Genomic DNA, 144179 nt, shown 5'->3' on the forward strand with positions numbered 1-144179 from the left:
TTCTTATTATATTCCACAGATTAGCAATCACATGCACATAAAGTAAAGTGCAGATAGAACATTAAACGATCGACAGAAAACAAGCCAAGACAAGAGACACAAGATGTGGCGGCTAGCCAGGGACAAACCCCACAATGTGTGGGGAAACCCTTTGATCAAATCTTCTTTTATCTTCAATAATTCAGCAGAGAGAAATAGTACAATAAATCTGATTCATATCAGCAGTAGCAAACCCTAGATCAGTAGCATCAGCATTAGCGGCTTCATTATCAAACTAGGGCAGACCATATCTCACAAACCGTTCATCGGATTGACCTCATTCCACCACCAAAAGTTGCGGCTTTCAAAGGAGGTTCAAATGAACCTACAGCGCAGTTCCAAAGAGGAGATATTCTAGGCCACACAGGTCAATCTTTACTTCTGCAGTTGCAGCTTCAGTTTCAGCAGTTTCCGGCTTCAAACTAGGGCAGTCGATATCTTGCAAACCGTTCGTCGGATTGACTTCATTCCACCACCAAAAGTTGCGGCTTTCAAAGGAGGTTCAGATGAACCTACAGCGCAGTTCCAAAGAGTAGATCTTCTAGGCCACGCAAGTCAATCTTTACTTCTGCAGTTGCAGCTTCAGTTTCAGCAGTTTCCGGCTTCACATGTGTGAGAGAGAGAGACCCATTTCAGCGTAGTAGAGAAGAGACTCATATCTGCACAGTAGAGAGAGAGAGATATGATGAGATGAGTCCAAATGAGGAAAAGTCCTCTTATATTTATACACAACATTGGTGGGTGAATAGATGTGACTGTTGGGCTTCTGAGCCTACATGAGTTGTAGGTCGGCTTGATAATAATTCCATAATCAAAATAAATTCATATCTCCATGAATACTTATCGGAATTGGATGATCTTTATATCAATCCTACACCTCTCGACGAGAGGAATCTAATAAAAATATTATTAGCCATGAATAAGATGACCTACATGAATTTTTTCCCTGGTTGCCAATTTTAACATCTCTCGCTCCATATCTATCAATCTCTCTATCCCTCCCTCCCTATCTCCATCTCTCTCTTCTTCCCTCTCATCACCTTCCATCGATATCTCTATCTCCCTTTGTCTCTCTATATCACCCCCAAAACATAAACTTTGTTTCTCCAAATTTATCTATCTATCACTCTTCCTCCTCTCCCTCTCTCTCTCTCTTCCCCTTCTCTCTTATTCCCCCACTTCTATCTATCTTCTCTCATGTTGTGATTTGTCCCTCTCTCTCCATATTCCTTATCACTTCCTCTCTCTCTATGTATTTCTTCTTACCTCCCTCTCTCTCCCACACAGTCTCCATCTCTCTTTCCCTACCTCTCTCCACTCTCTCACATCCTCTGTCTCTTCCTTCCTCTCTCTCCCTTTCTCTCATGCCTCTCTCACTCTCTCTCTCTTCACCCTCCAACTTTGTTACTATATGCCTCTCTCTCTCCTTCTCCCCCCTTCTCTCCATATTTCCTTCTTTGTCTCATTATCTCACCCCCAAATATACATACTCTCTCTCCATCTCTCCCTTGTCACTCCCTCTCTCTCTCCACATCTCACTCTCTATGTCTTTCTTCTTCCCTCCCTCTTTCCCCCTCCAACTCCGTCTCTCTATCACTCCCTCTCTCCTCCTCTCCCTCAAGTCGTCCCTCGTTATTCCTCTCTCTCCCTTTCTCTCCTACCCCCCTCTCTCTTCTCCCATCTCTCTCTCTCTCTCTCTCTCTCTCTCTCTCTCTCTCTGCCCCATCACTCTCTTCCTCTCTCTCGTCCTTCCTTTCGGTCCATTTCTCTCCGTTTCTCTCCTAACTCCCTCTATCTCCCTCCCCCCTCGCTCTCTCTCTCCAACTATGTTATTATATCTTTCCCTTTCTCCTTCTCTCTCCTCCTCTCCCCCTTGTCTCCATCTCTCCTTCTTTGTCTCTTTATCTCACCCCTAAATATACACACTCTCTCTCCATCTCTCCCTTGTCACTTCCTCTCTCTCTCCAATTCTCACTCTCTATGTATTTCTTCTTCCCTCCCTATCTGCCCCTCCAACTCCATCTTTATATCCCTCCCTCTCTCCTCATCTCTCTCAAGTCCTCTCTCTCTCTCTTTCTCTCTCTCTCTTCATTTGTCCTTCCCCCTTTCCTTCAGTTTATCTCCATCTCTCCCTTGTCACTCCCCCTATTTCTCCACCTCTATCACTCTATGTCTTTGTTCTTACCTCTTATATATATCTAGAGTTAATATATATAATGGTATATTAATATATATATTATAATATAACAAATTTAATATTGTATTAATCCAAAGTTATTAAATTTAGTAATATTAATATTATAATATATTAATATGAATATTAGATTTAATAATAGTATTAATATTGATCTTGTAATATTAATATTAGGATTAATATTTTTTTTTTTGCATGGTATTAGTAATAATTTGGTCCATAGTATTTGGCCCATAGGCCTGGTATATAATTAGATGTTGATTTCTAATCCTATTTGATATATTTTTATTTAATTACCATAACTCTTTATACCTCTTTTATATTTATTTAATTACCATAGCTCTTTTATAAATATGGTATTTGGCTCATGGTATTAATAATAATTTGTCCCATGGTATTTGGCCCATATGCACCTAAATAAAACTTTTTTTTTTAGTTTTTGTAAATATAAAGAGGTTTATGGAGTAAGTATAAAAAGAGGCTTTATTTGTTTACCATACCTATGGTTTATCTATATTTTTATTTATTTATGATACCTCTTTTTTTAGTGTTCATAAACCTATTCATATTTTAAATTTAAATTGTGTTTATACATAATAATAATTAGATTGATTTTTAAATAGGACCAACATTAGATTAAAAATGTTAAATGCTAAACATTACATGTTAAATGTTAAATGTTGATGTGTTTACATTTATGTTTACGTTTGTACATGAGATATACCCCCATAATGGGTTGTAGAGCACCTCTTGGCGTAGTTACATTATTAGTATTTAAAAAAAAATTACATATAAAAATATAAGCCAAACATATTAAAGCCTTAGCAACATATCTTTCCCTTGGCCTAAATATTCATAAAGGGGTATCTTAAAAATAATAATATATTTTCTTTATTGATACCTGACTTAGAAAAGGTTGTCGAAGAAATGTATCAATATCATAAGCTTAAAAAGAGTTCAAATATCTTGGATGAGATTCTCAGCAATCAGAGATCTCCTCTCATCAAGACTAGGCTTGGATATGGAGAAGAATCCAACTATAAGAAGGTAGAAGGTAAAGACTCTAGATTTCCTTTTCAGAGGAAATAAGTGATGTTTTTCCATGATCTTGGATCTAAGATAGAATCTTAGAATCTTTGATACTACCAAACCAAGAATCACAATGATACTACTTTGCATAGCGGAATATAAACAACAGGAAATATACTAGTGCATAAAATATGGAAAACCTTTTACAATTTTCAACCCAACTTCATTATATTAATAAACATATAATACAATAATCTAGGGCTCCTGTACCATGGATAATTTCCCTCATACATCCACTGATAGAAGATACAAAACTAGGGCTTGGTGTTAATCCATCGACAACCAATCTACCCTCAACAAGATACTATGATTGTCCAGTTGATGTAGAGCTCCTTACAGTTGCCTTGAACATACCCTATACCTGCCTGGTCCTTTCGCTCCCGATCTGCAACTCATACCTCTATCAAAGCTCCAAGTCCATCTGGCCACTAAACCTCGGCTGTCAATCTGCTCACTATTTGTGCCTTAGTCTATCAAGGGCACAACACATCGAGAATCTTGTTGAGTTGTTCACAAATCCATTTGTGAACAAATCACAATTTCCCATTGCTACTCCTCAGCTACTCAGGGACTTCAACCCACTATAGTCTTCCTATGTTGCTATAATGAAGACCAACATAGGTCACAAAGGGTTGCCAGCTATCACTACAAGATATCCATCTCCCACAATGAACATAGGCTAAGAGGATTTCCCATCATTTGTTGTAGAAGTCCTTCTATACAAGTCTAGGGCTTCTCAACTACTACTTTGGTTGATCAAACCTTGAGCTCAACTTCTTCCACTCTAGAAGCAATCTAAGTCCATGAAGATGGTGCACACTGGGATCCAACCTTAGCCACTATCACATTGTCCTCCAACAGACCATAAATTCCCATTCCATTTCCACACTTGGTCCACTCTCATGTTGCCCTCTAATAGTCCACGAGTGACCAATACTTGTTTTAGCATCTTCTCCTAGTTAGGGAATCCAATCATCTAGGAAACTCCTCCTCTTGGATGCCAACAGACATCTCCTAGGAAACCCACCCACCTGCAAATTGCATCAACTCAAGAGGACAACCATACCTAATCTAAATCCTTCTTTTTCTCCTCTTGACATGACACATAACCTGCTGATGTAATCTACTCCTTAATATGTCCACCAACTATCCTAATTTAGGACACATCCAACTAGCACCAGCTCACCATGAAACCATCAATAAACCACATACCTTGTCATATCGTGGGATGTTATATATGGTTGTAGGTTTGCACTATTGGTTAGGGCTACAACTACATTGCTAATACAATCCTTCCTCACGTTCAGGCCTCCTTCTTAGTTGTGGCTTCACCCTTAACACCCTATTAGTTGTTGATATGGGCTTATACCAGCCCTCAAATAGGCCTCATGCCACACTTATGTAAGGGAATAAGTCATTGGATGCTTATGATGGCAATGGAAATAATGGAAATTATATCTAAGAGGTATATGGTGCTTGTGAGGTGTCAAACTAAAAATTTGTTAATATTTCACATTCATCTAAATCATTCTCCTTTTGCTGGAGAACAACATTTGACATCCTTTGGGCATCATACTTATTGATACATTATCTATTTGCAAGTTATGCCACACATGTTGGAGGTATGTATTCTACCCTTCTATCTATGCAATAAGTAGTTAGGATTCCCATGGTGATTGGGATATCATTGTTGACTATCTTGAAGTTCACTTTTCGTTACATATCCCTTCTAATGCAAAGGTAGTGCCATGGTGGGACTATCAAATCACAACAATGGGAATCACAAATGTGAAACTTGAGAACTAGGAGGAAGCCTTTCCACATCCATATTTCTATGAGGAAGACCAAAAAGTGAACTATATAATCACAGTTAGGGGTTAACCACACAAAAACCTTGTCACTGAAGTCCATTTTCTAGGTTGCATATCGTCAACATCACAATTGGACCACAAGCATTACAGGGTATCTCTATCCTCAAATATTCATCCATCATTGCTATGGGTCATCTACAAACCTGCGGTTATGGATCAACCACATGATACCCTTTCCATTGAAGTCTGTTTCCCAGGCCACACGTTTTCAGTATCATAATTGGCTCATAATCATTACAATGTATCTATATCCTCGGATCTTCATTCATCATGATTATGGGTCATCCAAAAACTTGTGGTTATGTGTCAACCGCATAAAGCCCTTCTCTTCATTGGTTCATGTTCAACAAAATCTTCTTAGGAGGGAAATTTATGCAATGGGGACCATTTCTTCCTAAGGATGGAGGAATAATCTAAATGGAAAGTCACATCCACCCATTGTAGTTACACATGGTATCTGCTAATGGTAATTACCCATGGTATTGTGACTAAAAATGCTATAAATTTAGACCTGATTTTGTAAAAGGGTGGATTAGTCCATGCAATGTAGCTAGAACAATTTTCTTTATTTTAATAAAATGCTTCTTTATGTGTTTTTATCTTCTCTTTGGGCATTTTTATTGGTCAACTCCCCACATCCGGATAATTCAAATCTTTTAGCCCATTTGTGTTTAGTTTCCTATACAAGCCTCATTAGGAGAATTGAATACAATTACGTATCAATGGAGATTGAGGGCTCACATGTTACAATGTGGTTACATAGAGACAAATATTTCCAAATCTATCTTGATGCTTTTCTTGAGATGAGGCATAGATTGACCCATCATAAAAATTCCCTCCCCTCAATGTTAACCACTACAAAAGTGTGGATACTAAGACCAACCCAATATAATGGATAACTCCCTTCCTTCAATTATAACTAATACAAGGAAGCTCCGCTCCATGTATCTATCTAGATAGCTCTACTCCATGTATCTATCTACAGGTTTGTATTAATTTATTTTTGGATTAATAAGGGATTTATTCTGGTTTTTTGGTCATTTAACTCATCTATTGTGTAAATTAATATTCTGTATTGCTTAACCCATCTGCCTCTTTTTAGGAATTAAGCTAAGCATATTATTTTTGTATTTAATTAATATTTCTTTAATTTGTGGAGGTTTAATGTGCCTCTTGCTGATTTCAATGAATCCATCTGGCCTTACGAAATTTATAGATCTCTTTTAAATATAAACCCACCTGTATTATCGAGTTACTGATATGCATATGCTTGTAATTTAACTGGCTTTCTTCATACAATTTGGAATGAATCACTATCATGATTTGCTGAGCTTGGCTTGCGCTGGAAACGACATCCTCAACTTCTTGACGGCAATGCACCTATTTTCTGAGTTTATTTGATACTCTGTCTAATGACAGGCATAACATGCAGTGGCGTAGGTTTATCGTCCTTTGTTTTGGAGACGGAGCCCGTGGGTCCCTCCAGAAGAGATCCAGTAGGCCACTTCTATTCCTTCAGGATAGGGTTGCTCTTTCTCTACTCCCTCCGCCTTGTATTGCCTAATTCCTGGGTTTAATGAAGAAAGCGCATGTGTAAACTTATACCAAGTTCCCGGCTCACCCCCACTCCAAGAAGATGAGCATCGCCCTCCTTTCGAACTTGTCAACCATAACTCCCGTCAGAGAATATGCAGGCAACTCTGCAATTCCTTTGAGGAAAACGCTCAGATTTCCCACGTTGAGGTCCAGTCCATCGTAGACCATCGCCATTGCAACCATATCATGTGCGTCACGGGCATCTGTGGCTTCTTTTAGGTCTCCGTCCGATATTGACTTCCATTTCTTGGCCGATATGCCCACAGGGACCCACAGGCTCCATGTCCAAAACAAAGAATGATGGACGGAGTATCAAATAAACCCAGAAAGTAGGCGACATTTCCATCAAGAAGCCGTGGATGGAGTTTAGTGGTATTCGTATTTATCACCGACATCTCCGTAGGCGCTTCGAATTCAATTATTGTCACGAAAACTATTTCAGCACACCTAATATTCTTTTAAATATAAATATCTTTTTAAATTTTTAAAGTTGAAGCCTCATGTTTATGTGAGTATAGAATATCCTTTTTGGGTTGCTGCTATAGGTGTTTTTTGCTTCAATTGGACATGGATTGTTTTTTTTAAATAAAATTGATAAGTTTTTTTTCACTTCTAATTCTATTGCTTTCAGAGTTATATATATACACAGTGTTTCAATTTATTTCACTTTATATCTTTTTCAGTAATTTAGGTGAGCCAAAATTTGTTACATGTGAATGATTGTATTTTCATGATGAAAATATTTTGAATAGCCTATAAAATTTATATTTCAATAATTCGTATTTATTATATTTTGATAATAAGTATTTATTTATTTATTTATATAGTTTTATTTACTAAATAAGAAAGAGGGAATTCTATTTTTTTCTTAATTGATATAGGAAGTTACTTTTTTATGTTAATTTGTTTTAATAAAAAAACATATTTAGGCTCAACTAGTTTAGGCTAGATTAGGCATGTGTTAGGCTAGTTTGGGTAATCTAGTTTAGGAGAAACTACTTAAGGTTAGGCTAGGCTAGGCTAGGTTAAGATAGGCTAGGGTAGGCTCGGATTGGCTAGGCTTAGGATAGGGTAGGGTAGGCTAGGTACAGTAGGATAGGGTAGGCTAGGGTAGGCTAGGTAATCTAGGTAGGGTAGGCTAGGGTAGGCTATGTAGGCTAGACTAGGCTAGGTAGCCTAGGGTAGCCTAGGGTAGGGTAGATCAGGTAGGCCAGGTAAGCTAGCCTAGGGTAGGCTAGGGCAGGCTAGGTAGGCTTAGCTAGGCGAGGTAAACTTGGCTAGGCTAGGCTAGGGTATGGTAGGTTAGGTTAGGTTAGGTTACGTTAGGTTTGGTTAGGCTGGGGTAGGATAGGGTATGCTAGGCTAGGCTAGGCTAGGCTAGGTTAGGCTAGGCTATGCTAGGTTAGGCTATGCTCGATTAGGTATGCTAGGCTGGGCTAAGGTATGCTAAGTTAAGATAGGCTATGGTAGGTTAGGGAAGGGTAGGGTAGGCTATGCTAGGGTAGTGTAGCGAAGGGTAGGGTAGTTTAAGCTAGGTTAAGCTATGGTACGTGAGGGTAGGGTAGGGTAGGCTAGGTTGGGCTAGATAAGCTAGGGTAGGCTAGGGTAGGCTAGGCTAGTATAGGGTAGGGTAGGGTAAGGTAGGGTAGGCCAAGGTAGGGTAGGCTAGGGTAGGCTAGGCTATGGAAGGGTAGGGTAGGGTACTGTAGGCTAGATAGGTTAAGCTTGGGTACGATATTATAGGTGAGGGTAGGCTAGGCTTAGGTATGTTATGATACGCTAAGCTAGGCTAGGCTAGGCTAAGCTATGTTAGGGTAGGGTAGGATAAGGTAGGGTAGGGTAGGGTAGGATAGGCTAGGTTAAGTTAGGTTAGGATAAAAAAGATTATGCTAGCCTAGATTAGTTTAGATTAAGCTAGATTAGGCTAGACTAGGCTATGCTATGCTAGGATAGATTAGGCTAGGGTAGATTTGGCTAGATTAAGATAGGCTAGGCTACATTAGGCTATGTTAGATTAGGCTAGGCTAGATTAGGGTAGGTTAGATTAGGCTAGGATAGGCTAGGCTAGGGTAGGTTAGATTAGGCTAGGATAGGCTAGGCTAAGCTAGGCTAGACTAGATTAGGCAAGATTAGGCAAGATTAGGCTAGATTAGGTTAGGCTAAGCTAGGTTAGGCCATGCTAGGCTAGATTAGGTTAGGCTAGACTAGGCTAAATTAGGTTAGGCTAGATTAGGCTAGGCTAGGCTAAATTAGGCTAGGCTAGGATAGATTAGATTAGGCTAGATTAGGCTAGCTAGATTGGATAAGAATAGATTACGCTATGCTAGGCTAGATTAGGCTAGGATATTCTAGGCTAGGCTAGATTAGTCTTGGTTAGATTAGGCTACACTAGATTAGACTAGATTAGTCTAGATTAGGCTAGATTAGATTAAGCTAGATTAGATTAGGCTAGACTAGGTTAGTCTAGATTAGGCTAGACTAGACTATACTATCCTACACTAGACTATAATATACTATACTAGCCTAGCCTAGACTAGACTAGACTAGACTAGACTAAACTAGCCTAGCTTTCTACTCTAAACTTGGTCTAGTCTAATCTACTTTAGTGTAGCCTATTCTAGAATAGGGTAGGGTAGAATAGGTTAAGCTAAGCTAGGGTAAGCTAGGGTGGGTTACAATGGCGTAAGCAACGCTAGGTTATGGTAGGCTAGGGTATGCAATACTAGGGTAGGCTAAGGTAGACTAAGCTAAGCTATACTAGGCTAGGCTAGACTAGGCTAGGCTACAATAGGGTAGGTTATACTAGGATAGGCTAGGGTAGGCTAGGGTAGGGTAAGGTATGCTAGTCTAGGCTAGAAGAGACTACGGTAGGGCAGGGTAGGCTAGACAAGACTAGGCTAGGGTAGGTTAGGGTAGTCTAGAATACGGTAAGCTAGACTAGGCTAGGGTAGGCTAGGGCAGTCTAGGGTATACTCATACATTACTATATTAGGAGCCCACCATATATTATAAACTAAATCTTCATATAATTTTGAGAAAAATATAAACATGAAAATCGAGATTATATATATATATATATATATTTCACAATTTTAAAACATTATAAAGTTAAAAAAAATAAAACAAAAGGTTACACTGGAACACTACTATATTAGGAGCTCACTTTATATCTTAAACTAAATTTTCTATGTTACATATAGATGTACTTAATTCTATATGATTTTGAGAAAAATATAAACATATATATAATTGTATATATATATATTCATTTTTAATAAATAAATGAATAATAATATCTAATAAGATTTTTAAGATATAATATTGTACTAAATATTGAAAAAAATAAACACTAAATAAAATAAGATATTGTAATTAAATGTAAAAATAATAATTTTAAAATTAATAAATATTTTATCATATTTATTCCCAAAAACGAGTCAATAAAAATAATTCAATGCATAAAAATAAAATTACTTATTTGTAACTTAATTGCTAATTACTTGAAAAAAAACAAAATAATAAATTAGTGATAAACCATACTTATTTTTTTAAAAACAAGGATTAAAAGATCGTTAAATTCAAAACAAATTTAGAAAGCATTAAAATAAAATTCATTCGCGTCAAAAACAAATTTCCAAAAACGTGAGAATCTATAACTGACCAATCGACACATTAAAAAGCCTGGATTAAAGTGAACCGTTGCATTGATACTATCCGTTGCCAGAAAAGCATGCAGGTTAACATTATTTACATTAACTCTTCCTCCATCTATGTTTTGTTTACATTATTTATAACATTAACTCTTCCTTCATCTATGCTTTGTTTGGCAGGCTTGTCTCGTTGTCTGTTACTGTAGGTAGCCTGCTTCTACGTCGACTAGACACAGAACCCTCGACTTCCGGTGGAGCAGATCGGAGGCAACCATATCAATCCCTTCCGTTGAAGAACTTCAATGGTTAATGATCACTTCCCTTTTTTCCTTTTAAATTTCTGAGAAGCCCTTGATTTCTTCAGAAATAGTTCAGCAATTTTAATCTCTTCATGATTGGAGGCAACCGGCAACCAGATCGTCCGGTGGAGAATTTCAATGGTTGATGATCACTTTTCGTTTTGCCCTTTTCATTTTCTGAGAAACCCTTGATTTCTTTGCAAATAGTTCAGCAATTTTAATCTCTTCATGCTTATGTCAAATTTAGTGTATAACTTTTATTTGATTGTATAACCTCTTCCTCCATCTATGTTTTGTTGGGCATGTTACTGTAGGTAGCACGGGCTTAAGGTGGAGCAGTTCGGAGGCAACCAGATCTTCCGGTGGAGAAGTTAAATGGTTAATGATCACTTCTCTTTTTTCTCTTTGATTTTCTGAGAAGCACTTGATTTCTTTGGAACTAGTTCAGCCATTTTAATCTCTTCATGCTTATCTAAATTTAATGTATAACCTTTTGATTGCAAATATTTTAGATGCAGACATCGTATGTTGGGAGAACTGAATGGAAGAAGTAATGAAATGCTGGTGGCTATAGGATTCAGAAAATGAAATCGAGTTACAGGTATGTATGGATCTAGCTTCTCTTTCAACCGTTTAAGCTGGATGCGACTAGTTTTTCCACGGCTCCGCTCCATGTATCTCTTTGCTGGTTTGAATTAATTCATTTTAGTCATTTAATTAATTTATTGTGTCAATTAATATTATGTATTAGTTTTATTGTTAGCTTAACCCATCTGCCCCTTTTTAGGAATTAACGTAGGTATATTATTTCTTTATTTAATTAATATTTTTTTAATTTGTACAGGTTTAATATGCCTCTTCTTATTTCAATGAATCCATCTGAGTTTATGAAATTTATGGATCTCCTTTAAATCTAAACCCACCTGTATTATCGAGTTACTCATCTGCGTATGCTTGTAATTTAACTCGCTTTCTTCACACAATTTCGAATGAATCACTATCATGATTTGCTGAGATTGGCATCGGCTTCTTGACGGCAACGTCGCCTAATCTCTGTGTTTATTTCATGCTCTGTCTCATGAGGGGCATAACATGCAGTGGCGTAGGTTTATCGTTCTTTGTTTTGGCAACAGAGCCCGTGGGTCCCTCCAGAAGAGGTCCAGTAGGCATGTCGACCTTCTACTTCTATTCCTTCGGCATAGGGTTTCTCTGTTCTCCAGTCCCTCTGCTTTGTATTGCCTCTTCGTTCAGACGGCAATGTCGCCTAATTCCTGGGTTTATTGAAGAAATCGCATGTGTAAACTTATACCAAGTTATACATCCCCGCTTCACGCCACTCACAACTTTCCGGCTCACCCCCGCTCCTCGGTTTTCAAAGAAGGTCAGCATCGCCCTCCTTTCTAAGTTGTCAGCAATAATATGCAGGCAAATCTGCAACTCTGCATTTGCGTTAAGGAAAACGCTCAAATATAAATTGGTACCAAGATTTCCCACGTCGAGGATCAGTCCATCGTACACCATAGCGCAAGCCAGCCATATCAACGCCTTTGCAACCATCCTCCTGCACATCACGGGTGCCTTGAAAACATCCATATCAACGCCTTTGCAACCATCCTCCTGCACATCACGGGCGCCTTGAAAACATCCACGAGGCTTCCTGATGAATCGCCAGCGTCTATGGCCAACGAATCTCCCGCTTGTATTGACTTCCAGTTCTTGGAGGATATGCCCACTGGACCTCTTCTGGATGGACCCACGGAGTATCAAATAAACCCAGAGATTAGGCAACATTTCCGTTAAGAAGACGAGGATGGAGTTGCCGGCGCAAGGTAAGCTCAGCACTCCCTTTGAATTTCGAATGAATCACTATCATGATTTGAGTTTGAGTTGAATTTCGAATGAATCACTATCATGATTTGAGTTTGAGTTTAATAAACAGCGAGTTTACTCGTATTCGTATTTATCACTAACATCTCCATAGGCGCTTCGAATTCAATTATTGTCACCAAAACCATTTCAGCACGCCTAATATTCCTCGAAATAATTTTAAAATTTTTAAAGTTGAAACTCATGACTATGTGGCTATAGAATTTCCTTTTGTTGTTACTGCAACAGGTTAAACTCATGCCTATGTGGCTATAGAATTTCCTTTTGTTGTTACTGCAACAGGTTTTTTGTTGGCTTCAATTAGACATGGATTGCTTTTTTTTTTTTTAAATAAAATCGTTTTTTTCATACATAGTGTTTCAATTCATTTCACTGTATTCTTTTTCCAGTAATTTAGATGAGCCAAAATCTGTTACATGTGAATGATTATATTTCTATACTAAAATTATTTTGAATATCCTATAAGTTTATATTTCAATAATTCATATTTATTATATTTTGATTATAAGTACTTTTTTATATTAAATTCTCTTTAATAAATTATCTCTTTTGGAGAAAAAAAATGTATGCTTTCAATAAAGTAAATTGTCTTTTTATAATTTCTTAAGCATTAATATATTTTATATGATTCTTCTTAGTTTTTTTATTTTTTAATAATATAATATAAGAATTTTATATCAGTGATTTTATCTTTCTAAAGTATTTTTTTTAATAAATTTATTATTTAATTACTTAATTGAACAATTCTTTTTTATATATGTTTTTAATTGTATATTGAAAAATTATTTTATTATAGAATTTATATTAAGTAAAATATGTTTTCAATAAACATGAATTTGTCTTTTGTAACTTTCATAATAAATCCATTACTTATGTTCACTACTTTTTATGTGAAGTTCTTTTACTTTCATGTAGGATGTACATTTATAATATACATTGAGATTTAGGGTCTAGGTTTGGCTAGTTTAGTGTATGTCAAACTAGGCTAAGCTAGTTTAGGCCATGCTAGGCTAGGTTAGTTTAAGCTAGGCTAGGCTTTGCTAGTTTGGGCTAAGATAGGACAGGTTAGGCTAAGCTAGGCTATGTTAGGTTAGGCTCAACTAGTTTAGACTAGATTAGGCATGTGTTAGGCTAGGTTAGATGATCTAGTTTAGGATAAAGTTAGGTTAAGCTAGTTTATGATAAGCTACTTAAGGTTAGGCTAATGTAGGCAAAGGTAGGCTAGGATAGGATCGGATAGGCTAGGCTTAGGATAGGGTAGGCTAGGCTATGCTAGGCTAGGTTATGCTAGGGTAGACTAGGTTATGTTAGGTTAGGTAGGTTAGGCTAGGCTAGATAGGGTAGGCTAGGGTAGAGTAAGGTAGGCTAGCTAAGCTAGGTAGGGTAGGCTAGGTAGGCTACGCTAAGCTAGGTAGCCTAGGGTAGGGTAGGGTAGGATAGGTGAGGTAGGCTAGGTAGGCTAGGGTAGGCTAGGTAGGCTTGGCTAGGGTATGGTATGTTAGGTTAGGATAGGTTAGGTTTGGTTAGGCTAGCCTAGGCTAGGCTAGGTTAGGCTAGGCTCAGCTAGGTACGCTAGGCTGGGATATAGTAGGTTAAGGTAGGCTAGGGTAGGCTAGGCTAGTGTAGCTTAGGGAGCCTTGGTAAGGGTAAGCTATGCTAGGGTAGGGTAGGGTAGGTTATGTTAGGGTAGGGTAGTGTAGGCTATGGTAGAATAGGGTAGGGTAGGGTAGGGTAGCATAGGCTAGAGTAGGTTAGATAGGCTAGGGTAGGCTAGGCTCATGTAGGGAAGGCTAGGGTAGGCTAGGCCAGGGTAGGCTAGGCTAGGCTAGGCTAGGCTAGGCTAGGCTACGATAGGCTATGGTAGTGTAGGGTAGGGTAGTGCAAGCTAGTTAGGCTAAGCTTGGGTAGGGTAGGATAGGAAAGGCTATGCTAGCCTTAGGTAGGTTAAGATATGCTAAGTTAGGCTAGCCTTAGGTAGGTTAGGATACGCTAGGCTAGGCTAGCATAGATTAGCCTAGGCTATGCTATGCTAGGGTAGGGTATGGTAGGGTAGGGCTGGCTAGGCTAGGGTAGGCTAGGGAAGGCTAGGCTAGCATAGGCTAGGCTAAGCTAGGCTAGGATAGGCTAGGTTAGGCTAAGGTAGGCAAGGCTAGGCTAGGCTAGGTTGGGATAAAGGTTTGACCTAGGTAGGCTAGGCTAGGCTTAGGATAGGGCAGGATAGGATAGGCTAGGTTATGCTAGGGTAGGCTAGGTAGGCTAGGATAGGCTGGATTATGTTATGTTAGGCAGGGTAGGCTAGGCCAGGTAGGCTAGGGTAGGCCACGTAGTCTAGGGTAGGTTAGGGTAGGCTAAGCTCGGGTAGGTTGGGCTCAAGTATGTTGGGATAGGGTAGGCTAGGTAGGTTAGGTAGGCTAGGTAGGTTAGTGTTGTAGGGAAAAGTATCCGACTCGGATGACCCTATCCCACTCTAAGGGTGACAGTTCCTTAGCAACAACTGTAAAACAAACTACTTAAGGTTTACTTCTTTATGAAAGCAAAAGAGAATGGAGAAAGCACTAACCGTTGCCTTGCGCTTGATGTCGAATCCAAACTCTTCTCTTTGGCCGCTTGCTCCTAGCTCTTTGTTCTTCTGCTCGCCCAGCTACGATGAGATCCTGCAAAATAACAAAGAAGGAAACTACAAGAGGCATGCAATCATAACTGGTTCATGGATTAGTGTAAACCAAACATGCAATCATCACAATATACAATTGAAACAAGAGCACATAGAAGAACCTCAATAGCTTTTATTAATGAAGAAATAAAGGTTCTGAGAGTATTACAACCATTGAAGGCTCCAACCCAGCAACACCTCCCAGCAGAAAGAATTGCTCTTCTTCACCTCTCTCAAACAATCACCCAATAACTCAGTAGTGAAACCAACAGCATATCATTACTTTGCACAAAATTCCCTCCTGAGCTCATAGGAGAGAGCTCAATATATAGATGAATTGAGAAAGGATGAGTCAGCTTGCAACTGATGTGTAGCTGCCTTGTGTCCTCTCTCTCTTCAGTTAATCTTTAGTTGATCTTCAGTTCTTGAGTCCACTTGGAGGACTTTGCTTCCACTTGGAGAAACAGAGCCTCTGACTCATCACAAGGCGAAATACCTGATCCAAGTGTCATTTTTGGAAGATTCCAAAGCAATGACTCACTGTGCCACTTGTCCCTTCTCGCTCAGCGCAGGTGGCCTTTGTCCCACTTGCTTTGCAACGCAGGTACACCATGGAGCAACTGAGTTTCAGCGCAGAAACCTAGTGGAGCACCTGCTTTGATTTCAGGATTGCTTGTTTTTGAGTGTTTTCAGGTGGAGAACTGATCTGAGAGCTGTTGGTTTGCTGACCTTGTTCCTCTAGGGGTAGGAACATCATGTTTAGGGAACTTTGGATCCCTTGGATTATTGACAATTCATGCTTGTTGCTGTAAGGCACAAAATTGTCTATAACAGATGCCCCCTAAAGTATGAGGTCGTTTATCGGGTGAAATGCTTTATTGAGAGGATCCGAAGTTCATTCAATCCGCTGAGAAGTGTCCTGTAATAAGATACAATACAATACATTATTTTTCATACATTTTTCATGATCTAGCTGAGGCGGGCATTCCCATGCTCAGCTTTATAAATACATTTTGGTACATAGAACAGACGATCGTCTGATTGTAGACTGATAATTCTCTGCTGAAATTATCATCCTTTGAGAAGGATGATCATCTGCTGTAAAGGTGTACATATCAAATGTCTTTATGTCCTGAATATATATCGCAGCCCGGATGGATGAAACTAGATCCGGGGTCTTCAATCTCTTCCGATCTTCACTCGATGTACAAGTCGATCCATGTGAGAATTTCTTGAAGTCGAACATGGAAAGACATCGCTTGATTACCGGTCAATGATGTAAACCGTTAACAAGCGCGAGAGGAGTCACCGATAAGGATGATGACCCTCAAGGTACGGCAGTACAATCCACATGGTGGGAATAAAGGACTTGGCGTCGACCACCATGCAAAATCTTCTGGTCGAAGGTCATTGATGTATACCTGTCGCCGGAAGTGAGAAACTTGCCATTGAGGCATGCAAGCTTCAAAGTACTGAGGGGGGGGTTCCTAGATCAACTCCTTGGATAATGAGCTGATGTCGACAAGGAGCGATCCGTCAAAGGAGGGCCTTAATGAATCCCACATCAGTGACACGGAACGGAGCTAGTGATTGTGATGAGGTGAAAACAAACTGTGATGTATGATTCAGGGTGGCGGTCATGAAGTGGATGAAGGATAATGTGTGGCAGTGGGTGGAACACGGTTGACTCTTTACAGAACCACATCTCTTGAACATATAACGACACTGATGTGATGGATTGGTAGCATTACCCCAATTGTGGATGGTGTGGCGAAGACCATGGTTATGAGACCGGTGAATGAAACAACCCAACCCGATGTGATACGGAGGACAAAGTGTCATGTTCAAGAGCGACTTGCTACCATTAATGCTGTGAGGTTCTCCCAATTTTTCCCCAGTCATTGCTGACCAGTACCTCTTTATTTTTGTCAAGCTTGAGGAGGATAACATATGCTTGTTCTATAACCTGCCCTTCGGGCAAGCCCATCGCTATGTTTTAACGAGCCTAGCGATAGGGAAACTCGTTCTCGTCTAAAGACAAGTTTGTCGCTATTTAATCATTTTAACGAGTCTAACGACAAAGAAAACTCGGTCCTTTTTATTTTTAGAGAGTCTGAAAAGGTACATAAAGTCAACTCCAAAATTCCTTTTTCGTCTTCTAATCCCTTAAGTCCGAAAAAGTATAAAACAATACAGAAGGGATGAGTTTTCGGTTTCTTTAACGAGCCGAACAAAACAAGCGCTCGATCTTTTTGTGTAATAATCCCTCAGGTCCAAAAAGATTAAAATCTAGAGGAGGGATAGCTCTTCTTGTCCTTTAACGAGCTGGAAGGCCAAAACTCGGCAAACTTTTCATATTTTACGAGTCAGTGAAAAGAGCTCAAAGGAGACTCGTCTTTTGAGGAACGAGTGATGAACAGGGATAGCAGCAGATTCCAGGTACAGGTTGGAATTCTCCAATCACGGCAGTGTCACAAGGATGGCTAAGTGAAATCACTCTTCGCAGTTGTTCCTCAAAATAGGTAAACAAACATATGGAGGTGAACGATTGGCCAAATGAACGGATGGAGGTGATGGCATATAAACACGACCAAGGGCTTTTAATATGGCTTTCAAAGGTTACATTTCTCGAGGTTGTTTACCGGTTCATTTTTTCTGGATGAGCTTGAACTGTAGGGAAAGATTTCTCACAACTTGTGTTTATTTTTTAACGAGCATGAACTCTGTACAAAACTGCTCGATTCTTGCGTTTATTTTTTAACGAGCATGAACATTGCTAAAACTGCTCGATTATACCAGTCTTAATACAAGGAATGCTTTAGGTGAGGTAATCTTATTTAAGGAGCGATACCTCACTAATTACTCCAATTTGGCAGGTTTTAACTTTTGCCCTTCATCCTTTCTTTATGCAAGCTGGAAACGGCTAATCCTACGAGTTTAACGGGTTAGACCTACAGGTTTAAAGGGAGGACCTAAAAATTTACAAAAAATAAATAGTCGTCCCGTGCTTGCACTCCAAAAGGTTTGCATGCCCCCAGGTATAAAGTATAATTTCAAGGCTCTTCTTCTCCTCTGTCCCACCTTTGTTTTTCTACTTGTCGTCTTGCTATATTTTTAACGATACTTGTCTTCTCGTTATTTTTCGGTGCCGATGGTACTTGTCTTCCCATCAGTTCACTTTTTGATTTTTGCAAGATCGCAACAGATAAAACATTGGTGTTACGGGGGAGAGGTCCTCTTACTTATTATCCGAAAAATGGTTTTGTTTGCTGCCGCAAACTAAACTCTCTTTTCGGCGATGTCTATCATTAGGTTGCTAAGGATGGTGACTACTTGTTGCAGCAATTTCCTCTCTTTCTTTGAAGACTGCCCCTACTTCTCTTTTAAAACATATTTTTTTAATGGGTGAGGCTTGACATTCAAAGATGGTGCCTTCTTGTTGCCACAAATAGATCTCCTCCTTAGGAGAGCCCACTTCTTTAGACAAAGGGAGCGATTCTTCCGCTTCAACATAACTTTGACAAAAGAATTTTATCCTAGAACAACCCTCTCTTCCTTTTTTGGACGGGGTACGGACTAGCCCATTCTTCTGCGGAAATTAACTTTATACCTAAGGTTTTCTCTGCCCAAGGCAGGCCAGGGTGCATGCCCCCTGGGTCCCCATTCTTTTCTTCTCGAATTACTCGCATTCATCGGGAAGTAGAACCGGGGGCGGTGGCATTCCTTGAGTGAATAAACCGTTAAGGGATGGTATTTGACTATTTGCAATGCGTGATCCTGGAAATGAAAGTTGGTCTACGAGCTTGACCATTCTTCTTTCGTGCGGAAAACACACTATTGCCTCCATGCAATATATATAGTCTCGTCCAAGGAGTAAATTATATGCCAAGGGTCCCTGGACGACCATGATGTTCATATGAACTGTCTTCCCTTTCAATGTAACTGGAACATTGGGGAGAATCCCTAACGGGTGACTGGTTCCTTTATCAAAACCTGATAGATTTCTCATCTCAGGTAAAAGCGCCGGGCAACCCAGTGCTTTCCAAGCAACAGAGGAAAGGATACTCACAGATGCCCCTTCATCAATGATAGTTCCAGCCATCACCATTCTGTAGATTTGGACTATGATTCTGAATGGGTTACTGGCTGGTAACCGGGGTCTGCCTAGTTGATTCCAATCAAAGGATACAACTAGGTTGCTTGGTGGTGGGACCGAATATACGGCCGGATACGACCCTGACGATGTTCCTTCCTGCGATAAAGGAATGGGCGCATTGCCCTGATGCTCATCAGAGTCTGTGTTGATGAAAAGAATATGGACGGTGTCATCCTTATCCTCTTCAGTGAGGGTGTCATTTGAAGATGGGTCTTCAATGACGGGGTCATTGGAGGATGAAACCTCCGAAGGAAGAACGGGGTCGACTGCCGTTTCGACCTTTAGACTTTCGTCTGTTCTGGATTCAGTAGGTTCATTTTCAATGACCGACACTTCTGCTGACCACTTGAGCGGGTCAGCTGGATTTTCAACTACCGAGGGATTAGGCGCGAGTTTTTGGTATCCAGGAGGAAGTCGTAACGGTGAAACCGGACGATCTTCCAAAACTCTCTTTGCTCATCTAAGAATGGACATTTGTGGATGGCGTGATCGCCTTCACACAATATACAGGGTGATCTTGGTCTCCCTCTTCATCCTTCACTCTCGCTAGTTGACGGACTGCAATCAACATGACTACCAGAGGTTGAAGCTACTGGATTGTGCAATCTTGGGGACCAGTCCCTTAGTATCCGGGGAATACAGGGACAATCACGATGGAAGTGGGCCCCTTTGCAAATGACACATGGCGATTTAGGCCCGGTTGGTGCAGTGTGTGGGTTTTTGTCAGCTGTCTTTTGCTTGCCCCCAGTCGCCTTCGCCATAGGCCACTTCTTCTTCTTTTCTTTCTTCTTCTTTTCCTTCTTCTCCATGGGAGGCTGACTTTTGCCGGCTCTTCCTTGTGAAGATGAAGGATCAGAGGAAGAATTGTAAGAAGTGGAAGGCTGGTGGGTAGCTCTAGACTGTTCTGACTGTTGATTCGACTGCTCAGGATTAGTGGCGATCTGGACTACATTAGTTGAAAAGAGCCATACAGGTAGGCCAATTGTCAATCCTGGAAGTGACAATGTTGCCATATGAGGCGCACCAACATCTCCCCAAGAGGAGAAGGGATTTGGACTTCCACCAAGGTTGTTTCCTTGGTTGGTGGGCTCCATACTTTTCAACTGAAAGATCAACGTGGGAATAATAGGTGATTATGTTCCGCTTAAAATAAATTTTATTAACGACGCTTTTAGACACAAACTTGCTTTTTCATGTTTTAAGAGTCGAGAAAAAGCTAAAGATGACTCTAGTCGCCTTCGATGTTTTAACGAGCCCGAAGTGACAAATGCTCGGATGGACTTTTTCAGTTATAGAGTTTGAAAAAGGCCAAAAGAAACTTCTCTGGAGTTCTAGGCAGAGGGTGTGCCAAACTTTTCGCGAAACCACAGAATACGTTTTACGGTACGGTTTGTCGATCTTCGTGAATGCTGTGTTCACTGCATCGCGATCAGTAGGGCGGTCGACACGGCTTCCTATGGATAAAGGATAATTGCCTATAGGGGTCTCCCAATATATACGCGACGGTACGTGGGAGCACAAGTCCGTATTAGTGCCACCGACTCTCAGGAGGAATCACCCACCTTCGTAGAGATCGACAGTCACTATGTTTAACGACGCCGGAACACGTCTCTACCTAGACCTCTATGTGTTTGCGTTATGTTACAAAGCGTTGTTATGTAAATTGGATTTATTTTAATGTTGATCTTGCTTATCAGTTTGCCTTTAAGGATCACCACGAGATGTATATAACAAATTCCTGAATGCAGTCTAAGATGAGAAGCAAACTTTTCAATCTTTCAACTTTGAAAACCTTAACTACTGAGGGAAAAGAAAGGCAAATCTTTTCACACAGATCATAGAGCACACACTAAAATGCAAATCTTTCCTAAATCGTCAAGCACACAGTCAAATGCAAAATGCACAATGCATGTATTTTCTTTTCCCTTTCTTAATGTGGATGGATTACAAAAAGAAAGTGGTTATATAACTTTGATTTCGATTTAAAGCGACAGTAAACAAGTTTGTCCAAAATCAAAAGACACCTTAAGATTCACTTGCTTAATCACTGGAAATACATGAAATCAAACCATACTAACGAAAGTAAAATGACTAATCAGCTATGGACAGCAAACAAGCTAACTCTTTAGACCAGCAAAATGCCTAACACAGGTTCAGATCTAAGAGGCCAAAAGCATGACTAATTTACTTTTCGTTATGGGAAATTGTAAATGAGTAAGAAATACAAAGAACAAGTACAATTTCGTTATATAACATAGGCAGAATGATGGCAAGTAATATTGGTTTCAAAACAGGCACAAGACTGACACCTAGCAGCAAAACTAAGTGAAAACAGGCAAGAGAAAGGAGGAAACCCCAAATGCACTAGGCAAATTTGGGCCAACGCAGGCTCTGCACAGCCAAACTGGCTCTCAGTGCAGGTAGCCCCTTCGGGACCTGCGTTGCAAAGCAGGTAGCCTGTGTACTACCTGCTTTGGAAAACGAGAATTGTGTTTTCACAGTTTCCGGGTCATAATTTTCTCAAAAATGCACGGTTTTTGCTCAAATCAGAAGCAATCAGTCAAGCACACTCAAAGGGATGATTAAGAAGGTGCAAAGCTATCACTAAGAGCTTACAAGGATCCTTGTAGATCAGCTCTTCAAATCATGAATTTACTCAGAAAATGAGCAAGAGTAGCTGCCCTCTACTTCGCTTTTGATATAGTCAAAAGCTTTTCGATTTGGTACTCTTTTGTTCAGGAAATGAATAGCAAAATACTACAAACACAATCAAACGGATACGATCCCCAGCGGAGTCGCCAGTTTGTTGTAGGGAAAAGTATCCGACTCGGATGACCCTATCCCACTCTAAGGGTGACAGTTCCTTAGCAACAACTGTAAAACAAACTACTTAAGGTTTACTTCTTTATGAAAGCAAAAGAGAATGGAGAAAGCACTAACCGTTGCCTTGCGCTTGATGTCGAATCCAAACTCTTCTCTTTGGCCGCTTGTTCCTAGCTCTTTGTTCTTCTGCTCGCCCAGCTATGATGAGATCCTGCAAAATAACAAAGAAGGAAACTACAAGAGGCATGCAATCATAACTGGTTCATGGATTAGTGTAAACCAAACATGCAATCATCACAATATACAATTGAAACAAGAGCACATAGAAGAACCTCAATAGCTTTTATTAATGAAGAAATAAAGGTTCTGAGAGTATTACAACCATTGAAGGCTCCAACCCAGCAACACCTCCCAGCAGAAAGAATTGCTCTTCTTCACCTCTCTCAAACAATCACCCAATAACTCAGTAGTGAAACCAACAGCATATCATTACTTTGCACAAAATTCCCTCCTGAGCTCATAGGAGAGAGCTCAATATATAGATGAATTGAGAAAGGATTAGTCAGCTTGCAACTGATGTGTAGCTGCCTTGTGTCCTCTCTCTCTTCAGTTAATCTTTAGTTGATCTTCAGTTCTTGAGTCCACTTGGAGGACTTTGCTTCCACTTGGAGAAACAGAGCCTCTGACTCATCACAAGGCGAAATATCTGATCCAAGTGTCATTTTTGGAAGATTCCAAAGCAATGACTCACTGTGCCACTTGTCCCTTCTCGCTCAACGCAGGTGGCCTTTGTCCCACTTGCTTTGCAATGCAGGTACACCATGGAGCAACTGAGTTTCAGCGCAGAAACCTAGTGGAGCACCTGCTTTGATTTCAGGATTACTTGTTTTTGAGTGTTTTCAGGTGGAGAACTGATCTGAGAGCTGTTGGTTTGCTGACCTTGTTCCTCTAGGGGTAGGAACATCATGTTTAGGGAACTTTGGATCCCTTGGATTATTGACAATTCATGCTTGTTGCTGTAAGGCACAAAATTGTCTATAACAGTTAGGCAGGCTAGGTATGCTAGTGTAGGGTAGGGTAGGCCATGGTAGGTTAAGTTAGGTTAGGTTAGGCTAGGCCAGGCTAGGCTATGGTAGGGTAGGGTAGGATAGGTTAGTCTAGCTAGGCTAAGCTTGGGTAGGCTAGGATATGCGAGGCTAGGCTAGGCTTAGGTAGGTTAGGATACCCTAGGCTAGGACAGGTTAGACTAGGCTTGGTTAAGCTAGGGTAGGATAGGCTAGGGTAGGATAGGCTAGGCTAGGGTCAGTAGGCTAGGGTAGGATAAGCTATGTAGGCTAGCGTATGCTAGGCTAGGCTAAGGTAGGCTAGGCTAGGGTAGGTTGGGATATGCTTGGGTTAGGTATGCTAGGATAGGCTCAGGATATGGTAGGCGAGGCTAGGTTATGTTAGGGTAGCCTAGGTAGGTTAGGATAAGCTAGGTTATGCTAGGCTAGGTAGGTTAGGCTAGGCTAGCGTAGGTAGGGTATGGTACGGTACGGTAGGATAGGGTAGGCTAGGATAGGTAGCCTATGGTAGGGTATGCTAAGGTAAGCTATGGTAGTGTACGACACGCTAGGGTAGGGTAGGCTAGGCTAGGCTAGAATAGAGTAGGCAAGGCTAGCTCATGGTAGATTAGGCTAGGCTAGATTAGCCTAGATTAAGTTAGATTAGTTTATGCTAGACTAAGTTGGGTTAGGGTAAGGTAGATTAAGCTAGCCTAGATTAGGGTAGATTAAGCTAGATTGGGCTATACTAGGCTATGCTAGGCTAGGATAGAGTAGGCTAGGTTACATTTGGCTAGATAAACATAGGATAGGCTAGATTAAGCTAGGCTAGATTAGGCTAGGCTATATTAGGTTAGGCTAGATTAGGCTAGATTGGGGTAGGTTAGATTAGGCTAGTTTAGGATAGGTTAGGCTAGGCTAGACTAGACTAGATTAGGCAAGATTAGGCTAGATTAGGCAAGATTAGGCTATATTAGACTAGGCTAAGCTAGATTAGGCCATGCCAGGCTAGATCAGGCTAAATTAGGTTAGGCTAGATTAGGTTATTCTAGGATATAGTAGGCTAGGTTACATTTGGCTAGATAAACATAGGATAGGCTAGATTATGATAGGCTAGGCTAGATTAGGCTAGGTTAGTCTAGGTTAGGCTAGGCTAGGCTAGAATAGTCTTGGCTAGATTAGGCTAGACTAGATTAGACTAGATTAGGCTAGATTAGATTAGACTAGGCTACACTAGATTAGACAAGATTAGTCTAGATTAGACTAGATTAGTCTAGATTAGACTAGATTAGTCTAGATTAGGCTAGACTAGACTAGACTATCCTACACTAGACTAGCCTAGCCTAGACTAGACTAGCCTAAACTAGCTTAGTTAAAACTAGACTAGACTAGCCTAGTCTAGATTAGACTATCCTAGTCTACACTAGTCTAGACTAGGATTGTTTAGGATAGTTTAGACTAACCTAGGTTAGGCTAGCTTAGCTTAGGTTAGGCTTACTTAGGCCAGGCTAGCATATATAGTTTAGGATAGGTTAGGCTAAGCTAGTTTATGCAAATCTAGTTAGGACCGGGTTAGGATAAAGCTAGGAAAACTAGTTGGGTGACGTTATTTTATCCTAGATTAGGTTAGGCTAGGCTACACCTCACTAGATTAGGCTAGGCTGGGCTACACCTCACTAGATTAGGCTAGGCTAGGCTACACCTCACTAGATTAGGTTAGGTAAGTCTACGTTAGGCTAGTTTAGGCCATGCTATGATAGGATATAGGCTATGCTATGGTAGGCTCGGCTAACATAATTTTGGCTATGTTAGGCTAGGCTAGGCTAGAGTAGGCTAGGATAGGACAGAGTATGTTAGGGTAAGGTAGGCTAGGCTAGGCTATTTTAGGCTAAGCTAGGGTTGTTTAGGCTAGTTTAGGCTAGCCTATGCAAGACTAGGCTAGTCCATGCTAGTTTATGCTAGGATTGATCCTAGTGGATATTGGTGGCCACCTACCAAGTCCACCTGGACCCCCACCATTGTTTCTCTCAGCATTTTCAGTTTCCTTAATTGTAGCATAACTTACTATTTTTAGTAGTTTTCGGGTCCTGAACTTTCGGAGCCGTTTTGAGGCCCTAAACGATGTTTTTGGGGAAATTTGGGGCTACATGGGTCCATGGACCGATGTTGCCTCCCAAAGTGGTAGTGCTTGGATATATCTTTCTAACGAGCTATTGTACACATCAAACAGAGATCGTATGCCAAAGTTACGACCCCAAGAAGCATAGAAAATTTTAGAAAATTTTAGGGGCGAATGTTCGCCCTTTGGCGAATTTAAGGGGTTTTAAATTTTTAGTGGGCGAATATTTTGTATCGTAGTACATTTTTACAAATCACCTCAAATAGCCTACCTTATTTTAAGGGAGAGGGTAAAAAAGGTAAATTTAGCCCCTGAAATTAGGAGTTACAACCTTCCATTCGCCGATTTTCAAGAATAGATTTTATTTAAGTGAATCCATTCGCCCATTTTCAAGAATAGGTTTTATTTAAGTGAATCCTATGGGCCGAATACCATATTTATAAAAGAGATATGGTAAATTAATAAAAATATAAATAAATGAGAGGTATGGTAAATAAATAAAACATTTTTATATTTACTCCATAAGTCACCTTATATACATGCAAGGGTGTAAACAAATAAAAATATAAGTAAAGTGGAGGTATGGTAAATAAATAAAACGTCTTTTTATACTTACTCAAAAGGTATGGTAAATAAATAAAAATATAAATAAACTAGACGTATGGTAAATAAATAAAACCTCTGTTTATATTTAGTCCATAACCCTCATTCTATTTCTGAAGGCTCAAGAAAGAGGTTTTATTTAAGTGAATTCTATGGGCCAAATACCATATTTGTAAAAGAGGTATGGTAAATTAATAAAAATATAAATAAACTAGAGGTATGGTAAATAAATAATTTTTTTATATATATTTACTCCATAAGTCACCTTATGTTTAGGAACACTAAAAAATGCGTTATATTTAGGTGAAACCTATGGGCAAAACACTATGGGACAAATACCATGGACTAGATTGTTATTAATACCATGCAAAAAATAAAAATGGCACATGGTATTGACCCATGGTATTCACCTGGAATGTAGCCTATTTAAATGGGGGAATTAAACCAGCAGAGATACATCTTTACTATGGATCCCATCTTTACTCTCGATCTACTAACCCCCGAGAGGTATCAAATATCGTGATATGCAAACTAGCATAGAGTGAAAAAATATTTGATCCCTCTCGGGGGTGGATCAAGAGTAAAAATGGATGTTGTAATTTAATGTATGTTAAACATTTTAGCTTGGTTAAAATAAAAAATAAAATAAAAATAAACTATTAATTTTATTAATTTTTATAAATTAATAATAGTAATTTTTAAGCTCCAGGTTTATGATAACCCATGGTATTGACCCATGGTAATACCAAGATCTTACAAGATTTTATAATTGAGTAAAATATTCGCCATGCCTGGTGAGAGATTCGCCAAAAAATTATATATACATATTATATTATTTGATAAAATCGCCTTCTATTTTTCCTATATACCATGGAGATTCGCCCATTTATTATACATATAAATTTAGGGGGGGTTCTTAAAATTTTCCCTGCCAGGAAGTTGGTGTACCAATTTACCCAAACAGGGCCCGCAGTTTGGTGTTTCATCTTCTAGGGTTAGGTTTTGGAATGTTAAGGGTTTTCCATTGTTTCTCAACAATAAATAGGCCTTCGAGCCTCATTGTAACACAGTTCAGAGGCATGTAGCCACCACATCTCTTCTCGGAGATAAGCTACCATTGCCCTAGCTAGTTTATTTCCATTACTGTTTGTAAGCATATTTCAGTATTTTACATTAATGAAATGAAGTATTATCACACAATCAAAGACCCATGGTACTGATCGATGCTGAGCATAAGGTGGCCTACCAATAATGAAAATAGGGCCAGGGTGCGTCTCTAGACGTACCCTCATAGTAATATGTCGTAGTCGATAAGGACAAGACCCACCAGCAAGAAGTCTATGGAGACCTTCTCAAACCGACATGAGCAAAGGACCAATATATCTGATGTGATGACAAACATCACACTAGCAACCAGGGATGGTCGACTGAAAAATAGGTTAAGAGACACAGCAGAGATGCCGACTCAGCTTTACTTCCTTTGAACAAAAGCATGACTTAATGACGACTATATGGCAGCATATGATAACTCTGTATAAGTTTGTCATGCAAGAGGCATAAGAAAACTCTCCATATGATTGGAAGAGGTAACCAATCAGAGGAGTACTGACTCAATAACAATGTTAAGTCTCACCTAAGTCAAACTAAATCCCACCCAAATGGAGGAGAGACTTCTTTTTGAGTGCTTTGTTCAAGGGTGACATGACTGACTCTATCTACCAACAAAATATGGAAATGTTGTCACGTTCCTACTCTTTTTGGAATATATAATTTTTTTGTCTTTTTCTTTAAGCTGAAAAAAGAAATAAAAGAATGCTATAGTACAGTGGAAAGAACAAGGGTCAGAGAAATAGATGATTTAGTTCTTGGGAGGGGAACATTCCTATGCCTAATGTAGGGAGGCGAAACTGGTCAAGGACACTCAAAGGGATGTTCTTTCCATGGGTAAAAGGATGCGTCAAGTTGCAGAGGCTAAGTGATTGCATGGTTGATTTTTGCAGAAGACATGGCCAAATAAGTGGCTTAAACACGAGTCCAAGTGAAGCCGACTCAAGGCAAAAAGGTGCAAATAGTCAAAATGCAATGTAACAATACAACTCAACGCGAAGGAGCCTCTAGGGTATAAGGCTAGAAATTAGCACGGAAGAAAGGAAAATGTGTCTTCAATGCATCAGTCATGGTGGGATTAAAGAGGACTCCTGAGCCTACTCAATATAGCAGCATGGGCAACCAATGTCAGTGAAGTTCTAATTAAGATGCCCATGTAAAGGATGGCTCTACCATTGTATCATGATTTAAAACATCGGCAAGTGAAAATGGTTTGCTAACCAAGATACGATGGGGTCGACCCTATGGCTAATGTATCGCAGAATGGAGGCTAGTATGCAAGATGCAACAGAAAATGGTTTTCCCTAACCTAAATGCCAGTGAGTGAATGATACCTGCCATGACGGTCAGTGGTCATGGGACTGAAATAACATCTCGAAGTAGTCTCCAAAATTTCCTAAAAAATGACCCACTCTCAATAATCCAAGCCCACAGGTCAAAAAATCCATGAGACAAAAATCAATTTTTGAAAAAATATTTTGCAATTTCAAAGTTATATAATGATTTTTGGACTCACAGTTTTTTCATTTCTATTTGGAGCAAAGAGCTATGGAGAAAAATGAAGCAAGCATTCCTCTGAACAATTGGACCATTCAAATCACCTCAATGTTTCCAGGTAACCCTCAAATCCTACTTGCAATGTTTTATGATAATTTTTAGAAGATTTCTCAAAGTTTTGACCGTGGGAAACTATGGCAAAAAATTCAACTCTGTGTACACGCGGGTTGGATGTGAACAATATGTGTATATGATGGTCCTACTGTAAAGAGAACCTGTGTATACGCGAGTTAAAGTTTGAACATAAAACCTAGTGGTTGAAGCTTCAATTTTTTGCATGCTGACTATCACTTGGAGGGAAAGAGAGCATACCACTTAATTGATAATGAGGTAATTAATGACCAAAATGCATTGGATGCTCTGAGAGGCTATGGTTTACTTGAGTTCTTCAAAATTCCAAATATGAAAACCAATACGTACGCTTATTCAAACTTTTGATCTGCTACTAGAGCGTAGAGGATGACGCTTTCATGATAGAAAAAATGCCTCTACGGATTGAGGTCGAAGACATCTATTTTGTTACCGGTCTCTCCCGAAGAGGGGTGGTCATGCATTTGACTGGTAGGACGAGAAGTAGTCATTCAGTAGAAGACTATGTCCATATATATTGTCCTGGACATCCAAAGAAGATTGGAAGTCAAATTCCAATCAAACATGTGGAAAGTTTTTTGCTGAGGATTTTACTATTTGCCATTGCAAGGGTAAATGGGTCATCTTCCCTACATCAGGTATCATGAGTATCTATGAGCCTGGTAGTGGATTGTTTTACTACAGTATTTGACTAGTGCACACCTCTTTTGACTAACATGAAGAGTCAACTGACCTCTATACAGAAGGGTAAAATGAAAAACTTTGGATACGGAACAATCTTGTGTTCGTTATTCTTCTAGAAGGTACCTGGGTTATGTCCCAAAGTATCAGCACCCATCAATAGCCCTAGAGATCCACGAATGGGTAGATGGGAAGATTTGATGAAGCACTTTGGGGGCAGCGATGTGGCTAGTACAACTTTTGATGATGAGTTTTTCACCTGGTGGAATCATCAGATCATCACAGTCGATGACTATCCATATGCTGATATGGATTTCTGAGGAGATCCAGACTTAATGTTACCACCAAATGTGGCATGTGGAGACATAGGTAACAATTTTTTAAGTTTTGTGAAATTTTTAAGATTTTTTGGGTTTTTTAATATGAAATGAACTTAGAAAATATTTTTGATGAGATAAGATACTAACAAAACAACTATGTTCCGGATGTGGGTCCAGTGATACCAAATGGATTTCCGAGGCATAGGCGTCGTGGAAGAGGGGCTAAAGAGGTGGCAACTGAGACAGAGGTAGTCCTATATGCTATTCGGAGAAACTTGGTGAGACTAGCTCACCAGGTACCTATGATAGCATAGAGGATCTGCCTGAGCTGATGTCGCACCACGTGGTAGGGGTACCACGAGACGGGGTCCGGATACTTCAGCGTGCAGCCAACTCTGTGGTTAACTTTCTAGCTACTCATGCTGAGCTGGGTTAATAGATAGATCTATGCATGACTAGACATGATTATGGCCATAAGACTAAGATTTTTTAGGGCATCCTGTCCCAATTTTGTATATTATTTTTTGAACACTCCATCTATATATACAGGCGATTTTATGATATATATACAGATTTGATTTTTGATGTTATCTAATTTGCTGAATGATTAATGTGCCAATCTAATGCTTGATTAGTAATAGAAAATAAATTTTCAAATCGTTGAATGTGAACATATGTAATATAAATAAATGATCATTGCAACACTCTCACTCTCAAAAATTGGTGATATAAATAAGGATCACGAAGCCGATAAGTGTTATTTAATTATGACACTACCAGTTGTGAGTCTAGATAAACTACCAACGAATCAATCCCATAAGATATTGCTTCGGATAGTAAATTAAGAATGACAGTATATTCGGCAATGTTATTCGAAGCAGGGCCAATACATACTCCCTTCGACACCATCAACTGGCCAGATGGATAATAAATCAACCAAGCCACGGAAGCAAGATTTCAAGTGTGCTGACTTGCACCATCGGTGAATCTGAAATATATCGAATCATTCATCAATACCTGAAAAATCAGATCAAAAAATTTGATATCACAAAAATGCCATAATAATATGTACAAAGATACAATATATACAAACAAGAAATTTCTCGGCCGAAGCCTAAGAAAATTAATTATTAAGGTAGAGCCCATTTTTAGGTTCCACCAACTTGTTCCCTTCAAAATCGATTAATTCATAAGTCCCTCTTCTGAAAACTCGCTTCACTATAAAGCTACCATACCACATAGATTTGAATTTTCCCACCCCTAGGGCATCTTTGTCTTGGCCATAGACTAAGACAAGGTCGCCATCAGAAAAAACCCAAGAACGGACAGTTTTATCATATTGAGTTTTAATCCTCTTCTTATGGGCTTCCTTGTTGGGTCCCTATGATACTATTGATTACCCCATTACTATTGTAATTGTACCCCTTATTAATATTGTTGTGCCCCTATTATCCCCATATTGTTATTACTGTGCCCCATAGAATCCCTCTATTGTTATTTTTGTAGCTTTATATTATTATTGTTAGGTCGGCTGGGTTATATTGTGACTCCTTAGACTCCTATTTATAGAAAGGAGGTTTTGTCATCTGTATCATCCAAGAATTGTTCATTTATGTAATGTAAAGGAGGTTTCCCCCTTGAAGAGGCTAAATTCTAAGGCGTTGATCTATCTTTTCTATCTTTTCTTGAGCTAGGTTCATAACATTTGGAATCAGAGCTTTGGATTCTAGGGTTTCACTGCTCCAAACATGTCATCGTGGCATTTTCGCTATAACTTTTTTTCTGCGACATTTCAAAAGTTGCAAAAAAAAAACCCATTTGATAAGAAATCGCTCTGAACCTTGGGTCCAAATTTCAAAGCTTTTACGCTATATTTGCAGAGATATGATCTGAGGAAGTTGGTATTTTTTCAGAATCCTGAATTACATTCCAAACAGGTGACCTGGGGAAAATCATCATAACTTTTTCTCTGGGGATCAGATTGAAATTTCATAAGAAGGTGCAAAAAGAGGACGGACTGTAGTTTCTTGTATGTGTTTTTCAGATCCAAAGGTCAAAACAGTGATTCGTGGCACGTTGTAGAAGTTTGCTCTACTGAAATAGTCTATAATCAAGTCACTATGGGATATTTCACATAACGCTTCCTTGGAGAATCCAATTTGGGTTAGACTTGTGGCATTGGAAAGAGGACACAGAGGGCTACTGCAGGTCACAAATTCAGAACTATATGATCAGAAAGTACAGAGATACATCAGAGGCAATATCAAGCTCCTACAAAGTGAAAAAAGGTGTGTAGATTTTCTTAAATTTTTTCTTAAGCTTGGTTTGAAAATTTATTTTGAAGGAATTCAAAGGGCATAGTAGAGCATTATTATCAGTACGTGATGCCCCAAGGAAAGAAAATGCAAACACCTACTAACGAACTTGAAAGCTCTAGCATGACTCATGAAGAAGAGGAAGAAATGCAACATGATATATCAAAATTACAAGACCAAGTGAAACAACTATCCCTTGCACAAAAAGGAACAAAATCTAAGATGGATAGTTTAAAGAAAGATGTAGCAGCTAAGATGGATGGTTTAAAGAAAGGTGTAGAAACTAAGATGGACTGTTTAAAGAAATGCGTAGAAGCTAAGATGATTGACGTGGAAGCTAAGATGGATGATTTGAAGACAAACATGGAAGATTTGAAGACAGGCATGGAAGATTTGAAGACAGATTTAACAAAGTTTCTACAAGAAATGCTTACTAATGCTGAAAGGGTAGTAAAGGAAACTCATAATAAGAACAAAAGAGATGTTAATCATGATTTCATAGACTCTAATGTTGGATCGAAGACCCACCATATTCCAAAAATCGATATGAGGAAGTTTGATGGCAAGGATCCCGCAACATGGATATTATAGATGGAGCAATTTTTAGATCTCAATAATGTTCAAAACACACAAAAGGTATGTATTGCAACTTTATATTTGGAACCAAATCAGTTTGTATGGTATCAATGGCGTTGCTCTCGTAAACAATTTATCACTTGGGCAATTTTTACGAAAGAATTGATAGCACATTATGAGGATACAAAAAGCAAATCTTTCTTTAGCCAATTGATAAGTCTCAAACAAAAGGGTTCAATAATGGAGCACATTGAGGAGTTCCAAAATTGAACATAAGGGTAAAAAATATTCCAGAGCAGCATAGGATTGATGTGTTCATAGGGTCTTTAAAGGATAATATCCAACATGATGTTCGCGTTTGGGAACCTGATTCATTAGAGAAGGCATTCAGGTTAGCAAGAAAAATGGAAAGTAAAATTATGGCAACCAGGAAGCATACCACTCACAACTATAAAGATGGAAGTGTTGTTACCCATATTCTTCCACAACCTATAAGGTTGACACCACAACAATTGGAAGAAAAAGAAGCAAAAGGGCTTTGTTACAGTTGTGATAGCAAATACACTAAAGGTCATAAGTGTGCTGAGAAGAAATTATTCTACATAGATTGTGAAGAGGAAGAAGAAAAGGAGCAAGAAGGGTCAAAAGAAGAGGATATACTCCAAGAACAAAGCCTAGATAAAGAAGAAATGAATCTGACCATATCTTGTAATGCATTGGCGGGAATTACCACTCCTCAAACCATCAAGATAGAAGGACAAATCAAGAAGAAAAAGGTAATAGTGTTGATTGATTCAGGAAGTACCCACAATTTTATTCATTGTAAGGTAGCAAAAGAATTGAATTGCTTCTTAAATCTAGCACCAAAGTGCCATAATATCAATCTATCCATGGGAGAATATGTATTGACTAGCCCAATGCTTTCCATTCCAATGGGAGGTGTTGATGTTGTACTATGAGTCCAATGGCTACATTCCTTGGGTACAATAACTTTTAAATTTCAGGAACTTTTCATCAAATTTTCTACGGAAGGAAAGGAAGTTGAATTAAGGGGTATTGCAGGGAAACCAGGAAAGATAATTAGCTCTAATGGTATGACAAAGCTTCTAAAAAGGGAACAAAGAGGTGTAATTGCACAATTATGTTCGCTAGATGTTTCCACATCGGAATCATCTATTTCACCAGATCTCAAAAAAGTCTTGGACAATCATTCCAAGGTATTTGAGACTCCCAAAGGTCTCCCACCTATGCGTGATCATGATCATGCTATTCATCTGATTCCAGGAAGTGTTCCTCCAAACATCAGGCCATACAAATATCCCTATGCCCAAAAGAGTGAAATTGAATGTACTATTGCAGAAATGCTAGAGGCTGGTATAATTCAACCGAGTCAAATTTCTTTCTCTGCTCCAGTAGTATTGGTGCACAAGAAGGATGGATCATGGCACATGTGTTTGGATTATAGGGAGCTCAACAAGCTCACTATTAAAGATAAGTTTCCCATTCCTGTCATTGATGAATTACTAGATGAATTGCATGGATCAATTTACTTCACCAAGTTGGATTTTCGTTCAGGATATCATCAAATCAGAATGAAGATTGAAGACATTCCGAAAACATCATTTAGAACTCATGAGGGTCATTATGAATTTTTGGTCATGCCTTTTGGCCTTACCAATGCACCTTCAACATTTCAAGGTTTGATGAATTCAATTTTCAAACCATTCCTTAGAAAATTTGTGTTAGTATTTTTTGATGATATACTAATCTACAACAATTCTTGGAAGGATCATGTTGAACATGTTGATAGGGTGTTACAAATATTGGAGGAAAAATAATTATATGCAAAAAGATCCAAATGTTTCTTTGGAGTCCAAGAGGTCGAATATCTAGGTCATATTGTATCTCATGAAGGGGTTAAGGTAGACCCTAGCAAAATTAAAGCCATTAAGGAATGGAAAATCCCCACATCCATAAAGCATCTACAAGGATTTCTCGGGTTGACAGGGTATTATCGCAAGTTTGTTAAGAATTATGGGAGAATAGTAGCACCTCTAACAACATTATTGAAGAAAGATGCATTTTCTTGGACTCCGGAAGCAACAAAGGCCTTCGAATATCTTAAAGAGGCAATGTGCCAAGCACCAATCTTAGCTACACCAGACTTCACAAAAACCTTTATTGTGGAATGTGATGCTTCAGGAAATGGAATTGGTGCTGTTCTAATGCAAGATGAAAGACCCATTGCTTTTGAAAGTCGTCCAATCAAGGGAAAGTTTTTACACAAAGCTATTTATGAGAAGGAAATGTTGGCAATACTCCATGCACTTAAGAAATGGCGACCCTACCTAATGGGAAGACACTTCAAGGTAAAAACGAATCATGATAGCGTTAAATACTTTTTAGAAAAAAGATTATCCTCTAAAGAGCAACAAAAGTGGGTCACAAAGATGTTGGGTTATGACTTTGAAATCATCTACAAAAAGGGGAAGCAAAATGTGGTGGCGGATGCACTCTCAAGAAAGGATGAGGATGTGGAAGCATTGTTGTGTGCCATTTCTATTATCCAACCAAATTGGATAAACGAAGCAATGGAGGAATGGAAGAATGACGAAGAAGTGTGGGCACTTATTCAAAAGTTACAACAAGATTCCAGTACGTCTGATACATTTAGCTGGCAAAATGATTCATTATGGTACAAAGATTGCTTATACCTCTGTAAGAATTCCCAACTAAAACAAAAGATTCTTATCGAATTGCACACTTCTCCCTTAGGAGGGCACTTAGGATTTTTAAAAACTAACCACAGGGTTAAGAAGGAATTTTTTTGCGATGGCCTTAAATCAGATATTCAAAAGTTTGTGGCGGAATGTTTGTTTTTCCAACAAAATAAAGTTGAAACAATTAAGACACTGGGTCTATTACAACCTTTATCCGTTCCAAGCCAACATCGGGAGGAGGTTTCAATGGATTTTATCACAGGTTTACCCAAGTCTGAGGGAAAGAGTGTCATCATGGTGGTAGTTGACAGAATTACTAAGTATGCACACTTTTGTGCATTATCACATCCATTTAAAGCCAGTACAGTTTCTACTGCATTTATGGAAACAATTCAAAAGCTACATGGAAACCAAAATATTATTGTAAGTGACAGAGATCCCATTTTCACTGGAAATTTTTGAACATAATTATTTTCTTGTCTTGGTACTCAGTTAGCTCATAGCTCATCTTATCATCCTCAATCTGATGGGCAAAATGAGATAGTAAACAAATGTTTGGAAGGATATCTTCGTTGCTTTGTATCTGATAAACAGACACAATGGGTCAAATGGTTGCCTCTGGCTGAATGGTGGTATAACACTTCCTTCCATACAACAACAAAAATGACCCCATTTATGGCACTTTATGGGTATCAGCCACCATCCATCACATCATATTTAAGAGAAAATTCTAAGGTTCAGGCAGTGGAACATGACATCGAACATCAACAACAAGTCCTCCAACTCTTAAAGGATAACCTCTTGTTGGCACAGAATAGAATCAAACAACAGGCAGATCAACATCGCAACGAAAGAAGTTTTGATGTAGGTGATTGGGTATTCCTACGACTACAACCATATAAGCAAATGTCCCTCAAGTAAGCTAAGAAGGATAATAAATTATCACCAAAGTATTATGGTCCATACAAGGTGTTGCAAAAGATTGGTACTATGGCATACAAATTGGAGCTTCCTGCAACTTCTCGATTGCACCCAGTTTTCCATGTTTCATGTTTAAAGAAGGTTATAGGCGACAAGCTCCCAGTTCAAACAATATTGCCAGAACTTGACGAGGAAGGAAAATTTATATTGGAACCAGAAGCAGTCACAGAAACAAGAACTCGACAGCTACGAAATCGATCAATTTCGGAGTATCTTATCAAGTGGAAGAACTTATCCGCTGAATATTCCACATGGGAGGATGAGAATTTTATACAGAAGTATCCAAAACTACTCAAGCATTGAGGACAACACTTTTTTGAAGGAGACGGGCATGTTGGGTCCCTATAATACTAGTGATTACCCCATTACTATTGTAATTGTACCCCTTACTAATATTGTTGTGCCCCTATTATCCCCATATTGTTATTACTGTGCCCCATAGAATCCCTCTATTGTTATTTTTGTGGCTTTATATTATTATTGTTAGGTCGGCTGGGTTATATTGTGACTCCTTAGACTCCTATATATAGAAAGGAGGTTTTGTCATTTGTATCATCCAAGAATTGTTCATTTATATAATGTAAAGGAGGTTGCCCCCTCGAAGAGGCTAAATTCTAAGGCGTTGATCTATCTTTTCTATCTTTTCTTGAGCTGGGTTCATAACATTCCTTTATTATGGCTGCATCTCGATGCTGCTCATCAAGATGTTCCAAATGAAAAAGGCGTTCTTCGAGACTAGATGTCTCTGGAAGAAGTTCTACAGCTAGCTTAAGGGACAAAATTTCACATTCAACAGGGAAAATAGATTCCAACCCATAAACTATTTGAAAAGGAGTAAAACTGGTGGTAGTCCTATCGGAGGTTCGATATGCCCAGAGTGTCAAATACAACGTGATGTGCCAATTGGATTGATTTTATCAATTGTCCTTTGTAGGATAGTCTTAAGGGACTTATTCACGGCTTCCACTTTCCCATTGGCCTGAGGATAATATGGAGATGAATGCTCTATTTGGAAGCCTAATTTGAGAGCCAATTCGGTCATCAGTTGATTCTGGAAGTGACTTCCATGGTCAGTGACAATCACTCTTGGGATACAAAATCGTGAAATAACTTGGTTGAAGAGAAACAAGGCTACTGTTTCACTATCGTTTTTTTAATTAGGCATGGCCTCATCCCACTTCATAAAGTAGTCTATGGCCACAATGATGTACTTGTGATTTGCTTCAGAAGGTATATTAGAAGTAGTTACGCCGTAAGGCGTTTCCATTTGAAATGGACTGTCCTGTGATCCGCGCTGTCTTGGTTATTCACCATGAGATTTAGTGTTAGACGATTAAAAACTTTACTACCGTTGATCTCATAACTGACTCTTGCCGCTCAATAACTGACTCCTGTGATCCGCGCTGTCTTGGTGGGGTATACGAAGGGGATGAGTTTCATAGCAGGCGTGCTTCTGCTGTACATGTCCGAGGAGAATGCATTTTGGGTGACGGTACATGTCCGAGGAGAATGCATTTTGGGTGATGGTTGTGTTGCTTAAAGGCGGAGCGAATACTCCATTGTTGTACATGTCTAAGGGTGGGGTATACGAAGGGGATGAGTTTCATAGCAGGCGTGCTTCTGCTATACATGTCCGAGGAGAATGCATTGCGCAGAGGTCTCTCCACAATGTGTTGAAGGCATATGCGGTGTATGACAGCGAGGTGGGGTATACGCAGGGGATGAGTTTCATAGCAGGCGTGCTTCTGCTATACATGTCTGAGGAAAATGTGTTTTGGGTGATGGAGGAGAATCTGTTTTGGGTGATCATGAGCTTTGCGTTGGTGGGTAATGGTCAATTACAAGTACAGGAAAATTTGAAATAATCGGCTGGTTACATGCATACAACTATGTTTCAGAAGGCCATAGGAATCCTTACGTCAAAACATTGAATAGGTATATTTGGATGCATTCTTGATAAGCATAATTAAAAGGCTTCTTGAAAACGGTTAAAAGTGCTAATAGCATGATCTCAAGATTTTGCTGATCTGTAAAGTTTTGGAGAAAATACTTGTACTGGCTGAACAAATTTTCACTCACGAAACCTGCCATTTCTATTATTTTTCAATCAAGAAACCTGTCATTTCAATTATTTTGCAAAAGGGTTAAAACTGCTGGTGACATAATTTAAATTTTTTCAGAAATTACTTGTACACAATTTATTCAGGAAAGATCCTGTCACTTCATTAAGCATGGACGCCATTAGTAGGATTTCTGGAAGCTTATGAGAGTCCTATATGGAGATCCGTTTCTGTCTTGTCAACATCAAATTAATGATTGTAGAGTATTCGGAAAAAAATTGATTATACTATGAACCTTGTAAGTTGTTATTTCCTACAGTTTCGCTAGAGATTGTTGGTATCACGCTCCTTGTTATGTACCTCGTTTTAGATATTCCTCGATGTCATCTCAATATAAGCCAAAAATAAGCTCGTACGGTGAAATTGCAAAATACGTTGCATTTCAGTGTTGATACTGATTATGATCTCTTTTATAGCATGTAAATTTTTTAGCTATCAACTTCTCCATGTGGGATATTTACATTGTGATATTTGGCAGTAATAATGATTATCTGTCCATAAGGTTGATAATACCATTTTAAAAGAAATTGGAAATCAAAATGGAATTTTTCTATCCTCCATGATATGCAGTATTTAATACTACGGTGGGTTGTATACAATTTTTTAAATCTAAAAGCTATTGACCATTGAAATTAACACACCAATATATTGTGCAACGGGATTTTATCTGTTAGATATAGAATTCTACTTTAATTTCAATTTGCAAATCCAATCGTTTGTATATCACCCAATAAAAGAACTGATGAAACACATATTTACCAACTCCAATTAGATGTCCGATTTTACACAGTGGTTTGTGGTGGTTCGTGGTGAATGTGATAAAAAAAGAGTTGTCTTTAGTGTGATTTTTTGGAAATTTTTATAGTGGGTTTTTCCGATTTAACTTTTTTAAATCTGGCAAGAATTTATTGAAATGACAAACTTGATGGGTAATCATGTGCAATCTAAGCACCCTAGGAGTTTTACATGGTGCTGAATCCATATATAGTAAAAAAACTAGTTTAAATAAGACAAATCAAGATTTCACCTCAATTTTTCCTGAACAATTCTTTTTATCCACAATCAACAATCAACAGAATACTAAATTTTTAACATTCCATTCAATATATAACATAGATTCAAGTCGGAGCTAAGAACACATAATCATTTAATTTAATTATTAAATAATTTTTTTCCCTTTCCATTTTTATTAAAATCAAATCATAATTTCTTCCAAACATAAGTTTAACTCTATTAACTTAATTTTTTAAAACCCTAAAATATATTTATACATTCAAAAAAACATCTTAAAATTCTCCACAAAATTACATATAATAATATTATTAACAATGTCATATTGTATGGTTACAGAGCAAGGTCAATTAACCAAGTATTATGCAAAACGAATGTCCCAGGTTCAAATCCATTGAACCATGTGCAGGGCAGCCGGGTATAACTACATAAAAATGGAAAAAACCACAGCTTGAAGGACTGAATATAAAAACATTAGTTTATAAATATTGGTTTAGTGGATTGACATTAAATAAAAAAAACATTAGTTTATAAATATTATTTTAGTAGATTGACGTTGTAAAATTTACACGTAGTGCTAATGATTTGACTTCCTTCGCATTTAAAACTATGGAACAGACCAAAGCAGAGACTAACACGTAAGTTTGTTACGCCTTTTTAGTAGCAGCCTAACGTTTCTAGCCCTGTTCAAGCACGTGCGGCTTCCTTTCTTGCACTTGATCCTATGGCATGGTAAATAAGCTCTGCTTTTCTCCATGGCAAATAATATTTACTCTGCTATAGGATTTTGTATGTGGTTTAGGATATTAAATGTATGTGGTTTAGGATATTAAATGTGGTTGGGCTATAAGCATATACAATTAAAGTTATACCAATATAAATTTAACAGTGCGTATATATAGCCCAACCGGGCATGGTAAATAAGCTTGACCTTTCTCAATGTGTCTGATGGAGGGAATTGTCATGGTCAGCCTGGTAAGCTGGGTTTAAATATGTTATTATCATCAAAATCAAACTGGGTTTAAATCTGTTATTATCATCAAAATCAAAATAATTGCAGATATTTTTATTTTTACTTTCCACGTTGAAGCAAAACATTTTGTATTTGATATCGACATATATGTTTTTAGCATAATGTACCTATAGTTTCAAAATTGAATATAGTATAATTTTAATTATTATATATTTTTAATATAAAATATAATAATTTTATTAATACTTGTAAAATTATTAAAAGTATATTAATAATAAATATAAATATTATAATAATAATAATAGAATTAATCGAGACAACCCATTTGAATGGCTTGGTCATTTTTATTGTTAGCGTGAACGAAGAGGTATGCTATGAGAAAGGGAATTTCACTCAATTATGGATGTAGTAACTTAAAAAGTTGAGGAAAGCTAATATCACTCAATTTATAGATGTAAAAAGTTAAAAGGATGATGAAAACTAATACCCCATCATACTGATTCAATGATATTTGGTATAATGTAACTCTTACTTTCCACGTTGAAGCAAAACATTTTGTATTTGATATCGACATATATGTTTTTAGCATAACGTACCTATAGTTTCAAAATTGAATATAGAATAATTTTAATTATTATATATTTTTAATATAAAAATATAATAATTTTATTAATACTTATAGAATTATTAAAAGTATATTAATAATAAATATAAATATTATAATAATAATAATAGAATTAAATTAAATGTCAAATTTATATATAAGAGATATTTTTTTGTGTGTTAAAACAAAGAGGGTCGGCTTTGCAAGGTATGCTATGACAAGATTGTAACTCAAGCTCCTGGTGGAGGACGTGTGCCCCACACATGGTGTTCCCTCTCAATTTTCACATACAAATGGGCAGCATTCTTGAAAGAAATTTCATAAAATAGTTCATCGATCTTGTTCTGGGGTCTGACATTGGCTTATTTCGATCAACGCCCTTCATCTGCACTCCTGAGCTAGGGACGCTGTAGAGACTTATGAGGGTTGTGTGGTGTCATTTGTGTGGTGCCCCACACATGGCGTTCCCTCTGCACTGCTCAGCTAGGGACGCTGTAGAGACTTATGAGAACAATTGCTGGTTGTGTGGTGTCATTTGTGTGGTGTCATTATCAGACTGGTTCCCTCGAAGGAGTACATTTGAGTAAATCATTGAATTATCTTTAAACATTTTATGTTTAGGAATTATTTTGAATTTAATCAAATAGAACATCGAATGCTAACGGGTGATGATTTAATCCAATATAATGTTTGAGAAATAGCTATTATTCTCCCGGTCTTCTATAAAGTGAAGCCCTCGGGGGTCAGGGGGACGGGCAAAGATAAAGATGAACCGTACGCTAAAGCAGTGCCACATGATTGCCTAGGTTCAATATCAAACGGGCATGTCATTTTGAGGTTTAGATCGTTCTAAAATTGCACATGTCCTCAGCCATAGAAATAAACTTGTCCCAGCATGCTAACCTTCTTATTACATGCAATATAAGAATTGCTCATCATGAGTTGTTAGGGATAGAAGCATGAGCATGATAATGAACCCAGGACCGTCGGTTGTAGGTGCACATTTCATAGTATGGATTTAACGCTTCAATCCCTTTATCACTTCTATCTGAAATTCAATTCATCGTATCTACTTAAAGTATTCACTTCTATCTGAAGTATGAGCATAATCAAAACATGTCTCAATAGCTATATTATGTGAAGCAAATTGGAAAGATGATTCTCTATAACTACATAAAAATGGAAAAAACCACAGCTTGAAGGACTGAATATAAAAACATTAGTTTATAAATATTGGTATAGTGGATTGACATTAAATAAAAAAAATATTAGTTTATAAACATTAGTTTAGTGGATTGACGTTGTAAAATTTACACGTAGTGCTAATGATTTGACTTCCTTCGCATTTAAAACTACGGAACAGACCAAAGCGGAGACTAACACGTAAGTTTGTTACGCCTTTTTAGTAGCAGCCTAACGTTTCTAGCCCTGTTCAAGCACGTGCGGCTTCCTTTCTTGCACTTGATCCTATGGCATGGTAAATAAGCTCTGCTTTTCTCCATGGAAAATAATATTTACTCTGCTATAGGATTTTGTATGTGGTTTAGGATATTAAATGTATGTGGTTTAGGATATTAAATGTGGTTGGGCTGTAAGCATATACAATTAAAGTTATACCAATATAAATTTAACAGTGCGTATATATAGCCCAACCGGGCATGGTAAATAAGCTTGAACTTTCTCAATGTGTCTGATGGAGGGAATTGTCATGGTCAGCCTGGTAAGCTGGGTTTAAATATGTTATTATCATCAAAATCAAAATAATTGCAGATATTTTTATTTTTGAACATGTATATTGGTGTGTTATACTTTGAATAATATATGAAAATATTGTTTGATGTATTGGTAAACCTGAGGATGGGTATGTCACCTTTATCATTGACGATTAATTAATTACACCGTAAGGAATTTCCCTCTGAAATCAAACCTGAGGATGGGTATGTCACCTTTACCATTGACGATTAATTAATTACGCCGTAAGGCATTTCCTTCTGAAATCAACTCCTTTCTCTGCCTACATGTCATCTTTATATGCCATAGGATTATATGTAAGACGATTGCAAAGATTTCAGCCATTAGATTAGAATGGTTACAAAAAACTAGTTCTCTCTGCCTACTAGTCATCTTTATATGCCATAGGATTATGTAAGACGATTGCAAAGATTTCAGCCATTAGATTAGAATGGTTACAAAAAATTAGTTGTTGAAACAGTTTGCGCACTGGTCTAATGGTTACAAATACCGTCGCCTCTTGCAAGTCTTTCTCGACAAGCCTGAACTGTAGGCTGGACACAATATTACATCTCAAATAGAAGCTGCATAGACGCTGTTGTTTGAGTAGCCTCTGTCCATATAGCCATTTTATCTGCGACCTATGCCGAATCCAGGTGGTGCCTGGATGCGCTGGTCGTCATGGTGGAGTCCAAAGCTATTATTCTTCCGGTCTTCTATAAAGTGAAGCCCTCGGAGGTCAGGTGGATGGGAAAAGATAAAGATGGATCATATGCTAAAGCCCTACGTATCCACGAAGAGAAGCAGCAGTACGACTTGCAGACTATCCAGACTTGGTCAAACGCCCTTCATCATGTCACGAATATAAGTGACTTTGAATTGCAGGAGGGTAATGGGTAAGGATATCCACTGTCTTGATCCATAATAGGTCTAAATCTGTTGCATTGAAGCATACATCACATCTCAAGTATGCTTTTGTCATTACTTACTTTACTGTCTTAATTAATATTCAGGGACGAGGGCGAAGAGAGACTCTTGGAGGAGCATGAAGAGGAGCTATTGGAGAAGGTTGTGCAAGCCGTGTTGAAAAATTTTGCAATGCCATTGGATGTGGCAAAATATCCAACTGGTTTGGCGGAAAAGTTACAAGATTTTTAAGGGACACTGCGACTGCATCATGGTGAGCATGTGGAGGTCAAGGTTGTGGGGATTGTGGGCATCGGTGGAATTGGAAAGACAATGATGGCCAAAGAACTTTTTAATCGTAAGAGGTCAGATTATGATAGATCCTATTTTCTATTTGATGTGAGGGAAAATGCAAATAAAATGTCTCTAAACAATGTATAAAGAAAACTCATTAAGGACTTGAAGGTTAGAGATATCAAAATTGAGAGGTGGGAAGAAGGCGTGGAGATACTTAAAAAGAATCTTTCAGCTTGTGAGGCACTCATAATATTAAATGATGTAGGTCATGTGGACCAACTAGATCCTTTCTTGCCAATTAAGCATGTCCTTCATCCCAAGAGCTTGATTTTGGTTACGTTTAGGGTCAAGCATATCCTTAGAAGTGCAGGAATTGCAAAGTCGTCAATTTATCAGTTACCAGGCCTCAATATAGCACACTCCCAAGAGCTGTTTTGCTTGCATGCCTTTTTCCAGCCATATCCACTACCAAGATTTGAAAATCTTGTAGATGGGTTTTTAAAGGCATGCCATGGTTTGCCTCTATCATTGAAAGTTTTTGGGTCGCTTGTTTGTGGACATGACAAACTTTACTGGGAAGAGAAACTCAATGGACTTCACCAAATATTACCTGCAGAGATAGAAAGGAGCCTTAAAATTAGTTACGACTCTCTCAATCATGAGTAGCAGCAAATATTTTTAGATATCGCCTGTTTTTCGATAGGAAAAGACAAGGATACATGGGTAAGAATATGGAGGGGTTCGGGATAGAATGGTTTGGTAGGGTTTCAAAATCTGCTCAACAAGTGTCTTGTCGAGTTGGACGATGAAAATAGAATAAGAATGCATGATCACCTCATAGATTTGGGAAGAGCTATTGTGGATTGTCCAGAATTATTACCGCATTGGCTTTGGCGACCGATAGAGAATCTTCATCTTCATGAGTTGTTGCAACAATCATCCTCTATAAGTGTTTGAGCCATCCTAATTGTTGAATGTCTAAAGAACTTTCGGTATTTTGTATTCAAAACAGTCTGCCACACATTATGTTAATAATAGTTTATTGTTTTCAAACCACAAACAGGTGATAACAGAAGTGCGCGGATTTGGGATGGCTCCTTGGTACACCTTTATTGGGTAGGATGAAGATTAGGAAGTGTTCCATTCAGAATTAGAATTTCCCTTGAATACAAGTTCTAGTCAAGAGGTCTGCGGAATCAGGAAATTGCAACTTCTTGAAGTTGAAGGCAACTTTGAAAGCATCTTGACTTCGGTGTGGTCACCAAAACTCATATGGCTTCATTGGAATGTGTCGAACTACTCATCACTACCTTCTTGAATTCCATTGTGCGATTTAAGAGTTTTAGAAGTGTTCGGTTGGGAATTGAAAAGATTGTGGCAATCTCGATCTGAGGTACGTACATATAGATGTAGCAATTTGCAGAGCAAGAATTCTCCTATATTTTCAATTTCTTATATAATCGAAACGTACTTAACATTGCAGGCACCTCTCCACTTGTGGCAATTAAATATTGAAGCTCCATTTTCCGAGTTTCCAAAGTCATTAAGGTCGCTGAAGCACCTAGAAAAGATTGTACTGAATTGTCCGCGATTGTTGACATACGCAGATGTAGCAATGCTATCAGAAGAATTTTGTTATTTGAGCTCCTTGAGATGTCTAACCCTCATAGGGTGCCCGAAATTGCAGCTTCTTCCAATTTTATTTCGGAATCTAAGAAAGCTCGAATACTTCCATCTGTCCAAGTGCAGTAGTTTGGAAATGCTTCCAGATTCTTTTAGTAATCTAACAAATCTTCAAAACATCAATCTGACAGACTGTGGAAGTTTGAAAATGCTCCCAAATTCCTTTGGGAATCTGGTAAATCTCCAACACGCCAATATTTCTAAGTGCATCAATTTGGAGATGATTCCAAATTCCTTTGGGAATCTAACAACTCTCCAACATATCAATCTCACACTGTGCGGAAGTTTGAAGATGCTTCCAGATTTGTTTCAAAATCTGAGAAATCTCCAAACCATGAATTTGACATTGTGCAAAAGTTTGAAGATGCTTCCAAGTTCCTTCGAAAATTTAAAAAATATTCAATACATCAATCTTTCTAGGTGTAAATGTCTGGAAATGCTTCCAGGCTTTCAGGGAAATCTATTGCAACTTAGACATCTACATTTGGGTGATTGTTTGAATTTGACTCTTTCCACACTTGGAGATATCACCACTCTTGAATGTTTAGATCTATCAGGTTGCCTCCAAATGGAGTTATTGCCTTCCCAGGTTGGAAGTCAACCGTCTTTGAAAAATTTAAATTTGTTCCGTACAAACATCAAAGATTTACCTAGTACTATTGTGTGCCTGAGCAATTTGGAACTTCTGATGTTAGGTAGCCCTTTTTGTTGGGAACGTTGCCATCTTTGTTCGAACTGACTAAGTGTTTATTGCAAACATTGCAATTTTTCAACAAAATGTCAAGAATGTTACTGTAGTAAAGGTGTTTTCACATCCACTACTTCAGAAGCAGGAGGTGGGTGCTGATTTTCTTCTCCTTCTGCTGTGATGGCTATATCTGCTTCTTCGTCAGAAGATATTTTGATCTGGGTAGCATCGTCTTGGCTTTTGCCCCACAGAAAAGGGTAGAGACCAATGAATATAAGAATCACACCCATCAAACTGTTCTAGTGTAGGAAAATCAAGCATTTCAATTAATTAATTTTGTAAATTTGTAGGCAAAATGAGAGAAGAAATAATAAATTTAATGTAAATTGTTAGGGTAGTTCTGGTAAACTTGATTTAGTCGAGTTATAAGTAGTTTTATGGCTCCAACCTGTGGTTTGGCCCATGATATTCCTGTGGAATATAACCTATTTAAAAGCCAAAAGCCTCCATGTTAATTTCTTTCACTTATGGAGTCTTTCTGTTTTTAAACAGGCTATATTCCACATGAATACCATAGACAAAATTATGGGTTCTCATGAACCCCAAAATAGTTGATGACTTTACCTAATCAAATTTACTTGAACCACTCTAATAGAAATTGAAGACTTAAGAATATACTATATTCCATATGAATACCATGGACAAAACCATAGATTCTCATTAGCCCAAAAACAACTAATAACTTTATCTAATCAAGTTTAATTTTACCTGAACCACTCTAACACAAATTGAATATTGGAGTATATAAAAAACCACCGAATTGAATATTTGAGAATATAACAAACCACCCACCTTCCCAAACGCAACGTGTCTCCCATAACTATAGATGATAAAATTGCTGAGCACACGGTAGACACTGGGTTGAATACTGTAATGAATACTGGCCCTTGTTTCCACAAACACCATAACTGTAATGGAAATTCCATTGCATTGAATATGATTCCCTGCCAAATTGAATTAATCTTCCACAAATCAGCTTAACCACCTAACAAAAATTTAAGTTATTCATGGCTGGGAAAATTGAGGAAGAACATCATTCATGTATGTAGACTTACTGTAGTGAACACAGTCAAAATATTAGCCCTATCCAGTATCCATGATGTTGGAATGATGCCCCTGTCAAGAATGGCTATTAGGAGAGCAGTTTGGATGGAGCCTAGAATGACAGTAATTGATGTAAGGGATAGTGTGGCTGGAAACTTCTTCATTGTCTCAACATGCACATGAAATTATAATCATATATTTGATTGGGTGGGGAGCTTTGAAACTTCTAAATACAGAAAAGGGTTATAATTGGGTATCAATTTAATATGCAAGGTGGTAGGGAGACCTGCAATATCATGGTAGTGGATAACATTATCACTGCTGAGATAAGGTAAATACACCCTCTAATCTGGTTGCCTGAATCTCCCTCGTGTAGAATGGTTTCCACTAGGTGTACTGTATTAGTGTTGGAAACTGATGTTGATTGTCCCCACAGAGGCCAGAGTTGGGCTAGAGTAGGACCTTGAAGGAAACTCATAGCCATTGCACAAATTTACTTGAACCACTCTAATAGAAATTGAAGACTTAAGAATATACTATATTCCATATGAATACCATGGACAAAACCATAGATTCTCATTAGCCCAAAAACAACTAATAACTTTATCTAATCAAGTTTAATTTTACCTGAACCACTCTAACACAAATTGAATATTGGAGTATATAAAAAACCACCGAATTGAATATTTGAGAACATAACAAACCACCCACCTTCCCAAACGCAACGTGTCTCCCAGAACTATAGATGATAAAATTGCGGAGCACACGGTAGACACTGGGTTGAATACTGTAATGAATACTGGCCCTTGTTTCCACAAACACCATAACTGTAATGGAAATGCCATTGCATTGAATATGATTCCCTGCCAAATTGAATTAATCTTCCACAAATCAGCTTAACCACCTAACAAAAATTTAAGTTATTCATGGCTGGGAAAATTGAGGAAGAACATCATTCATGTATGTAGACTTACTGTAGTGAACACAATCAAAATATTAGCCCTATCCAGTATCCATGATGTTGGAATGATGCCCCTGTCAAGAATGGCTATTAGGAGAGCAGTTTGGATGGAGCCTAGAATGGCAGTAATTGGTGTAAGGGATAGTGTGGCTGGAAACTTCTTCATTGTCTCAACATGCACATGAAATTATAATCATATATTTGATTGGGTGGGGAGATTTGAAACTTATAAATACAGAAAAGGGTTATAATTGGGTATCAATTTAATATGCAAGGTGGTAGGGAGACCTGCAATATCATGGTATTGGATAACATTATCACTGCTGAGATAAGGTAAATACACCCTCTAATCTGGTTGCCTGAATCTCCCTCGTGTAGAATGGTTTCCACTAGGTGTACTGTATTAGTGTTGGAAACTGATGTTGATTGTCCCCACAGAGGCCAGAGTTGGGCTAGAGTAGGACCTTGAAGGAAACTCATAGCCATTGCTCCACCCACACAAATTACAGTTCCCAGAATTTTGGCTTTGTTGCGAATACACATAACGTCTACTTTCTCCATCCTACATATTTGACACTCACATTAGATTTTGGTCACAATAAATCTAAATGATATAATTAACTCCAAATGAATGCATCATATAGGTGAGCAATTATAAGCTCAAAATAATTTTTTGACCATTAGTAACCTAAATCAAAATAAATTGTTCAGAGTTTCATTTCATTAACCTAAATGAAAGAATCTCCTCCAAATTTCAACTATGTGAACAGTTATAATCTCCTTCTAGTTTAAACAGTTATAAGATAAACAATAGAAAATCTTTTAGCTTTTTAATAACTTCAACTACATGTAACTTCAATCATTAACATTCACTACCAAAATACAAACAATTTATATTTCATTAATCACACATTCAAATGATTAACCACACATTCAAAGTGAGTGTTGAGTTCTTGATTAACCACACATTCATGTAAATGATTCATATTTGATTAACCACACATTCAAAGCACATTCATGCATCCACACATTCAAATGATTAACAACACATTCAAAGTGAGTGTTGAGTACCTGATTAATCACACATTCATGCAAACAATTCATATCTGATTAACCACACATTCAAAGCACATTCATGCAAACGATTCATATTTGATTAACCACACATTCAAAGAACATTCATGCTAATTAGCCACACATTCAAAGCACATTCATGCAAATGATTCATCACTCAATGCAGAGTTAAGGTTTATAGCCACTCACTTATGGATCAAAAGCATGATGAATTAGTAAACTCTTAGCTGTTGGATGTAAAAAACAGGATTCAAGTCTATTCTACATGTTAATGGGTATTTCTATCAATCCAATACATAGATGAAGTTTATAAACACCACTAATGGATCAAAATCAGTTACACATGCCAAGGGGAATCAAGTGCCATATATTTCAACTCAAAATCTCTGATCAACAAACTTTGTATTTCAGAGCTTTTCAACTGCAACTAGGAAAAGCTGCTACAGTAGAAAATATTTCCCCTCTTTATATTTGGTGACTCACTACAGCATAAAGAGCAAACTCCATTGTTGTTGCAGGGCTTCAAATCTGGGGAAAAGAGTTAGACAAATGAGCAAATGATTTGGACAACAGATCTATGGATCCCATGCTTTCATCCATAATGATTTAATTTCTGCATCATTGAATTTGTAATGAAAGAAACTCAAGCCCATTTGATCTGCAAGTCATTCATTGTGCTCTCAAATGATTTGTAGTCTCGAGAGAAGAGGAAGAGGAAACAACATAGTGGTTGAATGATTTAGGGGATCCTAACACTGATCTGATGGATTGGGCGAGGGAAGAGGCAATGGCTGCCTTCACCTGCCCTCTTTTGGGGATGTTCCTCCTCGAATGAGTAACAATAGTTGTAGGCATCTTGGTATTTATTTTTTGGACTGAATTCAATGGATTAAGCGATTAAGGAAGATAACAGGCAGCGAATACTTGAAATATTGAATGAACGGAGTACAGAAGCAAGGGAGAGAGGGTTTAGAGAAATGAAATGATAACGAGTATTTAAGCCTTTTTTAGACTTTACCCTACTCTGCTAACTAGCACACCCTTCACATGCTAGGCTGTATTACAAATAAGTCAGAGTGCAGAGGATAAATTGAGGAAGTAGTCTGCAATCCCTTGGCGACTGTTTTTAGCTCTGATTATTCCGTTCATGAAATAAACTAGCATAGATTTAGATTTATTAACACTGAGAATATTATTCAATGACATTGAATATTGACCTCATTTTATTTAATAATCATGGACATCTTTCCCAGGCTTGTTATAGAGCAGCTACCTTTTTTGTGTACAATGTTAAAGAAAATGCAGATTACTTTGCAAAAACACTCAAATTGCATGAATTTTAATTCACAAAAGACCAAACCTTTTTTATGTACAATGTTAAAGAAAATGCAGATTACTTTGCAAAAACACTCAAATTGCATGAATTTTAATTCACAAAAGACCAAAACCTCTGTTATTTTAGTATTAAGTTCAATCCAAGTAAAACCCAGATTTATTACCAATCCAACCTGGGCTATAATTAGCACAAACTCATCTGAGGGTTTAGGGAATCTGAAGTTGATGTCACACTTGGGTTTGAATGGGCTTGTAATAATGTCTATATATTCAATGCACCTTTATATACAATCTAGATTCCATACATCATTACATAGGCACATTCCTATAAAAGATTTCATATCTCATTTCCCCTCCAAACTTTAGACTGCACCTTGTTTCTCTCCCTTGTAACTTCATTTCCATTCATTCCAATTTCATTTTAACACAACTCACATGCAAAATATTACAAATAAATTTCCACAATTTACATATTACAAATCCTAACAAAATATACATTTTGCAGGTTCATTACTGCTTCTTCAGGTCTTCGATGCCTCCAACAAATTTCGATGCAACTTCAAATATGGAATGACAACCACAATGTTCTTCAGAATATTATATTTCTTCTCTAACCTCTTTCGTTACAATTTACTACTTGTATTTTCCAACTGAAACTTTAAAAATGATGTTTCAAGATGAAATACCATTCTGATAGTTTATGTCTTTACAACCAATTCATTATCAATGGGTTTTAACATATTTAAAAAAAAAATCAAATTATTTTAATGAATATAATACATGTTTTAAATATATCTTGATATTAATTAAATTTTTCGTTTAAATAATGATTTCTTAAATAACCCTATCCAAATCGATATGGATACCCAGTTGTTGTTCACCTGGATTCATTTGTTTACCTTCACCTTCAACTAGGCAATCTTTATCCAGATACAAAGGTGTTTAAAGAACTTCAATGGCTATTTATGACTATTTTTATTCCATTTTATAGCCACTTTAACCCCCGAATAGGGTTTTAGGCATGGCTTCCTCAATTGAAACTCATTATCATCAACCTGTTCACCTGGATTCATTTGTTTACCTTCACCTTCAACTAGGAAATCTTTATCCAGATACAAAGGTGTTTAAGCAACTTCAATGGCTATTTATGACGATTTTTATTCCATTTTATAGCCACTTTAACCCCCGAATAGGGTTTTAAGCATGGCTTCCTCAATTGAAACTCATTATCATCGACCCTTTCTTTCAAAAATGCCCATTCACATTTCAATATTCCTCCACACTATATGCCTTACGGCGTTTCCTTTGCAACATTAGGTGCAAATGCTAGTATAATCAATGCCCCACTTCATAAATGGACCGATAGTGATAACAGGAAAAAGTGGAGCTGGATGCATGTGTATTTTCTGAGTATAAATTTGACAAGGATGGCAACATTTGACCTCTTCAATACAGTCAGTGAAAATTGAGGGAAAAAAGTAGCCCACACACAAAATTTTCTAGGCTATTGCAAGCCCTAATAGATGACTACCACAAGCTCCACTATGGTAATAATTAAGTACAGACTCAACTTCTTCCAAAGTTAAGCAAGGCCTAAGGATTGAGTCAACCCCTCTACGATATACTGTATCAGCAATAATAACATAGTTTTTGGTAAGGTGACGTAACTTTCAACGCTCATCTTTGGAGAAAGAAAGTCGAAACTTCAAAGTCTAGAGATATATAATGATATCTCTGTACTGGGGATCTTGTGAAGAAATGAGGAATAAATGTTCGTCGAGAAAATTTTCCTCATAAACAATAGCTTCCTCACAATGCAGCTCTGAAATTAATTCCACAAAAACTAATGACTTCTTAGATTTAGCTGACAAGAATTCAAGATTGAACCCTTGTAAAATAAAAATTCGTCGATTATACTTGCCCCCAATCACTCTCCTACTGAGGACAAACTAAAAAGGATTGACAACCACAAAGAAGAACGTTTTACGCAACATAATATAATGACGCCGCCGCTCGACAGCATGGATAGCTGCCAAGGTCACTTTCTTGATAGGAGAATAGTGTAGCTCATGTCCTACTAAAAGGAAATCTCTAGCATAATCTAGTGGAGTCAACAATGGAGCAGAGGTTAATTCTTTTTTAAAATCATCAAAATATCATTGTGTGAATTCGTCCCATAAAAATGGAACTCCTTTCTTAAGAAAACACAGAAATCCTTTGGTAATCTCGGCGTAATTTACTATAAATCTCATCGAGAAATTTGCCTTTCCTTGGAGACTTTGAACTTGATGAATGGAAGACAAGGGAGGCAACTGAGTTATTTCCTCAACCTTGAAAGTATCAACTTAAATCCCTTCTGTCAATATGATGAATCCTAACACTCGACCGGATGTGACCGTGAAAACACATTTATTTAGATTCAACCATGTTTTATAAAAACGACATCTCTCAAAGACGAACCGAAGGTGGTTGGGATGATCAATTCTCTTGTGAGAATGAGCAGCTAAGTCATCCAAGTATGATTCGATAACATGTTTGATGTCATGGAAAGCATAAGACATGGCCCGCTGAAAAGTAGCTCCAACATTTTTAAGACCAAAAGGAATCTTCTTGTATGGAAACATGCGCCAGGGACAAATAAAGGTTGTCTTGTGCTGATCGTCTGGATGGATAGTAATTTGATTATAACTAGAGAATCCATTCATGAACGAAAAAATTTCATTACCCACACATTCATCAACAATTTGATCAATAAAAGGCGTGGGGTAAGTGTCCTTTGGACAAGATTTATTTTAATCCCTAAAGTCAATACGTACTCGGATCGTTCCTTGCTTCTCATCTACCGAGACTGGGTTGGAAACCCACTCAATTAGATGCATGGGGTATATGAAACCCACCTTAAGTAGCTTTTCAACTTCAGCGTTAATAGTTGCTGCTTTCTGAGGATTGACTGGTCAAAGTTTTTGACGAATCAATTTGGCGTTTTCGTATGTATTGATCTCATGCTGAACTATAGATGGATCAATTCTAGGTATTTCCTCATAAGACCAAGCAAACACATCTTCAAACTCCTTAAAAAGATCGGTGTTGATTTGAATTTATTCAGAGGAACAATTAGCTCCAATGAAGAAATTTTCTATTACGTTATGATTCCTAGAGATGTTTATAGGTATAGTTCGTGAGATAACTGACATGTTACCTTCAGTAGAAAATTGTGTTGGAGCCAAAGGGTTTGAAGCTGTACAAACATCACTAGTAGATAGACTGGACAAACTAGATTCAACTTCATGCAATGGAGGGAGAAAATATGAACGATGATGTAAATCCTCCCATGGTCTATCCATTCCCATCATTTCTTCCAAAATTGCTTCTTCAGATGGTAAGACTGTATCCAAGAAATCTAGAGCTGAAGAAGAATCCAGGGTCCAAGCTGGAGCCACATCGCCATCTAACTCCTCTTGTGAAAAAGGAGTGGGATGGTTGTCTGCAGAGTTAACGATAGAATGATAACTAACTTCCGCTGCAGACATGGGAAATGTCATTCCACCTACCTGCCCTCCATCTAATGTGGTGATAGATGAAGGTAAGGGCCAAGGGTCTGAAAAATAATTAGTTCGAAAGAACTCTTTTCGAGAAGGTCCCTTAGAGGATGAAATTGCATTAATTCTAGTTGTAGCAGGAGGGAGGTCAAAAATACCGATCAACGAAGAGTACATCCCAACTCCTAAGTTCTCAATAGGTTGATGGGGATTCTCCACCAATGGAACGGTAGAATCCAAAGTTGCATGTGAGTCACCTAGAGAATATTCTAACTAATCAATTCTAACAATCCTCCCCTCATGAGGAAAATAGAGGACGTGGAATAATGATGAAACAATGGCATCCATCTCATAAATCCAATTCCTACGTAAGAGGAGGTTATAATCTAGGTTCGCATCAATGATTTCTACCTCAATATTTATGACCTTTTCCCCAACACATATAGGAAAGGCTGGGATAATCCCATGCAACCTATGAGAATGTCCATCAAATGCCATCAAAAGAGTGGGTGAAGGAACAACTGAAGGTGATCTAATGGCCTTCCAACACAACATAGACATCACGCACGTGGAAGCTCCCTCATCTATAACTGTCTGAAAATATTGGTATTTCGGTATGTGGACTTTATCTGGAAAGTCCTATGGTAAGGAGGTCTCTTTTTTACATTCAACATATCAAAAGTGAGCACTAAAGAATTATTTGGATCTACTGTGCCAATGGCCGAAAGAAAAGCACTTCTCTGAGCAGGGCACAACTAGAGTACCTCCAATGCAGACATAGGACAAGGACTTTGAGCCAGATCTTCTACAATCAAGTAGATATGGGCTACTCTAGCATTAGGGTTAATAGTCAAGCACTTTGCAGAACCTTTCAGTATCTGAGGTATAGACTCAACAGATGGTCGCTCAATATGAAGTGGCTCTGTGACTTCGGGAATAGATTTAGCCTTAGATGTTTTTGATTCACCATAATCGCGTGCTCACATAGCAACGTCGATATGAGAGCTCATAATATAAACATTTGAGGAATTTTCCCCTTCCTAATCGCCCCCTATGGAGGTAGCAGCATTTGTATTTGTGCCAGCAAGTAATTGGTGCCCTTGGGGAAAAGGGTTAGTCAAAATAGCTTGGGAGCTAGAGGACCCTTGCTACACTAATAAGCGTTGAGCATATTGTATCTTGGGGCAGAGGTGAGTCAAATGATCTCCATTTCATAACTTAAATGGAAACTTTACCTTTTTCTTGAACTATTTTCTACCCTCTCCAGCACCATTGCCGAGTTTGTTTGCATTGTCTTTCCCTTCTTTGTTCTTCTTCTTAACTCATCCCTTCCTCTTCCCATAAGATTGTTGATTTCATTTGGGGTTAGAGGTATGGATGACATTTATAGAGGTAGGTTGGGAAGGTCTAGGTGTAGACGGTTCTGCCTGATTAGAAGAAGCAGTTTTTAGAGACAACTATTGTAATTGATTCAAAAGTTTCACCGTGTTGACATCAATCAAGCTGACTATACCATCGGCGTGGGGGCCTAGTTTGGGTTTGGCTAAATCGACCTTAGATATAAGAGCATCAAGTAGAATTTCCTAAAGAGTCCCAGACTGAGAATATATCAATTCCAATTGCTGGGCTTGGAAAATAGCTTGCTCTTCCGAATAAACACTGGAAAGAGACACATCCTTTGAAATTTTTGGTTGTAATGATTTGAGAAACCATTCGAGAAGGAACTTTGGTGGGATTTCAACTTTGATAAGCCTTTTCCTCCTCCTCCATTCCTGGATGTGATCCGAAATGTGAGTTGTGGTGTCTTGCTGAAAGTTAGCTAGAAGTTCAGTTCCGGCTTCACATCGGACAGGCAACTGAAAATGGTTCAAAAAGATATTAGCCAAATCACAGAAAGAGGTATAGGTGCCCCCTGGCAACTCTATATACCATTTGGCTGCATTTTTTGTTAGGGTATGCTGAAATAACCTCAACCTAATTGAATCATCTATTAGGGAGTTAGATGAGCACCATAAGTGAAATGTAGTTACGTGGTCTCTCGGATCTTCACCACTCCTTCCTTTGAATTTTGGGATATTCGAGGGAAGTTTAGTTGGGACCAGAGGCCAAGCTGGATTGTACTGAATTATATCATTTATCAATTTAGTTAAGTCTGGAAAGTTAAGCATGGCCATAAAAGGAAGTCGTGGGGGACCTTGGGAGTTCCATCCAGAGCGGGCGGGGTTCCTAAAGGTCTGAAAAGAATGACCTAGATTTTGAAAAATGCCAGGTTACCCAAGTAATTCGTAGAGCCTACTGAACCAAAAGGTGGCCCTTATCGTCCAACAAAATTCAGAGTTTGATCAACTCCTATCGAAAATCCTCCATAATTAGCGAAGTTACCTCGTAACGAAGTATTGAAAGGAGCTGACATCCCCTAATAAGGATTCCATGCATTAGCAAAGGGTGAAAATTTTTAAATGAATTAACTAAAGAATATGACAAATTCCCTTGTTGGCCAAAAAATTGATTCCCAGCTGCTATCTGACTAACTGCAAGGTTTGTCCAACTCTGCAAGGGGTTACTACCTTGACTTGTGGAAGGAAAAGGTATTGACCCTACTGTCGGATTGGAATGTGGTATATGACCACTTTTGAATGGGAAACCTAAAAAGGAGTTAATCCACTCATCATCGATGTAGAGGCGGTCAATTGTATGATCAAGGGAACTGAAGGAATCCCATGAGATGGCATTCCATAAGGGAAAAATCCCAAACTGGATGCAGTAGTCTAAGAACTTCCACTTGTTGACCAAATGGAAGTAGACCCAAATATAACCATGCTTGGAGTAATAGAAGGAATGGAAATAGTTCCTCCTCCTTGTATAGATATGGGAGTCTGCATGCTCGCAACACTCGTCATAGATGCCATGCTTCCAGCAGTGGTTATCGAAGGAATAGATGTATGTAAACCTGGGATTGAAGGCCTATGATTTGGAGTTCTGACATACAATAGAACACCTGGATGATCAGGAGGAAGAAGAGAATTCAGAGCCACAACTGACTCTGAAAGCTCTTCAACTTCGATATTATCTTCCAACTAAAAAAGTACTCGAGAAAGAACTGGTGTGTTCCTCTCTAACTCTTTACTAGTGCCAGGTTTATCCTTTGAATCAATGACCCCATGTCGAGGATCAATCTCTGATGCGCCTGCTGCCACTGCTTGAAAACCGCTGGAAGAATTGCTCATAAGCCTCCTAGAAGAAGGCTCAGGACTCATAAGTGATAGCCCACGAAGTCTCCTAGACCATTGAGATGGTTGGTCAGACACTTTGAATTCTTTAAAAGATCTACTTAAAGACTCAAAAAAGTATAGAGCTAGGCCAACTAGGAGCAAATAACACTTACTAAAAATTCCCTAAAGATATCAGCAATCAAACAACTCTCGATTATTTCTGCTCCGAGTGATTAGGACCGGACACCAAATTACAAGAAAGTTAATAACAAGGGCCTTTCAAAAATAGATTGGGGTAATTATGCCCCAGGCCTGCTAGTGAAGGTATCAGAGGTAGTTACGCTGACCTCCAAACAACAGCCTTTGCCAGTACAAGCCCCCAAGCTTCGCAAGCGTGCCCTCCAGAAGTACTGTTGAACGTGATACAAGATAAAATAGCACACAACAATATATTCTATATTTTGCATCAAGGAAATTACACACATATTTATACAGGAAAAGGTCTGAAGATAGGAATTCTATCTTAGATGTACAATAGTGTGGTTGAGAGATTCTCTCAACCACACACTAAACTAGGAGAAACTATATTCTAGCTAATTCCTATTATGTAGGAATAGACTCCTCAAATAGAGAATTACAACCGTAGACAAGTAGGAATTAATTATTTCTAACTCCCCCCCTTAATGAATACATGTCATGATAGTCAAATCCACAACCATCAGGCGAATTGCATGTACAAAACCTCCAAAACACAATCTACCTCCCTAAGACAGATCCACAACTTCTTCGATCTGCCTCCTCTCGCAAATCATCAAACAAAGATGAGGATTCCTGCAGATCCCCTTGAAGGTGAATTGGCGCGATCTTTCCGTAAAATTTCGCACCAGTCTGGTATTTTGGCGTGGTGGCACTATTAATGGCGTAACAAATGTGCCAGTTCCTCTTCCTGGCGCTACTGTCAGCGCGAAAAGCGTGCCAATCCCCTTCTACTTAGAAAATTAAAAAATCATCTGAGTCCGAGCCAGGTGTTCTGCAGTCCACCTGCTCAATTAAGCACAAAGCTCTCGTGTACACCCAGCCACAAAGGCACCTCAAGCGACAGAGGCGATTCTGCCACAAAGGCATGCTGGTCACAAAAGCACTTCAGCCACAAAGACTCTATAGATGGTTTCTGGCTCACCACCAACCCTCACTTTACAGTGACAAAAGATGGTTTCAGGCTGACCATAAACCATTACAAAGTGGTTTTAAGATCACCACGAACTTTCAGATGCCCATAAAACTTACATTTCATTCCACATTTTGGAGTTTCTGGGTACATACAATGACCATTACAACAACTGGTCTTGCTTATAACATGCTAGGGAGTCTATTCCACAAACCACACTAACTCAAACAAACATCTATTTTGTTGTCCAACATAAACGTTGTTGCTGCTCCTTTATCTCATCTATTCATTGTTCACATCTTGGGTATCTGTGTCAAATAAATTCTTGGAACTCCATGCTTATCCTGTCATTTGTTAGAGTCATGAATTCTAATGAAACAACTTTACCTACATTGAGTTAGCTAGGCTCAATAAGGCTCAATAATATTTAAACTTAGTTCCAAGAAAATACAACATAAACTCTTCAAATTTAATTCCTCTATCTCCGCCCAAAGATGATTTTTTCCCAAACAAAACAGCAACTATTTTCCACCTACGATACCTGTGAGGGGTCTACTGATAAAGAAACAGATTGACGACATTTCACCTGGACTCAATGCAGTGCATTCAAACACTGATGATCCAGACATAGGCACACAACCATACAAAGAGAACATGATTTTCCCTTCAAAATAATAATCTAGGACTCCATGGTCCAATCCAACTCTGACTGCCATGACCGGAAATTTAAGTCTTCTTACAAACTGTTGGTCGGCCTCCAATTTTTTTCCCAAATTAATGCCAATGCTCCTTCCTCCTTCCTACCTATGCAGGCCTTAAAAGATTTCCCAACGAGATCTTCTGACTTAGTCCGAATCTTGAAAGGCTCATATGTGCATTCACGATTGCTCACGTCTGAGTATTATAGTAACCAGTTCAAACCCTAAATTGGCCAGGTCACGTTGTTGAATTAAATAAGGTTGATCTGATGGAGACTTCGTGAGTTCCTCACGGTACATAACAATTATGAATTCACAGAAATAAAGAATGATTTTGAGATTATCCCTCCCCAGCTATAACGCTGAGCGCAGAAAAATACGATTTGGACTCATACCAAGTCGATCATGATATTTGAAGATTGAGGTAATATTTGTAGGCGACCATTGAGGCAACGTCCTCAACCCGTTAGCATTCTTTATCAGTGAATTGACACATGTAACCTGCATTCTTCCATTCAACGAACTCGTGCATGTTCTTCATCCAGGCCACATCTGCACAGAACTAATAGCAAACCGAACCTCTGGAGTTCGATCCGCAAACAATGGCCTTCATTGAACAAATCAGCCTCAGCAAGCAATCGGCCTCCTTAGACTCGATCCCTAGCCATAGAAGCGCAAGACTTCGCCAAACTCTGCACGAGTCATTCTAAGTCGAGTTGCCACCAGGCCAGTGCAGATCCAAAATTTGTTCTACAGAGCCTCCAAAAAACTGCGAACAGAGCCTTCGCATGATCACATAGCCTCTCTCACATGCACCAGTGACAGTCTTCATAAGTCGATGAATTGAGCCGACAATCTAAGTTGAGCCAAGCTGAGTCCAGCTCACTCAACATAGCCACAGGTCTCAGGAGTATATTCACGCCATATTCTCATCTATGGCAGATGACGAAGAGCTCAATCAAGACACGAAACACCAGATCATAGTAAAATGAGGTTGGAGACACCAGCTGGTTCGCACGCACCCACGACCTGCACCTTTCGATAAGACTCAATGCTGACATGCACTCTACAACAACAGATCGATCAAGGATTTCTCCACCCACAGTTTTCTGCTAGCAATATTTGAGAAACCTTCATAGGCTTCCTGATCGAGTCGGCTTCCACTCTTCACTTTTGGTTCATAGCGCATAGAAAAGAAAATCGTATCTCTTTCTACATCTCGCAGGTTGGTCCATAATTCTCCAACTGAAGCAAACCGCACCGGTGAACCTCTGGAGTTCGAGGCCTCCTAATCACTAGTGAATCACCACAACTATCGCTTCCCTAGCTAATGGACAGCGAATGATGGACAAACAAATATTCACAAAACTTTTATTCTCTTTAGCCTAGGAGCAGCCAAGCCCACGAGGGGCTAGGCCCTCAGGCTCTGATACCAAGATAAAATATCACACAGCAATATATTCTATATTTTGCATCAAGGAAATTACACACATATTTATACAGGAAAAAGTCTCAAGATAAGATTCTATCTTAGACGTACAATAGTGTGGTTGAGAGATTCTCTCAACCGCACACTAAACTAGGAGAAACTATATTCTAGCTAATTCCTATTATGTAGGAACAGACTCCTCAAATAGAGAATTACAACCATAGAAAAGTAGGAATTAATTATTTCTAACTATACAATGTCAACCTCAGGTGCCACAGGATTCCCCTCCATAACCACCTGTGTTTTCCCTACGATAGGCAACTACGGTCACCAACTCGTATCAGAAGTCAGGTGGAACAATTGTGAGATAGGATCCGACAAGTAAGAGAGGGGGTATCTCTCATCCTTATATTCACTCACCCTCGTGATTTACTCCCAGTTATGGAGCTTCCCAGTCTTCCTAACGCTATTGTATTTCGCTCATTAATCAAACTTTTATGTTCTGTAATTTAAAGCGGCCTTGGAGATTTAACTCTCCTCTCACCTAATCCAAGGCCGTAATAAACCTAAAATTGTTGGTGTATGCTAATGATAATACAAAAGTTCTAGTTTATTTTAATTAATTACTTGATTTTAATGGTTGCTCTTTAAGTCAAAGGTATAGATGGGAGTGAAACTGATGATGTGTGTATGACGCAACAGAAATCAATGAAAAACTAACTACATGAATGCAATCATTTTTTCTTTGATGAAAAGAGATCTCTATATGGGTTCTACGAAACTTGTAGAAAGAAAAGTACTTTTTCTCTTCTTTTCTTGAAACACACTTCACACACCCAAAAGCTAAAAGACTATGAATTCTTTAACAATGCAAACTACCCTAATGCAAGATATAATAGAGATGCAAGATCCTAAATCACTCAAAAAACAAAAGCAATTTTGTATAACTAACAATGAGCCAACTAAAGTATTGAAGAGGATATAGATTTTGAATACAAAATTCTCTCCAAACAAGAAGGACAAATTGGGAAAGATCGTAAATCACTTTCAACCACAAAAAGAAACCAAAAAGCAAACTTGGCAAAAGAAAAACAAAAACAAATTTTTTTGAGATCTTTTCTTTTTAAAACAAGTAACCAAAACAACTTTTTGAAATCACCCAAAATGATACTAAAACTCAAAGATTGAAAAGGGAGAAGGAGGTGTATTTTCAAGTCACAAACTCAAAAATGAATGAAAACTTGACCAGAAAGGCTTCAACTTGTATTAAACAACCCAAACAATAGAAAAGAGCTTGAAAAACTGACCAAGAAGCTAGGAAAGAAGTACTTTCAAATTTGTCAAAAATATTCAAAAAGAAAGAAAAGCTATGAGGCCAAAAAACAAAGGAAAGCAAAGCAAGTAGATACAAAACCTGAGCTTGACACTGAAACTGAAAACAATCTCGTGTTCAAGAGAACCAGAATAATCAAGAACTTTTGAATGAAGTCTTGTGTGCCAAAACACCAATTACAAACTCGCTAAAAAGCAAACCTAGGCCAAATATTTTCAATGAGGAAGAGACTTTGAAATAGTAAGCTTGCAGAATAATGAAATTCTTCAGACAGAAATTGACCATACAGAGACTAAAAAGACCAGGCAACAAATCTATCCAAGCAGAGATATTTTAGAAAACAATGCAAAAATATGCATACGTGACTGTGCTTAAACACAGAAGTGTGCACATGTTCTTTTGACAAAGGAAACTTGCATATATGTGGGTTCACTTTATAGGAAAAAGCATGTATACGCTACTGTAAACAGAGTAAAAGGCATATACAAAGCTTTGCAAGAAAAAATAAAAATAAAGTTTGATCCAAAAGATCAGACTTAAAGCCTGAGAGTCTAGTAGACCAAATAAGACTGTAAAAGCAAGCAAACCAAAGAATGAGCCCTGATTGATAATGAACAACCCAAACTAGGAATAACAAGGTTGTTATCCCCAATAGAGTCACCAATTTGGTTTCGGGAATAAGTACCCTAGGGCTTTGGGTTAGAACCCCAATAGAGTAGAAGCAAACTACAATAAGAAACACTCATATAGCTCAGGAAAAATTCCTATCTAATCAAACTATGTAAGAGTGACCGTACCTAAATTTCCTTCATCGAGTAGGTCCTACAGGGTTCAAAACCTCTGTAACTCCCAATGTTCTTCACAACTGAAAATCATTCAATTCGAATATACATAACAGTATAGAAGTAAAGCATATTCACGAAATTGACTTTATATCATATAAAAAAATGATTTATCATACATCAAAACATCATTTATATATGAACTAAAACATAATTTGATGCATAAACATGGTTAATTTCATAAAAAAGACAACATTTCTTTTATTGCAGTAAGTTATAAATAACACGGAGAGAATTCACCTGAGTCTTTTTCTTCTGGCTCTGAGCAGAACCGTCCTCTGGATTCGTCCTATCCCAGCATTCAACAATCTTCTTCCATAACCAACACCATGATATCTCAAGAAAAAGGGAGAATATCTATAATCAAAGAAACAAGGGTTTCTTGAAGCTTGGGGAAGTGCATGAGGCACAGGGATTCATCAGACTGAGTCAGGGATAATCTTAGTATAATAACTCTATATCTTCACTCCCTTAAGGCCTTCCAATAGAAGTCTATTTATACTTCTCCCAATTAGTTTTTTAGTTGGGAAACAGCTGGGCCATGGGCAATACGAGATAATCAACAGGTAAAACCTATGAACTCTGCCCATAATTAAGGAAATTTAATTTTTTTAAAGTGTTTTAATACATATACGCGGGTTGGGTATTGACTGACCCTCATGTACACGCTTTTATCTCAAGGAAAAGTAGTGTACAAGGAATAAAACACTTTTTTTAATATATTTGGGCCATGTATGGAAGGAGGGGTTGTCGTAGGCCATGAAAAAAGCATCACAAATAGCAAGAGTGGTAAATGGTTCTATAACATTAGGTTTGTGAGGGTCTTCCACATTTCATAAGAAATATCCTTTATATGGAAATTCAAAACCACATGTCTTTCACTCCCTCAAGGATAATCCTCCTAGACTTTCTAATATCTTTCTTCCACTGGGCCAACTCTTGTGCATATAATGCTAATAGTTTTAGAATATCTACTTTTGTGTATTCCAGTACTCCATTTTCATCCAAAACAACTTCCATTCTATCCTTCTAGGAAATTAAATTTGAACTTCCTTCAAATGCGAACTCAAGTCTCAATCCATTGAAAGGAATTATTCCCCCACTATAGAAAATTCCTTCACCACAAATTTTTTATTCGAAAATTCTTTAAGGGAAGACTAAGAAGTTGGTTTCTATGTTTTTTTCAAGGATATTTCAACACATACTCCTTGGTTTTCTGATGTGGAAAACTATTTGTTACCAGGAAGGCTGCCACATAATCTATCCATGAGTTAAAAACACAACATTGTGCAGTTGAGTGCTAACTATTCTTGGATAGAAGGAGATCTATACCACACCATACCTAACTTAATCATCAGGAGGTGTGTACAGGGAGACAAAACATATGATGTCTTGAGATATTCCCATAGTGAACCCTGTGGTGGGCAATTTGCAGATAAAATAATAACTGATAAAGTCCTACATGCAAGTTATTACTCGCCTACTCTCTTTAAAGATTCCAAAATGTATGTTTCTAGTTGTGATGATTTCCAAAGAATCGGGAGGCCTGTTCCTAGTGATGAGATGCCTCTACAGACTCAGATAACAATAGAGCCTTTTGAAAACTAGACATTCGATTTTGTAGGGCCCATTTCTCTCATGTCCAAGAAGAAGAGGTACATATTATTCTGTACTAATTATGTGACGAAGTGGGTGGAAGATAAGGCTTTATATTCTGGAACTAAGAAGTATGTTTTATATTTTCTCTTTTAAGACATTTTCACGTGGTTTGGGGTACCTAAAGAGATTGTCACGGATTAGGGGATACAATTCACTTCCAAACTAGTCAAGGCAATCATTGAACAATACCATATAAAGCACCAGAAATCTACCCCATACCACCCTCAGGAAAATGGACAGGTAGAGTCCACTAACCAAGCCTTGGAGTCTGGGCTCAGTAAAATAGTTCAACTAAACCATGGGGATAAGGCTGATAGGTTTCTAGAAGTGTTATGGGCTTATCAGATAGCATGGAGTATTGTGACAGGATATACTCCCTATGAGTTAGTATATGGGAAGCAGGTGTTGCTCCCCATTGAATTTAAGGTTGAAGAAAATTGTACTACTACTCAACTGGGAATGGATCTAAATGAGGCTTAGAAACAAATAATAATTCAACTGAACAAACTTGAAGAAATCAAACAAGATGCCTTCCAAATAACTATGCTAGTACGAGATTATAAAGCTCGGTGACACAATAAGTACTTCAAGAAAATGGTCTTGCAACGAGGGGATTCGGCACTACTGTATGGTGGTAAGTTTAAACATTTCAAAGGGAAATTTTGAACCAAATGGCTAAGGCCCTATGAGGTTAAGGAAGTCTTCAATAATGCCTCAGTAAAGCTTAAAACCATTGACGATGACTAGAATTTGTTTGTGATAAATGGCCACAGGCTGAAATTTTTCCACCTCCCACTTTCCCAGTAGGATGTTTTGCAAAATTTAATGCAAGATCTAGAAATGGAGTTACTTTAAAAGGGGGATCCATCTCCTACTGGTTCTTCAAATTAATTTCTTTTTATCATATATATATATATATATATATATAGTGGGATGAATTTTGTTTTCCTCCACAACTTACATAGAATAAAGAGGGAATATATCAAGCATAGGTTTATTCCTTTATCTGGACTTGATGGAATATTTATGGAAAATGATGATCTAGAGTCTATTTTGGATTTTCTAACTCATTAAAAGTGAATACCACCGAGAAAAAGCTACCTCGAGTTTGTTAAATGTATGAGAAAGAGATAGATAGGGATATGCTCAGTACAAAATTATTCTTTCCTGGGCTCAAAATAATAAGTACGAGAAAGAAACCCCCTTGGAGTCTTCTTTTGTTCATTTTAGACTCCCCAAAACTAAAATTCCCCAAGCAGTGATCATTCCAGTTGTGGTCAAAATCCATGGAATGATGGCACGAGATTGTTCTACAATAAGAAAAAGTGAAATTTCAGTCACAATTCCTAAGATTGGCTTATATGAAGTTCAAGGAATATTTATGTTCATCTTCTCAGTACAGTCATAATTTTTCACTATTTCTATGACTTGGTGAGTAAGTTTAGAGGCTTTGTACTTAATTCATTACTAATTATAGGTTGAGTTAAGTAATGAAGAATCTTAATAAGTATGAATATCAATTCCAGAGAAGATGGATGGTATTAATTCAGCCCATTATAACTGGAATCAATGGAGGTAATAAATTGAAAGTTTTTGGATCATTCATGATCAAATATCAGCTTTTGTCATGAAGTCGATAAATGAAAAGGACACTCAACTTATGCTCAAAGTTGTTCCTATTAGCTCTGCTATTACTTTCAACATTTTAAGGAAAAATGCAGGCTTGATTGGGTTGTTGATGATCAAAAAGGGGGTCGCAGCAGTTGGTTTGCCTTCCCTCCTTCATTTCCTTTATAACTCTATAACCCTCGCTACCTCTGTTTCCTCCTCCCCCCTCCATTCTCCTTATTCTCCCTTAACCTCGTTATTTCTATTTTCCTCTATAATCCTTTATAAACCCCATATAAATCCTTTTTCCCACGGGTCCCGAGCGCAAAGTAAACCCATGAGACCGTGGTCATATAACCGCGCGCATACAAAAAAAAGTGCTACCCACGGCTGTCCCCGTCACATCAATCCCGCTAAACCACTTTCATCTCCCGCCGTCTGATCAACCCCTTCCGTGATCGGACAGCATCCGCAGCTCCCACTCCTGTAAACTACACACTTGATAACCCGCGGGGAAAGCGATTTCCCCACCGTCACATCCGACACGCGTCACAATTTTATTGCATCACGCCCCCGCATATGGATACCACCTACCCTCTTGAAGTGGTGCAGGGAATACCGCTTATCGCCATCCCATACGATCCCCGCACGTTATCTCCCGCGCAGTTTCCACTCCCGATGACCGTCAGATTTGCCCGCGTAAGATCCGACGGCCCTCGATCTCCCTGCTCTCCCATCTCCCGATTCCTCTTGTAAACTGATCTCCACCGTTGATCTGTGCAATCCGATGGCTGAGCTTCATTCCTCCGTTCAATCTACTTCCACCATGCTGCCCATGTCCATAGCCTGTCCAGTGTACCCGAAGGAGGAAGGAGGCCATGATCCAGCACTTTGTGCATTAAATCCTCAACAACCGCATTCAATAAGCAGCATGGCCAAGGAAGAAAAGTACAGGAAAGAGCAGCTAAAGGCATTAATTAGTCATAGATCTTTATACACATTACACTCCATCTACTCAGAGAAGGACGACCGAGCAACAGAAAGGTCGATTTGTTCACTAAAACATTCAAATTGTATCAGTGACCCATATTAAACAGTTAACGTGGTTGGTGGTCCATTATGACCCCTCCACGCATAGGATAGCAGATATTTTTGTAATCAACCTCCATATATACCTACAAAGAAGATGTAATGAGGGTTGATGGTTGTTGTTTTGATGTAAGGTTCAACTTTTGGAGACCGTAACTATTGTGATACTTGCAACATCTGGTCTTCATTTTCAGCTAATGCAAGCTTCTTTTGCTGTTAATTGCTCACTTTCCACTTCTTCTTTGTTTCAGGCTGTGCTTGTTATGGATTTTTCATGTGCTCTTGATGTTTAGCATTAGAGGGGTTGTCATCCCACCTCTGTGTTAAGATCTAGTATGTATCATTGAGTGTGTATGCAAGTTTCTATTATTTTAATGCCAGATTGTTGTCATCCTGTATGTGCATTAGGAAATAGATTTACAGACCTTTTAACTAGTTGCAGTCAGCCATCACAAGGTCGTGTGCATCTGCTGGTGTGGTCAGTATTCTCCATCTTCACCTGTTCCTCAAACTGTGAGTAGTTGGTGGTCTAAAGCCTTGTAGTCTGGGGGTGTTCACCCATGTCTCGGGGTTAAGCATAGTAGAAGTGGTTATCTGGCTTGAATATGCATCATTCCTTCCATTCATCCACCATTTTCCAACATTTTGTTGAGTTTGTAATGTTCCCGAGCATCTCTGTTATACAACCTAGGAGAGTTTCTTGGGGTGATAACATTTAATTGGCGCTATTGCTAGGGAGAGGAGATTGAAGCTCAGCTTCCCTGGGAGAATGACACAGCTCTAGATTTTGATGATAGACAAGGTATGGGCACATACCTGGTTGTAATCATCTATCTGGCGACTCCACTGGAGGAAGACCAGCCTTTGGCGACTCCACATTGAAGTTCTGGCTCAGTTTGTGAGACATACTCGAAGAAATATTCAGAAATCACGAGCTGAACCAGTGCCTGACCGTGAGAGTACTGTCAAATCGAAGAAAGCATCACAGAAAGGGGCATCAGGATCAGGTAAGCCTAAGAAATCTCATGCATCTCTGAAAGATGAAGTTATAGCTGAATATATACAGTTTGAAGATTTAGAGCCCAGCACTTTTAATAAAGAAACACATGTAGAGATTAATAGAGCTCCTTATCAATCTAGTTCCCCTTTGAATCTCAGTCCAAAGAAAGCTTCCCATACAGTCCAAAACATCCCTTTGTCTCTGCCATCCATCACATTACTTCCTACCATTCAATCTGCTAGTATCCTTCCACATATCCCAATCATGGTAGGCCAGCAAGCACCCAAGAAGATAGAAAGAATTGTAGCCGCTAGATATGGACGTCTAGTCTTTCCCGTTCCTTTAAATCCTATGCCTATGGGAGAATATCAAAAATATAGGTCTAAGTTCACTGGCACAGAGGGAGTGACAACAGAAGAACACCTTGAAGCTTTTTATAGTTATGCTGATAAGTTAGATATAAGTGAAAATGATGTGTGGATGAGAATTTTTGTCTAGAGCCTTGATGGAGAGGCTAGAAAGTGGTTCAGAGAATTACCCCAGAGATCTACAATAGATATTAAAGCTTTAGATGATGCATTTTTGAAGCACTGGGGAGATAAAAAGGACTTGTTGTGTTACCATACAGATTTTGGTAACCTGAAGAGGGAAAATGGGGAATCATTGCCTGATTTTAATAAAAGATTTAACCGTATGTATAGTAAGATACCAGCTGAAGTAAAGCCTACCCCTACCTCTGCCAAACTCACCTATGCCAATGCTTTTGACTCTAATTTCTGCCTATTGTTGAGAGAAAGGAGATGTGCTACTCTGGCAGACATGCAGGATGCAGTCCTAGAAGTAGAGTCTAACATTTTGGCTGCAGAAAAGCTCAAAGGTCAGGCTGACAGAAGGAGGCAGAGAGGTTAGGTTTCTACCTCCTCTACATCATCTTCAGAGCCGAAATTAGATAAAATGACTAAGATGATAGAGTCATTGGCTGCTGAAATATCCAAGCTGAAGGTTGAGCAGAATTCAGGAAAAACAAGGTAGCATAATACATTTTCTCCAAGAAATCCAAATCCATTCAGAAGAGAAAATGAGTAGTTACAAATAATTTAGGGGGTAAAGAACCAAATGAAGAACAGAAAGTTAAAGCTCCTTTCCAAAATGTAGTCATGGAGGAGGAACAGTTTGAAGATGAGGATGAAATTCACTGCATGGAGGATAAAGGCAATGCTGCATTTTTGACATTGGCTACGTATGAAGAATCATTGCTGCAGGAACAAGATAGTCAGGAGTGGGACAGAGAAGTTGTTCTACAAACTGAGGAGTAGCGAAGATATAACCTGAGGTCAAATGCAAAAAATGTCAAAGAGAATCCTGCCCAAAGAGCTATTGTCCAAACAGAGTCACAGAATATCAGACAAAGAAGACTAGCAGCTGACCTAGTCATCCTAAAAGCACCAGTTCAAGAGGTAAGAGGTTCTGACAAGTCACGTTCCTCTTTCAGTTTTGAGTCAGAAGTCCAGAAATTAAAAATATTTGTGCCTCTGGTAGAGTTGGTAAAGAGTGAAGTGTTTAGAAAGCCTATCCTTGAAGCTCTTGAGCTGGAAACCACACAAACCTCCACTGAGTATGTCAATTTGCAAAACAACAAACCTGCCATTGTGCTTAGCCCCATGATTGAACCTGCTGATAATAATTCTCCATCTTTTTATGTCTCCTTGACCATTCATGACAAAATCCTCCACAATTTCCTGCTAGACACAGGGGCCAACCACAATTTAATGCCTAAAGCTGTCATGGAAGAGTTAGGCCTTGACATCACTAGACAATATCATGATTTATTTTCTTTTGATTCAAGGAAAGTGAAATTCCTAGGATTAATCAAAGAGCCATTACCTTAACTCAGCTACCCATGAAGAGTATAATGATGGATATTGTGGTAGCAGATGTCCCTCCTAAGTTTGACATGTTGTTGTATAGGGGATGGCTTTAGAGACTAGGTGGGACATTACAAAATGATCTATCTTATGCCACTGTCCCAATTTTTGGAGGAGAAAGCAGGAGATTGTACAGAGAAGCACGGTTGGCATACATCATCAGTGATGAGAAGAATCCTACTAATCATCCCATATATGCAGTGGACACTGATTTTGGAGCATGTATTCTCCAAATAGAATAATCCTAGAAGGCCTCATTGCAGATCAGAAAACCAACTGTTCAAACCGAAGAAGAGCAAGGATGTCAGGTTTGGGAGATGTTCTTTGATGGAGCATGTTCCAGGGACACTGCAAGAGTAGGGGTGGTGCTAGTATATCCAAAACAAGAAAGCTTTCAGATGTCTTTTAAATTGGTTTTCCAAGTCACAAACAATATAGCAGAGTATGAGGCTCTGATATTGGACCTTAATGCAGCAAAATATAGAGGAATCAGGAACATAAAGGTGTTTGGGGATGCTTATCTGATCATTCAGCAAGTAAATAAAACATTTCAGGTAAAGCACCCAAGGTTGAAAGCATACAGAGAAACATTGTTTGACTAGAATGATGTGCCTTACAAGGCTACCCAAAAAGACAATCAATCTGTAGTCTGTAAGCATGATATAGGAAGTCCAAGTCAGCCTAGATACGTAAATTTGTCCACTCATCTGTCGGCTGACCAAAGTTCTGAATACTGCAAATTAATGAAGCAATTTGCTGATGTGTTTGCCTGGGAGTATAGTGACTTGAAAACTTATGATAAAAATATTATTCAGCATAAAATCCCTTTAGAGAAAAACACCATTCCTTTCAAACAGAAGCTAAGACCAATAAATCCTATGCTTCTTCCTCTAATTGAAAAAGAAATTAAAAATTTGTTGGCTGCCAAGATTATAGTTCCTCTTAGATATTCCAAATGGGTAGCCAAACTAGTAGTGGTCAGGAAGAAAAGTGGAGAAATCAAACTGTGTGTTGATTTCAGAAACTTAAACAAATGCTCTAAGAAAGACAACTATCCTCTACCCAAGATGGAGCATTTGCTGCAGAAGGTCTCAGAAGCCAAAGTGATGTCTTTCCTGGATGGATTTTCAGGGTTTAATCAGATTGTTGTGCATCAAGATGATCAAGAGAAGACTGCATTCACTTCTCCTTGGGGCACTTTTATGTATGCCAAGATGCCTTTTGGGCTGATGAATGCTGGAGCCACCTTTCAGAGAGCTATCGACATAGCATTTGTGGGAGAGAAGGATAAATTTGTCCTTATCTACCTTGATGACATAACAGTATATTCCAGCAACCATCAAAACCATTTGCAGCATTTGAAAAAAGTGTTTCTGAAGTGCAGAAGGTTTGGGATTTTAGTCAATCCTAAAAAATCACAATTTTCTTTAGAAGAAGGCAAGCTGTTAGGACATGTTGTTTCTGCTGCAGGTGTTCAAATTGACCCAGAAAGAGTAAAATCAATACAAACTTTGTTAGTCCCTAGATCAAAGAAAGATATCCAGTCCTTTCTGGGAAAAATTAATTTTGTAAGGAGGTATATACCAAATTTTGCAGAACTGGTGAAGCATGTTACCTCCATGTTGAAGAAGGGGTCAGAGGTGAGATGGACTGATGTAGCAAGAGGATCTTTTGAGTCTATCAAGAAAGCTATTATGGATGCTCCCACTTTAATAAGTCCGGACTACAGCAAGGAGTTCCATGTATTCTCATTTGCCTCAGAAGACACCATTGCAGCAATTTTATTTCAGGCAGATAAAGAAGGTTCAGAACATCCAATAGCATTTTTCAGCAAGAACTTGAGGGATGTTGAACTGAGGTATGAAATTATTGAAAAACAAGCATATGCTCTTATCAAATCCTTGAAAGCTTTCAGAGTTTACATTCTGCATTCCAAGATAATTGCATATGTACCCTCTGCTGCAATAAAAGATGTCTTAACACAACCTGATGTTGATGGAAGAAGGGCTAAATGGATTGCAAAGCTAATTGAATTTATTATAGAACTGAAGCCCAACAAACTTGTTAGAGGTGAGGGTCTTGCCAAGTTATTAACTGAAGAAAATTGCAGATCATTGGATATTGATTTCCTGTGCACAATTGCAGAAAGTGGTCAGATAGATGAAGAAAAGGAAGCAGCTGAACCAAACAGAAAGCAGTCAGTAGCAGAAAATCTAGCTTCTTGTGATTGGTATTCTGCAATAATTAATTTTTTGCTGAAGCTAGAAATTCCTTCAGACCTTACTCAAAGTCAAGCCAGAACTATAAAGCTTAGGGCAGCTATATATTGCATTGATGAAAATCTGCTCTACTGGAGGGATCCATCTAGAGTGCTTTTGAGGTGTTTGGACAAAGAGAAGTCAATGGAAGCTATGCAGCAGCTTCATTCTAGCATGTGTGGAGGACATCACTATTGGAAAACCACTGCCCACGAAATTCTCAGAGCTGGGTACTATTGGCCCTCCTTATTTTCTGATGTATTTTCATTTGTTAAATCGTGTGACAGGTGCCAAATATTTGAAGGAAAACAACAGTTGAAGTCCCTGCCCCTAAAACCAATACATGCAAAGGGACCTTTTCAACAGTGGGGCATGGATTTTATTAGAGAGATCAATCCACATTCTAGTGGCCAGCACAGATGGATATTAGTAGCCACTGATTATTTTACTAAGTGGATTGAAGCAATCCCTACCAGGAAGGCTGATCATAAGGTGGTCGTGAAGTTTTTAATTGAAAATATCTTTACTAGGTTTGGTTGTCCACATAAATTAGTCACAGAAAATGCAGCAGCCTTCAGGGCAAAGTAATTGGTGGAAATGTGTGATTTAATGGGTATTAAACTGGCTCATTCCACCTCATATTATCCTCAAGGAAATGGTCTAGCAGAATCTTCTAATAAAAGCCTGATAAGGATAATTAAGAAAATATTAGAAGACAACAAGAAGAATTGGGATTCTAAGCTCAAGTATGCGCTTTGGGCTGATAGAGTGACCATTAAAAAATCCATAGGGAATTTTCCTTTCAAGCTGGTATATGGCACTGAAGCTGTATTCCCAATTCAGTTAACTCTCCCTGTGGCAAAATTCATTCAAGAAGAACATAATGAAGAAGAAGACATGGCAAAGAGGATCACTGATTTAGCAAAGGTACATCATATTAGAGAATAGTTGGTTGAAAAGGCTGCATCACATCAGAAAAAGATCAAGGAAGCTTTTGACAAGAAGACAAAAACAGATAATTTTCAGGTTGGAGACTTGGTCCTTAAATGGGATCCACTAAAAGAAAAGAAAGGCAATCATGAGAAATTTTATGCTTTCTGGACAGGGCCTTTCATCATTTCACACATTCAGGGGAACAACACCTTCATACTGAAAAGTATGGGAGGAGAGGCAGTTTTTGATGGCCTAGTTAATAGGCGTTTTCTGAAAAATTATGTTGTTTAAGGTCTATCGCCTTAAAAGTTGTAAATATTTTTTTTTATCAGTTTTATGTAGGCAAAGTAGACTCCATGCCCAATGGAACACTAGGAATTTTGGCTAATTTGGTTTCAACTGGAAAGGCAATGGGCTGCAGGTTCTTGAGACCTCACAGGGAGGATCTCATCCCCAGAAGGAGCCAGTGTTAGCTCTGCTATTACTTTCAACATTTTAAGGACAAATGTAGGCCTGATTGGGTTGTTGATAATCAAAAAGGGGGTCGCAGCAATTGGTTTTCCTTCCCTCCTTCATTTTCTTTATAACTCTATAACTCTCGCTACCTCCGTTTCCTCCTCCCCCGTTCATTCTCCTTATTCTCCCTAAACCTCGTTATTTCTGTTTTCCTCTATAATCCTTTATAAACCCCGTATAAATCCTTTTTCCCTCAGGTCCCGAGCGCAAAGTAAACCCATGAGACTGTGGTCATATAACCGCGCGCATACGAAAAAAATACTCTACCCATGGCTGTCCCTGTCACATCAATCCCGCTAAACCACTTTCATCTCCTACCATCCGATCAACCCCTGCCGCGATCGGATAGCATTCGTAGCTCCCGCTCACATAAACTACACGCTTGATAACCCGCGGGGAAAGCGATTTCCCCGCCATCACATTTGACACTCGTCACAATTTTATTGCATCGCGCCCCCACATACGGATACCGCCTACCCTCTCGAGGCAGTGTGGGGAATACCGCTTACCGTCGTCCCGTACGATCCCCGCGCGTTATCTCTCGTGCAGTTTCCACTCCCGATGACCGTCGGATCTGCCCGCGTAAGATCCAATGGTCCTCGATCTCCCTACTCTCCCATCTCCCGATTCCTCTTGTAAACTAATCTCCACTGTTGATCTGTGTGATCTGACGGCTGAGCTTTGTTCCTCTGTTCAGCCTACTTCCACCATGCTGCCCGTGTTCATAGCCTGTCTAGTGTACCCGAAGGAGGAACGAGGCCATGATCCAGCACTTTGCGCATTAAATCCTTAATAACTGCATTCAATAAGCAGCATGGCCAAGGAAGAAAGGTACAAGAAAGAGCAGCTGAAGGCATTAATTAGTCATAGAGCTTTATACACATTACACTCCATCTGCTCAAAGAAGGATGTTTAAGCAACAGAAAGGTAAATTTGTTCACTAAAACATTCATATTGTATCAGTGACTCATATTAAACAGTTAATGTGGTTGGTGGTCCATTATGACCCCTCCACACATAGGATAGCAGATATTTTTGTAATCAACCTCCATATATACCCAGAAAGAAGATGTAATGAGGGTTGATGGTTGTTGTTTTGATGTAAGGTTCAACTTCTGGAGACTATAACTATTGTGATACTTGCAACGTCTGGTCTTCATTTTCAGCTAATGCAAGCTTCTTTTGTTGTTAATTGCTCACTTTCCACTTCTTCTTTGTTTTAGGTTGTGCTTGTTATGCATTTTTCATGTGCTCTTGATGTTTAGCATTAGAGGGGTTGTCATCCCACCTCTGTGTTAAGATCTAGTATGTATCATTGAGTGTGCATGCAGGTTTCTGTTATTTTAATGCCAGAGAGCTGTCATCATGTCTGTGCATTAGGAAATAGATTTACAAACCTTTTAACTAGTTGCAGCTGGCCATCACAGGGTCCTGTGCATCTGCTGGTGTGGTCAGTATTCTCCATCTTCACCTGTTCCTCAAACTGTGAGTAATTGGTGGTCTAAAGCCTTGTAGTCTGGGGGTGTTCACCCATGTCTGGGGTTAAGCATAGTAGAAGTGGTTATCTGGCTTGAATATGCATCATTCCTTCCATTCATCCACCATTTTCCAACATTTTTTTGAGTTTGTAATGTTCCCGAGCATCTCTGATATACAACCTAGGAGAGTTTCTTGGGGTGATAACAGTTCCCATCATTATTATTTTTGAGCTCCTGAATATCATTATGTAGCCAAATCGAGGTATGAATGAATTTGCATTTACTTAGACCAATTTAGAGAATATGTATAATGGAAATTAATAGTAATCTACCTCCTTTCATTGCAATGATTTCATCTCTTTTCCATATCCAACTAATAGTAACCATCTTATCCCATTACTCACCCCATTTATTTTAATTCGTGCAATATATGTGTATGAGTACTTATTCATCATTATAAACAACCAATCCATGCCATAATTCAGAAATACATAGTCAGCATTCGAATATATTTAAGCCTATGAAAGTCGTAAAAAAGGGTTCTTTGTCTCATTGCTAAGTTTTAGTAGTAACCTACCCATGAATCCCTAAATTTTTCTTCATAACCTTCAACATTTCTCCACCCTCGGCATGGGGGTAAACTGCCATGAACCCAGATTCACCCAATTTTGCAACAATCCATATTATGCGGTGTGTAAGGAGCAGTTTGAGGAGAAGGGTTGAATGGGTTTTCTTAAAAAATTCCAGGGTTATAATGATAGGGCAGTTATGGCATTCACACAAAGATTCAATGGAAGAGTTCTAGAGGTTAGGAGTTTGAAAATTAATGTTACTAAAATATCTACGAACAAAGCAACCAGATTATCATTAACTGGTGAAAAATAATTTATAGAAGGGTCACTCGAATGGGATGATTGCGCCTAGTTTTTGAAGCCTGCATACAAATCTATTAATTGGTGGAAGGGAGTCCTATGAACCTGCATAGACAAGGAATTGTGTCCACTTATAACTGCATTACAGATTTTTGTCACTTGTGAGGGGATGTATGTCGTTGATTTCCTTTACAATATTAGCCTCCTCTTACATTTTTTAGATGTGTGTGAAGTCAATTTTCCATTTTTCATCAATATAGGTTTGTATAAGGTCTGTCGAGGTGTTCAATCCACTACCAAAAATGATGAAACTAGTTTATTACATAAGAGTCTTATCAAGATGCTAGTTGTAAATGAGTTGAGTCGGCATAAGAAGTCTTGGGAAGAATTTGTGACTGAAAGCTTTCATGGTGAAGAAAACCAAATCAAGGGTCGATAGAGGCTTATTAACCCACAATCAAAGATATTGGGGCAAGGAACTGAGGATCCTCCTAATTCCAGTTCTGTCCAGTTCTAAATAAGGTGAAAGCCCCAACATAAGCCATGTATCAACAAAAGAGGAGGGTCGTTTGGAAAAATCCCTAAGGAAGCCCGAACTTGTAAACCCTAGCTCATCTACAAAGAAGCCGACCCTAGTATGAAAGGGAAACAAATGTAAGATAAGTAAGGAGCAGAAGAATGAACCAGAAGAAGGAGCATCAACCAAGCAAACGAAAAGCTCCTCATGTGGAGGTTGTTAAATTAGTTAACTCACCAACAGAAAAAATAGTTAGAGGGAGTTGGTGTTGCCCTAAAGGAAAGGAACAGGAAACTCTTCAAATATGAGGAGAAAGAGACATCGTTGCTCACTTCAATAGTACAAGAAACAAAATTATCCATGATTCCAACCTCATCACAAGGGTGACAACAGACCCGTAGCATGTCTAGAGAATAAATTTCAACCACTAGTACTCATAAAAGTGAGCTTGTCACTGTGTTGTCTACTCTAGAACACGAAGAAAATATCCCTTCTCGAGTAGTTGAATAAACAGGCGATATTTTTCCTAAGGAGGACGAACCGCTTGATAATTTCCAATATATTTTAAGTATTTCACCACAATAGGGCCAATCTGAGATGGGACTAGTCATAAGGAAGTGGGTATCTAAAGCTAAGAAGAGCAAGACAAATGAAGGGTCGAATCATAGAGAGAGTAGTTTGCGGCCACAAACTATACCTACTAAGAAAGCCTCGGCTTGCAGAGAAGAATATCTACAACTACTGATAGCCAAACTATAGAGAAATAATGAAAAACTTAAGGAAATGGATCATAACTACAAGACATTGTTTCATTGTGTCAATGACAAGTATCGAAACTGGAATCTATCCCTAGTATACAAGAATGATGCATTATTCATGAGGAACAAGGGCCTCATTATTTGGAAGCTCAAAAAATTGAATCCTGTCAAAATGATTAACACCCATGAACGAGCCCTAAGGTTTCGACAACCATTAATGCAGAACAACTATGGTTTGGAGGTCCTAGTGAGTGCAGTAGAATTTGAAGGAAGGGTTGACCTAATTTTGATGACTATTTGAGTTTGAAAAGGACAGTTGCATGAGGACATGCATCCCCTTCAACATCGGGGGGATGTTGGGCCCTATCGTTGTACCATTTTCACACCTCTTCTACTATTTTTACTACCATTTATCCTACTTCACTCATTTTTGACACCATAAAAAAACTCCTCATTAGTTAAACTATGTTACTTTATAGCGGAGGTGAGAATTACTAACAAGTATTGTTTTAATATATCTTTTTTTGGTTTAGGTAGATGTTGAATAAATTTATATTATTGACTTAACTGACTAATCTACAGATGGGCTGTTAAATATAGGGAAGACATTTAGGGATGAGGATAGGTTATTGGAGGTCTAACACCCATTCCAACAAATATATCAAGCGACCATTTTTGGAGCAGTTTTTCTATACTCAGTTTTGTACATAATTTAGTACTCTATTATAGGAAACCAGTCAATTGTCGACATCCCAAAGGTAGTTATTTTTTTTCATAAGCATAGTGTTAGTTTGCTTGATCCAAAATTAGTGTCACGAATGGAATAGTTTAGTTATGATCTGATGAAGTGATCCTGGGGGTTTATCCTGGATTAAATTAGCCCAGATCACATATGTATTTGTTTTCTTCAGTAATATTGTTGTAACTATTTGGAGGCTTGAGTTCTTAAAATATCCCTAGTGTTTGTATGAGAGGTCACACACATAAACATAGCTATATGCATAGACTAACTAGCGACAAATGAATTATGGAATGATATCTCTTGACACTATTTTGAAACTCTCAGACTTATCTCTTATTAAAGGATTTTAATATAATTGTCTCAGATTTGATTTATATATGAGAATTTATGTTTACTTGATATGTGAATTATTAATTTAAAGTAGACTTGTTTTAGGTTGTCACAAGGGCCCACCATAAACCTTGATCAAGTCCTATAACTTTTTTTAATAAATAGGAGGTGTGTTTTGAATTCATTAGGCATAACTATACTTAACGAAACATTTTCTTTCTTTGATGGTTTCCAGATTTCCCATACTAAAAATCGTACTTAAGTTTCCTTCAATTCTTTCATAGATATGAGACTAGATAGATAGTGTAATGTTCACTGATTTTTTGCATGCTTGTGTATCATTATTATGAATATACCATGCATCCATTAACTCTTTTGATTACTTTGTTGATCTCGTGAACGATGAATAAGGAATTTTCAATTTAGAATATATTTCTAAGAAATAATTCATATTTTAAGCTTCAATCCTTTGTTGTGAATGAAAGTGTTTTAATCGCATGCAGGTCTATTTATTGTTGAGAAGAAACTCCTGAAGCTTGTGCTCAATTGAATGATTAGAATCGATTAGGAACAATGTGCCATTCTTTGGTGTAGATGGTGTGTCAATGCTTGGTGAATTTAATGTTATTTACAGTGTGTTAGTTACTCAATTTACTATGTGATGATTAATTGAATCGTATTGTAATGATATTTTTTATAGATAGCTTGTCATCTATTTGATTTCATAGTAAGACTTAATTTAGATATTTTTTTTGGTAATAGTTAGATAAATCGAAGTTGTGTGTTATTTAATTGGTCATGTTGATTTTGAGTTAGGAAGCCATAAGTTATGTGTCCCAATTCTTAGCATACATTGAGTGGAATATTATATAAGGAATAGTCTGAGTTATTTTTTAAGGTATTTTGGAGTTTACTTCTGAATTATAGCACCTTCGAGATTAGCTTTGCATAATGATTTTTGAATGAAGTAGTTTTTCAATTGATTTGAGAACATAGCTTGTAATAGTTTCCAATCTTATTTCTGGATAAGTTTTTGAGTGAGATAAATATAATTAAGAATAATTTTATGAATGTGAAATTGATTTCATAATTAGTGATTTAGATTTCATAATGAAATAGGTTTCTTCACTTCATCAATTCATGGTTTCATTGTCAAAAACAAAGTGTGAGTATTTTGTACTTAATTTCACACTAAATCTACATAAGATAAGTTTAGATATGAACTAGAATGCATTGCAACTCAAAGTTTACAAATCTCAGTTGAAAACTTAAATTTAGGGAATTCAGCGACATATAAAATCTGTAATAGAAGGCAAGGCTCAATATCTATTGATTAAAGGGCGGAAAGATGTGGATTAGGCCAAGATTCATCCAAAAAAGTGTTCACATCGAGCAAGTAAGATAATGAAAGGAAGAGGATATGCATGCATAAATACACGCAACAACAATTATTACTGATAGGTCAAAATACATGGCATGTGAAGCAACACTAGAAAAGAATCATAAAAGGCTGAAACAACACTTTTAGAAGCTAATAATAGTTAAAATGATACTTTTTGTGTAAAAAGTGAGAAAAAATAACACTTTTGAAAAGAAAAGTGATAAAAGTGAAAGCAAAAGTAGCAAAAAGCGACAGGTGAGAAACTTAACTAGAAAAGCTGGGAAATTGAAATGAAAATCTCCTTCTACTCATGATATTAGCTAGATCTCGAAGAATGAATGTGATAATGATATCTAGGATGAATTCTTATATATATGGGAACTCACAAAGTTAGGGTTATGGTTTTGGGTGTGCATGCCTAAAATCTAGAAGCTAAATCTAGATAACTAAGACATGAAAGGTAATCAATTTGGAACACATGCCATACTACCATATAGAAGTGCACATGGGTATTTTGGAAGTGCAAACTTATTACTTTCAAGGAATACATATTTGATTATCACTAGGAACTGTGCAATCTAATGGTTCAAGAGATTGCATAGTTGGATATCTCAGTGGAGTGCATAGTTCACTGCGAGAAAGAAGTGTGTAGTTTTTTACCATTTGCTGATGGAATAATTTCTTATCACAGAGGGTTTTGCACTCGACTCTGACAAGAATTTGTGTAGTTGACTATAACATAGGATTGCACAATCTCACAGATCAAGGCATGTAATCAATGTCATGAAGGCATTATGTAGCTTGGTTTCTCAAAAGTTTTTAGTATTTATTTCAAAATTTTGTAGCTATTGTTGACAAGGACTAGTTTTCGTCATGGAGTACCCAATAGTTGTTGACAAAATGCATAGTTAAGGTATCACAAGTTTATCATGAGAGTAAGTGGTTGTGACACTTACTACTTCAAGAAAAACTTGATAGAATTTGAAATGAAAGTTCTTATAACCAAAGGGAGGCTTCAAAAACGAATCATGGACAAAATTTTCGATGGGTTTGTAGTAGTTATGCCAAGTTACTTCTACAGAAAAGAAAAAATAACCAATTAATGATTGGAAGTTTGACAATAAGTCATTATATGCTTATGATGGCAATGGAAACAATGGAAATTATATGCAAGAGGTATATGGTGCTTGTGGGATGTTAAAATAAAAAGTTATCAATATTGCACATTCATCTAAATCATTCTCCCTTAGCTGGCCAACAACATTTGACATCCTTTAGGCATCATACTTATTGATACATTATATATTTGCAAGTTATGCCAAGCATGTTGGATGCCCAAGGTGATTGGGATATCGTTGTTGACTATCTTGAAGTTCGATTTTGGCTACATATCCCTTCTAATGCCAAGGCAGTGCCATGGTGGGACTATCAAATCACAACAATGGGAATCACAAATGTGAAACTTGAGAACTGGGAGGAAGCCTTTGCACATCCATATTTCTACGAGAGAGACTACAAAGTGAAATATATCATCACAGTTAGGGATCAACCAAAAAAAAACCTTGTCACTGAAGTCCATTGGCCAAGGTACACATTGTCAACATCACAGTTGGACCACAAGCATTACAGTGTATCTCTATCCTCAAATATCTGTCCATCATTGCTATGGGTCATTCACAAACCCGCAGCTATGGATCAACCACATGAAACACTTTCCGTCGAAGTGGGCTTCCCATGCCACACACTGTCAGTATCATAATTGGCTCATAATCATCACAATGTATCTCTATCCTCTAACCTTCATTCATCATGATTATGGGTCATCCACAAACTTGTGGTTATGGGTCAACCACATAAATCCCTTCTCTTCATTGGCTCATTTTCAACAAAATCTTCTCAAGAGGGAAATTTTTGCAATGGGGGCCATTTTCTTCCTAACGTTGGAGGAATAATCTAAATGGAAATTCAAATCCACCGATGGTAGTTACCCATAGTATCTTCTCATGGTAATTATCCATGGTATATGCTCATGGTAATCACCCATGGTATTGTAACTAAAAGGCTATAAATTTAGACGTGAATGTAGCTAGAACAATTTTCTTTATTTAATAAAATTCTTCTTTATTTGTTTTTATCTTCTCTTTGGGCATTTTTACGGTCAACTCCCCACATCCGGATAATTTTGATCTTTTAGCCCATTTCTGTTTAGTTTCCTATACAACCATCATTAGGATAATTGAATACAGTTACATATCAATGGAGATTGAAGGCTCATATGGTACAATGTGGTTACATAAAGACAAACATTTCTAAATCTATCTTGATGCTTTTCTTGAGATGAGGCATAGATTGAACCATCATAAAAATTCCCTCCCCTGAATGTTAACCACTACAAAAGTGTGGATACTAAGCCCACCCCAATACAATGAATAATTCCCTCCGTTCAATTATAACTACTACAAAATTGTGGATACCAAGCCCGTCTAAATACAATGGCTAAATTGACCTATAAAGATTTTACAACAGAAAAAATGCAGAATTTAGACCAATCTACCATCATTTCATATTGACCTCACAAGAGTAGTTTCAATTTCAGTGGATGGCAAGTAAATCAACTTCAATCTATCGAATGCATCAATTTAGCTACAGGTGGAAGTTTTTTAGTAAGATAAATTGAAAACTAACCCACATGTTCTACCTTAGTAATAGTGATTTTATAAAAAAACTGTTTAGTATCATCACTCATGAAACATTCATCAATGTTAATCCTTAGTTACATTAGCATGGGCACAAATATATATATATATATATATATAATATATATACATCTTAATACTAGATTATTACACTGTTTTAATTATAAATTTCACACTCTTAAAAGAAAATTTTTAGTATACCATGATATATTTCAAATAAAATCTATAAATCTTTGTCATAGGTGACAATCACAGTACAATAGTGGGTACCCTAAAATTGTATAAACAAAGAAGTATATATTATAAAAAATACCCGACGTATTTATCACTAATTAGTTATGAGATTTTATCATAAATTCATGTAAACAAAAGCAATGCATATATTATCAAAAAAAATAACTTTAGTTTTACAAAAGAAAAATAAATATCACATAAAAGAATAAAAAATGTAAATGCACCCAAACTTTGTATAAATATGGAAAACATTTGCATTTTCATGATCTTAAATATATTTCACAATTTTAAAACGTTATAAGTTAAAAAAAAAAAAACTAAAATGTACACTCAAACACTACTATATTAGGAGCTCACTATATATTTTAAACTAAATTTTACATGTGGATGTGCTTAATACTATATGATTTTGAGCAAAATATAAACAAGCATATATATATATATATATATATATATATATATATATATATATATATATATATATATATATATATAGATATATATATATAATAATTGTATATGTATTCTTTTTTAATAAATAATAATATCTAATAAAATTTGTAAGATATAGTATTGTACTCAATATCCGAAAAAAACACTAAATAAAATGAGAAAATGCGATTAAATTTAAAAATAATTAGCCAAATTTAAGTTAATAGATATTGCATCATATTTGTTCAAAAAAGCGTCAATAAAAATAATTAGATGCATAAAAATAAAATTACTTATTTGTAACTTAGTATCCAATTAAACTAAAAAAACAAAATAATATAAAACTATATAATTAAATTTAAAAAAAATATGAATAAATTAATGATAGTAAATTAAATTAATGATAGTAAATTAGTAATAAATCATATGTTTTTTTTTTAAACAAAAATTAAAGGATCATTGTAAATTTGTAATAAAGTATATGTTTTCTTAGCCAAGATTAAATTCAAAACAAGTTGAAAAAGCATAAGAATAAAAGTCATTAAAATAGAAAACAAATAAGAATAAAAGTCATTAGGCTTAAGATAGGGTAGGCTAGGCTAGGTTAGGCTAGGTTATGCTAGGGTAGGCCAGGTTATGCTAGGTTAGGTAGGATAGGGTAGGCTAGGTAGGGTAGGATAGGATAGGGTAGGCTAGCGTAGGGTAAGGTAGGCTAGGTAAGCTAGGTAGGGTAGGCTAGGTTAGGTTAGGTAGGCTAGCGTAGGCTAGGGTAGGGTAGGTCAGGTAGGCCAGGTAGGCTAGGCTAGGGTAGCGTAGGTAGGCTTGGCTAGGCAAGGTAGGCTAGGTGGGCTTGGCTAGGCTAGGGTATGGTAGGTTAGGATAAGTTTGGTTTGGTTAGGCTAGTGTAGGGTTGCTAGGGTAGGCTAGGTTAGGTTAAGCTCAGGTAGGTACGCTAGGCCAGGCTAGGGTAGGTTAGGGAGGCTTGGTAAGGGTATGCTATGCTAGGGTGGGGTAGGGTAGGATATGCTAGGTTAGGCTAGGCTAGGGTAGTGTAGGCTAGGCTAGGCTGGGCTAGGTAAGCTAGGGTAGGCTAGCATAGCCTAGGGTAGGTTAGGTAGGCTAGGGTAGCCTAGGCTAGTGTAGGGTAGGGTAGGCTAGGTAGGCTAGGGTAGGCTAGGTTAGGCTATGGTAGTGTAGGGTAGGGTAGTGTGGGCTACTTAGGCTAGGCTTGGGTAGGGTAGGATAGGCGAGGCTAGGCTAGGCTTAGGTAGGTTAGGTTACGCTAGCTAGGCTAGGATAGATTAGGCTACGCTAGGTTAGGGTAGGCTAGGCTAGTGTAGGGTAGGGTACGGTAGGATAGGGCAGGATAGGCTAGGCTAGGCTAGTGTAGGCTAGGCTAGGCTAGGTTAGGCTAAGCTAGGGTAGGCTAGGGTAGGTTAGGCTAGGGTAGGAAAGGGTAGGCTAAGGTAGGCTAGGCTAGGCTAGGCTAGGCTAGGTTAGGCTAGGTTATGTTACGGTAGGTTAGGTAGGCTAGGATAGGCTGGGTTATGCTAGGCTAGGTAGGCTAGCCTAGGATAAAGGTTTGACTTAGGCTAGGCTAGGCTAGGCTTAGGATAGGGTAGGCTAGGGTAGGCTAGGTAGGTTAGCTAGGCTAGGTACGTTAGGGTAGGGTAGGGTAGGCCATGGTAGGTTAGGGTAGGTTAGGCTATGCTAGGCTAAGCTTGGGTAGGGTAGGATAGGTGAGGCTAGGCTAGACTTAGGTAGGTTAGGATACTCTAGGCTAGGATAGGATAGGCTAGGGTAGGATAGGCTAGGGTAGAGTGGGTAGGCTAGGGTAGGATAGGCTAGCATAGGCTAGGCTACGTTAGGCTAGGCTAGGCTAAGTTAGGCTAAGGTAGGCTAGGCTAGGGTAGGTCGGGATAGGGTTGGGTTAAGTAGGCTAGGATAGGCTTAGGATAGGCTAGGATAAGCTAGGTTATGTTAGGGTAGCCTAGGTAGGCTAGGATACCCTAGGTTATGCTAGGTATGTTAGGCTAGGCTAGGCTACGCTAGGTAGGGTAGGGTATGGCAGGCTAGGATAGGGTACGGTAGGGTAGGGTAGGCTAGGATAGGTAGCCCAGGCTAGGGTAGGTTAGGGTAGGGTATGGTAGGCTAGTGTAGGCTAGGCTAGGGTAAGCTAGTCTAGATTAGGCTAGGCTAGGCTAGGCTAGATTAGAGTAAGCTAGGCTAGCTCAGGGTAGATTAGGCATTGGTAGATTAGCCTATAATAGGTTAGATTAGGCTATGCTAGGCTAGGCTAAGTTAGGTTAGGATAAGTTAGATTATGCTAGCCTAGATTAGGCTAGATTAAGCTAGATTAGGCTAGACTAGGGTAGATTAGGGTAGCTTAGATTAGGCTAGGTTAGGATAGGCTAGGCTAGGTTAGCCTAGACTAGATTAGGCAAGATTAGGCAATATTAGGCTAGAGTAGGCAATATTAGGCTAGATTCAGGCTAGGCTAAGCTAGATTAGGCCATGTTAGGCTAGGCTAGGATAGATTAGGTTAGCCGATATTAGGCTAAATTAGGTTAGGCTAGATTAGGCTAGATTAGTTTAGGCTAGGCTAGGCTAGAATAGTTTAGGCTAGGCTAGGCTAGGCTAAATTAGGCTAGGCTAGGTTAGACTAGATTAGGATAGATTAGCCTAGGCTAAATTAGACTAGACTAGATTAGGCTAGGATAGGCTAGATTAGGCTAGGCTAGGCTAGGCTAGATTAGTCTTGGCTAGACTAGTCTTGACTAGATTAGGCTAGACTAGATTAGACTAGATTAGGCTAGATTAGATTAGATTAGGCTAGACTAGATTAGTCTAGATTAGGCTAGACTAGACTAGACTATCCTACACTAGACTAGACTAGACTAGACTAAACTAGCATAGCCTAAACTAGACTAGACTATCCTAGCCTAAACTAGACTAGACTAGCCTAGGCTAAACTAGACTAGCCTAGCCTAGCCTAGTCTACACTAGACTAGCCTAGTCTAGACTAGACTAACCTAGTCTATAGTAGACTAACCTAGTCTACACTAGACTAACCTAGTCTACACTAGTCTAGACTAAGATTGTTTAGGCTAGTTTAGGCTAGCCTAGGTTAATCTAGCTTAGCTTAGGTTAGGCTTGCTTAGGTTAGGTTAGCATATATAGTTTAGGCTAGGTTAGGCTAAGCTAGTTTATGTGAATCTAGTCAGGACTAGGTTAGGATAAAGCTAGGAAAACTAGTTGGGCGACATTATTTTATGCCAGATTAGGCTAGGCTAGGCTATGCCTCGCTAGATTAGGCCATGCTACAATAGGATATAGGCTATGCTAACATAATTTTGGCTATGCTAGGCTAGGCTAGGCTAGGGTAGAGTAGGTAGGGTAGGGTACACTATTTTAGGCTAGGCTAGGCTATGCTAGTTGAGGATAGGCTAGGCTAGGCTTGTTTAGGCTAGTTTAGGCTAGCCTATGCAAGACTAGGCTAGTTCACGCTAGTTTATTCTAGGCTATGAAAGGCATGTCAAGTTTAGGCTAGCGTAGTCAAGTCTAGTTTATGTTAGGCTAGGTTAGGCTAAGTTAGGCTAAGCTAGGTTAGGCGAGGACATGTGAGGTTAGACTAGGCTAGTTTAGGCTATGATAGTGTAGGATAGGTTAGGCTAGGATAGACTAGACTAGTTTAGGATAGGTTAAGCTAGGCTAGGCTAGGTTATGCTAGGCTAAGCTAGATTAAGATAGGCTAGGCTAAGCTAGGCTAGTTTCAACTAGGCTATGCTTGCTAGGCTAGGCTATGCTAGTTTACACTAGGATAGTTTGGGCAAGGCTAGAGTAGTTTACACTAGGCTAGGTTAGCCTAATTTATGCTAAGCTAGGCTAGGTTAGGCTAGTTTAAGCTAGGATAGTTTGGGCAAGGCTAGGCTAGACTAGTTTAGGCTTTTCTTATTTAGGATAGGTTAGTATAGGCTAGGGTAGGCTTGTCAAGGTTAGGCTAGGCTAGTTTAGGCTAGGTTAGCCTAAGTTAGGCTAAGCTATGTTAGGTTAGGATAGTTTAGTCTACTTTAGGCTACGTTATGATGTGATAGCTAGTATGGACTAGTCTAGTTTAGGTAAGGTTAGGTTAGGCTAGTTTAAGCTAGGCTAGGCTAGTTTAGATTTGATTAGGTTAGTTTAAGCTAGTTTAGCTTATGCTAGGGTAGTCTAGGCTAGTTTAGGCTAGGCTAAGTTAGGCTAGTATATCGTAGGCTAGGGTATGTTAGGCTGGGCTAGTTTATTCTATGCTAGGCTACATTAGGCTAAGCTATTTTAAGGCAATCTAGGTTATGCTATTCTATATTAGGCTAGGTCAACCTAGGCTAGGGTAGGGCAGGATAGGGCAGGCTAGACTAGTGCAAGCTAGTTTATGTTGGGGTAGGTTAAGGTAGTTTAGGCTAGGGTAGGGCATGGTAGGGTAGGCTAGTCTAGGCTAGTTTAACTTAAGATATGTTATGCTAGCATAGGCCACGTTAGGCTAGGATAAACTAGGCTAAAATAGTCTAGGGTATATTAGGCTAGGGGACAGTATGGTATGCTTGGGCAGTGTAGATTAGGTAGGGTAGTCTAGGCTAGGCTAGGCTAGGCTACTGTAGAATAGGTTAGCCTATGTTAGGCTAGTACAAACTAGGCTAGCATAAGCTAGGCTAGTACAAGCTAGGCTATGTTAGGCTAGACTAGTTTGTTTTGGGATAGGATGGGCTAAGAAAGCTCTATGATAGACTAGGCTAAACTAGGATATGCTAGGATAAGATTATGCTAGGGTACGCTATGGTATGTTTGGATAGTGTAGTTTAGGCTAGGCTAGGATAGACTAGGCTAGGCTATGTTATTTTATGCTAGGGTAGGCTATGCTAGTTTAGGATAGGCTAGGCTAGGCTTGTTTAGGCTAGTTTATGCTAAGCTAGTCTAGGAAAGGCTAGTCTAGTTTAGGCTAGTGTAGGTCAGTCTAGTTTATGTTAGGCTAAGTTAGGCTAAACTAGGTTAGGTGACGTTAGGTGAGGTTAGGTTAGGCTAGTTTAGGCTATGATAGTGTAGGATATGTTAGGTTAGGCTAGGCTAGACTAGTTTAGCCTAGGTTAAGCTAGGCTAAGCTAGGTTATACTAGGCTAACCTAGGTTAAGCTAGGCTAGGCTAGGTTAGGCAAGTTTCAACTAGGCTATGCTAGGCTAGGCTAGGCAAGTTTCAACTAGGCTATGCTAGGATAGGCTAGGCTATGTTAGTTTAAACTAGGATAGTTTGGGAAAGGCTAGACTAGTTTAGACTAGGCTAGGTTAGGCTAATTTATGCTAGGTTAGGCTAGGTTATGCTAGTTTAAGCTAGGATATTTTGGGCAAGGCTAGGCTAGGTTACAATAGGATAGGTCAGGCTACTTTAGGCTTGTCTCATTTAGGCTAGGTTAGTCTATGCTAGGGTAGGCTTTTCAAGGTTAGGCTAGGATAGTTTAGGCTAGGTTAGCCCAGTTTATGTTAGTCTAAGTTAGGTTACTTTAGGCTAGGTTATCCTAGGTTATGCTAGTTTGTGCTAGTCTATTTTAGGTAAGGTTAGGCTAGGCTAGCATAGGTTAGATTACATTAGTTTAAGTTAGTTTAGGCTAGGCCAAGATAGTTTAAGCCAATTTAGGATAGGCTAAGTTAGGCTAGGATATCGTAGGCTACGGTGTGTTAAGCTAGGCTAGGCTAGGCTAGTTTCAACTAGGCTATGCTAGGCTAGGCTAGGCTATGCTAGTTTACACTAGGATAGTTTGGGCAAGGCTACGTTAGCCTAATTTATGCTAGTAAGGTTAGCCTAATTTAGGCTAGTATGAACTAGTCTATTTCAAGTAAGGTTAGGCTAGGCTAGTTTATGCTAGGCTAGGCTAATTTAGGTTAGATTAGGTTAGTTTAAGCTAGTGTAGGTTAGCCTAGGATAGTCTAAGCTAGTTTAGGCTAGGCTAAGTTAGGCTAGTATATCATAGCCTAGGGTATGTGAGGCTAGGCTAGTATACTCTATGTTAGGCTAGGTTAGGCTAAGCTATTTTATGGAAATCTAGGTTATGCTATGCTATCTTAAGCTAGGCCAACCTAGGCTAGGCTAGGGCAGGATAAGGCAGGCTAGTTTATGTTGGGGTAGGTTAAGCTAGTTTAGGCTAGGGTAGGGCATGGTAGGGTAGGCTACACTAGGCTAGTTTAACTTAAGATACGTTATGCTAGCATAGGCGACGTCAGGCTAGGATAAACTAGGCTAAAATAGTCTAGGGTATGTTAGGCTAGGGGACAGTATGGTATGCTTGGCCAATGTAAATTAGGCTACGCTACGATAGTGTAGAATAGGTTAGCCTATGCTAGGATAGTACAAACTAGGCTAGCACAAGCAAGGTTAGTACAAGCTAGGCTATGTTAGGCTAGCCTAGTTTAGGTTGGGATAGTTTGGGTTAAGAAAGCTAGGCTATGATAGACTAGGCTAAACTAGGGTAGGCTAGGATAAGGCTATGCTAGGGTACACTATGGTATGCTTGGATGGTGTACGTTAGGCCAGGGTAGGCTAGGCTAGGCTATCTTATTTTAGGATAGGCTAGGCTAGGTTAGTTTAGTATAGGCTAGACTAGGCTTGCTTAGGCTAGGCTAGGCTTGCTTAGGCTAGTCTAGGCTAGCCTAGTCCAGGAGAGGCAAGTCTAGGTAAGGCTAGTCTAGTTTAGGCTAGCATAGGCCATTCTAGTTTATGTTAGGCTAGGTTAGGCTAAGTTAGGCTAAGCTCGGTTAGGTGAGGTTAGGCTATGCCAGTTTACGCTATGATAGTGTAGGATAGGTTAGGATAGTTTAGGCTAGGTTATGCTAGGCTAACCTAGGTTAAGCTAGGCTAGGCTAGGTTATGCTAGGTTAATCTAGGTTAAGCTAGGTTAATCTAGGTTAAGCTAGGCTAAGCTAGGCAAGGCTAGTTTCAACTAGGCTATGCTAGGTTATGCTAGTTTAAGCTAGGATAGTTTGGTAAAGGCTAAACTAATTTAGGCTAGGCTAGGTTAGGCTAATTTATCCTAGGCTAGTCTAAGGTATGCTAGTTTAAGCTAGGATAGTTTGGGCAAGGCTAGGCTAGGTTACACTAGGATAGGTCAGGCTTGTTTAGGCTTGTCTCATTTAGGCTAGGTTAGTCTAGGCTAGGGTAAGCTTTTCAATGTTAGGCTAGGATATTTTAGGCTAGGTTAGCCCAGTTTAGGCTAGTCTAAGTTAGGTTACTTTAAGCTAGGTTGTCCTAGGTTAGGCTAGTTTGGGCTAGTCTAGTTTAGGTAAGGTTAGGCTAGGCTAGTTTAAGCTAAGGTAGGCTAGTTTAGGTTAGATTACGTTAGTTTAAGATAGTTTAGGCTAGGCTATGATAGTCTAAGCTAGTTTAGGATATGCTAAGTTAGGCTAGGATATGGTAGGATAGGGTGTGTTAGGCTAGGCTAGTTTATGTTATGATAGGATAGGTTACGCTAAGTTATTTTATGGAAATATACGTTATGTTATTCTATCTTAGGCCATGGAAACCTAGGGTAGGGTAGGGCAGGGTATGTTAGGCTAGACTAGTGCAGGCTATCTTATGTTGGGGTAGGTTAAGCTAGTTTAGGCTAGCGTAGGCCACGGTAGGGTAGGCTAGTCTAGGCTAGTTTAACTTTAGATATGTTATGCTAGAATAGGCGACATTAGCCTACGATAAACTATGCTAAACTAGGCTAGGATGGGTTAGGATAGGGCTGGTATGGTATGCTTGGCCAGTGTAGGTTAGGTTAGGGTAGTGTAGGCTAGGCTAGTGTAGGCTAGGGTAGCCTATGCTAGGCTTGTACAAGCTAGGCTATGTTAGGCTAGTTTAGTTTAGGTTGGGATAGGATGGGATACGAATGCTAGGCTATGCTAGACTAGGCTAATCTAGGCTAGGCTAGGATAAGGTTATGCTAGGGTATGCTATGGTATGCTTGGATAGTGTAGGTTAGGCTAGGGTAGTTTATGCTAGGATATGATAGGCTAGGCTAGGATAATGTAGGTTAGGGTAGCCAAGGATAGGTCATGTTAGGCTAGGCTAGTTTAGGCTATGATAGGCTGGACTAGGAAATATAAGCTAGGATAAACTAGTTTAGGCTAGGATAGGCTCGGTCAGGGTAGACTAGGAAATGCTAGTGTAGGCTGAGTTTGGTTAGGGTAGAGTGCTAGGATATGTTAGGATAGAGATGGTATGGCATGCTTGCCTAGTGTAGGTTAGGCCAGGGTAGGCTAGGGTAGGCTAGGGTAGGCTAGGGTAGGCTAGGGTAGGCTAGTGTAGGCTAGGGTAGCCTATGCTAGAATTTTACAAGCTAGGCTAGTACAAGCTAGGTTATGTTAGGCTAGTCTAGTTTAGGTTGGGATAGGATGGGATAGGAACGCTAGGCTATGATAGACTAGGCTAAACTCGGCTAGGCTAGGATAATTTTATGCTAGGGTATGTTATGGTATGCTTGGATAATGTAGGTTAGGCTATGGTACTTTAGGCTAGGATAATGTAGGTTAGGGTAGGCAAGGCTAGGTCATGTTAGGTTGGGCTAGTTTAGGCTATGATAGGTTGGACTAGGAAATATAAGCTAGGATAGACTAGTTTAGGCTAGGTTAGGTTAGGATAGGCTAGGTCAAGGTAGACTAGGATAGGCTAGTGTAGGTTGAGTTTGGTTAGGGTAGACTAGCCTACACTAACATATAGTTTAGCCTAGGGTAGGCTACTCTATGCTAGGGTAGGTTAGGCTAGGGTTCTCTAGTTTAAGTTGGGTTATGCTAATTTAGGTTAGTCTAGTCTAGGTTGGGCAAGTTTAAGCTAGGCTAGGTTAGGATAAACTATTTTAGGATAAGGTATGGTAGGCTAGGCTAGGCTAATTTAGGCTAGGAAAGGCTATTTTAGTCTTAGCTAACTATGCTAGGTTTGTTTAGTCTAAGCTAGTTTTAGCTAGGTAGGTTACTTTAGGCTAGGCTAGTTCATGCTACGCCATGTTGGGCTAGTTTACAGTAGGTTATCCTAGGCTACTTTACTCTAGGCTAGTTTAATTTAGGTTAGTTTGGGCTAGGTTATGCTATATTTGTTTAGGCTAGGCTAATTTAGGTTAGGTTAGACTAGGCTAGTTTAGTCTAGCTTAGGCAAGTGTAGGGTACTCTCCGTTACGTAGGCTAGGGTAGGGTAAGCTAGGACAGGTCATGTTAGGTTAGTTTATGCTAGGCTAGGCTCGACATGTAAAGGCAAGGCTAGGATAGGATATGATAAGTTAGGCTAGGATAGGCGACAACCCTTATCTCGATTGCATGTTCTCATTACATACTTATGTGGTTATTTGGGCCCACCTCCCAGTCTCCATTTACAAATATGGACATTGAGATTCGTTATCGGAATTGCTTATCGTCTAAATGGTTTCTAGTAGCCAAAAGATTATCTCTGACGTCTATCATTGTCTCTGTGTCATCTATTGGAAGCTCGAGGCATGGAACTCAATTCAACATACCATGCTACATTGACCCACAGTAATACTTGTCCAAAGAAATAAATGCACACTCAAATAGTTAACACATCATAATTTAGGTGAACAAATAGTTATCGTACTCCATAGAGTAGTTAGCTTTAACCCTCATGGTAAGTAAATTTATTTATAATTATTAGAATTTTTATAAGAATGATTTTTATTGGTAAGTTTAATTTATTTATAATTATTAGATTTTTTATAAGAATTATTTGTATTGATTTAGGGTAATGTTAGATTTAAAAAAAAAATATTAATATTAGAGAAATAATTATTAATAATTATTTTAAAAATTGTATTTAAATAATTTTATATTTTAAAATTAATAAAAACTTTTCAATTTAAAAGAGTCACAGTATATGAAGATCTTTTTTTTATATATTAAATTTGATTGTTTTCCAAATTTCTAAATAAAAAGTAATTTTGATCATAATTAAAAATAAAAATAAACATATCTATTTGGTTTGTGGTTTTTTAATTAAATACATTATAAAATACCAATAATCTCACTTTCATTGTGTTTACTAGATTTTTTTGTTGACATTACAACTAAAAAGATGTGGTAAGAATATTTCACTATCACTCTGAACCATAAATAAAAGACATAGTCTAACTAATAGACGAAATGACCATTTTGTGAGATATCAATATATATGTTAAGATGTTATATTGATGTATACACTATGTATATGTATGGTATATATACAAGTATATATACCAACCAGAACAAAAGGTATATCCATACCATCATGTATTCAGTCATAGATTAGAGCCTTTATAGACCCATTTTCAATGATTCTAGCCACACTATCCACCAAAATACATGACCATTGAACAAACATGACTAGACAATGACCTATTATATTAAGCCACATCAAATTGAGCACATGTATAAACTTATATATTGTTATAAATTGATGTATTGACATATTGATATCAATGTGTTGTCAATATGTTAAAATTGGAAACCAGCGCAAAACTTCATGTGGGTCATCTTATTCATGGCCAATAATATTTTTATTAGATTCCTCTCGTCGAGAGGTGTAGGATTGATATAAAGATCATCCAATTCCGATAAGTATTCATGGAGATATTAATTTATTTTGATTATGGAATTATTATCAAGCCGGCCTACAACTCATGTAGGCTCAGAAGCCCAACAGTCGCATCTATTCACCCACCAACATTGTGTATAAATATAAGAGGAATTTTCCTCATTTGGACTCACTCATCTCATCACATCTCTCTCTCTCTACTACGCAGATATGAGTCTCTTCTCTACTGCGCTGAAATGGGTCTCTCTCTCTCACACATGTGAAGCCGGAAGCTGTTGAATTTGAAGCTGCAACTGCAGAAGTAAAGATTGACTTGCGTGGCCTAGAAGATCTCCTCTTTGGAACTGCGTTGTAGGTTCATCTGAACCTCCTTTGAAAGCCGCAACTTTTGGTGATGGAATGAAGTCAATTCGACGAACGGTTTGTAAGATATCGACTGCCCTACTTTGAAGCCGGAAACTGCTGAAACTGAAGCTGCAACTGCAGAAGTAAAGATTGACTTGCGTGGCCTAGAAGATCTCCTCATCTGAACTATGTTGTAGGTTCATCTGAACCTCCTCTGGAAGCCGAAACTTTTGGTGGTGGAATGAAGTCAATCCGACTGTCGGTTTGTGAGATATGGTCTGCCCTAGTTTGATAATGAAGCCGCTAATGTTGATGTTACTGATCTAGAGTCTGCTACTGCTGATATGAATCAGATTTATTGTACTATTTCTCTCTGCTGAATTATTGAAGATAAAAGAATATTTGATCAAAGGTTTTCCCCACACATTGTGGGGTTTGTCCCTGGCTAGCCGCCACATCTTGTGTCTCTTGTCTTGGCTTGTTTTCTCTCAATCGTTTCATGTTCTATCTGCACTTTAATTTATGTACATGTGATTGCTAATCGGTGGAATATAATAAGAAAAAGAAGTAAACTATTATAAGCATAGAACATACCATAACTTAACATGGTATCAGAGCTGAGGTGAAGACAAAGCCCGAGCAAGAGCAAGAGCAATCATTGAAGAGAAGATTGGCAAGGCTATCCTAAAAGAACTATGGGATCCTCAACACTCTTTCCTGCCGAAGACAATCTCCGTGAGAAAGCTGACTATCACGGATGGAAGATGTCTATCGATCTAACCCTTGAAGATCAAGGAGTGCTGGACCATGTAAGAGGTAATATTGTTGAGCCTTCATCAAATGCATCTGCTGCTGCCTGGAACAAATGGAAAAATGGAGAAGTAAAAACAAAGAAGATCATCCGGGACTCTATCGACAATCGCTTGGTGGCCTACATCTCTGATCTAGATACCTCCAAGGAAATCTACGACAGACTGGTGAGTTTATTTAAAGTTAATGATGCAAATCAAGTGTTGTTTCTTAGAAATAAGTTGAGGGAAATCAAGAAGGGTAAAGATGAAAGTATGCAAGCATACTTCTTAAGAATCACCGAGATCAAGAACGATCTCCTATCTATTGGGGAAACCATTACTGACAGAAAAATGGCACTCACAACTCTCAGAGGATTACCATCTGAATGGTATGTGTTCAGGACTACTCTTCTGAACAATAATGTAATTCCTAGTTTCGAGGAATTAATGGCTAGATGCATTCAAGAAAAAACAAGGGTAGAAGAGCAGGAAATGCCCTTGCCTAAAGGTCCTCCTACTGCTTTTTCTTCTCATGCTAAGAAAATAAATAATTCTGGGTCTAAATCGAAAAGAAGGTTGGATTTAAGGGTGGAAGAAAAGGACAATGTTTGATTTGCAATAAAGCAGGTCACTATGCAAGGGAATGCCCTGATAGAAAGGACTCTCACCGTGACGATGATCAAAATCCCTCTCATGGTAATTGAAGGAATGGAAAATTCAACAGCAAAGGTAAGAGGAGAGCTGGGAATCAAGGAAGCGGACAAGCATTCAAGAAGGCTAGAAACTCTAGGATGTATTATATGCACCTGTCCTGAAAAGGAACCTAGTGTCCATCTTGGCAATGGAAGACAGAGGCTACAAGGTAACCTTCAGCAATGACAAGGTATGTATATGGAAAAATAATGTTAAAGATGCCTTTACTCTTGGGTTTAGTGTTGATTCATTATATCAGGTCGATGGAAGTCCGCTAGGTGTCATGTCTTGTGACACAACTCTTTAGTCCGAACTTTGGCATCAGAGGTTTGCCCACCTTCATTACAAAGCTCTACCCGATGTAAGATAGATGGTAATAGGGTTGCTCGAATTCAAAGTAGAGAAAGAAGGTGTATGTCCGGCATGTGCCAAAGGAAATCTCAAAAGGGGACCATTCCCCTCAAGCCAAATCAAGACCTCCGATATATTACAATTGGTTTACTCAGGCATACCTGAGGTTGGCATTAAGAGGGAGACTACTACACCACATACTCCTGAGAAGAATGGTGTGGTGGGAAGGAAGAACCACACGATGATGGAAGCTGTCTGGGCCATGCTACATGATCAACGACTTCCAAAGTTTCTATGGGTTGAAGCTGCAAACACTGCCGTATATGTACAAAATCGATGCCCTCATCAAGCATTGGGTTCCAAGACTCCTGAAGAAAAATTCACCAGTAAGAAACCTGATGTTTCTCATTTTAAAATTTTTGGAAGCCCTGTATACTTTCATGTGCCGAAAGAGAAAAGAAATAAATTGGGAGCATCTGGAAAGAAGGGAATTTTCGTGGGCTATGGTGAAAATACTAAAGGCTATAGAATCTATGTAGCCAGTCAAAGGGAAGTCATAATTAGTCATGATGTCACCTTTGACGAAGATATGGCTCTCAGCAAGGTGATCAATCTTCCGACTTTGAGGAGCTCTCAAGAAGCCGACACTAGGGAACCGAAAGAAAAGGATGATGAATCAATGCCTGATGTAGAAGAACCCATGGATTTGATTGATCCTCATCCACATGAACCTTCCTCTTCTAGGAAGAGGCCTTCATGGCTTAGGGGATATTTGATGATGTTGAAGGACATGCTGCACCCTGAGGAACCTTCCATCAAAGTAAGAAACTTAACAGGTATTAGGGATACCTGACCATCATGAGCACGATCATACAAAATGAGCCTTCATCATTCTCAGATGTCGTCAAGCATTAACTATGGAAGGGTGCTATGACCATAGAATATGAGTCTATTATGGAGAATGATGTCTGGGAAGTAGTTCCCAGACCCCAGGGCAAGACAGTTGTTACTTCCAAATGGATTTACAAGATAAAGCATGCAGCAGATGGAAGTATGGAAAAGTATAAGGCTCGTTTTGTTGCTCATGGTTTCTCCCAGAAGGAAGGTATAGACTATGATGTGATATTTGCACCTGTTGCCAGATATACGACCATCCGCTCGATCATAGCCCTTGCCACTTCACAAGGATGGAACCTACATCAGATGGATGTCAAGACTGCGTTCTTGCACGGTTTGATCAAAGAAGAGGTCTACGTGGAGCAACTCGAAGGATTTGAGATTTATGATTGAAAATCGCATGTATGCAGGTTAAAGAAGGCTCTCTATGGGTTGAAGCAAGCACCCCGAGCATGGTATGAGAGGATCGATAGCTACTTGATGAAGTTGGGATTCACTAGGAGTGAAGACGATCCTAACCTTTACTTTAAGTTTGAAGATGACAAGCCTCTCATACTGGTGTTGTATGTGGATGACCTCTTTCTAACAGGTGCAAACCCTCTCATTCACAAATGTAAGAGGGACATGGCTTCTGAATTTGAAATGAAGGACCAAGGACTTGAAGTGTGGCAGAAGCCAAGGGAAATTTTCCTATCTCAAGGAAAATATGTGGTAAATATATTGGAAAGATTCAGTATGATGGACTGCAAGCTTGTGACTACCTCGAGGATCTTAACTTTTAGAAGTTATATGGTAGTGATGTCAGACCAGACTTGGGAAATGCCTCTGAGTTTGAAAAACTCATTCGCATTGATGTTCTTGGTGAACCTCCGTCCGAACATATGTTTTGCAGTTAGCATTGTGAGCTCATGTTTGGTTGAGCCTCACTGGATTGATGCCAGGAATCTTCTGAGATGTCTTCAGGACAAAATCTCTCATGGATTAAGATACACTGCCGGAGATGTGAGACTAGTTGGATATACTGATGTTGATTGGGCAGGCAGTGTGGTGGACCGTAAAAGCACTTTCGAGTACTATTTCATCTTGGGATCTGCTTCGATATCCTCGATGAGCAGGAAGCAGAAGTCGGTGGCTTTGAGCACCGCCGAAGCAGGATATATTGTTGTTATCATAACCTCGTGTGAGGTAGTCTGGTTGTGAAAGCTCTTCAGTGAGCTATTTGGATTTACATTGGATACCATCGTGATTCTCTGTAACAAATAGAGGTGGGATTCGATTATTGAGGAATCCCATATTCGTCAATTGCTCCAGGAGATAGACATCATCTGGGATATGGTAAGTCGATGAGCAAGGAAGCTCCATCACATTATGATGATGTACAGGTTGATACACCTTGTCAAAGCCCTGAGGAAATATCTAATCTGTGATTTTCCCAACCGACTTGGAGTCGGCAAGAAACCCTTGTACAAGGGTCTTGCATGTTGCATACATTGAGCTCTGGGAGCTCTGAGGGCTTGTGGTTCCTACTGGAGCAACATATGACCATAGGGTGACTCACCCGCCCCTGGTGGTGCACACTGGAACAAGATGATTCGCTCTCTTGTGGGACAGGATGATTCGCTCTCCTGTGTAGCAGGATGATTAGTTCTCCTGTGAGGCCTGGATTGATGTGTTCTTCATGGCAGCCTGGATTGATGTGTTCTCCATGGCAATTGTAGCAGGATTGATGTGTTCTCCTGTGAGGCCTGGATTGATGTGTTCTCCATGTCAATTGTAGCAGGATTGATGTGTTCTCCTGTGAGGCCTGGATTGATGTGTTCTCCATGGAAATTGTAGCAGGATTGATGTGTTCTCCTGTGAGGACAGGATTGATTAGTTCTCCTGTCGAGGCATCCTACCCATGCAGTCTGGGACTCATGGGAAGTACCTCTCATCTGATCAATGAGCAGGGAAATGAAGTTAGAGACCATAGTAGTACCGATGGACGCATCGTTGTAACTACCATACTCTCTACGCTAGGATGACCTCCATTGATCTGGGATCAATGATACTGGTCTGGGACCAGTGGTAGGAGTTGTACCATACTATGACGCTGTCTATATTCACCTAAATGCTTCTATGAATTCATCTGAATATTACACCATGGATGTCGAATATTCACTATTCTTTCAACCTCTCTCATACGTAATTTGTTGGCCATAAGAGAAGCATAAAAGCTAATTACAAATTATCAGAATTGACTATGAACACAAAAATAGAAAGACCATAATGTCCAAAAAACCCCTAAGATAAAGACAGCCCACATAAATCAAGGCATATGAGGATTAACCAGTTGGTTACCTAGTGAATTTGGATTATTGGGTTTCCCGTGGACATGGAATTCTAAATGAGCCAATCTCACATCCATGTGTTCAATTATCTCAGATAGTCTCCTCTGGCCCATCAAAGTGAAATCAAACGAAACTGCATATTTCATTGATTGTGCTACAAATCATTCATGAAACTTATGACTTAATTATGATCATCATGACAGTTTTGCCCCAGTTGTTCCAGGAGAAGGGTGACATGCCACAGCTAGTACTTCAAGGTGCCAAAAGGTGAAGGAAGAACTACATGACCAAGAGAAGGCTCGAATTATGGACCACTTCCTCCTCTAACTCTACCTCCATTCCTCCTTCTCCCTCCATCTCCATAGCTACAAACAATGTGCTCAACTCTCTACCCTCTTGGTCCTATCCCTTTCCGCACTCTACCAACCCCATCCTACTGATACCAACATCTTACCTCTAGTGCTACATGAAGATCTGACAATACCTCCAAACCCTAGTACCCGACAGTAAATTTCTAGAAAATCCAATCCCATACCTCTCTTAAGAAAGGAAACCCCCAGCAAAAGTTGTTACCTTTCTTTGTCGAATTTCTTTCATAGGATGGCAATGTCCTCTTCCCCCCAATGACTTCATCACCAACCAAATAATTAAAACAACACCTAGAATAGAAGTGTTGATCCAGAAGCTATGAATACAAACTAGATGAGATCGTCTACAATAATCAACACTAGGATGGGGAGTATTTCTCGCAGGACAATTGCATAAACATAAATACACATGGAAAATAACATTGGGCTCCCTACGCATACTACCACGTCGACTGCTATCTCCACCCTCAAATGGAGGGCCATGAAGCTGAACCAAACTCCCATGTAACCAACTCAAACATCAGGGACCAAGCATATGCTTTTGGCCATCAATTCCAACCACAATTGACCTTGTTGTCTCTAAAACCCAAGATTACCTCAATAGAAAATAGGAGCACAAGATGAAAACATAGCTAAATGACTCCACCCCCCGACTAAAGAAAAGAAATACACTATGAAGGCGAAAGGAAAAACCAAGGAAACTTACCAAATTGATTGATATAGAACACCAGCTCAGAAATGTCCCACCAGTTGTTGAATTTAGAGTGTCCTTTCCTTGCTCTGAAATTTTCTAGTGGAAACATGAACCCAACCTATTAGCCTCACTAAGGTCCCAAACTTGGTACGACTAGCCTCCAATAATACGATAGGGAAATCCCCACTTGCATACAAAAATCTTTATTACAGAGTACCATAATCTAAGGATCATGCACATGTTGGTGACCTGCACAAACTCTTCACATCTTTTGCCACCATCACAACCATCCATACCCAAACTTGCAAATAGAATGATTAATCTCGCCATCCCGCATATAGGCCTACCACCCAAGATCATGAAACTTCCATGTGTTGTGTTATGCATGTTTCCCATACACCACATGCACCCTAATTCAAATAATGAGAAGGGGATGAGCCCCTCCCCCATCCCCCATATGACGTTGATCATCTACCTCCATTGGGGGGCTTTGTGTCACTCTCTAGGATACTACTCAACTACTCGGTTCAAATATTGAAATTTTGTGGTAGCAAATTCTCAGTGAGCTTCAGGCTAGAATATTGGCTTCCATAATTCACCAACATATCTACAACTTTGTTTACCAGTCATTTTGAATGCGCCGTGATGACACAAGGGAAGGAGATCACTAGGTTTTGAGTTTTATTCACCAAAATATCAAGGTGTCATCCCTTAATAACTTTTTGAATCAGAGATCCATTGATTATTTTTTGAACCACATTCACAACCAACTACAAATCTCCATTATCTTGTTACTTGGTATACCTCACTTCATGAGCTTTGAATAGACCTATTTCTAGAGCTTTGAATTCTACCATGTTATTACTAGTATACCCAAATTATCCAACATAAAGCCTAAAAGGATGGTCGTGATCATCACAAAATATTCCCCCATACCCAACAACCTATGATTTTCTTTAGAGGCTGCATCAAAATTAAGCTTCATAAATCCTTATGGAGGAAGGAAAAATGTTGTTGGAGATAAGCCAAGACCACTAACTCACTGAGAGTCATCCAATGCCACCATATTTTGCAATCTTTCTAAGTCTCATAAAGTTTGTGCTTCGTTTCCTTCCACATTCCAATCGTCTTCTTCCTACTTCTTAGTAAGTATCATTTCTTTCATATTAAGCTTCTTGTATTTCCATATAGAATCCTATGTGTTATTTAGATCCTTGAATACGATTCTATTATGTTATTTTCATACATTCCACAAAAGGAATCCCAAAACCGAACCATGAGACCTATTCACAATCAGATTTTTGAAAAGAGAGGGGTGCGAAGATTCAATTGTTTCCCACAAACTCTTAGGGGAGTAGTCTAAATAGCCAAAAAGGCTAGAAATCCTACACCAGAGAATTTCCATCCTTACAAAAGTGTTGAACAAATGGTTAATGCTTTCCTCATATTGTTGAGAGATGGGGCACCATGATGGTCCTATGTAGCCTTTTCTCCTCAAAAGGTCCCATGTTACGAGTCGACATCAACCAACTAACCAGGGGGAGCTCACTACCTTCGACCATAACTTTCGTTCCTAAATATTTGATCAGAGGGGATCCTTTCGGATTTCCTTGAGATTTTCCATAATTTTATGGTGAAAAAAACCTATTTTTGATATCCCCATCTCATCTTGTCCCCACCTCACACTACCTGCATCTTTCTTTCTTTTTGTTATGTATCCATAATTTGTTATTCCTGTGAAAAATGTCCTCGTCCTAGTTATCCCGTGTTTCCATTCTCACTACTAATATTTCAAGGATATTTCTTTCTAGAAATTTGGGACCACTACTGCCCTTGTCCTCGTGGTGTACTCTTTAAGACATATTAACTTCTCTCCTCTCTCTAGCCTTGGGAGTTGTTGCCAATCATTTTCCCAAAACTTGGTTGTTCCACCATCTCTAATCTCCTAGAACAGGTTATATTGTATAAAAAAATTTTGTTCCAATGCTATGTTGCATATTAATGACGTTGATGGGAAATATTACTATTGCACTTTATTAGCTTCAGCAATCACCAGGTTTCATTTCCTATTTCATATTAGTTTCCACAACCCTTGACCTCCCTGGAGCCATCTTAACAATAATTTTGCTTCAATGGTTTTGGTAGGGAACCCGTTTAAAATTCAATATTTCTCACCAAATTCCTTTGCACCAAATTATTGGTATTGAATAAATACATGCTAGATTTATCCCCATTTATCATCATGTCGGAGGCCACATGAAAATTTGAGAGGATCAGATCTAATGCCCATATCTCTTGAATAGTTGGCTCACTAAATAGCTAATATGATCCACAAATTATTAATGAGTGATGGGAAAATTGTAACAATACTACAAAGTCCACTAAAATCTGATGACCGAGTGTTGGAAATTCAATAGAATTCTATCATGAATCTGACAGGCGTCATTTTCCAGGCTTGTCAGTAGAACTTGATTGAATAATTGGTGGGAAAAATGGCCATCAAATATCCGATTATAGCCTCTATTCAGAAAAATTACTACAAGAAGATGAACACTCTATCAATCATTTGACGTGATGTCCATCGGATAACCCACGAAATCCTACCAAATAATCAACAAATTAGACAATCAAAATCCAACGATGAGGCATCAAGTAGTCAGTGGGAAATATCTTAGCCTCTAGTCAAATAAATGAAAAATAACATATGAATAGTCTGTCGGGTATCTGACCCCATTCTCACTGGGAATTCCACAAATTCGATAATAAGATTCTAATGACATGCGTCAGATAGTCGATGGACCTCTAGCATTGAACCAAAGGCCAAGTTGAACATCCCACTAGGTTTCTTGACATGTCATTATCGAAACACCAATGGATAATATGAAGGATGTGATTTATATATGATGACCAATTATGATATTTGGAGGTAGAAAAATTGACATCTATTGTTGTTCTTTCATCTGTTGTGTTATACATCCGACGACCACTTCTGACCTTTCGGTGTCAGGAAGCTGATGATTTGTCCAACAAACCATATTTTTAGACAATAGAATAAATGAGGAATGCAACATTTCCTTTGTGTATCCATCAATTTTTGCATCATAAATCTGATGGTTAATGGACTACTAAAAAAAATTATATTCAGAGAACCAGGATTCCTAGTTTCGATAGGAAGTATCACACTGATCAAGGGGTAGTTTTTCGGGCATTCTTGTATACCCAATACCCATCATCATGACTCCATGTCGACCCAATGATGGGGCTAACACCTCCCACAATATTGTTCAACCGTCGCTCATATCTCTGCATCCAATATCATCAAGCGATTTTAAATCCCTTAATGCTACGGCTAATAAGGTGCATTACCCACAGACCTACACACATTTCAATTCTCTTTTAACTCCCAACATGATCTGACGACCCAAACTCATTCCATCCAATGGTAATGTGTCACATTGGATGAGAAGACGATACTTTTATAACGCCTTTCTGTCAAGCAATATTATCCAATGGTTGTGAGCAATGCATATCAATGACTTCCATGATATATCGGAATGTCAGGTGTGTGGGTGTTAAAGACCTTGACTTGACCCAAGATGTTGTTGCTATGACCTATAGCAACCAAATTGGCCAAAAAATAAAAAATGTTTAATGAAAGGTGTAAATTCAGAACTTAACTCACATTCTAGTTGATCCTACTGCATTGTCAAACCCTTTGGACTGCAATAAAAAGCCAAGTGACAAACCTACCTGTTATAGACATTTTTGTGCCTTACAGCTCTAAGCATGAAATGTCCATAAACCAAGGGATCCTAAGTCCCTAAAAGTGTTGTTCTAGCCCCTAAAGGAACAAGGTCAACAAATTACAGCTTCTCCCAGAAGTTCTCCACCAGAAACTGCTCAGAATCAGTCAAATCAGGATCATTTCAGCTGCTCCACTAGCTAACTGCGTTGCATAGCACCCAAGTACACTAGCTAGGTGCGTTGCAACGCACCTAAATGCACTACCAGGGTGCGTTGAGCGGGAAATGAAAAATGGCAGTGTCATTCCGCGAGGTGGACAGACAATGGAAGCTTCCAGAATCTTCCCCAATGACACTTGCCTCACTGAGTTCGACCAAGGATGAGTAAGAGGCTCTCAGTCTCCAAGTGGAAGCAAGAACTAATAGAGAGAAGCCACTAGTTATATCATAAGCCGACTCATCCTCTTTGCATACATCTATATATGGATCCCTCATCCCAGAGATCCAGAGGCTGGAATTTTGTACATTGCAGAGAATTGTTGTTGGTTTTGAGATAGATATCAGAGTATTGGGTAATTTATGCTTTGTTGGAGGTGAAGAGGGGATTCCTTTGCTGGGAGGTTGATGCTGGATCAGGAATCATCGGTTGTAACTCCTCCTGGACCTTCTTGTTATATCAATAAAACTATTTGAGTTTCTCCTACATGCTTGTGTATCATTGATGTTTGTTATATTTGCATGTTTAGCTTAAATCTGATCCTAAGCTATTTATGAATATAAATCCATGTCTTTGTGTAGTTTTCTTCTTCTGTGATCTTACAGGAACTTGGTGAAGCTGGGCAAGTAAGGGAGCAGGTAGCTGGAAGCTGTCAAAGAGGAGAGGGATTGGATCAAAAGGACTAGCGCAAGACACAGGTTGGTTCATCCTATTCCTCTTCGTTTATAGTTCATAAAGAAGAATATGAAAGTAGTTTTCCTTGTTTGTTTCTAAGGTCACTGTCACACCTTAGTGGGATAGGGTCGTTCTGAGTAGACACTTTTCTCGTTAACAAAATGGTGACTCCGTTGGGGAGCGTGTCTAATTAGTTTGTTTGTGTTTCTCTTATTGTTTGTTTCATAAACATAGAAGTAGCAATCGAACTGCATTTGCCATTATCAAATGCAAAGTAGACATCTGCTACTTCAATCCATTCACTGGATTTGTTTATGATTTGAACAGCTGATTCACAAATGATCTGATTACCCTTTGTGATAGTTCTTAGACCTCCTTTAAATCTACCCTCTCATTGTGCATTACTGATTGCTTTTACTCGGCCAAAAACCATAGATTAAACTGCAAACCGTGACCTAGAACCCGGATAGAATTCTCGTTTCTGCCCCAGCGCAGGCTCTGTGAAGAGATTCTGCATTTCAACGCAGTTCCCGAGAGGGCTACATGCGCTGCAATCCAGTTTCTCTGTGTAACAGGTGCGCTGATCAGCCTAGCCCAGTGCAGCTGAGGTTCTTTGCTTCATTTTTTCAGTTTTGTCTCTGATTTTTGCAGCCTGTGATCAGTGTGTGTCTGTTTAAAAACCCATTTTCTTTGCCTTAATTCCGCCTCCTTTGTAGAAAAATAATGTAGATGTTCTTTGTGTGTTTGTTACATCATTTACAGTTTTCCATTGAAAAAGTAGAATAGTCATACTGTCGTCCTTTGATTTAGATCTGTCGTAAGTGTCGATTTTGATCTTAGGAGAAAGTTTATTTGCTGTTGACAGTCGATTATGCTTTTAATTTTGCCTCTGGTTTGAATTTGTGACTTTCTAGTGTCGAAACGAGTGTTTATTTCAAAATCATAAAGTGTCGTAATCTTCTCTACCTTTTGATTTCGAAAAGAAGCTTGTTTGTGTTTGTCACTTGAAAGCAAATTCGGATTTGTACATCAACTTTCTTTTTAGGCATCAATATTAAGAAAGTGAAAACAAATACATGCATATGTGCATTTGCATATTGATAGTCTGCTTGGCTTGATTTAGGAAAAGTGAATTTACAGTGTGCTCTTTGCTCTTTGAGAAAAGATTGTGTCTTGCTTTTCGCTTTGTAGCTAGGATTTTCATTGCTGAAAAGAGATAAAAGTTTGCTTATCATCTTTAGATTGCATTTTAGGAATTACATCTACATCTCATAGTGATCCCAAAAGGCAAACTTCTAAGAAAGATCAACTTAAAATAAATTGAATGAATCTAACAACGCTTTGGAACTTAATGCACAACATTTAGAGGTCTAGGCTAGAGACGTATTTCGGCGTCGTAAAGCCTGGTAACTGTTGTCCTCACTGATGGTTGGGTGATTCCTCCACTTTGAGACGATAAGTGCCAGTACAGACTTGTGCTCCCACGTACCGTCGAGTATATATTGGGAGACCCCTATAGGCTTAAAACCTTTTATCCATAGGAAGCCGTGTCGGCCGCCCTACTGATCGCAATGCACCGAACACAACATTCGGGAAGATTGACTGCCGTACCATAAAAAGTATTCTGCAGTTTTGCGATTGGTTTGGTACTCCCTCTACCTAGATCTCCAGAGCAGTCCCTTTCATTCCTTTTCAGACTCCTTAACGGAAAAGGTCCATCTGAGCACTTGTCACTTCAGGCTCATTAAAAATCGAAGGAGACTAGAGTCATCTTTTGTTTTTTCTCGACTCTTTAAAACTGAAAAAACAAGTTGTGTCAAAGCGTCTAAAAATTTATTTTAAACGGAATATTCATACCCTTTTCCTACGTTGATCTTAGGTTGAGAAAATGGAGTCTACCAACCAAGGAATTCCCCTTGGTGGAAATCCTAGTCCCTTCTCCCCTTGGGGAGATGTTGGTGCACCCCATATGGCCACATTGTCGCTTCCAGGACTGACAATTGGCTTGCTGGTATGGCTCTTCTCAACCAATGTCGTTCAAAACACAACTATTCCTGAACAATCGAATCAGCAACTAGACGAGTCCAGAGTTGCCCACCAACCTTCTACTTCCTCTAATTCTTCCTCTCCTCCTTCCTCTTCGCTTGATGGGGATGGCAAAGGCAAAAGTCAAGTTCCTAAGGAGAAGAAGGAAAAGAAGAAGAAAGAGAAGAAGAAGAAGGAGCCAAAGGCGAATGGGGGAAAATAAGTGTCGTCTAACGAAAATCCACACATTGCACCGACCAGGCCTAAATCGCCATGTGTCATTTGCAAAGGAGACCACTTTCACAGAGATTGTCCTTGCATCCCTCGGATACTAAGGGACTGGTCTCCTTGTTTGCACAATTCGGTGTCATCAACCTCTGATGATCATGTTGAAAGCACACCGTCAACTAGCGAAAGTGAAGCCCCAGGACAAAAAGGGAAAGCTAGATTTCCCTGTAAACTGTGCGAAGGCAATCATGGCATCCACCGTTGTCCCTTCTTAGACGAAGCGAAAAGAGTTTTGGATGATCGTCCGGTTTCACCGTTACGACTTCCTCCTGGATATAAAAAACTCTTGTGGAGTCCGTCGCTAGTTGAGAATCCAGCTGGCTCGCTCAAGTGGTCGGCTGAAGCGCCTATCATCGAAGATAAACCATCTGAATCCATACCAGACGAAAGTCAAAAGGTCGAGGTGGCAGTTGACCCGGTCTTGCCTTCAGAGGTTTTATCTTCGGATGATACAGTCACTGAAGAGAACAAGGATGACACCGTCCAAATTCTCTTCATCAACACAGACTCCGACGAACATGGGGGCAATCTACCCATTCCTTTACCGCAGGAAGGAAGTTCGTCAGAGCCGTACCCGGCCGTCTATTCGGTCCCACCTCCAAGCAACCTAGTTGTCTCCTTCGACTGGAACCAACTAGGCAGACCCCGTTTACCAGCAAGCATACCATTCCAAATTATCGTTCAAATATATAGAATGGTCATGGTTGGTACCATCATAGATGAAGGGGCTTCTGTGAGTATCCTTTCCTCTATTGCTTGGAAAGCGCTTGGTTCGCCATCGCTGTTGCCTGAGATGAGAAATCTGACAGGCTTTGATAAAGGAACCAGTCAACCTTTAGGGATCCTTCCCAATGTGCCCATAACATTGAGAAGGAAGACAGTTCAAATGAACGTAATGGTAGTTCAAGGACCCTTAGATTACAATCTACTCCTTGGACGAGACTATATTTATTGCATGGGAGCCATCGTCTCCTCACTCTTTAGAGTAATGTGTTTTCCGCACGAAGGAAGAATGGTTAAGCTCGTGGACCAGCTTTCATTTCCCGGATCACGCATAGCAAATAGTCATATACCATCCCTAAATGGTCTCTTCACGCAAGAAATGTCTCAATCCCCAGTCCGTCCTCCCGATAAGCGCGAGTAATTCGGAGGGATATGACTGAAACCCAGGGGGCATGCATCCTGGTCTGCTTCGGCAGGAAAACTTCAGGTATAGGGTAGGTTTCCACGAGAGAATATGACTAGTCTGTACCCCGTCCGTCGGTGGAAGAGGGGTTATTCTAGAATAAGATTCTCTTGTCAAAGTTATGTGAGTTGGCGGGCATCGTCACTCACCTTTGTTTATTTCGAGCAACATCGCCAAAGAAGTGTTTTGTTTGCACCGCGAATAGAACAATCTTTGGGTAACCTGTAAGAGGTAGGCCTTTCCTGATAGAATAAATGTTTTGTTTGCAAATTGAGGGGTAACCTTGAAACCATATTTTATACCTGGGGGCATGCAAACCTTTTGGAGTGCAAGCGAGGGGCGACTATTTATTTTTTAAAATTTTTAGGACCTATAACCCTTTAAACTCGTAGGATTAGTCGTTTCCTAACTTACATAAAGAAAGGATGTGGGGCAACACTCGAAAGATTGCCGAGTTTTTATATGAGACATTCTTATCATATGACTGGATTAATCGAGCAGTTTTAGCACATAGTTCTCGTTAAAAAATAAACATAAGACATGAGCAAATGTTTCCACCCGCGTTTAAGCTCGTTAAAAAATGAACTATTCCCCGGTAAATAACCACCGTGAATGAAGCATTTCAGCCATTAAAGCCTTGGTCGTGTTTGCACCGTCACCTCCACTTTTCCATTGGCCGATCATTCACCTCCATTTGACTGTTTACCCATTTTGAGGAACAGCTGCGAAGAGTGATTTCACTAGCCATCCTTGTGACACTGCCGTGATTGGAAAATTCCAACCCTTACCTGGAATCAGCTGCTACCCATTTTATCACTCGTTCCTCAAAAGACGAGTCTTCTTTAAGCTCTTTTCAACTGACTCCTAAAATATGAAAATATTGCCGAGTTTTGGCCTTCCAGCTCGTTAAAGCGACCAGAAGCGCTATCCCTCCTCTAGATTTTAATCTTTTTGGACCTGAGGGATTATTGCACAAAAAGATCGAGCGCTTGTTTTGTTCGGCTCGTTAAAACTATTGAAAATTCGTCCCTTCTGTATTGTTTTATACTTTTTCGGACTTAAGGGATTAGATGACGAAAAAGGAATTTTGGAGTTACCTTTACGTACCTTTTCAGACTCTCTAAAAATGAAAAGGACCGAGTTATCTTTGTCGTTAAACTCGTTAAAAAGATTAATAGCGACAAACTTGTCTTTAGACGAGAACGAGTTTCACTATCGCTAGGCTCGTTAAAACATAGCGATGGGTTTGCCCGAAGGGCAAATTATAGAACAAGCATATGTTATCCTCCTCAAGCTTGAAAAAAATAAAGAGGTACTGGTCAGCAATGACTGGGGAAAAATTGGGAAGAAACTCAAAGAATCTTTATTGGTAGCAAGTCGCTCTTGAACATGACACTTCCACTCCGTGCCTGAGTCGGGTTGGGTTGTTTCATTCACCGGTCACATCACCATGGTCACGCCATACCATCCACATTTGGGGTAAATGCTACCAATCCATCACATAAGTGTCGCCGACATGTTCAAGAGAAGTCATCCAGAGAAGTCACCCATGTCCCATCCACTACCATACATTATACTTCATTCTTTCATGACCACCATCCTGAACCATATATCATCAGATTGTTTTCACCTCCATCAAAATCATTTGCTCCGTTCCGTGTCATTGATGTGGGATTCATTAAGGCCCTCCTTTGACGGGTCACTTCTTGTCGAAATCGGCTCATTATCCAAGAAGTTGATCTAGGAACACCCCCTTCAGTACTTTGAAGCTTGCATGCCTCAATGGCAAGTTTCTCACTTCCAGCGACAGGTATACATCAATGACCTTCGACCGAAAGATTTTGCGTGGTGTTTGACGCCAAATCCTTTATTCACACCACGTGAATTGTACTGCAGTACCTTGAGGGTCATCATCATTATCAGTGATTCCTCTCGCGCTTGTTAACAGTTTACATCATTGACTGGTAATCAAGCGATGTCTTTCCATGTTCGACTTCAAAACATTTCTCACATGGATCGACTTGTACTTCAAGTGAAGATCGGACGAGATTGAAGACCCCGGATCTAGTTTCATCCATCCGGGCTGCGATATATATTTAGGAGAATAAAGACATTAAAATGCACAGCATTGCAGCACAGATAATCATCCTACCAAAAGGATGATGGCTCTATCAGAATCATCAGTCTACCATCAGACGATTGTCTGTCCTATGTACATGAAAATGAATTTATAAAGCTGAGCATGGGAATGCCCGCCTTAGCTAGAGCATGAAAACAATATTAAGATAATGTATTGTATTGTATCTTATTACAGGTCTCCTCCCAGCATTGAAAGAATTTCAGATCCTCCTAATAAAGCATTTCACCCGATAAATGGCCTCATACTTTAGGGGGCAACTGTTATAGACATTTTTGTGCCTTACAGCTCTAAGCATGAAATGTCCATAAACCAAGGGATCCTAAGTCCCTAAAAGTGTTGTTCCAGCCCCTTAAGGAACAAGGTCAACAAATTACAGCTTCTCCCAGAAGTTCTCCACCAGAAACTGCTCAGAATCAGTCAAATCAGGATCATTTCAGCTGCTCCACTAGCTAACTGTGTTGCATAACACCCAAGTACACTAGCTAGGTGCGTTGCAACGCACCTAAATGCACTACCAGGGTGCGTTGAGCAGGAAATGACAAATGGCAGTGTCATTCCGCGAGGTGGACAGACAATGGAAGCTTCCAGAATCTTCCCCAATGACACTTGCCTCACTGAGTTCGACCAAGGATGAGTACGAGGCTCTCAGTCTCCAAGTGGAAGCAAGAACTAATAGAGAGAAGCCACTAGTCAGATCATAAGCTGACTCATCGTCTTTGCATACATCTATATATGGATCCCTCATCCCAGAGATCCAGAGGCTGGAATTTTGTACATTGCAGAGAATTGTTGTTGGTTTTGAGATAGATATTAGAGTATTGGGTGATTTATGCTTTGTTGGAGGTTGATGCTGGATCGGGAATCATCGGTTGTAACTCCTCCTGGACCTTCTTGTTATATCAATAAAACTATTTGAGTTTCTCCTACATGCTTGTGTATCATTGATGTTTGTTATATTTGCATGTTTAGCTTAAATCTGATCCTAAGCTATTTATGAATATAAATCCATGTCTTTGTGTAGTTTTCTTCTTCTGTGATCTTACAGGAACTTGGTGAAGCTGGGCAAGTAAGGGAGCAGGTAGCTGGAAGCTGTCAAAGAGGAGAGAGATTGGATCAAAAGGACTAGTGCAAGACACAGGTTGGTTCATCCTATTCCTCTTCGTTTATAGTTCATAAAGAAGAATACGAAAGTAGTTTTCCTTGTTTGTTTCTAAGGTCACTGTCACACCTTAGTGGGATAGGGTCGTTCTGAGTAGACACTTTTCCCGTTAACACTACCACAACTTCCACCATTACAGAATTTTAGTATTCCTATAAGTTTTCTTAAAGCCAATTCAAGATAAAGGGATGAGTCACGACCCTTAAGGTGAAATCCTTGTCAACCCCTTGGTATATCGGCCTTGTCTCCAAGTCATGTCGACTGATTAGCATGGGAAAACTACTATTATAAGTAGCTCGACTTTCATTCTAGACATAGAATTTGGTACTTCATCTGAAGTACAACAAAAAGTGCAAAAAAGAGAAGTAGAAGCCTCTCTTCCAGCATAAGAAGAAGGAGAAAAACATGAGTTCTTTAGGCACTATTTTGCTTACCTCTTCCTCACACGTGTGGCATATATTGAAGGTTCTAAAGTAGGATTTCCTCAGTCAAAGAAGAAGCCAAGAAGAATATCTTTATCTCAGCATATATCATAGATGAGGTCATAAGATTGAGTCTCCTAGTCAAGCAATGAAGGAAGATACATCCAAACAACTTGGACGTGAGAATTGCAAGGCTATAAGATAAGTTGAGGTTGTATATCTGTGGATGAAACCAAAATTTTAGTAGTGCAAATAGTTTGACTTGTGTTGACCATAGGAGATGTAAATAACAACAAGAAGGAATTTATCAGGGAAGGTTTGTGACTTGGCCTTGGAGTGGTAAAAAGGTCTAGGGTCTTGGTCTTGATATTCGTCAATTCCAATATCTATAAGAAGAAGAATTTGTTCATGTTTTCCTCTCAAGAAGGAGAACTTTTGGCCGTGACTGATAGCCTATATTTTGTGTCTCTTGCCTCTTTATGGTTTATTCTTGAGTATTTTTTCGATGAATAATAACACTATAATAACATAAGTAAAATAATATCATAATCTAAGAAGTAAAAAGCATCCACATGTAGATATCAAATTGAAGAGAAATAACCTAATCTTAATGCATAAGATTTCTCAACATAGTTATTCTTTGACATAACCCATGTGATAAATTTACGAAAGATAACTCTTGTGTCCTTGTATTTAGAACCTAATCAACCTTTTTTGGTATTGATGGACTTGTGAATAGGAAAAGTGTTATATTGTTCCACTGTCAAATCATAAAAATGGATGATGAATGATATATGGAGGCTAGGCTAGGGTAGCCTAGGCTAGTGTAGGGTAGGGTAGGCTAGGTAGGCTAGGGTAGGCTAGGTTAGGCTATGGTAGTGTAGGGTAGGGTAGTGTAGGCTACATAGGCTAAGCTTGGGTAGGGTAGGATAGGCGAGGCTAGGCTAGGCTTAGGTAGGTTAGGTTACGCTAGCTAGGCTAGGATAGATTAGGCTATGCTAGGTTAGGGTAGGATAGGCTAGTGTAGGGTAGGGTATGGTAGGATAGGGCAGGATAGGCTAGGCTAGGCTAGTGTAGGCTAGGCTAGGCTAGGCTAGGCTAAGGGTAGGCTAGGGTAGGCTAGGCTAGGGTAGGCTAAGGTAGGCTAGGCTATGCTAGGCTAGGCTAGGCTAGGCTAGGCTAGGTTATGTTAGGGTAGGTTAGGTAGGCTAGGATAGGCTGGGTTATGCTAGGCTAGGTAGGGTAGACCACACCAGGATAGGCTAGGATAGGCTAGGTTATGCTAAACTAGGTAGGCTAGCCTAGGATAAAGATTTGACTTAGGCTAGGCTAGGCTAGGCTTAGGATAGGGTAGGCTAGGCTAGGCTAGGCTAGGCTAGGTCATGCGAGGGTAGGTTAGGTAGCCTAGGTTAGGCTAAGTTAGGCTAAGCTAGGTTAGGTGAGGACATGTGAGGTTAGACTAGGCTAGTTTAGGCTATGATAGTGTAGGATAGGTTAGGCTAGGATAGACTAGACTAGTTTAGGATAGGTTAAGCTTGGCTAGGCTAAGCTAGATTAAGATAGGCTAAGCTAAGCTAGGCTAGCTTCAACTAGGCTATGCTAGTTTACACTAGGATAGTTTGGGCAAGGCTAGACTAGTTTACACTAGGCTAGGTTAGCCTAATTTATGCTAAGCTAGGCTAGGTTAGGCTAGTTTAAGCTAGGATAGTTTGGGCAAGGCTAGGCTAGGTTACACTAGGATAGGTCAACCTGGGCTAGGCTAGTTTAGGCTTTTCTCATTTAGGATAGGTTAGTATAGGCTAGGGTAGGCTTGTCAAGGTTAGGCTAGGCTAGTTTAGGCTAGGTTAGCCTATGTTAGGCCAAGCTAAGTTAGTTTAGGATAGTTTAGCCTACCTTAGGCTACGTTTTGCTCTGTTAGGCTAGTATGGACTATTCTAGTTTAGGTAAGGTTAGGTTAGGCTAGTTTAAGCTAGGCTAGGCTACTTTAGGTTAGATTAGGTTAGTTTAAGCTAGTTTAGCTTAGGCTAGGGTAGTCTAAGCTAGTTTAGGCTAGGCTAAGTTAGGCTAGTATATCGTAGGCTAGGGTATGTTAGGCTAGGCTAGTTTATTCTATGCTAGGCTAGGTTAGGCTAAGCTATTTTATCACAATATAAGTTATGCTATGCTATCTTAGGCTAGGTCAACCTAGGCTAGGCTAGGGTAGGATAAGGCAGGCTAGACTAGTGAAAGCTAGTTTATGTTGGGGTAGGTTAAGCTAGTTTAGGCTAGGGTAGGGCATGGTAGGGTAGGCTAGTCTAGGCTAAAATAGTCTAGGGTATGTTAAGCTAGGGGATAGTATGGTATGCTTGGGTAGGGTAGATTAGGCTAGGGTAGTCTAGGCTAGGCTAGGCTAGGCTACTATAGAATAGGTTAGCCTATGCTAGGCTAGTATAAACTAGGCTAGCATAAGCTAGGCTAGTACAAGCTAGGCTATGTTAGGCTAAGCTAGTTTAGGTTGGGATAGGATTGGCTAAGAAAGCTAGGCTATGATAGACTAGGCTAAACTAGGATAGGTTAGGATACGATTATGCTATGGTACACTATGGTATGCTTGGATAGTGTAGTTTAGGCAAGGCTAGGCTAGGCTATGTTATTTTAGGCTAGGGTAGGCTATGCTAGTTTAGGATAGGCTAGGGTAGGCTATGCTAGTTTAGGATAGGCTAGGCTTGTTTAGGCTAGTTTAGGCTAGCTTAGGCCAGGCTAGGCTAGTCTAGGAAAGGATAGTCTAGTTTAGGCTAACGTAGGCCAGTCTAGTTTATGTTAGGCTAGGTGAGGCTAAGTTAGTCTAAACTAGGTTTGGCGAGGTTAGGTTAGGTTAGGTTAGGCTATTTTAGGCTATGATAGTATAGGATATGTTAGGCTAGGCTAGGCTAGACTAGTTTAGCCTAGGTTAAGTTAGGCTAGGCTAGGTTATACTAGGATAACCTAGGTTAAGCTAGGCTAGGCTAGGCTAGGAAAGTTTCAACTAGGCTATGCTAGACTAGGGTAGGCAAGTTTCAACTAGGCTATACTAGGCTAGGCTAGGCTATGCTAGTTTAAACTATGATAGTTTGTGAAAGGAAAGACTAGTTTAGACTAGCCTAGGTTAGGCTAGGCTAGGTTATGCTAGTTTAAGCTAGGATAGTTTGGGCAAGGCTAGGCTAGGTTACAATAGGATAGGTCAGGCTAGTTTAGGCTTGTCTCATTTAGGCTAGGTTAGTCTATGCTAGGGTAGGATTTTTAAGGTTAGGCTAGGATAGTTTAGGCTAGGTTAGCCTAGTTTATGCTAGTCTAAGTTAGTCTAGTTTAGGATAGCGTAGGCCATTCTAGTTCATGTTAGGATAGGTTAGGCTATGTTAGGCTAAGCTCGGTTAGGCTAGTCTATTCTAGTTTAACTTTAGATATGTTTTGCTAGAATAGGCCACATTAGCCTATGATAAACTATGCTAAACTAGGCTAGGATAGGTTAGGATAGGGGGTGGTATGGTATGCTTGGCCAGTGCAGGTTAGGCTAGGGTAGTCTAGGCTAGGCTAGTGTAGGTTATGGTAGCCTATGATATACTTGTACAAGCTAGGCTAGGACAACTAGGCTATGTTAGGCTAGTTCAGTTTAGGATGGGATAGGAAATCTAGGCTATGATATACTAGGCTAATCTAGGCTAGGCTAGGATAAGGTTATGCTAGGGTACGCTATGGTATGCTTGGATAGTGTAGGTTAGGCTAGGGTAGTTTAGGCTAGGATATGATAGGCTAGGCTAGGATAATGTAGGTTAGGGTAGCCAAGGCTAGGTCGTGTTAGGCTAGGCTAGTTTAGGCTATGATAGACTAGACTAGGAAATATAAGCTAGGATATACTAGTCTGGGCTAGGTTAGGCTAGGATAGGCTAGGTCAGGGTAGACTAGGATAGGCTAGTATAGGTTGAGTTTGGCTAGGGTAGAATAGCCTTCACTAAGATAAACTTTGGTAAACTACTCTAGGATATGTTAGGATAGGGGTGGTATGACATGCTTGCCCAGTGTAGGTTAGGCTAGGGTAGGCTAGGGTAGGGTAGTGTAGGCTAGGGTAGCCTATGCTAGACTTTTACAAGCTAGGTTATTTTAGGCTAGTCTAGTTTAGGTTGGGATAGGATAGGATAGGAATGTTAGGCTATGATAGACTAGGCTAAACTAGGCTGGGCTAGGATAAGGTTATGCTAGTGTATGTTATGGTATGCTTGGATAATGTAGGTTAGGCTAGGGTAGTTTAGGCTAAGATATGATAGGTTAGGCTTGGATAATGTAGGTTAGGGTAGGAAAGGCTAGGGCATGTTAGGCCAGGCTAGTTTAGGCTATGATAGGCTAGACTAGGAAATATAAGCTAGGATAGACTAGTTTAGGCTAGGTTAGGTTAGGATAGGCTAGGTCAAGGTAAACTAGGATAGGCTAGTGTAGGTTGACTTTGGCTAGGGTAGACTAGCCTACACTAACATATAGGTTAGCCTAGGGTAGGCTAATCTATGCTAGGGTAGGTTAGTCTAGGGTGTGCCAGTTTAAGCTAGGTTATGCTAATTTAGGTTAGGCTAGTCTAGGTTGGGTAAGTTTAAGCTAGGCTGGGTTAGGATAGACTATTTTAGGCTAAGGTATGGTAGGGTAGGCTAGGGTATGCAATGTTATGCTAGTTTAGGCTAGGCTAGGCTAGTTTAAGCTAGGCTACAGTAGTCTAGTTATTCTTAGGCCAAGAATGGCTAGTCTACTTTAGGCTAGGCTAGACTAGGATAGTGTGGGATAGGTAGGTAGGATAGGTTAGTCTAGGATAGTTTAGGCTAGGTTAGGCTAGGCCAGTTTAGCCTAGACTAATTTAGGCTAGGTTAGGTTAGGCTAGGCTAGGCTAAATTAGGCTAGGAAATGCTATTTTAGTCTCAGATAACTAGGCTAGGTTCATTTAGGCTAAGCTAGTTTTGGCTAGGTAGGTTACTTTAGGCTAGGCTAGTTCATGCTAAACCATGTTGGGCTAGTTTACAGTAGGTTATCCTAGGCTACTTTACTCTAGGCTAGTTTAATTTAAGTTAGTTTGGGCTAGGTTAAGCTATTCTTCTTTAGGCTAGGCTAATTTAGGCTAGGTTAGACTAGGCTAGTTTAGTCTAGCTTAGGCAAGTGTAGGGTATTCTCCGTTAAGTAGGCTAGGGTAGGATAAGCTAGGACAGGTCATGTTAGGTTAGTTTAGGCTAGGCTAGGCTCGACATGGAAAGGACAGGCTAGGATAGGCGACAACCCTTTTCTCGATTGCAGGTTCTCATTCCATACTTATGTGGCTATTTGAGCTCACCTCCCCATCTCTGTTTACAAAGACGGACATTGAGATTCGTTATCGGAATTTTTTATCGTCTAAATGGTTTCTAGTAGCCGAAAGATTATCTCTGATGTGTGTCATTGTCTCTGCGTCGTCTATTGGGAGCTCGGGGCATGGAAATCAATTCAACATACCATGCTACATTGACCGACAATAATGCTTGTCCAAAGAAATAAATACACAATCAAATAGTTAACACATCGTAATTTAGGTGAACAAATAGTTATCATACTCCACAAAGTAGTTGGCTTTAACCCTCATGGTAAGCAAATTTATTATTAATTTTTTTTTAAGAATGATTTGTACTGGTAAGTCAAATTTATTTATAATTATTAGAATTTTTATAAGAATTATTTGTATTGATTGAGGGTAACGTTAGATTTAAAAAATAAATTAAAATATTAATATTAGAGAAAAAATTATTAATAATTATTTGAAAAATTGTATTTAAATAATTTTATATTTTAAAATTAATAAAAACATTCCAATTTAAAAGAGTCACAGTATGTGAAGATCTTTTTTTTGTATTAAATTTGATTCTTTTTTCCAATTTCTAAATAAAAAGTAATTTTGATCATAATTTAAAAATAAAAATAAACATATTTATTTGGTTTGTGGTTTTTTTAATTAAATACATTATAAAATACCAATAATCTCACTTTCATTGTGTTTACTAGATTTTTTTGTTGACATTACAATTGAAAAGATGTGGTAAGAATATTTCACTATCACTCTCAACCATAAATAAAAGACATAGTCTAACTAATAGATGAAATGACCATTTTGTGAGATATTAATATATATGTTAAGATGTTATATATATATATATATATATATATATATATATATTCATCTGAAGATTACACCATGGATGTTGAATATTCACTATTCTTTCGACCTCTCTCCTACCTAATTTGTTGACCATAAGAGAAGCATAAAAACTAATTACAAATTGTCATAATTGACTAAGAACCCAAAAAATAAAGACCATAATGTCCAAAAGACCCCTAAGATAAAGACAACCCACATAAATCAAGGCATAGGAGGATTAACCAGATGGTTACCTAGTGAATTTGCATTCCTGGGTTCCCCGTGGACATGGAATTCTAAAGGAGCCAATCTCACATCCATGTGTTCAATTATCTCAGATAGTCTCCTCTAGCCCATCAAAGTGAAGCCAAACGAAACTGCATATTTCATTGATTGTGCTACAAATCATTCATGAAAATTATGGCTTAATTATGATCATCATGAGAGTTTTGCCCCAGTTGTTCTAGGAGAAGAGTGACATTCCACAAATGGTATTTCAAGGTGCCAAAAGGTGAAGGAAGAACTACATGACCAAGAGAAGGGTCGAATTATGGGCCACTTCCTCCTCTAACTCTACCTCCATTCCTCCTTCACCATCCATCTCCATAGCTGCACACAGTGTGCTCAACACTCTACCCTCTTAGTGCTATCCCTTTCCGCACTCTATCACATTGCTTGTACATTTTCAAACCAACCCCATCCTACTGATACCAAAACCTTACCTCTAGTGTTACACGAAGATCCGACAATACCTCCAAACCCTAGTACCTGAGAGTAAATTTATGGAAAAGCCAATTCCATACCTCTCTTAAGAAATGAAACCCCTAGCAAAAGTTGTTACCTTTATTTGTCGAATTGCTTTCACACGATGGAAATGTCCTCTTCCCCCAATGACTTCATCACCAACCAAATTAATAAAACAACACCTAGAATAGAGGTTTTGGTCCAGAAGCTATGAATACAAACTAGATGAGGTCGTCTAAAATAATCAACACTAGGATGGGGAGTCCTGCTCACAGGATAATCGCATAAACATAAATATACAGGGAAGAGAACATTGGGCTCCCTACGCATACTACCGCATCAACCCCTATCTCCACCCTCAAATGAAGGGCCTTGAAGCTAAACCAAACTCCCATGTAACCAACTCAAACATCGAGGACCAAGCATATGCTTTTGGCCATCAATTCTGTTATCACTCAGATTTTCCTTGAAGTTGTTAGAAGAAGGAAAGGGGTTCAAGGTAACCGCAAACCAATCTTTTAAGTACTAAATCTAGCCAATCTGTACTCAAAGAGGGCTCTCTCTTTATGATTTAGCTTTGTTTAGTTTGATATTAGGCTAATTATGAAAGCATGGGGGGTTTTGATTTTGTTTGGTGGTGGAATGCAGGAGCAGATGGATAGAATAAGGTATTTCAAGCCATTGGGCTATGGAGTCAATTGAGGATGGCTTAACTGGATTTGTTTGATTCAACAAAGGAGAGCTTCACAGGGAAAGATGGTTAAACAAGATACAAATGATAGCTTAAAGGGGTGAAATGGTCTTGAAAAGGAGGAAGGGAAATTAAGAATCCTTCAACAAAGTTCAAGATTAGGGAAAGTGGGTGATCATTAACAAAAAGAAATTAAGAATTCTTTGTTGAATGGCCACAATGATAAACTAAAAGCAAGGAGCAATTAAGAATTCCCTACCTCTGATAGCTTGGAAGAAAACATTAAGAATATAAACGATTTTAAAGACAGAATGCAGTAAAGCACTTTCTGAAATATACTTTTTCATTTATCATTCAGATATGGAACTCATATGAATATTTAAATAAGAAAACTGTAAAAACATAAGATATAGAATACTTATTTGTTTCTCGTTTGACACGGGAATCCTATAAAAGTCCTTTACTTTATTACTTTGTCCAGCCAGCCATACAATATTTGTTCAATAGCACTTCTATTCCAAAATAAAGAGTCTATAGAAATGTCTAAGAATCCACACTCAGTACTTCGAATGAGGAAGTACTTATACAAAATTTACATCAAAATATCTCCTAACAAAGGGAGATATATTCTAGGAAGATCAAATATCTTTTACATGAATGTAGAGATAGATGGTATCGAAAGTAGAAACTGAATATGAACTGCTTGGTTGTTGTCCCTATTTTTGTTGAAGGAGCTGGAGGCAAGGCCTATGAATGTGCATCTTGTTGTCTTTCTCGTAATTCTGTTCTAGCTGATTGATTTTTGCTTTTCACTGATACTCTTTTACCTATGACTGATACTATTTACCTGTCTTATGCTCTTTCATCCTTGTTTACCAAAATTGACTATGGTAACTCCTTCAATTTACTTTTTACCATGGTAAATTATAAAACGTCTGTCATATTGATCCACTAATCATCCCTTGGTATTCTTGTCCTTGTTAGTTTCCTAAACATTTCATTTTCTTCTGTATATTTTACAAAATTTGGTTGTACTGGAGACAAGTGCCTTACTTCATGCTCAATATAAAACAGGCTCTCCAAACTATCATAAAGAACTCTTCCTGTGGGCAATGCCTTGGGTGCAGATGAACTGGCAGACGAACTGGCTTGACTATTAGCATACTGGTATAGTTTGTTGACATAATCATCCTGCCTCATTAGCTTGTCATTGATGACTAAAGGACTTGGAAGGCCTTTACTTTATAAAATGCAAAATTTCCCCATAAATTCATCTATGCCTTCTTGCTTATTCTGACATTTGCGTTCCAGGTTTTGCATTAAAGTCCTTTTCGTCAGTACTTTCTTTATTTCAAGGATAGATCCAATACTATCCTTAATGTTTAGCTATTCTAACTGATACCTATTTCTGCTATTTAGGAAGTTTATCAACTTGGTAGCCTCTTCAGGCTTCCCTCCTAGTTCTTCCTTAGTTTTTTCAATCTCTTGAAGAGCAACTTTCACCAAGTCAATTTGTTCAAAAATGATTTGAATTGATGACCAAATATCTTTGATTGATTCGATGATATTGTTCCATAATATCTTTCTGATGTCAGTTAAAGGCCTTTAAAATGTAAGATCCTTCTCCAGTGCTTTAACCTGTTGAGTCAAGACTTTGTTTTCCCTTACCTCTTCAGCAAAATTAAATTTTGACACATCATACTTTTGTTCTAAAGTAATGAATTTCTCCTTTACCTTTTGTAGTTCAGTGACCTGAAGCTTCATTTCCTCCATGGACTTGATTAATTCTTCTGTGCTTTAGTTTGAAGTTCCTTCCTGTGATGTATCTGTACCTGTTACTTCTAAAGTTTCAGCTGTTGCTAAAGGGACATTTGGTGCTAGAGCAGTTGCCAATGTAGAAGGGATTGCTGTAGAAACCACTGGTACTACATTTTGAGGCTGAGAGTTCGACTCACTTTGCCTGCTTTGTAGTGTTTTCTCTAATTCTTGTTCTATCTCCTTTAATTACTCATTTAGCTTGAGGACCAAGTCCATAAGCTCTTCTTCATTCTTCTTTTCGATCACTTTAGCATTTTGTGGATGCATAAGTGGTGGAAATTTCAACTGCTTTCTCAGGGTAGCTATATCTTAATTATTTTTCTTTATGAGGCCCTCTGCAGCCTTGATGTCCTTTGGGTTATGGCCCAACTCAATAATCAAATCCTCCAATGATTTGGTTCTATTATACTTTTCCTGTGAGGAGGCCCTTTCCAGTTGTAATTGAGCAGTAGTGTTGTTCAGTGAATTCTCCAACTTATGTGTCATCATGGCCTTACTTGTTAATGTAGAATAAACCATTTCCCCAGTTTCCTTATGCAGTTCTATCTGATCTATGGGGGGAATATCTTTGGCTAAGACCTCAAAATCAGTTTTGAGGTAGTTTGCGATTGATTTGGGCTACTCTACTGTAGGCTCTAGAAAGCTCATTTTTATTTTCCCTTCTTTGATGTCATAAGCTGACATCAACCTGGTTTGATTAGTAGGGCCCATCTTCAAGTATTTAGTGTAGGCTTGGGCCATCAACTGTTCGTTTTTTGCCTTTATCTCCTTAAATTTTCCTTTGATGTCTAAGGTCTTGTCAAATGAAGACCTGAAAGATGAAACTTCGACACTCTATTGTTGTTCAAGCTCTTGTCTTTGTGAACTAGAAGGTGTCCCACCTATTGGGATGTATGTAGACTATCTCCAACTTATTTCCTTAAACTCCATGTTGTTTCCTCAAAGAATTCTTCCTCTGAATACGGATTTAGCCTGTGCCTCTTAGCACCAGGTTGGTCTGAAGGACCACTGGCAGGGGTAGCTACTTCCCTGTCTCTTTTCAAGTTTTTTTCCTCATTCAGAGGAGTCTGCAAAACTAGGGGATTTCCCATATTTCCCTGAGTTGAATGGGGTTGTGGGGGGGCCTGTTGTTTAGAAATTTCCGGCTGCCCTAGTTGCTCTGATGTTGGAGTACTTGTTCCTTGATCTTTTTCCTATGGTGGTTCTACAAGGGGTGCACTAGTTTCCTATGAGTGCCTTTGAGAATTCTCTGTTGTAGAGGCACTAGGCTCTAGTGTTGGCTTCTGAGCAGTTTCAACTAGTACCTATTCACAAGAGTCCAAGTCCAGTCTCTTTTCTAAGTATTTCATCACATTGTCTACATCAACCTGATCACTGTCCATTTCAACTAGAGTCCCTTCCTCCCATTCATCCATATTTGCATACTATTCTATTTCAGGGATTTTGTGATGGAATTATGCTAATATTTTGTGTTTCATTCTCCTATCACAAATGAAACCTTGTGGATCATACCTCCAAACAAAAATTTTCTTTAGTCTGATTCTTTCTACGATTTCTTCTACTCTCTTGCGTGTGTCTCTATTGTTGCATACAAATGGGCCTAGGTGGTCTTTGATTCTCAATTGTGCTTTCTTCTTGGCATTGGTGAAATGATTCTAATCAGAGTCTAACATTTGCCTATAATATTCCAAGGCAAACAACCTCATAGGAACATATCTTAGTAGTTTGAATGGAGGAAGTTCACAACCATAAATTTTGATCTCTGTGTGATTCTCGTACAAGTACCGGTGACCTATCTTGTACTGCTTAGAGAGCCGAAGAATTCTTTTGATTTCATCACTAATCCTAGGAGGAGGGCTTCTTGTCAGCATGGTGGTCACTGGGTGAACAAACTGGTCAATGAATTCATTATATGAGTATGGACCAGGTTAATCATGAAAGATGGAAGTCCAAAAAATAACTGATCTGGGATTACCTTTTGTATCAAGTTTATTGACAGGAAATGGGAACTAGTCAGACTGATAATAAAGGAAAAGGTGATATATGATTGTGGAATACTTAAATACTTTTTCATTCTCTAGTCTCATGAACTGGTCATGGATTTTGTCAGCGATGAAAGCAGCATAATTGTATTTCACAGTAGGAGGCTGACCAGGGGTAAAATTGGACAGTAAAACTAGGGTTAATTCATCCACATACTCACTAGTGTTGAAACCCATGACTGCAACTATCATATTGACTATGTTTTTACCTATATGTGTGAAGAAAGATGACATATAGGGAGGAGGATATTTGGGTTCATGACGTTTATCCATAAAAGTCTGGCAGAGGCGGTTGATTCCAGACTAGGACAATTTGGATGGTTTTTCTAGTAATTCACCAAGGGAAAAGGGGGTGAGGTCTTGACTGGGTTGAAACTGAAGCATCTTATTGATTGAAATTGTGGTAACTGTGAAGAGAACTATTTGATTGGATGGTGGGATTGTAATTGACGTGACGTTGATGGATAATGTTAGGGAAAATACGCACAGAGGGGAGCACGTGCATTGGGAGATTTGATTCCCAAACTCCTATGGGATAAGAGTTATTCAAGTAATTATCTCGGCATTGACATAATACTTTTAGGGGATTGTCTTCAGTTATAAGGACTTTTATTTGAAAATTTTTATCTGTTAAGGGCATATAATCCAAGTCTCGATGAGGGGTAGTGATAGGCGCTATACTGAGGGCCACAGGGGTTTCCATTCTGGTTCTTGTGGATTCAGAAAGGAAAATGGGGTTTTTTAGGTGGAGTTGATGAAAACAGAGGGTCTTGGGAATCTTGAATTCTAAATTCAGCAATTGAATTATGATGAAATTTGGGTTTTTTCAAATTAATTACAGAGGAAAGCAAGTATTTACAGGGTTTCTAGACGGAAACTGGTAAAAACCTATTTTTAGTGACTGGCAATGGAATGGAGGTTCACTGGGTGCGAATGGCAGACTTGGAGCGGTGTCGAACTGCAAGTTTGAGGGTGGCCGACAGTTGGGTGTACGAGCTAGTCGACTTCAACGTTCAGGTTGCATGCATACGTTTTTTGATTAAGGATGAAAAACTATTTAACTTTGTTTTTATACAAAGTCAAAGCTTTTGGCGGGTTCGGGATTTGGACAGATGATGTCAGCAGGGAAGTGATTTGATGTTTTGTTGGTAGCGGGAGGTGATAAGTGGTTTCCATCGCACAACTTATGGGTGGGAAGTGGTTTTTAGGAGGGGCCGTGCGATTCCATACAATGTTTGACATGTTGCACAGGTACTATTTATTAAATCGCTCTCTATAGCACACTAAAGGTCAACCGCAGAGCCCGTGCAATATGAGCGATGACTGTCAAATCTACAAGATCCGATCGGACGTCTGTCTTGGAGGTGAAGTGGTAAAAGGTTAACGGAGGGTGGGCCCAATATAATTAAAGGATTTAATCATATCGGGGGGGTTTTGATTGGTCCAAAAAGTTATTAATTAATCAAGGGGATTAATTAATCCTTGTTTTAGCATGGTGGGGGTCGGGTTCTTAATTAATTATAGATTAGTTAATTAATCCCGTTTATGAGTGTTATTATGGTTACATTTAACGGAGGGGATGGATATATAGAAATTTAGGGTATTTGCATATTTATAATAATACGAGAGTGGGTAAACTTTATATGGTGGAATTATATAATAATATGAATTAATGGTTAATATGACTTTGTGAAATACGCGCTAAGTTTAAAATATTTTCATATATATATTTAAAACTTAAGCTAAGTGAATATGAGGATTTACATGGAAAGTGTTTTATTTTCCCTAAGTAAAATAGGATTTTACTTAGCAAAAGATTTATTAGGGAAATGAATAACTTATGAATGGGAGTGAATATTGATGAAGGGGCTCAAACACTTAGGCATTACAAATTATTGGGTTGAGGGTCCGGTTCCTCCAAAAGTCAAAGAAATGCTCTGAGCCCCTCTAACTTTGGTAATTACCTTTAGTACTTAGGGAATTAGTTAAGATATAGGGGAAATGAGTAGGGAAGTTAATTATTTTTTACTTTTCTTGCTTGATGTGTCTTCCTTGTGATACATGCCTTTGCCTTGTGATGTAAACTTATCATTCACCACACGTTTATTCTGCAACCATCATCTACTTACCCTACCTACTTTAACCTAGAATTTTCACTTCTTTAATAGGGTGCAGTTAAACTGGCAAACCCTTTTCAAACTTCCTTTTCTTTTACATAGTGATGTCTAGCTAAGTCTACGCTTATTACATCCAACGGCTCAGATTAAACTGTTGAACTCCTTTTATTCACTATACCTATCTACTTATCTTCCAAGATTAAACTGTTTGGTCAAATCTTTATTCTCTATTTCTAAAACATGAAATTGAAATATGAACTAGTTAAGCTTAAACTATTTGACTATTCATGAATTGTGGCATAGGTGACAAACTCCACACAATCTTTTATTATACAAAAGTAAAAAAGTAGTGGAATTTAGAATTGCTCACTTTCCTGGTCTTTTCTTTTGTTGGGGTTCATTTTCTTTCATTTTTTGACCTCTTTTTATTTTTTGCACCCTTTGATTTTTCTTTTAGGGTATACCCTCTTTACATTTTTTAATTTTTTGATTTTTTAAAAAATGTGGAAAACCTTTGCAGTAAGTAAAGGTATGAACAAATTTCAAAGTTTAATAAAGTTAATCATGATATATGACACCTATTGGTATAGGGCCATAATAGTGGCTCCACTTGGGGGTGGCTTTTCCTGGTGGAAAGTCAAGATCAGTAGATCAATGGCCTTTGGACAACTTTGACTGTGCTCTACAATCTTCTTTTCCTTGCTGCTTTATGTATATGTATGACAGTAATACTTCTGAAGCTTAGGGCCTTCTCTTCAGGCTTCAACTCCAAAACTTTACTGTCCAATCAACACTATGACATTATAAAAGATATAATATGTACTGTGACAAACATGGTAACATTAGTAAGTAGGATCAAAGTAATGTTTCAACATCCGACCATTGATTGGTCCTTCTTCTACTTCTGTACCATTTAACTCCATAAGAAAATATGCATTGTTTCCTTTGAAAGAATAGATGATGTATGGTCCTTTCCATGGGAAGTCAAATTTCACATGTTTCCCCTTATCCTCTCTTCTAGAATCCCATCTTAACACTTTATCTCCAAGGTGGAAATCTTCTTCCTTGGTTCTTCTGTCAAATATATTCTTAAGTTTCACCCGCAACACTTGGGAACTTTGGTACACTTCCTCCCTGGTTTGCTGCAAATTGATAGTCTCGTTTATCCTTCTTTGAATATAATTAGGTTCCACTTGAGCTTCTTGGAGTATTTTCATCACAGGAACTCCTAGTGATGAAGGAAAAACAACCTCCATGCCATATACTAACTCATAAGGACTGGTTCCAATTGATTTTTTAGTTGTAAGCCTATCTTCCCATAGAGCACTCATCAATTTTTTGTTCCAAGTTTTCTTATTTTCTTCCAACAGTTTTTTGATGATATTGATGAGACTCTTATTGGAAGATTCTACTAGTCTATTCCCTTGAGGGTAGTAGGCTATGGAATGGCCCAGAGTAATGTGATACTTGTCACAGAAACTAATCATTTTCTTTGATTTGAAAGCTGCAGCATTATCAGTAATAATTTTAGTGGGGCAACCAAACCTGGACAAAATATTGGTTTCTAGGAAACCTATGATCACAGTGTCATTGGCTTGTCAGGAGGGAATGGCCTCTATCCATTTAGTAAAATAGTCAGTGGCAGTGAGTATCCATCTTTGTTGGCCAGAGGAGGGTGGATGGATTTCTCCAATGAATTCAAGACCCCATTGTTGAAACGTTTCTCGGTGGAAATGGGTTTTAGGGGTAAAGGTAACAATTTTCTTTTTCCTTCGAAGATTTGACATTTATGGCATGAAGTTACAAATCTCTTCACATCTATAAACAAGGTTGGCCAATAGAATCCAACCCTTAGGATTTTATCTGAAGTTTACTTCCAATAAAGATGTCCACCATAGTCTCTGGCATGAAATTCCTGGAGAGCCTTGTTAGCTTCATCTTTTAATAAACAATTTAACAAAATTCCTTCATGATTTCTCAAAAAAAGAGTATTATCTAAGATACAAAACTTTTAAGATTTCATTTTCAAAAACCTGTTCTTGGTTTTGGATAACCCTGGAAGAGCCTACAGGTTTTGTAAAACATAAATTACGTCAGCATACCAAGGTGAGTCTGAAAAGGCCTGGCTAATTTGTGGATTTGCCATCTCCTGCTCGTTATCCAATTCATTTATGTCTAGGGCTTGACAATTAGTTTTTGTCATGAGTTTAGCCAATCCCTGACTCTTTATTAGCTTGGTAGGTTTTATCTTTATATCATACTCCAAGATGGTAGCTATCCATTTTCCTCTTTTGCCATCAATTCCATCCTAAGTTAAGATGTCTTTGACAACTGCATTAGGAACATAAGCTATCACATGAGAGTATAATATGCAGACTCTAAAATCTTTAATAGCTTTTAGCAATGCAAAAGCTTGTTTTCCCATTATTTTGTATTTTAATGATGCATCTCTGAGTGCTTTGCTAAAAGGGGCTATAGTTTTTTCGCATCCCTGATCATCCTTTTGTAATAAAACTGCAGCTATGGTGTGTTCTGATGCAAAAGAAAAAATGATGAAGTCTCTATCAAATTGAGGACTTGTGAGGACCGGTGTTCTGGTTAAGGCCATTTTGATTTCTTCAAATGATTGCTTGGCCTCTACTGTCCATTTAATACTTGAATCCATTTTTAACATGTCATTTAACAATCTAATGAGTTCAACTAAGTTAGAAATGAATCTTCTTAAAAAAATTATCTTCCCTAGGAAAGCTTGAAGTTCTTTAATACTTCTTGGATGAGGTATTTGTAGAATAGCTTCGATCCTGGAAGGGTCAATTCGAATGCCATCCTTGGAAATATTGTGACCTAAAATTTTAGCCTCCTCCATACCAAACAAGGACTTCTTTGGATTCAAATAAATGCCATATTTTCTGCATTTTAAAAAGACTTTCCTGAGATGGTCCAAGTGTTGTTGATCTGATTTAGAAAAAATAGTTAGATCATCCAGATATATAACAAGAAAATCATGAATTTCTTTGGCAAAAGTAATGTCCATTGCTCTTTGGAAGGTTGCTCCTGTGTTTTTTAGTCCAAATGGCATTTTGGTGTACATGAAAGTGCCCCATGGTGTTGTAAAAAGAAGTTTTCTCTTGAAAATTAGGATGAACCAAGATTTGCTTATATCCTGAAAACCCATCTAAAAGTGAAATTCTAGAAGAACCCACTACCCTTTGCAAAATATGACCCATTTTGGGTAAAGGATAGTTATCTTTAAGAGAGACCTTATTTACATTCCTCAGATCAACACATAACCTTATTTCCCTAGTCTTCTTCCTAGTAGGTACCAAGTTAGACACCCACTCTGAAAACCTAATAGCAGCAATAATCCCTGCTTCATACATGCATTTGATTTCTTTTTAAATTAATGGTAATAACGTAAGGTTAATTCTTCTGAGTTTTTGTTTAAAGGGATTTTAATTTTCTTTCAGAGGTATAGTGTGTTGAATAATAGAGGTGTCATAGGACTTCAAATCCTCATAACTCCAGGCAAAGACATCCTGGAATTCCCTCATAAGTTCAACATACTTTAGCTTTTGATCAAGAGGTAAAGATTTTGACAATTTTATCATTTTTGGATTATCATGTGTTCCTAAGTCGTATTCTTCAATATCTGCATTTAATGGCTCCATTTTAGGTTTCTTGGGGATGTCATTGGAGTCAAAAAAATCTTCTATAGGGGTCAATCCTTTAGGTAAATGATTGTCCTTTAGGTTGATAACCTCTGTTTCTTCTTCAATTATCTCATCTCGGTCCATTTGTTTCAGGTCTTGAATTTCTTTTTGTGTGAATTTTGTGGGATGAAGCATATTTATTGAACTTTCTTCTGAAATGTTAATTTCTACCTCATCTATTTGATTAGAACTAATAAATGTATCTATATCTGTGTTACTATTATAAAACTCTTCATCTAAAGTTAAAAAATTATTGATATGCTCATCACTATCAAAAACCTGCCAATTCTTCAGATTATCAGGTATGGCTGGCCTGTGCCTAATTTCAGCAGTAAACTGGTGATTAGGTTGAAAAGGTAATTTGTAGGTGCTGGAAAACATGACCAGGTTGTGGGCTTCCAGGTTGTGTTTTCTAGGGATTGTAGCAAGCTGAGTTTCCAAAAAAGTGTTGAGAATTTCTATAATTTTTCCTCTATAATATCCTAGTCTAGGATCCCTAGTTAAGTATTTTCCTTTAATCTGTTTAATTATCAATTCTGAATCTCCTATGACAGACACCCTGATTGCTCCTAATCTTCTAAAAATTTTAAGACCCAACAACAGAGCCTCATATTCTGCCATATTATTGGTGCATCTAAAATTTAATCTGTAGGCATGGCCTTCAACATGATCATTTTCTAAATTGTACACCCAAACTCCTGCTCCTGCTCCTAGTTTATTGACTGAGCCATAAAATTATAAATGCCAAAGAATTTCATGCTCATAATTGGTGTCTCGGGTAGTAGGAACTTGTTTAAGTGTGGGATGTGGGTTTTCATTTTCATCTGACTTTTCTTTGTTATCTGATATTTCCTGCATATGAACACTTGATTTTTCTTTTCCAATTCCTTTTGGTTTCGTTGCTACAACCTCTAAAGTATTGAAAGGACTGGTTTCTACATTGTAAAGAATGAACGAATCCATATCAAAGTGTACTGAGTAGATGGGCAAATTTTGGGGTCTTTCCTGACTACTTACTACATATTTCATCAATGTTTCTCTGTATAGTTTCTTTGGTTGTCCAAAAAACGATATAGTAGCATATGGCATATCCAATTGAAGTGATCCCTGAAGCTTAGCAACCCAGGATCTGGACAATAACATGCCATATTTGGGTGGTATATCTGCTACTACTATGTCCATTAAAATTTTTTTTGTGGGATATTGAACCAATGAAACACACAAGTCTTTTATCAGTCCTAAACATCTCACCTGACTAGAATCGAAAGAAAACAAATATTTGTATGGTCTAGTGATGTCTAGGTCTAGCTTTTCCATTACAAACTTGGGCATAGATTATGAGATGCCACAGAGTCAAACATGGCATTGTGAAGAATTTTATCATGTATGTTTAAGCTCACATAGAAGGGAGGAATTCCTCCTTCAAGTGGTTTGCCATTAACTTCTGGGCCAATGATTAATTCGGGTTGGTCATCAAAAAGATTAACTGAGTCTTCAGTTCCAGTAATTTTAAATGATCTATTAATTTGAGTTCGGTAGGCATCATGTTTAGCTAATTCAGATAATGGGACCACAATTTTTAGCTTGCCTACTTCAGTTTCCATATTAAAGGGTTTTTCTATTTGGGCCTTTGGATTTCGAACAACAGTATTCTCTCCGTTTTCAGTGTTTCTGTCTTTGTCTCCCTTTCAGGAGCAGAATTATTATTTGACGATTCTCCTGAATCAACCTCTGGAGGTTCTTCCACAGTTCCCTTGGAAGGAAGGGAAGTGGAGGGTTGTTTATTGTTTGGTTGATTATCAGAGACATCTTCAATTATGGGGTTAGAAGGATTAGTGTTTGATCTAGAAATAATATGTACAAGTGTGGTAACTGCCTTACCTTTTTTGGGCTGATTTGGAACCTTTTGCTTATTCGTTTCAGGGACATCAATTCTTATTTAGATTATTTAGAAACCTCAAAGGCAAGACATTAATTCTCCTACTTCTTAGATTGTATTGCTTGTGCACCTCAAAGATGGTTGTGTCATATGCTTCTCTAAAGTTGAATGATTTCCCTGATTATGTTTGGAACTATTTAAGAATGTGGGCCTCTTGATCTTCTTGGGTCAAGAAAACTTTTCCTTCATTACTAAGCCCCATCAAATTAATTTGAGTATATTCTTTTGGACCTTCAGAGTTGGAAGCTTCTACATAATTCTCCAAGAAAGGGGGTCTATTTTTCTGGTTAGGACCATTCTTTCCAGTGTTCGGGTTTTTATTTTTCCTGAAATTAGGATTTCTTCCTGTATTGGTTTGTTGACTATCCCAAGGGGATTTCCTTTCAATTATTTCCACTCTGTCTCCTAGTCTGTCCATTCCTTTAATTATGGCATCTAGATTTTGTTCAAAGGGTGAGCTTTCTTCCTTTAATGGTATCCTTCTTTCACTCCTAGCCCTAACTCTTTTAGATAGTAGGTTGGCTTCAACACTGACTACTATGCTTTACATATATTCCCAAGTAGAAGGGGCTCGTTCTCTTAGCTGAAAATCCATATCGGAATCAAATCCATCTGCGAATTTGATTACGGCTAAACCAGATGGGGGTCTACGATCTAGAAGGATGGCCTTATACACACTGTTGAATCTAGTGCAATTATCCTGCACAGTCTCCTGTGTTCCTCTCTTTAGGTTTTCGTATTCAGATAGAATATGAAGAGGGTCTTTCCTTTTCTCCCACCTGTTCAGGAATTGTTGATAGAGAGTTGCTAGGCTGTCTATACTATTTGCTGCTAAACCTCTGAACCAGGTTCTAACTTCCCCGGATAAACTCTGAACAAATATTCTCATTTGCACATCATTAGTATCTATTTCATAAATTTCAAAATAATCAGTCATCTTCTTGGTGTGTTAGTGAAATCAAAAGTAGCGATCTTACTTTGGTAATCTTGGGGCATGGCACCTAAGTTTCCTGGTAGTACCAGGGGGGCATATCTATTTGCCATTGTTGCTACTAATGGTAAAACAAAAGTTGTGGTTGGAATAATAGTGGATGTTTGAGTTGTGGATGGAGAGCTAGAGGTAATGACCTGATGTGGAGTGGTCTGAGGTTGAGGGATATGAGGGAATGATGGTGAGCTCATAGAAATAGAAGTGATTACAAAGGGATTAGGGGTTCGTTCAATGGTAAGATCAGATTGTGGTGAGTTCTGCAAATGTCTATCAATTGCCAAATTGGCTACTTGGAGCTCTAATTCTCAGATGAACTCAGGGTCTTGGACCAGGTCAACTAATTCAGAATCGGATGAAGTCCTAAAAAAACAAGTTTCAAAGTATTCTTCAAAGGGTTTGTCTTTGAGGTAAATCCACCTAACAGGATAGGATGAAGATCTGAAGGTGGGTCGAGGACTAAAAGAAATTTCTTGTCTTCTAAGAATTCTGGGATCAGATTGGGGTTCTCAAACACTTGTGGTGGGTTGGGATTAGGATTAGCTCTAGTGTAATGAGTCCTTTCTGAAGCCAGATTTTTGGGTTTTGTTTTTGGCTTTCTTAACTTATATCAAACAAGCAACTTCTATGATTTCTTTAAGATGCTTTTAGATTTAGGGTTTAAATTTTCTTAAAGATTTTCTTTGACTGAGGAATTGTTCTTCCCTAATGGAGTCGCCACTATTTTATCACTCAGATTTTCCTTGAAGTTGTTAGAAGAAGGAAAGGGGTCTAACGTAACCACAAACCAGTCCTTTAAGTACAAAATGTAGCCAATCTGTACTCAGAGAGGGCTCTCTCTTTATGATTTAGCTTTGTTTAGTGAGATATTAGGCTAGTTATGAAAGCTTGAGTGGTTTTGATTTTGTTTGGTGGTGGAATTCAGGAGCAGATGGATAGAACAAGGTATTTCAGGCCATTGGGCTATGGAGTCAACTGAGGATGGCTTAACTAGATCAAGTTGATTATATAAAGAAGGGCTTCATAGGGCAAGATAGCTAAACAAGATACAAATGATATCTTAAAGGGGGGAAATGGTGTTGAAAAGGAGGAAGGGAAATTAAAAATCTTTCAACAAAGTTCAAGATTAGGGAAAGTGGTTGATCATTAACAAAAAGCAATTAAGAATTATTTGTTAAATGGCCACAGTGATAAACTAAAAGCAGGAAGCAATTAAGAATTCCCTACCTATGATAGCTTGGAAGAAAACATTAAGAATATAAACGATTTTAAAGACAGAATGCAGTAAAGAACTTTCTGAAATATACTTTTTCATTTATCATTCAGATATGGAACACATATGAATATTTAAACAAGAAAATTGTAAGAACATAAGATATAGAATACTTATTTGTCTCTTGTTTGACAGAGGAATCCTGTAAAAGTCCTTTGCTTTATTACTTTGTCTAGCCAGCCATACAATAGTTGTTCAATAACACTTCTATTCCAAAATAAAGAGTCTACAGAAATGTCTAAGAATCCACACTCAATACTTTGAATGAGGAAGTACTTATACAAAATTTACATCAAAATATCTCCTAACAAAGGGAGAGATATTCTAGGAAAATCAAATATCTTTTACATGAATGTAGAGACAGATGGTCTCGAAAGTAGAAACTAAATATGAACTGCTTGGTTGTTGTCCCTATTTTTGTTGAAGGAGCTGGAGGCAGGTCCTATGAATGTGCATCTTGCTATCTTGCTCATAATTCTGTGCTGGCTGATTGATTTTTGCTTTTCACTGAAACTCTTTTACCTGTGACTGATACTCTTTACCTGTCTTATCCTCTTTCGTCCTTGTTTACCAAAATTGACTATGGTAAATCCTTCAATTTGCTTTTTACCATGGTAAATTATAAAATGTCTGTCATATTGATCCACCAATCATCCCTTGGTATTCTTGTGCATGTTAGTTTCCTAAATATTTCATCTACTTCAGTGTATTTTACAAAATTTGGCTATACTGGAAACAAGTGCCTTACTTCATGCTCAGTATAAAACAGGTTCTCCAAACTATCATAAAGAACTCTTCCAATGGGAAATGCCTTGGGTGCAGATGAACTGACAGATGAACTGGCTTGATTATTAGCATACTGGTATAGTTTGTTGACATAACCATCCTGCCTCATTAGCTTTCCATTGATGACTAAATGACTAGGAAGCCCTTTACTTTGTAAAATGCTAAATTTCCCCATAAATTCATCTATGTCTTCTTGCATATTCTAACATTTGCATTCCAGGTTTTGCATTAAAGTCCTTTTGGTCAGTACTTTCTTTATTTCAAGGATAGTTCTAGTCCTATACTCAATGTTTAGCTATTTTAACTGATATTTGTTTCTACTGTTTAGAAAGTTTATCAACCTGATAGGCTCTTCAGGCTTCCCTCCTAGTTCTTCCTTAGCTTTCTCAATCTCTTAGAGAGCAGCTTTCACCAAGTGAATTTGTTCAAAAATGATTTGAATTGATGACCAAATATCATTGATTGATTCGATGATATTGGTCCAAAATATCTTTTTGATGTCAGTCAAAGGATTTTCAAATGTAAGATCCTTCTCTAGTGTTTTAACCTATTGAGTCAAGCCTTTGTTTTTCCTTACCTCTTCAGCAAAATTAAATTTTGACACATCATAATTTTGCTCTAAAGTAATGAATTTCTCCTTTACCTTTTGTAGTTCAGTGACTTGAAGCTTCATTTCCTCCATGGACTTGATTAATTCTTATGTGCTTTGATTTGAAGTTCCTGCCTGTGATGTAACTATACCTGTTACTTCTAAAGTTTCAGTTGTTGCTAAAGGGACATTTGGTGCTAGAGCAGTTGCCAATGTAGAAGGGATTGTTGTACAAGCCACTGGTACTACGTTTTGAGGTTAAGAGGTCGACTCACTCTGCCTGCTTTGTAGTTTTTTCTATAATTCCTGTTTTGTCTCCTTTAATTGCTCATTTAGCTTGAGGACCAAGTCCATAAGCTCTTCTTCATTCTTCTTTTCGATCACTTCGGACAGTCTGTGGATGCATAAGTGGTGGCAATTTCAACTGTTTTCTCAGGGCAGTTATATCTTCATTCTTTTTCTTTATGAGGCCCTCTGCAACTTTGATGTCCTTTGGGTTATGGCCCAACTCAATAATCAAATCCTCCAATGATTTGATTGTGTTATCCTTTTCCTGTGAGGAGGCCCTTCCCGATTGTAATTGAGCAGTAGTGTTGTTCAGTGAATTCTCCAACCTATGTGCCATCATGGCCTTACTTGTTAATGTAGAATAAACCATTTCCCCAATTTTCTTATGCAGTTCTATCTGATTTCTGGGGTGTATATCATTGGCTAAGACCTCAAAATCAGTTTTGAGGTAGTCTGCAATTGATTTGGGATGTTGTATTGTAGGCTTTAGAAAGGTCATTTGCATTTTCCCTTCTTTGATGTCATAAGCTGACATCAACCTGATTTGATTAGTAGTGGCCATCTTCAAGTATTCATTGTAGGCTTGGGCCTTTAGCTATTCACTTTTGGCCTTTATCTCCTTAAATTTTCCTTTGATGTCTAAGGTCTTATCAGATGAAGACCTGAAAGATGAAACTTCGACACTCTATTATCATTCAAGCTCTTGTCTTTGTGAACTGGAAGGTGTCCCACCTATTGGGGATGTATGTAGACTGTCTCCACCTTCTTTTCTTAAACTCCCTGTTGTTTCCTCAAATAATTCTTCCTTTGAATATGATTTTAGCCTGTGCCTCTTAGCACCAGGCTAGTTTGCAGGACCACTGGTAGGGGTAGCTACTTCCTTGTCTCTTTTCAAGTTCTTTTCCTCATTCAGAGGAGTCTGCAAAACTAGGGGATTTCCCATATTTACCTAAGTTGAATGGGGTTGTGGGGTGGCCTGTTCTTCAGAGATTTCAGGCTGCCCTAACATCTCTAGTTGCTCTGATGCTGGAGTACGTGTTCCTTGATCTTTTCCTACGGTGGTTCTGCAAGGGGTGCACTAGTTTCCTATGAGTGACTTTGAGAAGTCTCTGTTGTAGGCGCACTAGGCTCTGGTGTTGGCTTCTGATCAGTTTCAAATGGTACCTATTCACAAGAGTCCAGGTCAAGTCTCTTTTTTAATTCTTTCATCACATTGTCTACATCAACCTGATCACTATCCATTTCAACTAGAGTCCCTTCCTTCCACTCATCCATATTTGCATACTATTCTAATTTAGGGATTTTGTGATGGAAATATGGTGACAGGTTGTGTTTCATTCTCTTGTCACAAATGAAACCTTGTGGATCATACCTCCAAACAAAACTTTTCTTTAGTCTGATTCTTTATAGGATTTCTTCTGCTCTTTTGCCTGCTTCTCTATTGTTGTAGACAAATGGGCCTAAATGGTCTTTGATTCTCAATTGTGCTTTCTTATTGGCCTTGGTGAAATGAGTCTGATCAGAGTCTAACATTTGCCTATAATATTCTAAGGCAAACAACCTCATAGGAACATACCTTGGTAGTTTGAATGGAGGAAGTTCACAACCATAAATTCTGATCTCTATGTGATTCTGGTACAAGTACAAGTCACCTATCTTGTACCGCTTAGAGAGTTGAAGAATTCTTTTGATTTCATCACTGATCCTAGGAGGATGGCTTCCTTTCAGTATGGTGGTCACTGGGTGGACAAACTGGTCAATGAATTCATTCTATGAATATGGACCAGGTGAATCATGAAAGATGGAAGTCCAAATAATAACTGATCGGATTGCCTTTTGTATCAAGTTTATTGATAGAAAATGGGAACTGGTCAGACTGATAATAAAGGAAAGGGTGATATATGATTGTGGAATACTTAAATACCTTTTCATTCTCTAGTCTCATGAACTGGTCATGGATTTTCTCAGCAATGAAAGCATCATAATTGTATTTGACAGCAGGAGGCTGACCAGGGTTAAAAATCGACAGTAAAACTAGGCTCAATTCATCCACATACTCACTAGTGTTGAAACCCATGATTGTAACTATCATATTGACTATGTTTTTACCTATCTGTGTGAAGAAAAATGACATATAGGGAGAAGGATCTTTGGGTTGATGATGTTTATCCATAAAAGTCTAGCAGAGGCGATTGATTTTAGACTGGGACAATTTGGATGATTTTTCTAGTAATTCACCAAGGGAAATGGGGTGAGGTCTTGACTGGGATGAACTAAAGCATCTCATTGATTGAATCTGTGGTAACTATGAAGTGAACTGTTTGATTGGGGGACATTATTGCTCTGAGGGTGGGATTGTAATTGGCATGAAATTGATGGATAATGTCAGGGAAAATTTGCACAGAGCGGAGCAAGTACCTTGGGAGATTTGATTCCCAAAGTCCTGTGGGATCAGAGTTATTCAAGTAATTATCCCGGCATTGACAAATTACTTTCAAGGGATTGTCTTCAGTTACAAGGTATTTTATTTGAAAATATTTATTTGCTAAGGGCAGATAATCGAAGTCTCAATGAGGGGTAGTGATAGGCGCTATATTGAGGGCCATGGGGGTTTCCATTCTAGTTCTTGTGGATTCAGAAATGAAAATGGGGTTTTTTAAGTGGAGTTGGTGAAAACAGAGGGTCTTGGGAATGCTGAATTCTAAATTCAGCAACTAAATTATAATGAAATTTTGGTTTTTTCAAATTAATTACAGAGGAAATCAAGTATTTACAGGGTTTCTGGACGGAAATTGGTAAATACCTATTTTTAGTGAAGGACAATGGAATCCAGGTTCACTGGGTGCGAATGGCGGACTTGGAGCGGTGTCGAACTGCAAGTTTGAGGGTGGCTAATGGTTGGGTTTATGCGCTGGTCGACTTCAACGTTCAGGGTGCATGCATACATTTATTAAATAAGGGAAAAAAACTATTTAACTTTGTTTTTATACAAAGTCAAAGCTTTTGGCGGGTTCAGGATTTGATTCGATGATGTCAACAGGGAAGTTAATCATATCAGCAGTTAGTCATATCGGCAGTTAAGCTTAACTCCTTTAAGCATACCACGATGATGTTAGCAGGGAAAGTTAACGAAGGGTGGGCCCAATATAATTAAAGGAGTTAATCATATCGGGGGCATTTTGATTGGTCTGAAAAGTTATTAGTTAATTGAGGGGATTAATTAATCCTTGTTTTAGAATGGCGGGGGTCAGGTTCTTAATTAACTACGGATTAGTTAATTAATCTCGTTTATGAGTGTTATTATGGTTATATTTAACCGAGGGGTGCGATATATAGAAATTTGGGGTATTTGCATATTTATAATAATACGAAAGTGGGTAACCTTTATATGGGGGAATTATATAATAATATGAATTATTGGTTAATATGACTTTGTGAAATGTGTGCTAAGTTTAAAATATTTTCATATATATATAAAACTTAGGCTAAGTGAATATGAGGATTTATATGGAAGGTGTTTTATTTTCCCTAAGTAAAATAGGATTTTACTTAGGAAAAGATTTATTAGGGAAATGAATAACTTATGAATGGAAGTGAATATTGATGAAGGGGCTCAGCACTTAGGCATTACAAATTATTGGGCTGAGGGTCTAGTCCCTCCAAAAGTTAGAGAAATGCTCTGAGCCCCTCTAACTTTGGTAATTACCTTTAGTACTTAGGGAATTAGTGAAGATTTAGGGGAAATGAGTAGGGAAGCTAATTATTTTTTAATTTGCTTACTTGATGTGTCTTCCATGTGATACATGCCTTTGCCTTATAATGAAAGTAAAAGATTTACACATTTAAACTTATCATTCACCACTGCAACCATCATCTACTTACCCTACCTACTTTAACCTAGCATTTTCACTTCTTTATTAGGGTGCACTTAAACTAGCAAACCCTTTTCAGACTTCCTTTTCTTTTACATAGTGATGCGTAGCTAAGTCTACACTTATTACATCCAAGGGCTCAAATTAAACTATTGAGCTCCTTTTATTAACTCTACCTATCTACTTATCTACCAAGATTAAACTGTTTGGTCAAATCTTTATTCTCTATTTCTAAAACATGAAATTGAAATATGAACTAGTCAAGCTTAAACTATTTGACTATTCATGAATTGTGGCATAGGTGACAAACTGTACACAATCTTTTATTATAAAAAAGTAAAAATGTAGTGGCATTTAGACTTTCTCACTTTCCTAGTCTTTTCTTTTGTTGGGGTTCATTTTCTTTCATTTTCTGAGCTCTTTTTATTCTTTTCACCGTTTGATTTTTCTTTTAGGATATACCCTCTTTACATTTTTTAATTTTTTTGATTTTTTACAAATGTGGAAAACCTTTGCAGCAAGTAAAGGTATGAACATATTTCAAAGTTTAATCAAGTGAATCATGATATATGAGACCTATTGGTATAGGGGCATAACAAATTCCAACCACAATTGACCTTGTTGCCTCAAAAACCCAATATTCCCTGAATAGAAAATAAGAGCACAAGATGAAAACATAGCTAAATGACTCCACCCCCCGACTAAAGAAAAGAAGTACACTATGGAGGCCAAAGGAAAAACCAAGGAAGCTTACAAAATTGATTGATATAGAACACCAGCTCAGAAATGCCCCACGAGTTGTCGAATTTAGAGTGTCCTTTCCTCGCTCTGAACTTTTCTAGTGGAAACATGAACCCAACCTATTAGCCTCACTAAGGTCCCTAACTTGGTATAACTGGCCTCCAATAGTATGATAGGGAAATCCCCACTTGCATACAAAAATATTTATTGCAGAGTACCATAATCTAAGGATCATGCACATGTTGGTGACCTGCACAAACTCTTCAAATCGTTTGCCACCATCACAACCGTCCATACCCAAACTTGAAAATAGAAAGATTAATCTCGCCATCCGCCATATAAGCCTACCACCCAAGATCTTGAAACTTCCATGTGTTATGTTATGCATGTTTCCCATACACCACATGTACCCTAATTCAAATAATGAGAAGGGGATGAGCCCCTCCCCCATCCCCCCTATGACATTGATCATCTACCTCCATTGTGGGGATTTGTGTCACTCACCAGGATACTACTCAACTACTCGGTTCAAATATTGAAATTTTGTGGTAGCAAATTCTGAGTGAGCTCCAGGCTAGAATATTGGCTTCCATAATTCGCCAACATATCTACAACTTTGTTTCCCAGTCATTTTGAATGCGCCGAGATGACACAACGGAAGGAGAGCACTAGGTTTTGAATTTTATTCACCAAACTATCAAGGCATCATCCCTTAATGACTTTTTGAATCAGAGATCGATTGATTATTTTTTGAACCACATCCACAACCAACTACGAATCTCCATTATCATGTTGCTTCATCAGCCTTGAATAAATCTATTTCTAGAGCTTTGAATTCTGCCATGTTATTAATAGTATACCCAAATTATCCAACATAAAACCTAAAAGGATGGTCACGATCATCACAAAATATTCCCTCATACCCAACAGGCCTAGGATTTTCTTTAGAGGCCGCATCAAAATTAAGCTTCATAAATCCTTATGGAGGAAGGGAAAATGTTGTTGGAGACAAGCCAAGACCACTAACTCACTGAGAGTCATCCAATGCCACCATATTTTGCAATATTTCTAAGTCTCATAAAATTTGAGCTTCCTTTCCTTCCACATTTCAATCATCTTCTTCCTACTTCTTAGTAAGTATCATTTCTTTCATATTAAGCTTCTTGTATTTCCATATAGAATCCTATGTGTTATTTAGATCCTTGAATATGATTCTATTATGTTATTTTCATACATTCCACAAAAGTGAACCCAAAACCAAACCACGAGACCTATTCACAATCATATTTTTGAAAAGAGAGGGGTGCCAAGATTCAATTGTTTCCCACAAACTCTTAGGGGAGTAGTCTAAATAGCTAAAAAGGCTACAAATCCTAGACCAGAGAATTTCCATTCTTGCAAAAGTGTTGAAGAGATGGTTAATTCTTTCCTCATATTATTGAGAGATAGGGCACCATGATGGTCTTATGTGGCCTTTTCTCCTTAAAAGGTCCCATGTTAAAAGTCAACATCAACCAACTAACCAAAGGAAGATCACTACCTTCGACCATAACTTTCGTTCCCAAATATTTGATCAGGATCCTTTGGGATTTCCTTGAGATTTTCCATAATTTTATGGTGAACAAAACCTATGTTTGATATCCCCATATCGTCTTGTCCCCACCTCACACTACCTGAATCTTTCTTTCTTTTTGTTATGTATCCATAATTTGTTATTCTTGTGAAAAATGTCCTCGTCCTAGTTATCTTGTGTTTCCATTCTCACTACTAATCTTTCAAGGATATTTATTTCTAGAAATTTGGGACCACTACCGCCCTTATCCTCATTGTGTACTCTTTAAGACATATTAACTTCTCTCCTCTCTCCAGCCTTGGGAGTTGTTGCCAACAATTTTCCCAAAACTTGGTTGTTCCACCATCTCTAATCTCCTAGAACAGGTTATCTTGTATACAAGGTTTTTGTTCCAATGCTATATTGCATATTAATGACGTTGATGGGAAATATTGCTATTGAAATTTATTAGCTTGAGGGCTCACCAGATTGCATTTCCTATTGCATATTAGTTTCCACAACCCTTGACCTCCCTGGACCCATATCAACCATAATTTTTCTCCCATGGTTTTGGTAGGGAACCCATTTAAAATTCAATATTTCTCACCAGATTCCTCTGCACCAAATTATTGGTATTGAATAAATACATTCTAGATTTCTCCCCATTTATCATCATGCCAGAGGCCACATGAAAATTTGAGAGGATCAGATCTAATGCCCATATCTCTTGAATAGTTGGCTCACTAAATAACTAATATCATCCACGAATTATTAATGAGTGATGGGAAATTTGTAACACTACTACAAAGTCCACTAAAATTTGATGACCGAGTGTTGGACATTCAATAGAATTCTATCGTGACTCTGACGGGCCTCATTTTCTAGGCTTGTCGGTAGAACTCGATTGAATAATTGGTGGGACAAATGGAAATCAAATATCTGATTATAGCCTCTATTTAGAAAAATTACTACAAGAAGATGAATACTCTATCAATCATTTGACGTGATGTTCATCCGATAACCCATGACATCTTGCCGAACAATCAAAAAATTAGACAATAAAAATCCAATGATGAGGCATCAAGTAGTCGATGGGAAATATTTTTGCCTCTAGTCAGATAAATGAAAAATAACAGATGAATAGTCTGTTGGGTATCTAGCCCCATTCTCACTGCTAATTCCACAATTCAACAATAAGATTCCAATGACATGCGTTAGATAGTCGATGGACCTCTAGCATTGAACCAAAGGCCAAGTTGCACATCCCACTAGGTTTTTTGACTTGTCATTATCGAAACACCAATGGATAATATGAAGGATGTGATTTATATATGATGACCAACTATGATATTTGGAGGTAGAAAAATTGATGTCTACTGTTGTTCTTCCATATTTTGTGTTATACATCGAACAACCACTTCCGACGTTTCGGTGTCGGGACACTGATGATTTGTCCAACAAACTATATTTTTAGACAATAGAATAAAATGGGAATCTAATATTTCCTTTGTGTATCCGGCAATTGTTGCATCATAAATCTGATGGTTAATGGACTACTAAAAAAAATGATATTCAGAGAACCAGGATTCCTAGTTTCGATAGGAAGTATCACACTGATCAAGGGGTAGGTTTTCGGGCATTCTTGTATGCCCAATACCCATCATCATGACTCCATGTCAACCCAGCGATGGGTCTAACACCTCCCATCAGATTATTAAACCGTCGCTCATATCTTTGCATCCAATATCATCAAGTGATTTTAAATCCCTTAATGCTATGGATGATAAGGTGCATTACCCACGAACCTGTACACATTTCAATTCTATTTTAACTCCCAACATGATCTGACGACCCACACTCATTCCATCCAATGGTCAATGTGTCACGTTCGATGAGAAGATGACATTTTTATAAAACCTTTCTGTCAAGCAATATGATCCAATGATTGTGAGCAATGCATATCAATGACTTCCATGATATACTGGAATGTCAGGTGTGTGGGAGTTAAACACCCTGAATTGACCCAATATGTTGTTGCTATTACCTATAGCAACCAAATTGGCCAGAAAATTAAATTTTTTTAATGAAAGGGGTAAATTCAGAACTTAACTCACATTCTAGTTGATCCTACTACATTGTCGAACCCTCTGACTGTGATAAAAAGCCAAGTGACAGACCTACCACAACTTCCACCATTATAGAATTTTAGTATTCCTATAGGTTGTCTTAAAGCCAATTCAGGATAAAGGGATGAGTCACGACCCTTTAGGTGAAATCCTTGTCAACCCCTTAGTATATTAGCCTTGTCTCCAAGTCATGTCGACTGATTTGCATGGGAAAACTACTATTATAAGCATCTCAACTTTCATTCTAGACATAGAATTTGGTATTTCATCTAAAGTACAACAAAAGGTGCAAAAAAGATAAGTAGAAGCCTCTCTTCCAGCACAAGAAGAAGGAGA

General features: G+C 38.5%; 1 protein-coding gene across 1 annotated transcript; it reads left to right on the forward strand.

The window, feature by feature from the left end:
- The first annotated feature begins 40109 nt into the window (after nucleotides 1-40109).
- Nucleotides 40110-43966, forward strand: LOC149143590 (TMV resistance protein N-like). The gene is made up of 3 exons (XM_089451886.1): nucleotides 40110-40138; nucleotides 43465-43704; nucleotides 43822-43966. The coding sequence occupies exons 1-3, from the start codon at nucleotides 40110-40112 to the stop codon at nucleotides 43964-43966; spliced, it is 414 nt and encodes a 137-aa protein (XP_089308012.1).
- Nucleotides 43967-144179: the final 100213 nt, after the last annotated feature.

This window comes from Pinus tabuliformis, chromosome X, assembly GCF_031772625.1.
Source record: "Pinus tabuliformis cultivar Carrire ecotype Pingquan chromosome X, CPIR1, whole genome shotgun sequence".
Taxonomy (NCBI): Eukaryota; Viridiplantae; Streptophyta; class Pinopsida; order Pinales; family Pinaceae; genus Pinus; species Pinus tabuliformis.

What these genes read in the sequence shown, in the direction of transcription:
- LOC149143590 (XM_089451886.1), top strand. Translation starts at nt 40,110, where the DNA reads ATGGAACAGACCAAAGCAGAGACTAACAC. An exon ending in ACCAAAGCAGAGACTAACAC is followed by an intron (nt 40,139 to 43,464) that starts GTAAGTTTGTTA and finishes TGCCGAATCCAG; the next exon opens with GTGGTGCCTGGATGCGCTGG. An exon ending in GAATTGCAGGAGGGTAATGG is followed by an intron (nt 43,705 to 43,821) that starts GTAAGGATATCC and finishes ATTAATATTCAG; the next exon opens with GGACGAGGGCGAAGAGAGAC.